This window comes from Anomaloglossus baeobatrachus, chromosome 12 (assembly GCF_048569485.1).
Source record: "Anomaloglossus baeobatrachus isolate aAnoBae1 chromosome 12, aAnoBae1.hap1, whole genome shotgun sequence".
Taxonomy (NCBI): domain Eukaryota; kingdom Metazoa; phylum Chordata; class Amphibia; order Anura; family Aromobatidae; genus Anomaloglossus; species Anomaloglossus baeobatrachus.
The window spans coordinates 71,762,890-71,906,699 of record NC_134364.1 but is presented as its reverse complement, the minus strand read 5'-3'; the positions used below and the strand labels follow the sequence as shown (position 1 = coordinate 71,906,699).

At 50.8% G+C, this 143,810-nt stretch overlaps 1 protein-coding gene and 1 long non-coding RNA gene across 3 annotated transcripts; one reads left to right on the top strand and one right to left on the bottom strand.

Moving 5' to 3' along the window:
* Positions 1-37,784: 37,784 nt before the first annotated feature.
* Positions 37,785-62,092, bottom strand: LOC142257966 (uncharacterized). Its single transcript, XR_012727684.1, has 4 exons — positions 62,009-62,092; positions 45,595-45,690; positions 43,815-43,915; positions 37,785-37,893 (listed from the first exon to the last, which is right to left on the bottom strand). It is a non-coding gene; the product is annotated as an uncharacterized LOC142257966 (long non-coding RNA).
* A 52-nt stretch (positions 62,093-62,144) lies between these two features.
* On the top strand, positions 62,145-119,536 carry VRK1 (VRK serine/threonine kinase 1). 2 transcript variants are annotated; one of them, XM_075329919.1, is made up of 13 exons: positions 62,145-62,226; positions 75,037-75,212; positions 76,592-76,647; positions 89,442-89,511; positions 89,600-89,687; positions 91,955-92,063; positions 92,179-92,271; positions 94,736-94,868; positions 104,810-104,930; positions 105,155-105,213; positions 107,569-107,741; positions 118,913-118,988; positions 119,355-119,536. In XM_075329919.1, exons 2-13 carry the CDS (start codon positions 75,047-75,049, stop codon positions 119,435-119,437), a joined length of 1,227 nt encoding a protein of 408 aa, XP_075186034.1. In that variant the 5' UTR covers positions 62,145-62,226; positions 75,037-75,046; the 3' UTR covers positions 119,438-119,536. The 2 variants fall into 2 exon arrangements, with proteins under 2 accessions (XP_075186034.1, XP_075186035.1); XM_075329920.1 differs by lacking the exon at positions 62,145-62,226 and adding an exon at positions 62,250-62,312.
* Positions 119,537-143,810: the final 24,274 nt, after the last annotated feature.

Genomic DNA, 143,810 nt, shown 5'->3' with positions numbered 1-143,810 from the left:
CTTGAGCAGGGTGTTGACCATCCGCTGGAAAGTGGCAGGGGCATTCCTCATCCCGAATGGCATCACCGTGGACTCGTACAGTCCAAATGGGGTAATAAAGGCAGAGCGTTCCCTGGCCTTGCGAGTCAGGGGGATCTGCCAATATCCCCGGCTCAGATCCATGATGGTCAGGTACTGAGCCCCGGCCAACTTCTCGAGCAGGTCATCGATGCGTGGCATTGGGTACGCATCGGCGACCGTGACAGCATTGAGCCCCCTGTAGTCCACGCAGAACCGAGTGGTTCGGTCCTTCTTAGGGACGAGGACTACAGGCGAGGCCCAAGCGCTGTTGGATGCCTGGATCACCCCCAGCTTCAGCATCTCGTCAATCTCCTGGCGCATGTGTTGCTGCACCTCCAGGGAGACCCGATATGCTGAACGCCGGATCGGGGGATGATCCCCAGTGTCCACGTGATGGACAGCCAAGTTAGTCCTTCCGGGCTGGTTGGTAAACAACCCTCGGAAGGGGTGTAGGGTGGCCCACAGCTGGGACCGTTGGTCCTCCAAGAGCTGGTGGCCAACCTCCACATCCTCAATGGATCCGCCTGCCCTAACCTGGGCTAGCATATCCAAGAGGGTCTCCGCTTCTCCCTCCTCGGGCAGGTTGCACACGGGGAGCGCACATGCCTCCCGCTCATGATGTGCCTTCATCATGTTCACATGGAAGGGCTTCCGCCTTCCACGGGCAGGGTCCAGGGTGACCAGGTACGTCACAGGGTTGAGCTGCTGGTACACGAGGTATGGGCCTTCCCAGGCTGCCTGAAGCTTGTCCTGTGGTACGGGGACCAGTACCCACACCTTTTGACCCACTTGGTAGGTCCTCTCACAAGCGTTCTGGTCGTACCAACGCTTCTGATCGGCCTGGGCTTGAGCCATATTGTCGTGTACCAGTTGCGTCAAGGCCTGCATTTTGTCCCGGAAGCGCATGACATACTCGATAACCGACACTCCAGGGGTGGCCAAATCCCCTTCCCAAGCCTCTTTCACCAGAGCCAGGGGGCCCCGCACACGTCGCCCGTACAGGAGCTCAAACGGTGAGAATCCTGTTGAGGCCTGTGGAACCTCCCGGTAAGCAAATAACAGGTGTGGGAGATACCGCTCCCAGTCACGCCCATGGGAGTCGACCAACATCTTAAGCATCTGCTTTAAGGTGCCATTAAACCGCTCGCACAGGCCATTAGTCTGTGGATGGTACGGGCTGGCCACCAGATGTCGCACCTGGACTTGCTTACAGAGGGCCTCCATCAGCTGGGACATGAATTGGGTCCCCCGGTCAGTGAGCATTTCCTGGGGAAAACCCACTCGGGAGAAAATCTCCAGCAATGCGGTGGCCACCTTGTCAGCCCGAATGGACGACAAGGCCACTGCTTCTGGGTACCGGGTGGCATAGTCCACTACCGTCAGTATGAAGCGTTTCCCGGAGCTGCTGGGGATGGCCAGCGGGCCGACCAGATCCACAGCCACCCTCCTGAAAGGCTCATCGATGATTGGCAGAGATACTAGTGGGGCTTTGGGGTGTGGCCCCGCCTTCCCCACTCTCTGACAGGTTTCACACGAACGGCAGTAGGCAGCCACATCGGCCCCCATTTTTGGCCAGTAGAAATGCTGGTTTAACCTGGCCTTGGTCTTAGCGATCCCTAGGTGTCCGGCCATCGGAATCTCATGTGCGATCCGCAACAACTCCGTCCGGAACGGATAGGGTACCACCAACTGTCGGTCCCTGGGCCACGCCTCCGGTGAACCCTGCTGGACCGTGGCCCGGTACAGCCGTCCTTGGTCCCAGACCACTCGCTCCGGGTCCGAGTCCGAGGGAGGCTGTGCCGCCTGCTCCTTAAGAGCTTTCAGGCTGTCGTCAGCTTCTAACGCTGCCTGAAACCCCTGACTAGATGTGGCCAGAATCGACGAGACTGTCACATCTTCAGTCAGTACCCCGGGACCTGTGTCCTGGCCTCCACCTGACTCGGCTGCCACTTGGTCAGAAGGGGAAGAGCTATCGGACCTCCGGGAGGCCCCTTGGCTTCCAGCACTCCCACTGCGGGGGACAGCGGCCACAGCCGCTGCGACCGTGGGTCGTGCCTGCTCCTCCTCCGTTCCTGACCAAGTCGCCGGTTCAGGCAGACCTACCTGGCTTCCTGACACCCCGGTTGTGGGGGAACCATGCACCGAGATCTTACCTGGGAGCACTTCCGCTCCTGGACCGGCCCCAATCTCACCTGCCTGTTCCCCTCCTGCAGCAACAGAACCCCGCTGTGAAATCTCTGGGGACCCCACATTTGCTGTGGTAGCCCCCACCCCACACACTGGTCCTCCCCCTGCAGCACCCTGCTCTCTGCTTATCCCTGCAGAGGGCAACAGATCCCAGCTCACTGGCTGGTTACTTGTAGAGGCATTGTCACACCTTTCTCTGACCCCCTCCCCTGTCACAGCTGCAGCTGAGTGTGTGTCTATGGTGTCTATGCAAGCAGAAATATCAGAGTTCACTCCCTCCTCCCTTACATCATTCATAGATAACACATTAACATTGTTAGGAGTCATGTCAGTACGGGCTGAAGGTTCAGCCCTTGGGGGGGGCCCAAACTGGGAGGTTATCTGCCCCAAATCTGTCCCAAGTAGCACGTTTGCAGGGATCCGATCAGTTACCCCCACCTCCCTCACCCCTCGCCCTGCGCCCCAGTCCACATACATGTCAGCAACAGGCAGCGCCGGGTCAATGCCTCCAATCCCGGAGACAGCGAGGGTTTTTCCCGGGATCAAGTCTTGGGGGGACACCATGTCAGGCCGCACCAGAGTCACCTCCGAGGCGCTGTCTCGCAGTCCTATGGTCACAGACCGGCCGACGGTGACAGGTTGGAAGCTGTCCAGGGACCTACCACCACCCCCACCCACACAATACACCTTGGGCGGCCCTTGGGACGGGGACGGAGCCGGGGCCTTGGGACGCTGAGGGCACATGGCCTTGAAGTGTCCAGGTAGGTTGCACTGGTGGCACCGTCTTGGCTCTGCCACGGGCCTGGAGAGGGGAGTTGAGGGGGAAACTCCCTGCAGTCTAGGGGCAGGTGGGGCAGTCGTAGAATTCATCTTACCCCCTCTCCAGGTGCTGCTGGTGGCTGCTCTCCTGGCCTCAGGAGCCCGATTGTTGGTGTAGTCATCGGCCAGGGCAGCTGTAGCCGTGGACCCCTTTGGCTTCTGGTCTCGGATGAACTGGCGGAGATCCTCAGGGCAGTTCCACAAGAGTTGCTCCGTGATGAACAAGTCCAGGATCTCCGGTCCGGTGGAAAGCTGCAGGCCTTGGGTCCAGTGGTCGGCAGCTCGGGCAAGTGCCCGCCGGTGGTCAGCCCAGGAGTCCTTTGGTCCCTTTTGCAGGGTCCGGAACTTCTTGCGGTAGGACTCCGGAGTGAGGTTGTACTGTTGGATCAGGGCCCGCTTGATGGTGTCGTAGCCCTGATCTGCCTCAGCAGGCAAGTCCCCAAGGATATCCAGGGCCTTACCCCTTAGACGGGGGGTCAGGTATTTGGCCCACTGATCCTTGTCCAGATGGTGCTGCAAGCAAGTCCGTTCAAAAGCAGTCAGGAAAGAGTCCAAGTCTCCATCCTTCTCCAGCACGGGAAAGTCCTCAACACGGACCTTTGGAAGTTTGGTGTCTTGAAGGTCACGTGTGGCTGATGAGGGTCGGAGCTGAGCTAGCTGCAGCTGGTGGTCACGCTCTGCCTGTTGCTGTCGCTCTTCACGCGCTGCCTGCCGCTCACGCTCGGCCATGAGTATCTCGTAGGTATCCCGGTCTCCAGCCATAAGCCTGGCCAAGGCAGCTTGAAGGAGAGCCTCTGCACCTCTCAGGCCGGAGGGATTGGCAAGTGGTGATCTGCGGCACGCTGCAGAGCCAGGTGATTCACTGTCCATTGCAGAGCGGAGGGCTGGCATCTGGCTCGTTGAGGACCCTTGGGTGAGCTGCTCCTCATCTTGTCCATAATTGCCAGGTTGTGCGCTGTCCTCTGCAGAGCGGTTCTCTGGCGTCGGGCTCCTGGAGGACTCGTGGTCAACCTCCTCATTGCTGTCCACAGCACCGTCCTCCCTCTCTTCGGCTCCTGCCTTAGCATTGGCCAGTTGCATAGCTCTGCTCCTGGTGCCATCAGCCATTCTTGCAGACTTTGGTCACTGCCACAGAACTGACACCTGATGCACCCACACACCTTACAGTATCTGCACTCTGACACTCTAGTGTTGAGCTAGTCTGAAGACCCCAGCAGCCACAGCTGCTGCAGGCAGTCTTTAGTGTCTGGGAGTATGGGTCTCACACTCACACACACTATTATCTCGATCCCACCGCTTGCCACCAATATGTCACGAACCACCGGGGGGGGTCACTCAGAAATCCCCCGCGCTGGCTACCAGTACGTCACAATCGGGGGGTAACAAGTGGGGGGTCACCCCTCCTTTATACCTCCCGACCGACAGACAGAGCACGTGACGCGCTCTCTAGCGCCCCTCTTATAGTCAGGCCAATTATGGAATTGCCCGACAATAAGCAAGGAGGCCGCTATACTACTTATGCCGATTATTGAAGGGTCCCCGGTGAGAGTAGGGTATATATTCCCCCGACCTCCGCGGGCGGAATATATAAAACCTCCCCGAATCTCACTGGCCTCCCCACAATAATCCTTGGCACAACTCGCTGCCACCAACCGCTTCACGGTAACTATTAGCCGAACACACAGACGTGGGATTCAAGATCGAGATAACAGAACAGCCCAAGATTAATTATATAATTTAATCAGCCTAAAGCACACTAGAAACTACAATATATACAATAGGAGATCTACAGAATATACATATGTCAGAGTACAGTTACAGATAAAGCATGGTTTACAAACAGGCATACACAGTTCCAGTAGTTACCTTGTGCGTCTGGCCACAGGGGGGCGCTGTAGACCAGGTTTCCAGGAACTCCCTCACAGGTCTTTCCCAACCAGGCCCCCGAGCAAAAGAACACTGGAAAATGGCCGAAGTAGGGTTATCAACCTGGGCAAATCCAGGTCCCCTCCTACCTTAGTGACCTCAGAGGGAGCACTGCTCCACCCCTGGCTGGAGTTATGGACAAAATCCACAACATGGAATATGGCCATAACTTGGCCTGGGAGCGTCGTAGGCGGACGCCGACGCTCTCATTGTGACAGCTATGAATTTAGCTACAGAACGAGAGGACTCATGACTTGTCTACTAGTTCCCCATTGGCTGATATCACGCCTGGGGTATTTCCCCAGGTCCTGCTCCCATAAAAAGGGTGTGCCAGCATCGTCCGCATGCGGAGACACCATTTTTATGGTTGCCATATTTATCGGAAATATGGCTTGCGAGATATGAACCATTTTTTACTGGAGTCGTCCTGTCTGGATACTTCCAAGCTTGCTAACTAGATAGCAGCCCCTACTACAGGGTCACGGCAGGGAGTCATCCTGTGTCCATTGTTCCCACATCATCTAATCTCCATATCACAGGAGATGGCCATGGGATGTGTTGCTGGGATGTGACACCTTCACAGATGCTGGACATCTGAGAACAAGAAGGGAGGGGGCACTGCCATGGAGTGATGAGAGCGATTATGACTGGAAGTCATAATTCATCTTCATATCCCAGGGTTTGCCTCACAATATATATATATATATATATATATATACACACACACACACACACACACACATACACAAAATATTATATATATATATATATACATATATATATATATATATATATATACACAGCTGTAGAAAAAAATAAAAATTAAGGGACCACTGCAAGATTTTAGGTTATTGTGATTTTTCCCTTTTATAGGTATATTTTTGAGTAATATGTAAATTGTTCTTTTATTCTATAAACTACTGACGACGTCTCCAAATTTCCAAGCAATACATTTTGTATTTATTTTCTGAAAATGAGAAATGGTCAAAATAACAGAACAATGCATTGCTTTCACACCTCAAATAATGCAAAAAAAACCAAGTTCATGATCATTTAGAAACAACAATAATACTAATGTTTTACCTCAGGAAGAGTTCAGAAATCAATATTTTGTGGAATAACCATGATTTTTAATCACAGCTTTCCTGCGTCTTGGCTGCTTTCCTCCAGTCTTTCACACTGCTTTTGGGTGACCTTATGCCACTCCTGGTGCAAAAATGTCAGCAGTTATTCTTTGTTTGATGGCTTGTCACTATCCAGTTTCCTCTTGATTACACTCCAGAGGTTTTTAATGGGGTTCAGGTCTGGAGATTGGGCTGGCCATGACAGTGACTTAAAAAAGGAATGGCAACTGGCAGCTGGGGTGAAGTGCATAGCAAGAACAGTTCGTAACAGGCTCCTAGAGGTAGGGCTCAAGTCATGTAAAGCTAGAAAAAAGCCTTTCATCAATAAGAAGCAAAAGAGAGCCAGACTGAAGTTTGGCATAGACTGTAAGGATTGGACTATAGAGGACTGGAGTAAGGTAATCTTCCCTGATGAGTCTAATTTTCAGCTTTGCCCATCACCTGGTCGTCTAATGGCTAGACAGAGACCTGGAGAGGCGTACAAGCCACAGTGTCTTGCACCCACAGTGAAATTTGGTGGAGGATTGGTGATGATCTGAGGATGCTTCAGCAAGGCTGGAATTGGGCAGATTAAACTTTGCGAAGGACGTATGACTCAAGCCGCATACATGTAACTAAAATTGTTGAAAAATATCAACAATCTCAAGGTTACAAGTTCATCTCTAGATATCTTTGATGTTCCTTTGATAATGAAGCCTGGTTGTTATTAGGGGGTAATAACGTAGAGATGAAGAAGACGAGTATCAAAGCATTATACTAGATCACAGGTCTCCCAATTGTGGCTCCCCAGTTGCTGCAGAACTACATCTCCCAGCATGCAGGCAGAGGATTATTACAACTTATCTCTATAGTCTCTGCTCTGTACAAAATCCGTCTGGGTTAAGAGAAGGGTCAGCCTCCCGAGAGGAGGTGACATTGCTTAATGTGTAGGGGACCTAACATTTGCGTACCAGCTGAGGAAACTCGTATTGTCTTGGTCTGGCTACTACGCAGTATAGATGTGACAAATTTGGAGGGGTCACGTTATTGGGAACATGACCACTGAAAATATTGGTCCAGCGCTCTGGCTGAGAGCAGGGATTTGGAGGTTGAAAAGGTGGAAAATCCCCCAAAATTGATTTTTATGCAATCAAAAATAGAGGTAATGAGATAGATACTTCAAATGACAACAATCACAATCAGAGGTGTGAAATACGGCTGCAAAAATCCTCTAGAGACACCAGGAAATCCTCAGAGACAGGGGATAACTTGTGCTTATGTGTTTGGATATTAGGTGTCGCAGATATCTTTACGTTTTGCCACCTTTTTGTTATGTCCTCACTCCTGACATTGCCCTTGTTACGGGCTGATTTCTAGTGACCATATTACAGTTCACACAGGACCTAAAATAAACCTCCCAGTCATTGCTGTAATGGGAGAGAGAACAAACTGGTTTATAAGGAGAGGATTTTTGCCGTGTAAAGGAAACGTGGTTTTATGAAAAGTAATGTACTGGAAGGTGAAGGCATCTTTATATCAGTAAGGGCTTCCTCTATATCCGTCTAATGTCACCAAAAACAGCGCTCGGTGGGCGCTAATACAGGGGTCTGCTGATAGGTTACATAGAAGAGAATACGGCAACTTCTTTACTCCCTCCACTGTCTGCACAAGTGACAGTCATGTGGTTTCTGGCAATAGAAGGTCACAGCGTTTGGTTGCGTAGAATGCTCCCTGACTTTCCATTGTTCCTGCTGTCAGTATTCATTGTACTTGGTAGCTTTCTTGCTGGGTTTCCATCTCTTTCCCTTTAGGACCCAGCAGAGCTCTCCTTCTACCCAGCTGCTGATTATCAGTATTCCCTTTGTGCTTAACACTAGAAGTCCCAGAGAGGGGTGATTTAACAGTTCTACCATTGGAACCCTATGGAGCTCGAAATTTCTGGGACTTCTAGTATACTCCCATCTTCCCTGGACTGGTGCTGGTGATATTATTCAGTTAATTCAAGCTCTGGGTGCAAGCAGGTGGCTTGTATTCATATGTGGTATCGTTGCTAAAGCTTTGCTGAACATCTACCTGAGTCATCTGTGGATAAGTAGTTCATGCATTTTCTCCTGTGTGTCCTCCTTGTGTCTTCTACTGTTTAGTGGGGTTGGCGAAAAGCTCATCCTATCTGTTCCCTATTTAGGGCCCAGCACTAGGGATACCTAGTGTCAGGTATCCGGCTCAGTGCATAGGTGAGGAACCTATCTAGGTTGGAGATGGACCCCAGGGCCCAGCGGTAGGCTTTGTCAGGGGTCACCATCTCCCCCTTCCCTAGACACAGGGTTTCTCTTTCCTTCCCTTTCGCTTGGTACTTCCCCATAACTAGCGTGACACCGCCATGGCCAATTTTTGTTTTGCTTTTTTTCCCTCCCATTCCAAGACCTATAACTTTTTTTTACTTTCCTATCTACATAGTTGTTTGAGGGATTTTTTTTTATCTGTAGGACTCGTTATACTTTTGAATGTCTCCTTTAACTTTACCATATTATGTCCTGAAAGACAGGAAAAACAATTAAAAGTACGGTGAAATACTAAAAAAAACTGCAATCCTTCCATTGTTTGTGTTTTGTGGTAAAAATGACCGGGTAACAAGATACTTCAGGTCACTTGTATAGTTTCTATCACTGTTTTAGTGGTTAAAAAAAATCAAAAGTTTGTAAAAAAAATAAAAAATGAATACATAAATCATAATATTTTTTTTAAGTATATAATACACAAAAATACAGCTGAACAGTCAAAATGATAAGGAGGAATCTTTTTTATTGGAAGTTTTTTTTATTTATTTAAGTTCCTTTAGAGAGTTTCAGCCTGAGATTGTGTAACCTACTACAGTTTTTTTCCTAAAGTATTTTATTTTGGGGCCTTTTCATCGGACAGTGCCTACTTCGGAGCATTTTCCATCAGGAGATGCTGAAAAGAAGTGACATGCAGTTTCTTTTTTTTTCCCGCCAGACGTTTTTCAAAACCCGGAGTGGTAAACGATTCAAAAGAGTGAATATATGAGGAGCAAAGTGGATTTACAATAGAAAAGAATAGTAAGGGTTTTACAAGTGTTTTTTAATTGATTTAAGGATTTTTTTTGGAGCGGACAAACTTCAAAAACTCCGCCGGTCCCCTGCTTTAAATAGGTAACGCTAGTGATCGGCTTTGGTTTCCAAATAGCTCATTAAAATAACTACTTGATTCCGCAGGATCCTCTGGGGCGGGTCTCTAGGATGCTGTGAGCCACACCCCTTTGATAAAGATGAGAAAAATTGCAACTAAATAAGAAGCTCTTTATGTTGGATTTGAAAAAAACCCTTAATACTCAGGGGGGCAGTAGGAATAAAAACTAGTTTTGTTTCATAAGTCCTCTTTAAGCCTGGTGGTGCTGAGTCCTCCAGAATGGGAGCAGTTCACTCGTTTGGCTTTTTTTAGGGGTCATGGCAATGCCCATACCAGCGTATGTCCCCCTACCCTGGCGGGGACGTTGGTTTTTCCACCTTTCTGGTCGTCTTGCGGTGGCTGCCCCGTTCCTTGGTTCCTGCTGCTGTCTCCCAGGGTCTGCACAAACCACAAAGGCATCCTGGGAATGCCCATAGGGTGCGGCAACACCCCTTTTCTTAAATGGCCAGTGCATCCTGACCCGGAAGTGCCTCTCAAGTCAGCTGAGAGGTTTCAGGTATTTAAGGCACTTTTCCCTTTAGGTAAGTGTCGCGGGCGGCAGGGCGCTGCGCTCACCCCGCTCGGGTCCGGCGCTGCTGCTGCTCGGTGGCTCGAGCGGTGGGCCGGATCCGGGGACTCGAGCGGCGCTCCTCGCCCGTGAGTGAAAGGGGTGGTTTGTTGGTGTTTGGGATGTCGGTTTGTGACGCCACCCACGGTGTGTGGTGAGGTTGGGGCACCACCGCTGCTCTGTACCGGGATCCCGGGAGCGATGGCAGGGAGCAGCTGAGATGTTTCTCTCCCCTCCGTGGGTAGGGGGGTTTTGGTAGTCCCGGGGCCCGGAGTTGTTGTCTGTTTGGTGGATTGCGGGGCCTGGCCAGGTGCAGGGTCGCGGGGCAGCGCAGTGACAGACGACACGGTGGTACTTACTCAGCCAGTAACGCACACGGAGTCTCTGGTAAAACAAACGGCTGGATGGACGAGTCCCACAGACGGCTGCGACGGTCACTCCCGGTAGGTTGGCGGTAACTGTCTCTCCCTGCACCGGTGTTATGTTCTTGGCCCCGATCGCTTCCCACCGGTAACCCGCTCCCCAGCGGTAGGTTGGCTAAGGGAGCCCCTGTTTGCCCGCAGGCTCTGGCCCTGGGAGCTCTAGCTCTGGCGGTAGCTTTATCTCCCTCACGGTTTGCCTTCAGTCGGGTCTTTACTGCTGGGAAACCCCGGAGGTTCCCGTCGCTGACGGATTTGACCGGTTTAATGGCGACTCCTAGCCTGGTTGGGGTCCGTAGGCCCTGCCGGATGGTGCTGGCTTCTCGTCGCTCCCCGATCCAGTACCGGCGGGCCACCGCCCGTCCCCGGTCCTTACGGTTGTGCGTCAATCGGCATCTCCTGCAGACGGTTACCACCGTCTGCCAACCTTGCTGTCAGGTGCCCGGGCCACGTACCCGGACACGGCCAGTCAGTTCCTCCACTACTACTTCCCTCTCTCCACTCCAAACTCAACTACTCTTACTTCTCCCGCCTCCAGGACTGTGAACTCCTTGGTGGGAGGAGCCAACCACCTGGCTCCACCCCACCTGGTGTGGACATCAGCCCCTGGAGGGAGGCAACAAGGATTTGTGTCCGACATAGGTGTTCCTAACCGGGGTGTGGGGTGTGTTGTTGCAGTACCTGTGACGTCCTGGCTTGTCCAGGGCGCCACATAGGTGCCTGGGCAACAAGTTCCTATGGTGCTAGTTCTCAAGTCCCATTGTGCTTATGCTGCCATTGTGCTGTGTTCTGCTATTGACTCGTATTTGTGTTTCAGTTCTGCTGTCTGCTGCAGCCATCCACGTTGGCCTCTATCACGATACCCGCCGCTGCAAATACCAACCATGATGCCGCAAGTATTCTCATCGGCCACTGTTACTGCATCCATCCATACCGGTTGAATGCACGACACAGGTTGCTGCTGCTATTACAAGAGACTGTATTGAATCCGTGGCGCCAGATGCTGAGGTACTGCAGATACCCTGGGGCTGCCCTCTGCCAGATCCTTACCAGGGTGTGTACCTGCTGCCACCTCCAGTGGTAGTAAAGACTCGGCAGCCGGTCCAGTTTGCTTCTCCAGGCAAGTGAATGGTACTTTCGGTCCAGTGTACGCACTAATACCGTGCTCGCCCCGCGAGTGTCCATAGAGCATAAAGAACAAGCACAAGAATGAAAAACACCGCACAATATAGACAGGAGACACTGAGCACCCTTTCTTTACATTGACATCCCCCCACTATTACCTCTTCTTTACATTTCAGAGACGCGTGATTCCTTTGTGTTTTAGATTTAAACATCAGTCAAGATATAATGTGAGACATCAAAAAAATGTGTCTGCGATGACAGCCATGGATTCCATTAAATGGGTTTAGTGTCATTACATGAAATATGGCTCAAACGACAAGAGCTCATCGAGACCCTCCATCTCTTAATGTATAGTGCATTAATATTCAGTCCCCGAGCTGTGATCTGGGGATGCCGAGGCTGCAGAGTGATTTAATTATTTTCTTTAAAGGGTACTTTTTTTGTAAAAAAAAAGAAAAACAGCTAGTGACATGTAGTAGCGCCCCCCTCCCTCCAAAAATGCAAAACCTATAGCTGATGTGTACATTCTCACATTGGCACATGAGTTGCAGATCGGGCTCATATTGGGGCGCTTCACTAATTTATGAACTTCACCAATGTAAAAACCAATTGCTCCACTATAGTTTAATTCTGCAGAAGCCCCATTCTCAGGATCAGAGGGACCCCAAATGATGGGCAAGTTATTGTATATCCCATGGATAGGCCATAACTTTCACCCTATCCGCCCCCCTAGATTAAGGGTGAAACATTTATATCATACCCCGTGGAAATTCCTTAAAGGGTTTCTTCCCATCTTCATACAAGCACATTGTCAGATAGTGCTCATAAACACAAGCACTTTTACAATATACAGTTTCTTAAAATTTGCATTCATTCTTGAGAAATTAACACTTTTGTTTATTTCTCGTTGCCTAGGAGACCGACCACCGCTGCTGTATATTGGTTGTAAGCACTGCGCAGAAGTTGACCCACGATTAAGGGGTACTTTGCACGCTGCGACATCGCTACTGCGAAAGTGACGCACATCCGGCGCCGGTAACGACGTCGCAATGTGTAAAGCCTAGCTGCGCCGATAAACGATCGCAAAAGCGTTGTAAATCGGTGATCTGTGTAGCGTCGGACATTTTCATAATGTCGCACCAATAGGAGATACGATGTTGTTCCTCCTTCCTGCGGCAGCACACATCGCTGTGTATGAAGCCGCAGGAGCGAGGAACATCTCCTTACCTGCCTCCACCGGCTATGCGGATGAAAGGAGGTGGGCGGGATGTTTACGTCCCGCTCATCTCCGCCCCTCCGCTGCTATTGGCCGCCTGCCGTGTGACGCTTAATTTAATAATGGCGCTTAATTGGGTATTCTCAATATGGACACCTATTAATCACCTTTTTGTGATCATTAGGGACCCTCATGTATCCAAAATGAACCCTCACCCACCCATCCCCCCTTCTGTTTGGGAGCATATTCTACTAATGCCTGAGGATCCCTGCAGTAGGTTGATAAAAATCCCTTTTATTTTACTTAAATGCATTTAATTTTAACTAAAAATATTTTTTACAATTGGTTGTTTCACTTAAAATATTGCACCTTTTGCCGTCTTATCCCGGGGTTGCACTGCCTATTGCTGATTGTAGAAATAAAGGGAATCTGTCACTGGGTTTTTGTTACCCCATTTGAAAGCAGCATAATCCTGATTCTAGTGGCAGAGATCCTGATTCTAGCGATGTGTCAATTACTGAGCTGCGTAGTATAGTTTGATAAAGTCACTGCAGATCTAGCAGAGCCCTGAATGCTGAGCTCTGTATAACCCCGCCCATACCACTGACTGACAGCTTTCTGTGTACACTGTGTGTGGCGCCCCTGAGTCTCTGGTCGCCACAGGGTACTGCACCTCAGTTAAGGTGCGGTATTCATCTCAGGTAAGAAGGGGTTAATCACCGGTGTTCCACATTCACACTCTTCATACAGCATAGGAGCCTTCTCACAGGGGGGGGGATCGCTAAGGGTAGGCAGGGCGGTGGCCATCACGATCATGGGACTTGCCGGTCACTGAGGCCAGCCACCTAGGGGAACTGGTTTCACTTGGGGTAGAAATAGGCGCAACACACTCACATCAAGGGCAGATCCGTCAGGACCATAGTTCTGGCAAGACATCTCTGGAAAACTTGAACTTTACTAGGCCCGTGGCTTGGAGCAGGAGCTCAGCCAGGGTACCTAACTGCGGAGGCGGACACCCTAGAAATAGGACTCTCTCCTTCTCTCTCAAAACACCGGTGGTGACCCCTTACCGAATCTGGGATTAACCGGAGCCTAACACGGCAGTGACCAGTGTGACTGGGCCGGTAGCTGACGTGAGTAAACTACACCCTGAACCCGCAGAGACTGTGTTGGCTCGTCCTTACCGGCGCCGCCGCCCAACGGCCATTAAAACCCTCATCATCCACCCGGGGCCCGTTCCACCTGTGGGGAGCGACACCATCACGGCTGCCATAACACCTGACCCGGCGAGGAACACGGTAGTGGCGGCTACTGCCTGGCCGCATACCACAGGTGGCAACACAACAAGCCTTTCCTAATACCCCGCTTCCCCCACCATTTACTGTATGCCTCGGGGCAACAGAAACGGGCAAGGCCACCCTGTGACATCGCCTGACCCGACCCGAAACGGCCCGGCAATGAGTAGGTTAACCCCCTTCCCCGTGGGGCGCTACATGTGCTTAGGCAGAAAGCTGCCAATCAGTGGTGGGGGTGGACTAAAATGACTGTAGGTTTACTAGTCTACTAGTGACAACCTCTTGCTGATAAATGAGTGATTTTCTCAAAGCTAGAACAAGCATCCCAGTAAGTGACACATCACTGGAATCAGGGATTTTTTCTCTATTATGCTGCTCACAGATTAGGTGGCAAGAACCTGCTGACAGATTCCCTTTTAACTGAGAGTCTGTAAGTTGGCCCACTATGACGAAATGCCAGGGTTTGTACCTCCATTATCTGTCTTTTCCTGAGCTCCTCTAAGCTGATTTATGACCAAAGCACGCACCAAAGTGGACTGTGCAGAGAATTATGGAGCCTGTAAAAGCCAAACAGTGAAAAATGTTTAGTGAAACCCAATTGTAAAAATATTTTTTAGCGACTTACATGCATTTAATTAAGAAAAAAAATAAAATAAATAAAATATACCGTATATACTGGCGTATAAGACGACTTTTTACCCCCTTAAAATAATGGCTACAGTGGGGGGTCGTCTTATACGCCGGATATACGGGGGGGGTGTGTATATACATATGTACACTGCAGCGTCCAGGGGAGGTGGGGGCAGCAGCTCTGGAGCACAGGGGAACGCTGCGGGCTGCAGCCTTTGATCTCCTGCACCCGCTCATATAATATGCACAGCCGCTGTCCATCTCCAATGGTGCTGAAATCGCACGCAGTGAGGGGCTGGGGCAGCGGTGCATATTATATGAGCCTGCGCCCCCCCTGTGATCGCACATGCCCACCCCTGTGTTAGATTTGGCCCCCAGGCTGCTGCTCATTCTAAAATAAAAAAGCTTTACTTACCCCTGCAGCGTTTCTCCCCGTGTCCCTGCTTCCACTGTGATCAGGCAGAGAGCTCAGGCTGCTGTGCCGATCACATGACCGCACTGACAACCAGGAAGTGGAAGAACAGAAGCACGGAGCCAGACAGGAGGGAGCTCAGAGCTGCAGGAGGTAAGGAAAGAGGGTTTTATTTTACTATGGGCAGCAGCCTGGGGGCCATATCTGACACAGGGGGACTTGTGCGATCTATATAGGGGCCATGGGCAGCACTATGGGGGCGATATCTGACACAGGGGGACTTGTGCGATCTATATAGGGGCCATGGGCAGCACTATGGGGGAGATATCTAACACAGGGGGACTTGTGCGATCTATAGGGGCCATGGGCAGCACTATGGGGGCGATATCTGACACAGGGGGACTTGTGCGATCTATATAGGGGCCATGGGCAGCACTATGGGGGAGATATCTAACACAGGGGGACTTGTGCGATCTATAGGGGCCATATCTGACACAGGGGGACTTGTGCGATCTATAGGGGCCATGGGCAGCACTATAAGGGCGATATCTGACACAGGAGGACTTGTGCGATCTATATAGGGGCCATGGGCAGCACTATGGGGGCGATATCTGACACAGGGGGACTTGTGCAATCTATAGGGGCCATGGGCAGCACTATGGGGGCGATATCTGACACAGGGGGACTTGTGCGATCTATATAGGGGCCATGGGCAGCACTATGGGGGCGATATCTAACACAGGGGGACTTGTGCGATCTATAGGGACCATGGGCAGCACTATGGGGGCGATATATAACACAGGGGGACTTGTGCGATCTATATAGGAGCCATGGGCAGCACTATGGGGGCGATATCTAACACAGGGGGACTTGTGCGATCTATATAGGGGCCATGGGCAGCACTAGGGGGCGATATCTAACACAGGGGGACTTGTGCGATCTATAGGGGCCATGGGCAGCACTATGGGGGCGATATCTAACACAGAGGGACTTGTGCGATCTATAGGGACCATGGGCAGCACTATGGGGGCGATATATAACACAGGGGGACTTGTGTGATCTATATAGGAGCCATGGGCAGCACTATGGGGGCGATATCTAACACAGGGGGACTTGTGCGATCTATAGGGGCCATGGGCAGCACTATGGGGGCGATATCTAACACAGGGGGACTTGTGCGATCTATAGGGGCCATGGGCAGCAGCATGGGGGCGTTATCTAACACGGGAACGTGTGCAATCCATAGGGGACCATAGGCAGCACAGGGGAACGTGTGCCATCACAAGGGGGCTATATTCAATATAAGGGGGCCATATCCAGATTAAGGGGGCTAATTTTAGGATGGGGGGCTATGAGGGACATATACCCTATATGATTTGTTAGAGGGACACTGGCATTATAAGATGGACCCCATTTAACATTAAAAAAAAAAAATTCTCTTTTCCTTCACCAAATTTGGGGGTGCATCTTATAATCAGGTGCGTCTTATAAAGCGAAAAATACGGTATATATCATACAGCAGGGGTCGGGAACCTATGGCTCGCGAGCCAGATATGGCTCTTTTGATGGCCGTATCTGGCTCGCAGACAGGACTCCTACCTGTCTATGGGCAAATGCCGGGGCCCTGGAGAGCCGGGGGGGGCCCACTCGGCCTCGTCAGTTCTCCTGTCCCTTGGCCGGGGCCCACTCGCCTTTATAGTTCTGCTGCCCCCGGCCGAGTTCCGGGGACCGCAGTCCTCGGCAGCAATCTGCGGCGCCGTCACTTTAAGGCGCGCAGACATCCTGTTTTGAATTTCATCTGTGGGCGGAGCTACCGCCTTCTCAGTCCCACAGATGAAGGAGGCGAGCTTCTGTCCGGCGCTGTGTGGGCCCCCTCTCCACCGTGACCTAATCGGGTAAATGCCCTCCCCGCCTCCCCATTATGGGCCCCGGTGAGCTGCTTCTAACCCCCCAGATGTATGCCCTGCCAATCCCCCCCCCCCCCCCCGCCGATGCCGCGGGTGCTGTACCCGCCGAGCCGTGGGTGCAGGCCCCACAGAGCAGCAGAGTTGTGTGTATTTGTCTGTATGTAGTAGAGTTGTATGTGTTTGTCTGTATGTAGCAGAGTTGTATGTGTTTGTCTGTATGTAGCAGAGTTGTATGTGTTTGTCTGTATGTAGCAGAGTTGTGTGTGTTTGTATGTAGCAGAGTTGTGTGTGTTTGTCTGTATGTAGCAGAGTTGTATGTGTTTGTCTGTATGTTGCAGAGTTGTATGTGTTTGTCTGTATGTAGCAGAGTTGTGTGTGTGTGTTTGTCTGTATGTAGCAGAGTTGTGTGTGTTTGTCTGTATGTAGCAGAGTTGTGTGTGTTTGTCTGTTTGTAGCAGAGTTGTGTGTGTTTGTCTGTTTGTAGCAGAGTTGTGTGTGTTTGTCTGTTTGTAGCAGAGTTGTGTGTGTTTGTCTGTTTGTAGCAGAGTTGTGTGTGTTTGTCTGTTTGTAGCAGAGTTGTGTGTGTCTGTTTGTAGCAGAGTGTAGTACCATTGTTTCAGTCCAGTTGTGGCTTTATACAGCAGGGAGGAGCATTCCTTGCTGTACTAAGTGAACATTGGAGCGATTGATCTGTCAATGGCCCTTTAAAAACATATTGTACGGCTCTCGCGGAATTAAAATTAACATGTTGCAATCAAAGCAGACTTTTTTTCATTTGGGAGCGGGGTAGTCTTATACAGTGAGTATATCCCAAATTCTATATTTTTAGGGCAGAAGTTGGGGGTCGTCTTATACGCCCAGTCATCTTATACGCCGGCATATACGGTATACAAATATATATATACAGTATACATATATATTTATACAGTATATACATACATACATGCACACAAGTATATATCAGGTGAAATAAGTATTGAACACATTACCAACATAAATTTCTCACCAGATATCAGTAACAACCCATCCAATCCGCATAGGCAAAGGAATGAAACCATAGATGTCCATAAGTTAAGTTATGTGTAATAATGAGAAATGTCACAGGGAAAAAGTATTGAACACATGAAGAAAGTGAGGTGCAAAAAGCCATGGAAATTAATGACAACAGCTGAAATCTATGATTACAAAGCAATCCTTCCACTTACTGAAAAATAATATCATCTGGTTCAACTGATGGCCTATAAAAAGGTGTCTCATTACCAAGGTGCCACACAAGAAACATCTCACGATTGGTAAAACCAGTGAGCTGTCTCAAGACCTTTGTAACCTTATTGTTGCAAAACATACTGATGGCATTGGTTACAGAAACATTTCTAAACTACTGAAGGCTCCAGTGAGCATTGTTAGGGCCATAATCCGGAAGTGGAAAGAACATCATTTCACCATAAAGCGACAATATCCAGGTGCTCCCTGCAAGATTTCAGACAGAGGAGTGAAAAGAATTGTCAGGAGAGATGTCCAAGAGCCAAGAAGCACCTATGGAGAGCTACAGAAGGACCAGGAATCAGCAGGTACAATTGTTTCATAGCAAACAGTAAGTAATGCACTCTCCCTCCATGGCCTGTATGCACGCTCCTGAATGCATGATCCTGTATACACGCTCACCTCGCAAGACTCCACAGGCCGCTTTACACGCAACGACATCGCTAACGAGATGTCGTTGGGGTCACGGAATTCGTGACGCGCATCCGGCCTCGTTAGCGACGTCGTTGCGTGTGACACATACGAACGACCGCTAACGATCAAAATTACTCACCATATCGTTGATCGTTGTCCGGTCGCTCTAATCCTGATTATCCTTGCTGTTGCAGGACGCAGGTTGTTCGTCGTTCCCGAGGCAGCAAACATCGCTATGCGTAACACCGCAGGAACGAGGAACATCACTGTACCTGCGGCCGCCCGCAATGAGAAAGGAAGGAGGTGGGCGGGATGTTTGGCCCGCCCATCTCCGCCCCTCCACTTCTATTGGGTAGCCACTTAGTGACGCCGCTGTGACGCCGCACGAACCGCCCCCTTTGAAAGGAGGCGGTTCACTGGCCACAGCGACATCGCTAGGCAGGTAAGTACGGGTGACGGGTGTAAGTGATGTTGTGCGCCACGGACAGCGATTTGCCCGTGATGCACAACCGACGGGGGCGGGTACGTTCACCAGTGACATCGCTAGCGATGTCGCTGTGTGTAAAGTGCCCTTTCCACTGAACAAAAAGCAGGTTAAAGTGCGTTTAAAGTTTGCTCAACAACATTTAGCATTTAGACAAGCCTGTGAAATATCGGGAGAACATAGTCTCGTTAGATGAGACCAAACTTGAACTCTTTGAATGCCATTATATATACCATGTTTGGAGGCCAAAAGGCAAATCACCGGACCAACAATGAAGTGTGGAGGTGGGAACATCATGTTGTGGGGCTGTTTTTCATCATACAGAACTGTCAAACTTCATATGATTAAAGGAAGGATAAATGAACAAATGTACACAGGCATTCTTGATAAAAATTTGCTGCCATCTACCAGGATGATGAAGATGAAATGAGGATGGATATTTCAGCAGACAATGATCCCAAACACACAGCCAAGGAAACTCTCAATTGATTTCAGAAAAAGAAAATAAAGCTGAGACAATCACCTGAGCTGAATCCAATAGAAAATGTATGGAAGTAACTAAAGCTCAGAATTCATAGAAGGAGCCAGGACCTGCAGGATGTGAAGTGTGTTTGTGTGGAAGAATGGCCCAAAATTACACCTGAGCAATGCAGGCGATTACTGTCTCCAAAAAGAGGAATAAATGACCCTTGGATAGCCCTAAGTAAATAAAAAAATACATTCCAACATTGGAAAATCGAAACTTTACTGTACAAAATACATTAAATACACAACAATAAAAATTAATTAAAAAGATATACCCCATTAAAAACAGAGAAAAACAAAAAGCAGCGCGGTCACAGAAAAAGTCACATTGTGGCACATTGTACAAAAATTAACGGCATTTTAGAAAAATTCACAAAGCTAAGCACAAAAATGAGGCAGCGATTTTATATGCAAAAAAATAGATAATAGATGCTTTAAAAGCATGAGTAAGCTGAATTCATCCACAGACATATACCAGTAAATATTCATGCAGGCTACACCTCTATGATGCAAAGAAAATAGCCAAAAGTTATGTCAATATATTATAAAAGTCAGTGACATGCTATAGGGAAAAAATATATCAGTTGGCTACCAAGCAATCAAATAATAATCCTCAACAAAAAAGTGTGTACCGAGCATAGCCAAACATGTAGCCAAACATATAGCCTCAAGAAAGTGCTAGTGCCGGTAAAGTGGTTTTATAGGGGGAAATACCTACACCTATGACCAGGGGCTTGTATCCACCACAGGATGCCATAATGTATAAGCCACTGTTCAGACCACACTGACCAGTACCCCTATGCGCTTCGTCAGGAGGCCCTCCAGGATATGAAGAATGTTTGTGTGGAAAAATCTACCAAATCCCAACAGAGCAATGCATGTACAGTATAGACCAAAGGTTTGGACACACCTTCTCATCTCTAGAACAACTGTTAAGAGGAGACTTTGTGCAGCAGCCTTCATGGTAAAATATCTGCTAGGAAACCACTGCTAAGGACAGGCAACAAGCAGAAGAGACTTGTTTGGGCTAAAGAACACAAGGAATGGACATTAGACCAGTGGAAATTTGTGCTTTGGTCTGATGAGTCCAAATTTGAGATCTTTGGATCCAACCACCGTGTCTTTGTAGAAAAAGTGAACGGATGGACTCTACATGCCTGGTTCCCACCGTGAAGCATGGAGGAGGAGGTGTGATGGTGTGGGGATGCTTTGCTGGTGACAATGTTGGGGATTTATTCAAAATTGAAGGCATACTGAACCAGCATGCCTACCACAGCATCTTGCAGCGGCATGCTATTCCATCCGGTTTGCATTTAGTTGGACCATCATTTATTTTTCAACAGCACAATGACCCCAAACACACCTCCAGGCTGTGTAAGGGCTATTTGACTTTGAAGGATAGTGATGGGGTGCTACGCCAGATGACCTGGCCTCCACAGTCACCAGACCTGAACCCAATCGAGATGGTTTGGGGTGAGCTGGACCGCAGAGTGAAGGCAAAAGGGCCAACAAGTGGTAAGCATCTCTGGAAACTCCTTCAAGACTGTTGGAAACCATTGCCGGTGACTACCTCTTGAAGCTCATCAAGAGAATGCCAAGAGTGTGCAAAGCAGTAATCAAAGCAAAAGGTGGCTACTTTGAAGAACCTCGAATATAAGACATATTTTCAGTTAAACTTAATTCCACATGTGTTAATTCATAGTTTTGATGCCTTCAATGTGAATCTACAATTTTCAGAGTCATAAAAATAAAGAAAACTCTTTTGAATGAAAAGGTGTGTTCAGAGGTGTCACAAACCACCGGGGGGGTCACTCAGAAATCCCCCGCGCTGGCTACCAGTACGTCACAATCGGGGGGTAACAAGTGGGGGTCACCCCTCCTTTATACCTCCCGACCGACAGACAGAGCACGTGACGCGCTCTCTAGCGCCCCTCTTATAGTCAGGCCAATTATGGAATTGCCCGACCATAAGCAAGGAGGCCGCTATACTACTTATGCCGATTATTGAAGGGTCCCCGGTGAGAGTAAGGTATATATTCCCCCGACCTCCGCGGGCGGAATATATAAAATCTCCCCGAATCTCACTGGCCTCCACACAATAATCCTTGGCACAATTCGCTGCCACCAACCGATTTACGGTAACTATTAGCCGAACACACAGACGTGGGATTCAAGATCGAGATAACAGAACAGCCCAAGATTAATTATATAATTTAATCAGCCTAAAGCACACTAGAAACTACAATATATACAATAGGGAATCTACAGAATATACATATGTCAGAGTACAGTTACAGATAAAGCATGGTTTACAACATGTATGCAATTCAATCAGTTACCTTGTGCGTCTGGCCACAGGGGGGCGCTGTAGACCAGGTTTCTAGGATCCTTCCCACAGATGTTTCCTACACGTGCCCCCAGCGAAAAGAACACTGGAAAATGGCCGAAGTAGGGTTATCAACCTGGACAAATCCAGGTCCCCTCCTACCTTCGTGACCTCAGAGGGAGCACTGCTCCACCCCTGGCTGGAGTTATGGACAAAATCCACAACATGGAATATGGCCATAACTTTGCCTGGGAGCGTCGTAGGCGGACGCCAATGCTCTCATTGTGACAGTTATGAATTTAGCTACAGAACGAGGGGACTCATGACCTGTCTGCCAGTTCCCCATTGGCTGATATCACGCCTGGGGCATTTCCCAATGTCCTGCTCCCATAAAAAGGGTGTGCCGGCATCGTCCGCATGCGGAGACACCATTTTTATGGTTGCCGTATTTATCGGAAATATGGCTTGCGAGATATGAACCATTTTTTACTGGAGTCGTTCTGTCTAGCTAGTTCCATAGCCTTGCTAATGAGATACAACTCTTGTTACAGGGTGACGGCAGGGAGTCATCCTGTGTCCATTGTTCCCACACCACCTCATCTCCATCATCTCCATATCACAGGACATGGCCATGGAGGTGTAAGTGGAACACTGAGAACAAGAAGGGAGGGGGCACTGCCAGGGAGTGATGAGGGATTATGACTGGAGTCATAATTCATCTTCATATCCCGGGATTTGCCTCACACCTCCCCCCTTTTGAGGGCGCTAGGGGGCAGCACACTCCGGTGTTCCCCCGTGCGCCCGTCCGCGACCTCTCCTTGTCGGGACAGCCCGTCTGCGTTACCGTGGTCACGGCCCCTTTTGTGGCGAATGGTGAAGTTGTATTGCTGGAGCGCAAGGCTCCATCGCAACAATCGCCCATTCGTCCCAGAGACGGTGTGCAACCAGCTGAGGGGATTGTGGTCCGTCTCCACGATGAAGTGGCGCCCGCATAGATAGGGTTGCAGACGCTGCAGGGCCCACACTATGGCCAGGCACTCCTTCTCCATCGTGGAATAGGCAACTTCCCTTGGTAACAGCTTCCTGCTCAGGTACAAGACTGGGTGCTCTTGGCTCGCAGAGTCCACCTGGCTGAGCACCGCACCGAGGCCGAAGTCACTGGCGTCGGTCTGTACTACAAACGGCCGCGTGAAGTCGGCTGCCTGTAGCACGGGCGGGCTGGACAGGGCGTCCTTTAGGGCCCGGAAGGCTGTCTCGCAGTCCATTGTCCAATCGACTGCAGAGGGCAGCTTCTTCTTGGTGAGGTCCGTCAAGGGCTTTGCCAGGCTACTATAGCATGGAACAAACCTCCTATAGTACCCAGCGGTCCCCAAGAAGGACATCACCTGCTTCTTGGTCCTGGGGGTGGGCCAGGATGCGATGGCTTCCACTTTCTCAGGCTCGGGCTTCAGTGTTCTCCCACCTACCCGGTGACCGAGGTACTGGACCTCGCTCATGGCCAGCTGACACTTTCCCGGCTTGATGGTCAAACCTGCCCGGTGGATCCGCCTGAGCACCTGTGCTAGATGCTCTAGGTGGTCCTCCCAGGTGGGACTGAAGACGGCAATGTCATCCAGGTACGCGGCCGCGTACCCTTCAAGTCCCTTGAGCAGGGTGTTGACCATCCGCTGGAAAGTGGCAGGGGCATTCCTCATCCCGAATGGCATCACCGTGGACTCGTACAGTCCAAATGGGGTAATAAAGGCAGAGCGTTCCCTGGCCTTGCGAGTCAGGGGGATCTGCCAATATCCCCGGCTCAGATCCATGATGGTCAGGTACTGAGCCCCGGCCAACTGATCGAGCAGGTCATCGATGCGTGGCATTGGGTACGCATCGGCGACCGTGACCGCATTGAGCCCCCTGTAGTCCACGCAGAACCGAGTGGTTCGGTCCTTCTTAGGGACGAGGACTACAGGCGAGGCCCAAGCGCTGTTGGATGCCTGGATCACCCCCAGCTTCAGCATCTCGTCAATCTCCTGGCGCATGTGTTGCTGCACCTCCAGGGAGACCCGATATGCTGAACGCCGGATCGGGGGATGATCCCCAGTGTCCACGTGATGGACAGCCAAGTCAGTCCTTCCGGGCTGGTTGGTAAACAACCCCCGGAAGGGGAGGAGGGTGGCCCACAGCTGGGACCGTTGGTCTTCCAAGAGCTGGTGGCCAACCTCCACATCCTCAATGGATCCGCCTGCCCTAACCTGGGCTAGCATATCCAAGAGGGTTTCCGCTTCTCCCTCCTCGGGCAGGTTGCACACGGGGAGCGCACATGCCTCCCGCTCATGATGTGCCTTCATCATGTTCACAGGGAAGGGCTTCCGCCTTCCACGGGCAGGGTCCAGGGTGACCAGGTACGTTACAGGGTTGAGCTGCTGGTACACGAGGTATGGGCCTTCCCAGGCTGCCTGAAGCTTGTCCTGTGGTACGGGGACCAGTACCCACACCTTTTGACCCACTTGGTAGGTCCTCTCACAAGCGTTCTGGTCGTACCAACGCTTCTGATCGGCCTGGGCTTGAGCCATATTGTCGTGTACCAGTTGCGTCAAGGCCTGCATTTTGTCCCGGAAGCGCATGACATACTCGATAACCGACACTCCAGGGGTGGCCAAATCCCCTTCCCAAGCCTCTTTCACCAGAGCCAGGGGGCCCCGCACACGTCGCCCGTACAGGAGCTCAAACGGTGAGAATCCTGTTGAGGCCTGTGGAACCTCCCGGTAAGCAAATAACAGGTGTGGGAGATACCGCTCCCAGTCACGCCCATGGGAGTCGACCAACATCTTAAGCATCTGCTTTAAGGTGCCATTGAACCGCTCGCACAGGCCATTAGTCTGTGGATGGTACGGGCTGGCCACCAGATGTCGCACCTGGACTTGCTTACAGAGGGCCTCCATCAGCTGGGACATGAATTGGGTCCCCCGGTCAGTGAGCATTTCCTGGGGAAAACCCACTCGGGAGAAAATCTCCAGCAATGCGGTGGCCACCTTGTCAGCCCGAATGGACGACAAGGCCACTGCTTCTGGGTACCGGGTGGCATAGTCCACTACCGTCAGTATGAAGCGTTTCCCGGAGCTGCTGGGGATGGCCAGCGGGCCGACCAGATCCACAGCCACCCTCCTGAAAGGCTCATCGATGATGGGCAGAGATACCAGTGGGGCTTTGGGGCGTGGCCCCGCCTTCCCCACTCTCTGACAGGTTTCACACGAACGGCAGTAGGCAGCCACATCGGCCCCCATTTTTGGCCAGTAGAAATGCTGGTTTAACCTGGCCTTGGTCTTAGCGATCCCTAGGTGTCCGGCCATCGGAATCTCATGTGCGATCCGCAACAACTCCGTCCGGAACGGATAGGGTACCACCAACTGTCGGTCCCTGGGCCACGCCTCCGGTGAACCCTGCTGGACCGTGGCCCGGTACAGCCGTCCTTGGTCCCAGACCACTCGCTCCGGGTCCGAGTCCGAGGGAGGCTGTGCCGCCTGCTCCTTAAGAGCTTTCAGGCTGTCGTCAGCTTCTAACGCTGCCTGAAACCCCTGACTAGATGTGGCCAGAATCGACGAGACTGTCACATCTTCAGTCAGTACCCCGGGACCTGTGTCCTGGCCTCCACCTGACTCGGCTGCCACTTGGTCAGAAGGGGAAGAGCTATCGGACCTCCGGGAGGCCCCTTGGCTTCCAGCACTCCCACTGCGGGTGACAGCGGCCACAGCCGCTGCGACCGTGGGTCGTGCCTGCTCCTCCTCCGTTCCTGACCAAGTCGCCGGTTCAGGCAGACCTACCTGGCTTCCTGACACCCCGGTTGTGGGGGAACCATGCACCGAGATCTTACCTGGGAGCACTTCCGCTCCTGGACCGGCCCCAATCTCACCTGCCTGTTCCCCTCCTGCAGCAACAGAACCCCGCTGTGAAATCTCTGGGGACCCCACATTTGCTGTGGTAGCCCCCACCCCACACACTGGTCCTCCCCCTGCAGCACCCTGCTCTCTGCTTATCCCTGCAGAGGGCAACAGATCCCAGCTCACAGGCTGGTTACTTGTAGAGGCATTGTCACACCTTTCTCTGACCCCCTCCCCTGTCACAGCTGCAGCTGAGTGTGTGTCTATGGTGTCTATGCAAGCAGAAATATCAGAGTTCACTCCCTCCTCCCTTACATCATTCATAGATAACACATTAACATTGTTAGGAGTCATGTCAGTACGGGCTGAAGGTTCAGCCCTTGGGGGGGGCCCAAACTGGGAGGTTATCTGCCCCAAATCTGTCCCAAGTAGCACGTTTGCAGGGATCCGATCAGTTACCCCCACCTCCCTCACCCCCCGCCCTGCGCCCCAGTCCACATAAATGTCAGCAACAGGCAGCGCCGGGTCAGTGCCTCCAATCCCGGAGACAGCGAGGGTTTTTCCAGGGATCAAGTCTTGGGGGGACACCATCTCAGGCCGCACCAGAGTCACCTCCGAGGCGCTGTCTCGCAGTCCTATGGTCACAGACCGGCCGACGGTGACAGGTTGGAAGCTGTCCAGGGACCTACCACCACCCCCACCCACACAATACACCTTGGGCGGCCCTTGGGACGGGGACGGAGCCGGGGCCTTGGGACGCTGAGGGCACATGGCCTTAAAGTGTCCAGGTAGGTTGCACTGGTGGCACCGTCTTGGTTCCGCCACGGGCCTGGAGAGGGGAGTTGAGGGGGACACCCCCTGCAGTCTAGGGGCAGGTGGGGCAGTCGCAGAATTCATCTTACCCCCTCTCCAGGTGCTGCTGGTGGCTGCTCTCCTGGCTTCAGGAGCCCGATTGTTGGTGTAGTCATCGGCCAGGGCAGCTGTAGCCGTGGACCCCTTTGGCTTCTGGTCTCGGATGAGCTGGCGGAGATCCTCAGGGCAGTTCCACAAGAGTTGCTCCGTGATGAACAAGTCCAGGATCTCCGGTCCGGTGGAAAGCTGCAGGCCTTGGGTCCAGTGGTCGGCAGCTCGGGCAAGTGCCCGCCGGTGGTCAGCCCAGGAGTCCTTTGGTCCCTTCTGTAGGCTCCGGAACTTCTTGCGGTAGGACTCTGGAGTGAGGTTGTACTGTTGGATCAGGGCCCGCTTGATGGTGTCGTAGCCCTGATCTGCCTCAGCAGGCAAGTCCCCAAGGATATCCAGGGCCTTACCCCTTAAACGGGGGGTCAGGTATTTGGCCCACTGGTCCTTGTCCAGATGGTGCTGCAAGCAAGTCCGTTCAAAAGCAGTCAAGAAAGAGTCCAAGTCTCCATCCTTCTCCAGCACTGGGAAGTCCTCAACACGGACCTTTGGAAGTTTGGTGTCTCGAAGGTCACATGTGGCTGATGAGGGCCGGAGCTGAGCTAGCTGCAGCTGGTAGTCACGGTCTGCCTGTCGCTCTCGCTCTTCACGCGCTGCCTGCCGCTCTCGCTCCGCAGCCTCACGCTCTGCGTGCCGCTCCGCAGCCTCAGCGTCACGCGCTGCCTGCCGCTCTGCCCTGCGCTCTGCCAGGAGTTCCTTGTAGCCCTTCTGGTCTCCAGCCTGGAGAAGGGCCATAGCCATTTGAAGAAGGCTATCCGAGCCTCCCAGGCTCGGTGGAATGGCACGTGGTGATCTGCGGCCCGCTGCAGAGCTAGGCGATTCACTGTCCCTTTCAGAGCGGAGGGCTGGCATCTGGCTCGTTGAGGAACCTTGGGTGAGCTCCTCCTCATCTTGTCCAGCAGTGCCAGGTTGCGCAATGTCCTCGGCAGAACGGTTTTCTGGCGTCGAGCTCCTGGAGGACTCGTGGGCAACCTCCTCATTGCTGTCCACAGCACCGTCCTCCCTCTCTTCGGCTCCTGCCTTAGCATTGGCCAGTTGCATAGCTCTGCTCCTGGTGCCATCAGCCATTCTTGCAGACTTTTGGTCACTGACACAGAACTGACACCTGATGCCTCCACACACCTTACAGTATCTGCACTCTGACACTCTAGTGTTGAGCTAGTCTGAAGACCCCAGCAGCCACAGCTGCTGCAGGCAGTCTTTAGTGTCTGGGAGTATGGGTCTCACACTCACACACACTATTATCTCGATCCCACCGCTGCCACCAATATGTCACAAACCACCGGGGGGGGTCACTCAGAAATCCCCCGCGCTGGCTACCAGTACGTCACAATCGGGGGGTAACAAGTGGGGGTCACCCCTCCTTTATACCTCCCGACCGACAGACAGAGCACGTGACGCGCTCTCTAGCGCCCCTCTTATAGTCAGGCCAATTATGGAATTGCCCGACCATAAGCAAGGAGGCCGCTATACTACTTATGCCGATTATTGAAGGGTCCCCGGTGAGAGTAAGGTATATATTCCCCCGACCTCCGCGGGCGGAATATATAAAATCTCCCCGAATCTCACTGGCCTCCACACAATAATCCTTGGCACAATTCGCTGCCACCAACCGATTTACGGTAACTATTAGCCGAACACACAGACGTGGGATTCAAGATCGAGATAACAGAACAGCCCAAGATTAATTATATAATTTAATCAGCCTAAAGCACACTAGAAACTACAATATATACAATAGGGAATCTACAGAATATACATATGTCAGAGTACAGTTACAGATAAAGCATGGTTTACAACAGGTATGCAATTCAATCAGTTACCTTGTGCGTCTGGCCACAGGGGGGCGCTGTAGACCAGGTTTCTAGGATCCTTCCCACAGATGTTTCCTACACGTGCCCCCAGCGAAAAGAACACTGGAAAATGGCCGAAGTAGGGTTATCAACCTGGACAAATCCAGGTCCCCTCCTACCTTCGTGACCTCAGAGGGAGCACTGCTCCACCCCTGGCTGGAGTTATGGACAAAATCCACAACATGGAATATGGCCATAACTTTGCCTGGGAGCGTCGTAGGCGTACGCCAATGCTCTCATTGTGACAGTTATGAATTTAGCTACAGAACGAGGGGACTCATGACCTGTCTGCCAGTTCCCCATTGGCTGATATCACGCCTGGGGCATTTCCCAATGTCCTGCTCCCATAAAAAGGGTGTGCCGGCATCGTCCGCATGCGGAGACACCATTTTTATGGTTGCCGTATTTATCGGAAATATGGCTTGCGAGATATGAACCATTTTTTACTGGAGTCGTTCTGTCTAGCTAGTTCCATATATTTGCTAATGAGATACAACTCTTGTTACAGGGTGACGGCAGGGAGTCATCCTGTGTCCATTGTTCCCACACCACCTCATCTCCATATCACAGGACATGGCCATGGAGGTGTAAGTGGAACACTGAGAACAAGAAGGGAGGGGGCACTGCCAGGGAGTGATGAGGGATTATGACTGGAGTCATAATTCATCTTCATATCCCGGGATTTGCCTCACAAGAGGACTTCCTGTTCCTGTCCTGGCTGAGGTGGAAGCTTAGAGGAGAATCTCCTGCCACCCCTCACAGAAACCGACTAAAAACAGACCCCCCGGACGAGCCACCAAACAGAGAGCAGCACAGGAGGTTACCTAAAGCAGACAGCTATGGAAAGGTACCTCCTGAGAAGCTCTGGGAGCGGTGAATCAGCCTGGAGAAGCTTTGATATGGACAGAGGAGAAGATAAGATAATGGCACCGAGCCTGATGGGGGAGGAGCCTGAACGCATGGTGAGAGACACAGAAAAGCAAACACAGAGCTGGAAGGGGAGAGATAAGGGAGATATGAGCGAGGAGACAGGAGATAAGGAAGATATGAGCGAGGAGTCACAGGAGGACACAGCAGGAGAGAGGTGGATGCAGGGGACTGATGATGGTGGATCGCAATGGGAGGATGAAGGAGATATGGAGGCAGAGGGGAGAGAGGATGCAGACAAAGCAGGGCAGCTCAAAGACACAGCATGTTGGAGTATGAAACTGACAAACAGCACAGGGAGATTAATCCCACTCAGACTCACAGGAAGTCAAATGCAAGAATTCATAGTACCCCTTCCAAAGGAAACAAAAAGCAGCCTACTACACCAACATCACAAGCCTGCAAGCTATTGGGGGATGGAGGTGGTGGCCCAGTCCAGACAAAGAGAACTAAGAAAACAGCACCACCTGCAGGCCAAGACAAGTACACACAAAAGCTTAATGTGGACTATAAAAAACTGGCTGAAGAAGTGACATCACACTTGTCAAAAGAGGTTAAAGTGGCTATTGAGGCAGCCATACAAACATCATTAGCTAATATGCAAAAACAGATAAATGCCCATGCCTCTAGACTGGCAGAATCAGAGCAGAGAATATCTGACTCCGAGGAGACAATACTGGCTATGCAGGCACAAATAGCAGCTCTAGCAAAATCTAATGAATACTTGAAGGATAAAGCAGACGATTTGGAAAACAGATCGAGACGAAACAACCTACGTATAGTCGGTTTGCCAGAGTCTGTATCGATTGGACAGTTGGATAATATATGCGAGTTGGAGCTACCGCAGGCCCTGGGCATAAAGGCGAAATTCAGAGTTGAAAGAGCCCACAGAGTGGGTCCACTGAGACACCAGGAGGCGAATAAGGGAGAGGGCCAAAACTCAAACAAGAATACCCCGATAAGAGCCAGGCAGGTGATTGTCAAATACCTTGATTATAAGCATAAGGAGGAAATATTGAGGGCCTTTAGAGAACGAAAGCGTCCACTACAATATCAAGGCAACAGACTGCTAATTTTTGGGGATTATTCAGCGGAAGTATCCAGAAGGAGAAAAGAATTTACCAAAATTTGCTCATTTCTGTACAACAAAAAAGTAAAGTGCCAGCTATTATACCCTGCTACACTGAAAGTTAGAAACCCCAATGGCTCGTTTGTATACTGCAAGGACTACAAAGAAGCAGAAAACATTCTCATGGCAGAGCTCAACAAGACTAGGTCAGAAAGGCAAGAAAAAGGAGCTAGTGGAGAAGGGAATAATAGAAGAGGATCCCCCACAAGCTCAGGAAGAGATGTGGGACGTCTTGGGGGACAAAAGCAAGTCGAGACCAGGGAGGAAAGGAGGCCAAGCCCGGGTCGACAGCATAATTCTCGCCTGGAACACAGGAACCAACCCTTGGAGAGAAACCATGATACCTGAACTGGAACTCGCTCATTGTTTTTCCTTTTTTTGCCTGTTTTTTTTTTTTTTTTTTCTCTCTTCCCAAACAGGGAGAGGCGTTGAGGAGGATGCATTACGGAGAGAGGGTTGGGGAGGTGAGAGGAGGAGGGGGAAGGGAGAAAAGAGAGGAAAACATCCCAAAGTCTGGGTCCTCTTCCCCCCCCTCTCTTTTTTTTTTTTTTTTTTTTTTTTTTTTTTGTTCTTCTCCTTTCTTTCTCCATCTTCTCTCCCCTTGGTCTTTTTTTTTTTTCTTTTTTTCTTTTTCTCCTTTGTCCAGGAACATCATCCAAATTCAAATGAAGTGGGCCTGTTCTGGGCGGACTGATGGCTACCTGGAGTCAGAGATAAGTAGGACTGGAGAATCTTGCTGAGGTTTTGACATACTGTGCTAATTTTTGCATAATTTTCAAAGGCTTATTCAAGTTAGTCCGGGGATAGAACATATATTTTTTGGGGGGTGATTAGGGAGCTACATATTTTGGCTAGGAATAGGGGAGCTCACCAACGTGGCGGGAAGCGCCGTGGATTTCTCGGAAGGGAAAATATGTTTTACAGTTACATGCTTTTTGTTGTATTTGTTATATTTGCAAGGTGGGGAAAGGGAGTGTCGATTTTGTGGTACCAACTGTGATTCTAGTGTCGAACATCTCGTCTTCCTTGATGCAGGGGCCCATAGGGGAGGGAGTAGTAAAAGCAGAATACACAGGTTAACATGATACAGATAACTACGTGGAATGTTAAAGGGCTGAGATCACCTAACAAACGAGCAATGATATTGAGACATCTGAAAAGACTAAAGACAGACATTGCCTTATTACAGGAAACCCACTTGGGGGGGGAGGACTTTTTCCGCATGAAGAAACATTGGGTGGGCACCGTTTACGGGGCAGCGGCACAAGGTAGAAAAGCGGGCACTATGATTCTAATAAATAAACAATTCAGTCATGAGGTAGTGGCACATGAGGCAGACGACCATGGAAGGTGGCAGCACTTAACAATCGTTAGTCCAGCGGGTAAACTCAGTATTTATAATGTCTATGGCCCAAATTCACAACAAATCACATTTCATGATGACATAAAGGCCACCATATTAGCAGATGGGGAGGCTAACATTATAGTGGGAGGCGATTTTAACACTGTCCCAGACTCAGCTGAAGATAGGAGGAGGGGCGAGGAAGGGACAGCTAATGTGGGCAGGAGTTTAGACAATAGGGATGTAACATTAGAAGACGTAGGACTGAAAGACATCTGGAGACTAACTCACCCACATGACAGAGAGTATACACACTTCTCTCACCCTCATGATAGCTGGTCACGTATTGATCAGTTCTGGATCTCGCAAGACTTACTGAGTGGAACGCAAGATTGTGTGATAGAGAATATGGTGATCTCTGATCATAGTCCGGTGAGATTGGGCATTAGAGAGAAATTCAGGAGAGGTACAGATATCATATGGAGATTCCCATCGTTCCTTCTCAGGCAAGATAATTTCCATAAGGTGCTACAGGAGTGGTGGGGAGAATTCGCAGAGGACAATAAGGAACATAGAGAGTCCCCAGTGATATTTTGGGAAACGGCAAAAGCGGTCCTAAGGGGCCGTCTGGTGGGGTACGCAGCCATGATCAAACGGAAAACCAATGAGAATTATAATTTCCATAGTGAAGCAGTACGGGTAGCATATACAAATTATGTGACAAATAGATCTCCCATGACAAAAGGCAGATGGTTGGAGGCAAAAGAGGGATTTGACGAATGGGCCAAAAAAAAGGAACAACTATTCTGGTCGCACAAGGAGGTTGACTTACATAGGTTTGGCAACAAGGCGGGAAGGATGTTGGCCAATCTGGCAAGGGGCAGCAGAAAGATGACAGTGATCTCTAAACTGAAAACAAAGGGGGGAGAGGTGACTACGGATCCTAAGGACATTAATAAACTGTTGGGAGATTACTATAGAAAACTATATGGGTCAGGGAATAACGACATGACTGATGAGGCAGAGTGGCTAAGACAAGCCCAAATGCCTAGCTTGACGGAGGAAGATTTGAGTGCCTTAAACACAGATATCACAGTAGAGGAGGTGACGAGAACAATTGGGGAGCTTAACACCAACAAGGCACCGGGACCTGACGGTTTCAATAGTGAATTCTATAAGGCTCTGAAGGATCTGATCTCGCCGGATCTAACCTCAGTCTTTAATGCTTTCCTGGGAGGGGCGGAAATACCCAAAAATTCCAACATAGCATATATTAAATTACTCCCCAAGGGAACCAAGGACCTGGATGATCCCTCTAGTTATAGACCTATATCGCTCATAAATCAGGATTTAAAAATTATGTCCAAGATCATGGCTAATAGACTGGCCGAGATCTTACCTAGGATCATTACGAATCACCAGGTGGGGTTTATCAAGGGGAGAAATGCCGTTACCAATATCCGAAAGACAATTCTAGTGGTAGACGCGGTTAGACTGGGTCTCACTGAGGGAGGGGCTAGACCTGCCCTAGTTACACTTGACGCAGAAAAAGCGTTTGATAATGTAAATTGGGGGTGGTTAGACAGGGTAATGGAGGCCATAGGGATTGTAGGCAAGATGAGACTTTACATTAGAAACCTTTATGCCAACTCGGGAGCTAGGGTACACACTCCGGGCTTTCTATCAGACGTGTTCCCTTTGATGAAGGGAACAAGACAGGGCTGCCCATTATCTCCTATTTTATTCAACCTGGCAATCGAGCCGTTGTCAAGAATACTACAGGGACAAAATAGCTTTAAAGGAATCAAGATAAGGGGTTCAGAAGTAAAGACAGCGCTTTTTGCTGATGACATCATACTTTATATGGGGGACCCCGGTGCGGATTTGCCACAGACTCTTGCCTTGATTGAAAAATTTGGCTCATTCTCCGGTTTCAAACTGAACAAAAAAAAATGCGAGATCATGTTCCTAAAGGGGCATTATGGGACAATGGGGGGACAAATAAGGGATGGCTGTCTATGTGGAATTCCTATAGCACAATCTTCAATTAAATACCTGGGAGTGCATATAGGAAGATCGGTGGAAACAATCTATAACTTGAATTATGGACCGCTAATCAGGAAAATTATAGTTCAATTAAAGGGATGGAAAGGTCTGCCACTTCCATTACTGGCAAGATGCCACCTGATAAAAATGATGAGCTTTCCTAGGCTGCTGTATCCCTTCCAGACAATCCCGCTATTGCTAAAACTAAAGGATGTGAATAAGCTCAACTCCGCGTATACAGAATTTCTGTGGAGGGGAAGGAAACCCAGAATAAAGCTGCGTACGCTGATGAAGTCAGCAGAGGAGGGAGGTCTAAACTTTCCAGATGTCCAAGGGTATAATCTTGTATGTATCATGAGGCATGTAATTGATTGGGTGAGAGGAACGAGTAGGCACTCAGATCATGCGATGGAAACTAAATATGCGTCACCGTGGGATCTGACGTCCATTCTGCACTCCCCACTATCCAGGGTTGAAGGGCACATAAGGAACTCAATTATATTCCGAGACACCATGCTAACATGGAAGTCGGTAAGGAAAAAACTGGGGCTCTCATGGAAAGTGTCCAAGTACTTGAACCCCTGGGCATTCCCAAATTTTCCCCTGGGACGAGAAAACAAGCTATTTACTAGATGGAAAGAGAGGGGAGTCAGGAGAATGATAGATGTTATGAATGTGGAGGACAGGAGGTGGATGACAGGTCGGGAAGTGTTGGATAAGTACAACCTTAATAGCTCACATGTCATCCAGTATGAACAATTGAAACATGGAATAATAGGAGACCTGGGTGTGGTTGGAAGAGAGCTGAACAGAAGTTCGATTGATGAGTTACTGGAATGTGATATAACAAGTATAAATGTCTCTAAAATTTATCGATCGCTAAGGGGGGTGCTTATCTCTCGGGAGGATAGTCGGACTTTAAAAGCGTGGGGGAAACAATTGGGAAGGGAAGAAGTGGTGGATGATATACTGAGAGGATGGGTACAAGTGCGGAAACACATTACCAATGAGAGATGGAGAGACACTCAATTCAGAATTCTACATAGGGCCATTATAGGTTTCAACATACCAGGTAGGGATAGGTGGTGTCCTAAGTGTCAAAAAGAAAAAACGGATATGCTGCATGGGCTATGGGAATGTGAGACAATCGCTAGGTTCTGGAACCAAGTCAGACTATTTGCCCAGTCAACATGGGGAATTTTCAGCAAACTAGACTTAATGGTGTGGATTTTCCACTCCTTTGAGGGAGGAGTAGGAGGAGGACCGAGCACGCAGGAAAAGAGGAAATACGCAATAATGCATGACATAGCCATGATAGCTAAGCGTTGCATCTTAAAACACTGGATTCAAAGGGAGGGCCCATCCATAAAGGAGGTTGTGGGCGAACTACACAACCTTCTGAAGTGGGAAAAACTAGAAGCGGAGAGGGATAAAGATGGGTTGACAGCCAAGTTTTTTGTGAGATGGAGACATTTTATTGAAAGCCAATTCACACAGGGAGAAATAATTAACCTGATGGCACCTTTTGTTCACTCGGAGTGGTATATCCTGAGCGATATCCAGGACAGCCTGGGTAAACTGAGAATCACCTAGGAGGGGGCTCTGGCGGGAGGGGGAGACGAGACGGTTGGGAATACCAAGACACGCTAGCAAAATTGAAATCATTCAGGGACGACACAGAGATTTAACGAATTGTATTGCATATGTTATATTATATTTCATTACCTATGTTTTGGTTTAATGTTACTGTATACTATCTTAAATCGAACAGCAACATGGAACTCCAAATTGGGGTATCACCCACCTCTATGTCACATTTTGTCAGACGAATGTTCTTCTTTTGCAATGATACTTGTCATGTTTTTACAAATTTGAAAAATCAATAAAAAACGTTTTGGAAAAGGTGTGTTCAAAATTTTGGTCTGTACTATATATATATATATACAGTTAGGTCCAGAAATATTTGGACAGTGACACAAGTTTTGTTATTTTAGCCGTTTACAAAAACATGTTCAGAAATACAATTATATATATAATATGGGCTGAAAGTGCACACTCCCAGCTGCAATATGAGAGTTTTCACATCCAAATCGGAGAAAGGGTTTAGGAATCATAGCTCTGCAATGCATAGCCTCCTCTTTTTCAAGGGACCAAAAGTAATTGGACAAGGGACTCTAAGGGCTGCAATTAACTCTGAAGGCGTCTCCCTCGTTAACCTGTAATCAATGAAGTAGTTAAAAGGTCTGGGGTTGATTACAGGTGTGTGGTTTTGCATTTGGAAGCTGTTGCTGTGACCAGACAACATGCGGTCTAAGGAACTCTCAATTGAGGTGAAGCAGAACATCCTGAGGCTGAAAAAAAAGAAAAAATCCATCAGAAAGATAGCAGACATGCTTGGAGTAGCAAAATCAACAGTCGGGTACATTCTGAGAAAAAAGGAATTGACTGGTGAGCTTGGGAACTCAAAAAGGCCTGGGCGTCCACGGATGACAACAGTGGTGGATGATCGCCGCATACTTTCTTTGGTGAAGAAGAACCCGTTCACAACATCAACTGAAGTCCAGAACACTCTCAGTGAAGTAGGTGTATCTGTCTCTAAGTCAACAGTAAAGAGAAGACTCCATGAAAGTAAATACAAAGGGTTCACATCTAGATGCAAACCATTCATCAATTCCAAAAATAGACAGGCCAGAGTTAAATTTGCTGAAATGAAGCCAGCTCATGAACCTCATGAAGCCAGCTCAGTTCTGGAAAAGTATTCTATGGACAGATGAGACAAAGATCAACCTGTACCAGAATGATGGGAAGAAAAATGTTTGGAGAAGAAAGGGAACGGCACATGATCCAAGGCACACCACATCCTCTGTAAAACATGGTGGAGGCAACGTGATGGCATGGGCATGCATGGCTTTCAATGGCACTGGGTCACTTGTGTTTATTGATGACATAACAGCAGACAAGAGTAGCCGGATGAATTCTGAAGTGTACCGGGATATACTTTCAGCCCAGATTCAGCCAAATGCCGCAAAGTTGATCAGACGGCGCTTCATAGTACAGATGGACAATGACCCCAAGCATACAGCCAAAGCTACCCAGGAGTTCATGAGTGCAAAAAAGTGGAACCTTCTGCAATGGCCAAGTCAATCACCAGATCTTAACCCAATTGAGCATGCATTTCACTTGCTCAAATCCAGACTTAAGACGGAAAGACCCACAAACAAGCAAGATCTGAAGGCTGCAGCTGTAAAGGCCTGGCAAAGCATTAAGAAGGAGGAAACCCAGCGTTTGGTGATGCCCATGGGTTCCAGACTTAAGGCAGTGATTGCCTCCAAAGGATTCGCAACAAAATATTGAAAATAAAAATATTTTGTTTGGGTTTCGTTTATTTGTCCAATTACTTTTGACCTCCTAAAATGTGGAGTGTTTGTAAAGAAATGTGTACAATTCCTACAATTTCTATCAGATATTTTTGTTCAAACCTTCAAATTAAACGTTACAATCTGCACTTGAATTCTGTTGTCGAGATTTCATTTCAAATCCAATGTGGTGGCATGCAGAGCCCAACTCGCGAAAATTGTGTCACTGTCCAAATATTTCTGGACCTAACTGTATATATATATATATATATATATATATATATATATATATATATATATATATATATATATATATATATATATATATATATAAAACATACTGTATATATAACATTTTGGAAATAACTGGTGGGATTTATACATTTCATATATATGCCATCAATTATTTTCAACACTCCCAAATAGAGAGCCAAGCATACTTATGGTTACTTCAGCTTCATCACCATTGGTGCCATGTGGGTGTTTTCTGCTTCCAGATGTACACGGGTCGGTCTGTTCCTATTCACTGACGGCCAGCAGAGATACCGTGACAGACTGAAATACAAATTACAGGACACCTTTACTTGTTTGAGCACTTTATAGGCCTAGTGTAAAGTTTTACATAACGGCATAGACATGAGTCGGATTCTCTGCAACGCGTCTATGGGAAACCCAGCCGTATTAATGAATTCACCTCCGTCCACCGCGCTCCATTACTCAGTAATGTAAATAAACAGGTGTAACTTTGTGATCTCTTCTATGTAAATGTTTCCTATTAGGAAAAAAAAAAGGAAGCCACTGCTACATTTATCACAGAACTGTTTTAGGGGTATGCTAATGGGCAGAAGAATATTTCTAACTTCCATCATGTGGTTTAATCACCAGCTGGAGATCAAAAGCCACCATGTGATTTTATATGCTATGGGCTGCTTCCAAAATACCCCGACATGGAATGAGATCAATGTCAAAATTGGTACATACAGCAAAGCGCTTGCAATAAAAAGCTTTTTATGTGTCTTGTTCAAAGCATTTAAGTGCCTTTTAGATCACTGATTGAACCGTACTCACTAGAAAGTGGAACCTTATAATACCAAAATACATTTCCAAAACAGAATTCCATTAGAGGAGAAAGGAAAAAATAAAAAAGGAGGTTTTTATTTATTTATTTTTTTGTGCATTTTTTTTTTTTTACTTTTATTTTGCTGCAACAGGAGAGATAATAATTCTTTCAGCGTGTAATGGGATAAATGAAATGTTTGGTGATAAACAGAAAATGTTTGCATTGTGGCGGGAACACTCCATATAGTTTACGGGCGCCTGTGTGTGTTTACAAATTATATACAAGATAATACGGGGAGCAGAGCTCATTAGAAAGCGATAAGTCTATTGAAGGGACTGAGATGATACACAATGGAGAGCACCCGGCACAACACGCCGCTCTGCACTTACTTATTTTCTCCGCGCTCGTTACCCGGTAATGATACAGTACTGGAGGTATGGCTGCTGAATGGCTTTAGATTGAGTCTCAGAGCTGGATGAGGTTTGCCCCTTTTCCCAGAATACCTTTTTAGTTATTTTTGTTTTTTTTTTTGCTAATATCACGTTTCAGTTACTATTACGACTCCGGCTTGAAAATAAAATCTTTACCCAAGTGGCAGCAAAGACTACCATGTAGCATAGTTGCCACTAAACCTCTTTTCTGGTGTAAAGGTTCTGCAACTTTCTAATTTATTTTGCATTTTAATTTCTCACCATGATCAAGATCTCTGATGTTTGCTTATGTCCAAAGGCTAAAAATCAATCCAGACTTTAAAGGCGTTATCCAGGACTATTTTACTGTTTTTACCATGGGCCTAAAAACTAACACCATTCTACAGTGTGTCCACCCATATCCTGTCCACCGCCATTAACTTGAGAACGGCGGCAGCTATAGGCATAGAAGTGGTGTCTAGGTATAGTAAAGTAGCCATGCACTACGCAGTGAAACCACCTATAGCGCCACCTGGTGGAAAACAACGGAGTTAGCATTTTTATCTCGAAAACGTAACGAGATAGAGAAAAAAAGTGAATTACAAAGTTGTAAGGCATCATCAATTCAATACGAATCGACACCTTGCATACAGATATGCTATGATATGAAACCCATGACCCCCCAAAACATTGAATGCTGGTCACACATATGGCGCTCATTTAACTTTGATGCTCAAAGTGGCCCCCGTCAGCTGCAATGCACATCTGGACTCTGGACAGCATACTGTATCTTGCTGCACGTTGTGCAATATGATGAGAAAAAACAAAGAGTAAAAAAATATGATGTAAAAAAATACATTAAAATCCTATTCCCTCCCTGATGAAGCGGTGTGCACCCTCGCCTTCCCTCCCTGATGAAGCGGTGTCCACAGGGGTGCTATTTAATCCTGCGAAACGTACGTTGGAGGTTTTAGGGGGCTTTTCTTTTGGGGGGGTCCCCTTAATTGGGAATTTGGCTCTTTTCAGAATTCTGCAAGCAGCCTTTTTGCATATCATCATGACATTGTCATTGTATTGTGTTGATTGCATGTGATAGGGTGGATTCCACATATATACTGTGCTTATAGCAGCTCCATGATCTATTTTTTGCTAATTGCACTTGGCACTTTATAACTATTTCATGCTGCTATATTTGCACTATATCCACTATTGCACTCAGCACTTTATGACTATTAATTTATTTTGTGCTGCTATGTTTGCACTTTGTCTGTAATAGCTGCTAGTCAGGATACTGCACTGACAATTTATTCAAAGTACTGTATAGTGAAACTCTTCTTGTTAGTCTTTATACCCACTTTGATTGTTTCTGTACATGCTGTTGCCTTTCCCCTGGGGTCATCATTCACTTTCATCCCCCCATTCTTTGTATTTTATGGTGTTTTATATGGCCATTTTTCCCCCTTTTTTGTGTTTTGTTCATTTCACACATAAAATTGTCATTGTTTTGCACTATTTATTACTCCGGTTCTCCTTGTTTGTTGGTTGTGCAATATGGTAGGTGACACGTTTGCACAAGCATCTGTGATACGTCGTCGTAGGTCCTGCAATGTTGGTGGAGGGGTCGCATACACCTGCTGTTTGATGTGACCTCACAGAAAGAAGTCCAATGGGGTCAGGTCAGGTGAGCGTGGAGGCCACTCCACACAGCCACCACACCCAATGACTTGTAGGAAGGTCTCCATGAGGTATCGCTTCACGTCCGCAGACTTGTGAGTTTTACACGTTCTAATCATAGCATTTCTCTATGCAAGGTGTCGATTCGTATTGAATTGATGATGCCCTACAACTTTGTAATTCACTTTTTTCTCTATCTTGTTCCGTTTTCGAGATAAAAATGCTAACTCCGTTGTTTTCTACCAGGTGGCGCTATAGGTGGTTTCATTGCATAGTGCATGGATACTTTACTAAACCTAGACACCACTTCTATGCCTATAGCTGCTGCCGTTCTCAAGTTAATGGCGGTGGACAGGATATGGGTGGACACACTGTATAGTTCCTAACCGGTGCTAGCTCAGAGAGGTCACGGATCGCTCCTGCCGGCGATTGTGCAGCTTCACGTCAGCAGAGCATCGACTTATCTTCCGGGCTGCTCTGTTGACAGGGTGTGATTACCAAAGTCATGTGATTGACAACTGGTTCCCCGCAGGTAGGCAGTGGAGAGCTAGCTGTCAGTCAACACGGAGTAGAGTGGAAGAGAAGTGGCTGCTCTATCAACATGACCTCAGTGGAAGATGCAGAATCACCGGCAGAAGCAGTCTGTGACTGCCCTGTTAGTTCTTAGGCCCATAGTAAAAAAATAAAGTAGTTACAAATTACTTCTTTAAGTGGTTAACCACAAAAAAAAGTTACTAAAAGTTACTAAAGATGAGGAATTCAATTCATGCTTCATGAGTACTGAGCACCCGAGCATGGTAGTGCCCGCTCATCACTAGTTACGAGTACAGAGCACCTGAGCATGGTAGTGCCGCTCATCACTAGTTACGAGTACAGAGCACCTGAGCATGGTAGTGCCCGCTCATCAAAAGTTACCAGTACAGGGCACCTGAGCATGGTAGTGCTCGCTTATCACTAGCTACAAGTACTGAGCACCTGAGCATGGTAGTGCCCGCTCATCACTAGTTACGAGTACAGAGCACCTGAGCATGGTAGTGCCGCTCATCACTAGTTACGAGTACAGAGCACCTGAGCATGGTAGTGCCCGCTCATCAAAAGTTACCAGTACAGGGCACCTGAGCATGGTAGTGCTCGCTTATCACTAGCTACAAGTACTGAGCACCTGAGCATGGTAGTGCCCGCTCATCACTAGTTACGAGTACAGAGCACCTGAGCATGGTAGTGCCCGCTCATCACTAGTTACGAGTACAGAGCACCTGAGCATGGTAGTGCCCGCTCATCACTAGTTACCAGTACAGGGCACCTGAGCATGGTAGTGCTCGCTTATCACTAACTACAAGTACAGAGCACCTGAGCATGGTAGTGCCCGCTCATCACTAGTTACCAGTACAGGGCACCTGAGCATGGCAGTGTAGCGCCCCTGACTATATCAGGGTGCTACAGGGAACTGCATCCTGTCCGCCAGGGTGCAGGACCCAACCCCCATGGTTCCAGGTTCCCAATAACTGGTTTCACACCATCAGCACTACAAATCCCAACCACACCTCACATCAAACCTGTTAGACACACCAGTGAGATGGTCAAGTTGGAGTAGGGCCATACACCTGGGGGTCAGGCAGACTGGTGGGAGGGAAGTTTCAGTGAGTTCAGGGGAGTCGAGGAGTTGAGAGTAGCCCTCAAAGAGTGAGGAGCTGGGAGTAGTAGCTTCCAGGGAGCGAGACCAAGGTTGGGTCGCAGCCGGTGGTCCGGGACCACAGGAGTCGGGGACCGGTGGCAGCGACATTGGAAAGGGTGCGACGGACATAGTCTAGGAGGACCGTCAGCATCAGGACCCCAAAAGAACTGACCGGTACCGAGCACGACGGGGTACAGGATCATAGGTCGGGAGCAGGTTCATCCGTCCTGATAATTAACCTGGGAGAGAGAGTATCTTCATGAACTTCCCTAAGAGCTCAGAGATTGAAGGCATCAGCACAACACGGGGGATAGGGTTCTCCATAAAAAGCAGCCCAACTGAAATCCCAAGTGCCAGCCATCAAGAGCACAGCTGCCTTACACACAGGTAGTGGGGCCCCAACAGCTTCATGCCAAGGGGCCACAACAGACAACTAAAATCGTGCACGGAGGCAGGGTCCGGACTATCAAGTGACACCGGTGGGAGCGGATACCTGGACGGGCTCCTTTGTAGAGACTGTGATGCACAGAGACTTTGGTTTATCTTCAGTGTGAGTGTCTGCTTTATAATCCTCATCCTGTACCACGACTACCCACAGTGAGTAACCTGGTCCCCTGCACCCTGCGCTCACAAATATCCCACACCAATACCTCAGAGGCCGGGGCCTTCCCTACCTGCGGAGGGACCGACACCTTGCTGCTCCACACCATCTGCCCCGGTACTCCTTGCAGCAGCGGCGGTACTCCCATTACTACAACCTGCAGGTAGCGTCCCGAACATCTCCCATGTAAATATCCCCTTCCAAGGATCGGAGTGAGTGCCGAGCCCGGACCCCTCGAGCCATGACCACCCCGGATCCGAGCACCCAGGTCTGCGCCGGGGCAGCACAGCAGTGCTCACTCATCACTAGTTACGAGTACCGAGCACCTGAGCATGGTAGTGCCCGCTCATCACTAGTTATGAGTACCGGGCACCCGAGCATGGTAGTGCCGCTCATCACTAGTTACGAGTACTGAGCACCCGAGCATGGTAGTGCCGCTCATCACTAGTTACGAGTACTGAGCACCCGAGCATGGTAGTGCTCGCTCATCACTAGTTACGAGTACTGAGCAACCGAGCACCGAGCATGACAGTGCCTGCTCATCACTAGTTACCAGTACTGAGCACCCGAGCATGGCAGTGCCCGCTCATCACTAGTTACGAGTACTGAGCACCCGAGCATGGCAGTGCCCGCTCATCACTAGTTACGAGTACTGAGCACCCGAGCATGGCAGTGCCCGCTCATCACTAGAGACTACAGCTTCATTCACTGTCCATTATAGCAGGTTGTTACACTACTGCACCATTCACATGGAGGCAAGGGAAACACGTTTTTTATGACCAGTGGTCTTCATTGGTTAGAGACCCTTACTGTTCATGCTGTGAATATGTGATAAATGTTGTTCCTGGGACATCACCTTTAACTTTTTGGGTTTTAATCGCACCTGAATTGGACAACGATGTGGCTCTGTTCAGACCTGAGTTATGCACGATATCTGCCATCATAAATACTGACCCCCAGACAGAACTGAGATGTGTCCATTAAAGGTCAATGAGGTAATGAAAAAAACCTAGTGAGAAAACACAGAAACAAGCTGACCATTTGGTTCTCACTTACCTTACAAGACTTGCCTTGTAGACTATGGCTTTTCACACGTTTTCTGCGGGTGCCTCGCTCACTACCGGTGGTTTCTGTCCATGCCAAAATTAAACCTAACACTGAAATAAATATAAAGTTAGTAAATTTTGTTGCTAAACCAGAGAGGATTAAACTCACAGAAAGGCTGGTGTAAAGTCTGACTTCTCATCCTGGTGTGATGTGCGCCCCGAGGGCACGTCTTGTCATTCTGGTAAACTTTTCATGTCCTAGAGCTGAACTTTACATGTGACAGTGATACTGTCCTGTAAGGTACTTGGCCTAGACACAGGGTGGGGTACGACCTAAAGCACCATAGTAGACAGGCCTAGACACAGGGTGGGGTACGACCTAAAACACCGCAGTAGACAGGCCTAAACAAAGGGTGGGGTACGACCTAAAGCACCGCAGTAGACAGGTCTAGACATAGGGTGGAGTACGACCTAAAGCATCATAGTAGACAGGCCTAGACACAGGGTGGGGTACGACCTAAAGCATCATAGTAGACAGGCCTAGACACGGGGTGGGGTATGACCTAAAGCATCATAGTAGACAGGCCTAGACACAGGGTGGGGTACGACCTAAAGCATCATAGTAGACAGGCCTAGACACAGGGTGGGGTACGACCTAAAGCATCATAGTAGACAGGCCTAGACACAGGGTGGGGTATGACCTAAAGCATCATAGTAGACAGGCCTAGACACAGGGTGGGGTACGACCTAAAGCATCATAGTAGATAGGCCTAGACACGGGGTGGGGTATGACCTAAAGCATCATAGTAGACAGGCCTAGACACAGGGTGGGGTACGACCTAAAGCACCGCAGTAGACAGGTCTAGACATAGGGTGGAGTACGACCTAAAGCATCATAGTAGACAGGCCTAGACACAGGGTGGGGTACGACCTAAAGCATCATAGTAGACAGGCCTAGACACGGGGTGGGGTATGACCTAAAGCATCATAGTAGACAGGCCTAGACACAGGGTGGGGTACGACCTAAAGCATCATAGTAGACAGGCCTAGACACAGGGTGGGGTACGACCTAAAGCATCATAGTAGACAGGCCTAGACACAGGGTGGGGTATGACCTAAAGCATCATAGTAGACAGGCCTAGACACAGGGTGGGGTACGACCTAAAGCATCATAGTAGATAGGCCTAGACACGGGGTGGGGTATGACCTAAAGCATCATAGTAGACAGGCCTAGACACAGGGTGGGGTACGACCTAAAGCACCGCAGTAGACAGGCCTAGCCATAGGTTGTGGTATGACCTAAAGCATCATAGTAGACAGGCCTAGCCATAGGGTGGGGTATGACCTAAAGCATCATAGTAGACAGGCCTAGACACAGGGTGGGGTACGACCTAAAGCACTGCAGTAGACAGGCCTAGCCATAGGGTGGGGTATGACCTAAAGCATCATAGTAGACAGGCCTAGACACAGGGTGGGGTATGACCTAAAGCACCGCAGTAGACAGGCCTAGACACAGGGTGGGGTACGACCTAAAGCACCACAGTAGACAGGTCTAGACACAGGGTGGGGTATGACTTAAAGCACCGCAGTAGACAGGTCTAGACACAGGGTGGGGTATGACTTAAAGCACCGCAGTAGACAGGTCTAGACACAGGGTGGGGTATGACTTAAAGCACCGCAGTAGACAGGCCTAGACACAGGGTGGGGTACGACCTGAGGCACCGCAGTAGACAGGCCTAGACACAGGGTGGGGTATGACCTAAAGCACCGCAGTAGACGGTGGCCATCACCTGTGCAAGAATCACGAGTCTTTTCAGCAGGCTGTCGGGGGGTTGCCTCAGTTCCACGTCGCGGTGAGCGTGGGTCTCCGTGCAAACATTCAGTTCCTGCTTAGTAAAGAAGTCACATACAATAATGACTCATTAGTAAAGCATATAAGACTTTCTAATAAATTACACCACAAAGCAGGAAGAGGCGCAGAGATGCTGCAAAATTCTACTAAAATTAAAGGAGTTATCCATAAATGTCCAGATTATGGAAAACAAATCAATTTTGTTCTAAGTATTAAAAATGAAGAATGCTTTATGCCCTGGACCACGCACTCCTTTCCTGGCTGCATGTAGGCACCGGACAGGTCATTCTGACAAGGTTGTTTATAGCCACTCTTGTAGACTGGCTAGTACACTAGCCGTAAGTGTCACTATGGCCACATTGACCTGTAAACAGGCCCTCAGCGGGTATCAGGGTTTCGCCTGGAAACAGGCCTCTAAGGTTTTTAGCTCTCTAATGGTTTTCTAGATTGACTATGACAATTTCTTGCTTGGCTTCATATTCAGACGCTGACTCTTCTTCCAGTTGACGTCTTCTGGCAATGGACTGCCTTCAGCTCTCTTCACAAAGGGTTAGTCACCCTTATACAGACCTGTCACAGTCCCAAAAAGGGTGATAGAGGGGGTATGGGGAGAACTCCGTGCACCTCAAAGGAGCAGTCTGTGTGATTAGAGGGTGGTATGGGGAAACGTCTGTGCACCTCGAGGGAGCAGTCTGTGTGATAGAGGGTGGTATGGGGAGAACTCTGTATCTGGAGGGAGCAGTCTGTGTGATAGAGGGTGGTATGGAGAGAACTCGGTATCTGGAGGGAGCAGTCTGTGTGATAGAGGGTAGTATGGGGAGAAGTCTGTATCTGGAGGGAGCGGTCTGTGTGATAGAGGGTAGTATGGGGAGAAGTCTGTATCTGGAGGGAGCGGTCTGTGTGATAGAGGGTAGTATGGGGAGAAGTCTGTATCTGGAGGGAGCGGTCTGTGTGATAGAGGGTAGTATGGGGAGAAGTCTGTGCACCTCGAGGGAGAGGTCTATGTGATAGAGGGTGGTATGGGGAGAACTCTGTATCTGGAGGGAGCAGTCTGTGTGATAGAGGGTGGTATGGGGAGAACTCTGTATCTGGAGGGAGCGGTCTGTGTGATAGAGGGTGGTATGGGGAGAACTCTGTATCTGGAGGGAGCAGTCTGTGTGATAGAGAGGGTAGTATGGGGAAACGTCTAAGCACCTCGAGGGAGTGGTCTGTGTGATAGAGGGTGGTATGGGGAGAAGTCTGTGCACCTCGAGAGAGCAGTCTGTGTGATAGAGGGTGGTATGGGGAGAAGTCTGTATCTGGAGGGAGCAGTCTGTGTGATAGAGGGTGGTATGGAGAGAACTCTGTATCTGGAGGGAGCAGTCTGTGTGATAGAGGGTAGTATGGGGAGAAGTCTGTGCACCTCGAGGGAGAGCTCTATGTGATAGAGGGTGGTATGGGGAGAAGTCTGTATCTGGAGGGAGCAGTCTGTGTGATAGAGGGTGGTATGGGGAGAAGTCTGTATCTGGAGGGAGCAGTCTGTGTGATAGAGGGTGGTATGGAGAGAACTCGGTATCTGGAGGGAGCAGTCTGTGTGATAGAGGGTAGTATGGGGAGAAGTCTGTATCTGGAGGGAGCGGTCTGTGTGATAGAGGGTAGTATGGGGAGAAGTCTGTATCTGGAGGGAGCGGTCTGTGTGATAGAGGGTAGTTGTCACGCTCCCCGGGTCCCCTGCTCTGTTCCCCGGCTCACCTGCCACGCTCCCCGGCTTCCCTGCGTCGCTCCCCGGTTCTTCAGTCCGGTCTCCGCCGCTCCCCGGTCTCCAGCCTCCATTGCTGGCGGTTCCCAGGCGTCCTGGTCTCTGCTCCAGGCGCCCGTCGGCTTCTCAGCCCCAGCCCGGCTCTGCTGCTTCCTCCTCACCGCTCCCTGCCCTGGCTTCTGGCACCCGGGCCTCGCGCATGCGCATTAGGGCGCGCGCGCGGTCATTGACCCTTTCTTAAAGGGCCAGCGTCCACTAACAGGAAATTGGGCACACAGGTACAGGGTATAAAGGGGTTAAGTGTCCAAGTGGGCGGGGCCTGTTCTTCGTGTTTCCCAAGCTAGGAGTCAGGTCTCCTTGTGTTCCTGTGAGATACTCACCTCTCTCTCTTCTAGAGCCGATCCTGCTTCGCCATCCGGTCCTGCCGAATCCCGAACCCCGAACGCTGCCTATCTGCCATCCTGACAGTCCGTTCCATCTCTGATCCCTGCGGTGACCCGTCTGCTCGCTCCATCGGTTCCGGACTCCGCCTGACAACATCTTGGCCTCCGAACCTGAGCTCCGTCACCCGGACTACCATCAGTGACTCCGTGGTCCCAGGGACTTCTGCATTCTCCTCTTGTACACGGACTGTCCTGCTACCTGTAGTGCTCCAGCTACCGGACCCCTTACCATCATCAAGGAGTTCGGCCCAGTGGATCCACCTCCTGGGTCTGCCCGTCCACCTGGCCCTAACAGTAAGAACAGGCCATGGATCCCGCTGAAGCTCTAGCAGCCCTGCAGGAGGAACTCACACGCCAGCGTGAGACTCAGACCCGCATGCTGCAATTCATGTCTTCTGTGGACGCCCGCCTGAACACGCTACAAGCGTCGGTTACATCTTCAGCATCTCGGGCTTCCACTAGACAATCCACGGCTCCAGCCCCCGTGGCAGCCTCTTCGGATGCTTCCAGACTTCGTTTGGCCTCACCACCCCGGTACGCCGGAGATCCCAAGACCTGCAGGGGATTCATAAACCAATGCTCCCTCCATTTCACGCAGCTGCCGCATTTGTTTGCCTCCGACCAAGCCAAGGTCGGGTTCATCATGTCCCATCTAGAGGGTGAGGCACTGGCGTGGATGAACCCCTTGTGGGAAAAGGAGGATCCTGTGACCACGAACATCCAGGAGTTCCTGCAGGCATTTCGTGGCACCTTTGACGAGCCCGGACGCGCCTCCGCGTCTGCCTCATCTCTTCTCCGGTTACGTCAGGGGACTCTGACGGTGGGTCAATACGCCATACGTTTTCGCACCTTGGCTTCGGAACTCGGGTGGAACAACGAGGCTCTAACCGCCGCCTTCTGGGAAGGACTCTCGGGTCGAATTAAAGATGAGCTGGCTGGTCGTGACGTACCGTCCACCCTGGATGCCCTGATTACCCTAGCGACTCGAGTGGACATTCGCTTTCAGGAGCGATCCAAAGAGGTGTCCCGTGAGAGACGGCCGGTACGGCATTCCTCTCCTCCGCAGAAGCCCGCCGTACTTCAGTCAACGGCATCTGGTGTCTCCGTCCACGAGCCCATGCAGATCGACCGTGTGCGACAGTCTGAACAACGCCGAGCAGAGCGGCTCGCCAAGGGCCTCTGCTTCTACTGCGGAGAGGGCACACACCTGCTACGCTCCTGTCCAGAAAGGCCGGGAAACTCCAAAGCCTAGGGTTGGTAGGAGAGGCCACCCTAGGTGCTGGGACTCTCTCAGACCCGGTTACCTGGACTGTGCAAGTGACAACGGGAGAGACGCGGTTCACGGCTGAGGCGTACCTCGATTCTGGGGCAGCAGGCAATTTCATCCAGCAGGCCACGGTGGACAAGTACCAGGTGCCTGTTACTCCACTCGACAAACCCCTCGTGATTGCCTCTGTGGATGGGAGACCCCTCTCTGACACCATCTCGTGGATCACCAGGCCGGTCGAACTGCGTATCGGTGCCCTGCACACCGAGAACATCGCTCTCTACGTCCTTCCACACATGTCCCATCAAATCCTGCTGGGACTTCCCTGGTTACGGACACACGAACCATCAGTCAGCTGGGGTACTGGTGAAATCACCCGATGGGGCTCCTCTTGCCACGAGAAGTGTCTGAAGACCATACAACCCATCCGACGACCTCCGGTTCCAGAGTCCCTACCGGGACTGCCCTCGGCCTATTGGTCCTTCGCGGATGTCTTCAACAAAAAGGAATCAGAGGTACTTCCGCCACATCGTCCTTACGATTGTGCCATCGACCTGCTCCCGGGAACTACACCACCTCGAGGACGGATATATCCGCTGTCTCCAGCCGAAACAAGGGCCATGTCTACTTACATCACAGAGAGCCTGGCAAGGGGATTCATTCGGAGATCCTCCTCTCCTGCTGGAGCAGGCTTCTTCTTCGTTAAGAAGAAAGAAGGTGATCTACGTCCATGCATAGACTACCGGGGATTAAACCAAATCACCGTGAAAAACAAGTACCCTCTGCCGCTCATCCCCGAATTGTTTGATCGGCTTAGAGGAGCTCGTGTGTTCACCAAGTTGGATCTTCGGGGTGCCTACAACCTGGTCCGCATCCGCTCGGGGGACGAATGGAAGACCGCGTTCAATACTCGCGATGGGCACTATGAATACTGTGTGATGCCCTTCGGCCTGTGTAACGCACCAGCAGTCTTTCAGGAATTGGTGAACGACGTGTTCCGGGACCTTCTTTACATCTGTGTGGTGGTGTATCTCGATGACATCCTGGTCTTTTCTCCGGACCTCCAGACCCACAGAGAGAACGTGCAGCTGGTACTACGACGACTGAGGGAGAATCGTCTGTACGCCAAGTACGAGAAGTGTGTCTTCGAGCAGTCTTCTCTTCCCTTCCTGGGTTACGTCATCTCCGATACCGGACTGTAGATGGATCCGAAGAAGGTCTCTTCCATTCTCAACTGGCCCCCTCCTTCTGGACTGAAGGCAATCCAACACTTTCTGGGATTCGCCAACTATTACCGCCAGTTCATCCCTCACTTCTCTGCTCTGACTGCTCCTCTCTCCGCCTTGACCAAGAAGGGGGCTAATCCAAAGGACTGGTCACCTGCGGCCGATGCCGCGTTTGGCTCTCTGAAGCGGGCATTTGCCTCCTCTCCTGTGCTCCACCGTCCGGAGTTAAACCGACAGTTCACCTTGGAGGTGGATGCCTCCTCCTCGGGAGCTGGAGCAGTGCTCATGCAGAAGTCCTCCTCCGGGAAGATGGTGACTTGCGGTTTCTTCTCCAAGAGCTTCTCAGCGCCTGAACGCAACTACACCATCGGTGACCGAGAACTATTGGCAGTCAAACTGGCTCTGGAGGAATGGCGCTACCTTCTGGAAGGAGCAGTCTACCCCGTTATTATTTACACGGACCACAAGAACCTGGAATACCTGCGGTCTGCTCAGCGACTGAACCCACGGCAAGCCAGGTGGTCCTTGTTCTTTGCCAGATTTGATTTCCAGCTCCATTTCCGACCCGCGGACAAGAATGTACGCGCAGATGCCTTGTCCAGGTCTTTCATGCCCATGGAGCAGGAGGAGGAGATATCCCAGCCCATCATTTGCCCTAGTAAGATCATTCCGGTGACTCCTGTCACTCTGGCCCAAATACCGCCCGGGAAGACCTATGTCTCTGAGACTGACAGGCAAAAAGTGCTACATTGGGGCCATGCCTCGAAAATAGCCGGTCATGCTGGTCAGAAGAGAACATGGAGTACGATTGTACGTCATTACTGGTGGCCATCCCTTCGCACGGACGTCGCTTCTTTTGTCTCAGCCTGCTCCTCTTGTGCCAGGAATAAGACGCCCAAACATCTGCCATATGGCCGTCTTCTGCCTCTGCCTATACCCTCAGTACCGTGGCAACACATTGCGATGGACTTTATTACGGACTTGCCATTGTCCCCCGGACACACAGTCATATGGGTCGTGGTGGATCGGTTCTCTAAAATGGCTCATTTCGTCCCTATGGCTGGACTGCCCTCTGCCCAGGAACTCGCTGACGCCTATGTACAACACATCTTCCGCTTGCATGGCTTTCCATCACACATTGTGTCCGACAGAGGAACTCAGTTCACCTCCCGCTTCTGGAGGGCTCTCTGCAAACATATGGGAGTGACTCTGGACTTTTCTTCAGCCTACCATCCTCAGTCGAACGGCCAAGTGGAACGGGTCAATCAGATCTTGACCTCCTTCTTACGTCACTACGTCAACGCCCATCATGACGACTGGTCCACGCTTCTTCCTTGGGCTGAATTCTCCCATAACCACCACGTCAGTGAGTCCTCCTCCAGCTCTCCCTTCCATGTCGTTTACGGACTTCAGCCTTCCGTCCCATTACCTGTATCCTCTTCCTCGGATGTCCCTACTGCTGATGCTGTAGCCCGTGACTTTGCAACCATTTGGGACTCTGTTAAGGCGTCCCTTGGACGTGCTTCCCTGCGGATGAAAAGACACGCAGACAAGAGGCGTCTGGACCCTCCGTGTTTCTCTCCAGGAGATCTCGTCTGGCTTGCTTCCAAGTACGTCCGATTGAAGCTACCATCCTACAAGCTGGGACCTCGCTACATCGGGCCGTTTAAAGTCCTCGGCAAGATCAATGAGGTCTCCTACAAGCTGCAGCTCCCGGCCACGATGAAGATACCCAACTCCTTCCACGTCTCCCTGCTCAAGCCGGTTGTCCTTGGTCCCTTCTCCGCTGCTGCCAGTTCGGCTCCTCCTCCTATTGCCGATGACGACATCTATGCGGTAAGGGATATCGTGGCCATGAAAACTGTACAGGGCCGACAGTTCTTCCTGGTGGACTGGGCAGGCTATGGTCCTGAGGATAGGTCCTGGGAACCCCGGGAGAATGTGGGTACTCCTTTGATCCGTGCCTTCCTGTCCCGGTTGCGGGGATGGGGGCGTGGGGGGGGGTACTGTCACGCTCCCCGGGTCCCCTGCTCTGTTCCCCGGCTCACCTGCCACGCTCCCCGGCTTCCCTGCGTCGCTCCCCGGTTCTTCTGTCCGGTCTCCGCCGCTCCCCGGTCTCCAGCCTCCATTGCTGGCGGTTCCCAGGCGTCCTGGTCCCCGCTCCCGGCGCCCGTCGGCTTCTCAGCCCCAGCCCGGCTCTGCTGCTTCCTCCTCACCGCTCCCTGCCCTGGCTTCTGGCACCCGGGCCTCGCGCATGCGCATTAGGGCGCGCGCGCGGTCATTGACCCTTTCTTAAAGGGCCAGCGTCCACTAACAGGAAATTGGGCACACAGGTACAGGGTATAAAGGGGTTAAGTGTCCAAGTGGGCGGGGCCTGTTCTTCGTGTTTCCCAAGCTAGGAGTCAGGTCTCCTTGTGTTCCTGTGAGATACTCACCTCTCTCTCTTCTAGAGCCGATCCTGCTTTGCCATCCGGTCCTGCCGAATCCCGAACCCCGAACGCTGCCTATCTGCCATCCTGACAGTCCGTTCCATCTCTGATCCCTGCGGTGACCCATCTGCTCGCTCCATCGGTTCCGGACTCCGCCTGACAACATCTTGGTCTCCGAACCTGAGCTCCGTCACCCGGACTACCATCAGTGACTCCGTGGTCCCAGGGACTTCTGCATTCTCCTCTTGTACACGGACTGTCCTGCTACCTGTAGTGCTCCAGCTACCGGACCCCTTACCATCATCAAGGAGTTCGGCCCAGTGGATCCACCTCCTGGGTCTGCCCGTCCACCTGGCCCTAACAGTAGTATGGGGATAAGTCTGTATCTGGAGGGAGCGGTCTGTGTGATAGAGGGTGGTATGGGGAGAACTCTGTATCTGGAGGGAGCGGTCTGTGTGATAGAGGGTGGTATGGGGAGAACTCTGTATCTGGAGGGAGCAGTCTGTGTGATAGAGGGTGGTATGGGGAGAACTCTGTATCTGGAGGGAGCAGTCTGTGTGATAGAGAGGGTAGTATGGGGAAACGTCTAAGCACCTCGAGGGAGTGGTCTGTGTGATAGAGGGTGGTATGGGGAGAAGTCTGTGCACCTCGAGAGAGCAGTCTGTGTGATAGAGGGTGGTATGGGGAGAAGTCTGTGCACCTCGAGGGAGCAGTCTGTGTAATAGAGGGTGGTATAGGGAGACGTCTGTGCACCTCGAGGGAGCAGTCTGTGTGATAAGAGGGTGGTATGGGGAGAAGTCTGTATCTGGAGGGAGCAGTCTGTGTGATAGAGGGTAGTATGGGGAGAAGTATGTGAACCTCGAGGGAGCAGTCTGTGTGATAGAGGGTGGTACGGGGAGAAGTCTGTGCACCTCGAGGGAGCAGTCTGTGTGATAGAGGGTGGTATGGGGAGAAGTCTGTGTATCAGGAGGGAGCAATCTGTGTGATAGAGGGTAGTATGGGGAGAAGTCTGTGCACCTCGAGGGAGCAGTCTGTGTGATAGAGGGTGGTATGGGGAGAAGTCTGTGTATCTGGTGGGAGCAGTCTGTGTGATAGAGGGTAGTATGGGGAGACGTCTGTGCACCTCGAGGGAGCAGTCTGTGTGATAGAGGGTGGTATGGGGAGAAGTCTGTGCACCTCAAGGGAGCAGTCTGTGTGATAGAGGGTGGTATGGGGAGAAGTCTGTGTATTTGGAGGGAGCAGTCTGTGTGATAGAGGGTGGTATGGGGAGAAGTCTGTATCTGGAGGGAGCAGTCTGTGTGATAAAGGGTGGTATGGGGAGAAGTCTGTGTATCTGGAGGGAGCAGTCTGTGTGATAGAGGGTGGTATGGGGAGAAGTCTGTATCTGGAGGGAGCAGTCTGTGTGATAGAGGGTGGTATGGGGAGAAGTCTGTATCTGGAGGGAGCAGTCTGTGTGATAAAGGGTGGTATGGGGAGAAGTCTGTGTATCTGGAGGGAGCAGTCTGTGTGATAGAGGGTGGTATGGGGAGAAGTCTGTATCTGGAGGGAGCAGTCTGTGTGATAGAGGGTGGTATGGGGAGAAGTCTGTGTATCTGGAGGGAGCAGTCTGTGTGATAGAGGGTGGTATGAGGAGAAGTCTGTATCTGGATGGAGCAGTCTGTGTGATAGAGGGTAGTATGGGGAGAAGTCTGTGCACCTCAAGGGAGCAGTCTGTGTGATAGAGGGTGGTATGGGGAGAAGTCTATATTTGGAGGGAGCAGTCTGTGTGATAGAGGGTGGTATGGGGAGAAGTTTGTATCTGGAGGGAGCAGTCTGTGTGATAGAGGGTGGTATGGGGAGAAGTCTGTGTATCTGGAGGGAGCAGTCTGTGTGATAGAGGGTGGTATGGGGAGAAGTCTGTATCTGGAGGGAGCAGTCTGTGTGATAGAGGGTGGTAAGGGGAGAAGTCTGTATCTGGAGGGAGCAGTCTGTGTGATAGAGGGTGGTATGGGGAGAAGTCTGTATCTGGAGGGAGCAGTCTGTGTGATAGAGGGTGGTATGGGGAGAAGTTTGTATCTGGAGGGAGCAGTCTGTGTGATAGAGGGTAGTATGGGGAGAGGTCTGTGCACCTCAAGGGAGCAGTCTGTGTGATAGAGGGTGGTATGGGGAGAAGTCTATGTATTTGGAGGGAGCAGTCTGTGTGACAGAGGTTGTTATGGGGAGAAGTTTGTATCTGGAGGGAGCAGTCTGTGTGATAGAGGGTGGTATGGGGAGAAGTCTGTGTATCTGGAGGGAGCAGTCTGTGTGATAGAGGGTGGTATGGGGAGAAGTCTGTATCTGGAGGGAGCAGTCTGTGTGATAGATGGGAGATAGTGAACAGTCTGTATAAGAGGGGGCATGTGGAGCAGTTTAATTGACATAAAGGGGTTTATGGGGAGCAGTCTGTGTAACAGCGAGGGGAATCATGGTAGCGGTTTGTGAGAGAGGAGCAGCCTTAACGGAGGAGGAACCATGAGATAGATGTGGCATATAGCTGCTCTTTTAGCCTGGCTAGTACATCAGCCGTTAGTGGTACTAATGCCACAATGGCCCAGACCTTCAGTATCCCGTCTTCAGATGGCTCTTCAGGTTTTTAGCTCTCTGCTCTTTTTCTCAGATTGGCTATGATAACTTTTTCCCTGATCTCACCATTTTCCTTCTAGGCCGCTAACTCATCCAGTTGCTTTTTTCGGGAGATGGTCTGTCTGCAGTGCTCTGCACAAAGGGTAGGACTGAACAGGTCTCTCTCTTCTCGCCGGCTTATGGTAGTGGCGAAGACGTGGGTTGATGGATTGATCCCAGAAAACGCTCTTCTCTGTCCCAAATACAGTAAAGGTGGCTTTACACACTGCGACATCGCTGTAACTTCACCGGATTTGTGACGTAATAGCGACCTCCCCAGCAACATTGCAGTGTGTGAAACACATCAGCGACCTGGCCCCTGCTGTGAAGTTGCTGATCGCTACAAATCGTTCAGGACCATTCTTTGGTCCTTTGTTTCCCGCTGTGCAGCATGATCGCTAGAAAGTCTCAGTGTGTAAAGGGGACTTAAAATGTGCAGGCAGCAGGGGCCGGCTTCTGCGGACACTGGTAACCACGGTAAACTTTGGGTAACCAAGAAGCCCTGTCCTTGGTTACCCGATATTTACCTTCGTTACCAGCCTCCGCCGCTCTCACTGTCAGTGCCGGCTCCTGCTCCTTGCACGTGTAGCAGAGTACACATCGGGTAATTAACCCCATGTGTGCTGTAACTAGGAGAGCAGGGAGCCAGCGCTAAGCAGTGTGCGCGGCTCCCTGCTCTCTGCACGTGTAGCTACAGCACACATCGGGTAATTAACCCGATGTGTACTGTAGCTAGGAGAGCAGGGAGCCAGCGCTAAGCAGTGTGCGCTGCTCCCTGCACGTGTAGCTGCGTGCGCTGGTAACCAAGGTAAATATCGGGTTAGTTACCCGATATTTACCTTAGTTACCAAGCGCAGCATCGCTTCAGTGCGTCGCTGCTGGCTGGGGGCTGGTCACTGGTTGCTGGTGACAGCTCACCAGCAACCCGTGTAGCGATGCTCCAGCGATCCCTGCCAGGTCAGGTTGCTGGTGGGATCGCTGGAACGTCTGACTGTGTGACCTCTCACCAGCGACCTCCTAGCAACTTTCCAGCGATCCCTATCAGGTTGTATTGTTGTTGGGATCGCTGGTAAGTTGTTTAGTGTGACGGTACCTTAACACAAGCTACAAAGTGATGTCTGAAGATCTACTGATGACCTGGGAAAGATTGTTCCCTTAGGTCTCCACTGATCGGGCAGATCACTGATGAATGTGTCGCGGGCGGAGGGGCGCGCTCGCCGCGCTGCGCTCGCTAACGCTCGGGTCCGGCGCTGCTGCTGCTCGGTGGCTCGAGCGGTGGGCCAGATCCGGGGACTCGAGCGGCGCTCCTCGCCCGTGAGTGAAAGGGGTAGTTTGGGTTTGGGGATTTGGTCCGTGACGCCACCCACGGGTTGTGGTGAGCTTGGGCACCACCGCTGCTGGTGACGGGGATCCCGGGAGCGGTGGCAGGGAGCAGCTGGGATGTTGTTCTCCCCCTCCGTGGGTAGGGATTGGTGGTCCCGGGGCCCGGTGAGGTGACGGGGAGGCAGGGTCGGGAAGGTGCAGGGTTGCCTGGACTGCGCTGCGCAGTGCCGGATGGCACTGGTGTACTCACTAGGCCACAAATGTACGCAAAGTCTCTGGTAAACCAAACGGCTTGATGGACGGGTCCCGCAGCCGGCTGCTGTAGCTTCTCCCGGACGGGTGGTGGTGGCTGCCTTTCCCTGCACCTGTATGTATGTTCGGTCCCGATGGATTCCCACCGGTAACCCGCTCCCCAGCGTATATATGCGCCGGAGGAGCCCCTTTTGCCTGCAGGCTCTGGCCCTTGGAACTCTAGCTGTGGCGGTAGCTGTATTTCCTTTTTGCTGGTTGGACGGTTGACTTCAATCGGGTCTTGGCTGTTAGGAAACCCCTGGGGTTCCGGTCACTGACGGATTTAACCTCTAATGGCGGCTCCAAGCCTGGTCGGGGTCAGCAGGCTCTGCCTGAGTGTGCTGGCTTCACTTCGCTCCCCGGTTCGGTACCGGCGGGCCACCGCCCGACCCCGGTCCTACGGTTCCGCGTTGATCTGCCTCTCCTGCAGACGGCCACCACCGTCTGCCAACCTTGCTGGACGTGCCCGGGCTCCGACCCGGATACCTGCAGTAGCTCCTCTCACTTACACTGCTCAACACTATCTGCTTCCTTTTCCCGCCTCCAGGACTGTGAACTCCTCAGTGGGTGGGGCCAACCGCCTGGCTCCACCCCACCTGGTGTGGACATCAGCCCCTGGAGGGAGGCAACAAGGATTTTATGTCTGGCTGATGTGCCTGTCTCAGGGTGGGGGTGCGTGTTGTAGTACCTGTGACGACCTGGCTGGTCCAGGGCGCCACAAATGTCTCTGCCGAACATGGGGATAACTGTATGACAGTAATCCATATATATTTTGTTTATTTCATCATACAGTACCAGAGATCTGGGCCTTTATGTTGTACTGATTTTTGAATGGTCTTTATAAGAGGGTGTGGCTTACAGTATCCTCAGGGGTGTGTCTTTAGGCTGCTGTGCATAATTGCTGTGACCCATGCCCCCTTTCTTAAGGCTATAAAAATTGACACCAAATTAGGAGGCCCAGATCTCCAGCACCGTAGAACGGAATTATTTGAAAAAAGAAAAAAAAAATAGCCTACTCGGTGGAGAAGTAGGAATAAAGTAAGAGCAAAAACTGGGCATGACTGACCTGTCGACACAGGGGTCTGGTTTGAAATCTGTACTTATTTTATCTGCTTGTATTTATTTAGGGGTTGTTCTGGGGTATTTTTATGCACTTAATTTACTTAGGGGGCTAGTGTGGGTTCTGTATCTACATAGTATTTATTTAGGGGGTCTGCAGTAAATCTGGGATCTGTATTTAGGAGTCCAGTATCTATTTATTAGGTGATTTGGGGTCTATTAGTTTAGGGGTGTCTGTATTTATTTGAGGGTCTCTATTACTTTAGGAGGTCTTGTCTGTGTAGTTATTAGGGGGTCTGGGGTCTATCTATTTTGGCCTTTTAGTTCTGTGGTCTGTATTTATTAGGAATTTGGTCTCTGCTAGTGTAAGGGGTCTTGTCTACTTATTAGAGGGTCTGGTGTCCAGTTAGGGGACTGTTGGGGGTTCTATATTTGTTACGAGGTCTAGTGTCAGTCAATTGTGGGCTTCTGGTGTGGGGTCTATATTTATTAGAGGCTCTCTGGCTGTTCGAGTCCGGGCTGCAATAACTGAAGAACAGTAGACCACAGAGCGCACTGTGCCCTCCCCTGCTGCCCAATTACCAATGCCACTGCTATCTGCCTCCACAGGATGCAGACAATGGTGAACTCATTGGTCTTCCACCAATCAGCACCAAGCACAGAAGATGCCATAATAACGTTACATCACTGAGTGTGCTGTACGGAGCGTCAGTGCCCCGGACACTGGAGAAGTGTACTGGGGAGAGGGAGTGAGGTATGTGGTGTTTCTTTTATTGTGTATCACATGTTTGCATGTACTGTATAGAGGAGGCTATGTAGGGCTCATTTTGTATATAGGAGGCTATGTGGGGGCTCATTCTGTATATAGGAGGCTATGCGGGGGCTTATACTGTATCTAGCGGCTATGTGAGAGCTCATGCTGTATATAGGGGCTATGTGGGGGTTCATGCTGTATATAGGAGGTTCATACAGTATTTAGGAAGCTATGTGAGGCTCACAATGTATATATTAGGCTATGTGGGGACTCATACTGTATATAGGACTCATATTGTGTATATGGGCTATGTGAGGGCTCATACTGTATTTAGGAAGCTATGTGTAGGAGTCTGTATTTTTTAGGGGGTCGGCTGTGTGTTTATTGGGGGGGGGGATCATCTGTATTTATTAGAGGCTCATCTGTGTATTAGGGGGGCATCTGTATTTATTAGGTGGGGGTCATCTGTGTTTATTGAGGGTGTGTGTGTGTGTATTTATTAGAGGGTCAGCTGTGTGTTTATTGGGGATCATCTGTATTTATTAGAGGCTCATCTGTGTATTAGGGGGGCATCTGTATTTATTAGGTGGGGGTCATCTGTGTTTATTGAGGGTGTGTGTGTGTATTTATTAGAGGGTCAGCTGTGTGTTTATTAGGGGGGTGGGGATCACCTGTATTTATTAGGGGTTGTCTGTGTATTTATTAGGGAGGATATCTGTTTATTGGAGGGGGTCTGTGATTCTATTAGGGGGTTACCTGTATTTATTAGGTGAACATCTGTATATTTAGTATGGAGTCTGCTGTGTATTTATTAGGGAGGGCCTCTGTATTTATTAGGGGTCTGCTGTGTATTCATTAGTGGGGTCATCATATGTATTTATTAGGAGGTCTGCAGTGTGCTTAGGTGTATGGGGCCTGACTTGCACTGCCCTCTCTCAGCCATTATCAGGTGTCTAGCCTCCCCCCTCGCTCTTCTCCTCAGCCTGTCTCCCTTTTCTCCTCAACCTCTGTCTCTGTCTCTTTTCTTTCTCAGCCTCCGTCTCCCTTCCTTCTCAGCCTCTCTTTTCTCCTCAGCCTCTCTTTTCTCCTCAGCTTCCGTCTCCCTTCTTTCTCAGCCTCTCTTTTCTCCTCGGCCTCCATCTCCCTTCCTTCTCAGCCTCTCTTTTCTCCTCGCCCTCCGTCTCCCTTCCTTCTCAGCCTCTCTTTTCTCCTCGGCCTCCGTCTCCCTTCCTTCTCAGCCTCTCTTTTCTCCTCGCCCTCCGTCTCCCTTCCTTCTCAGCCTCTCTTTTCTCCTCGGCCTCCGTCTCCCTTCCTTCTCAGCCTCCGTCTCCCTTCCTTCTCAGCCTCTGTCTCCCTTCCTTCTCAGCCTCTGTCTCCCTTCCTTCTCAGCCTCTCTTTTCTCCTCAGCCTCTGTCTCCCTTCCTTCTCAGCCTCTCTTTTCTCCTCGGCCTCCGTCTCCCTTCCTTCTCAGCCTCGCTTTTCTCCTCAACCTTCGTTTCCCTTCCTTCTCAGCCTCGCTTTTCTCCTCAACTTTCGTTTCCCTTCCTTCTCAGCCTCTCTTTTCTCCTCTGCCTCTGTCTCCCTTCCTTCTTTCTCAGCCTCTCTTTTCTCCTCTGCCTCCCCTTCTTTCTCAGCTTCTCTTTTCTCCTCTGCCTCCCTTCTCAGCCTCTGTCTCCCTTCCTTCTTTCTCAGCCTCTCTTTTCTCCTCTGCCTCTGTCTCCCTTCCTTCTTTCTCAGCCTCTCTTTTCTCCTCTGCCTCTGTCTCCATTCCTTCTTTCTCAGCCTCTCTTTTCTCCTCTGCCTCCCTTCCTTCTTTCTCAGCCTCTCTTTTCTCCTCTGCCTCCCTTCCTTCTTTCTCAGCCTCTCTTTTCTCCTCTGCCTCTGTCTCCCTTCCTTCTTTCTCAGCCTCTCTTTTCTCCTCTGCCTCTGTCTCCCTTCCTTCTTTCTCAGCCTCTCTTTTCTCCTCTGCCTCTGTCTCCCTTCCTTCTTTCTCAGCCTCTCTTTTCTCCTCTGCCTCTCTTCCTTCTTTCTCAGCCTCTCTTTTCTCCTCGGCCTCTGTCTCCCTTCCTTCTTTCTCAGCCTCTCTTTTCTCCTCTGCCTCTGTCTCCCTTCTTTCTCAGCCTCTCTTTTCTCCTCTGCCTCTGTCTCCCTTCCTTCTTTCTCAGCCTCTCTTTTCTCCTCTGCCTCTGTCTCCCTTCCTTCTTTCTCAGCCTCTCTTTTCTCCTCGGCCTCTGTCTCCCTTCCTTCTTTCTCAGCCTCTCTTTTCTCCTCTGCCTCTGTCTCCCTTCCTTCTCAGCCTCTCTTTTCTCCTCTGCCTCTGTCTCCCTTCCTTCTTTCTCAGCCTCTCTTTTCTCCTCTGCCTCTGTCTCCCTTCTTTCTCAGCCTCTCTTTTCTCCTCTGCCTCTGTCTCCCTTCCTTCTTTCTCAGCCTCTCTTTTCTCCTCTGCCTCCCTTCCTTCTTTCTCAGCCTCTCTTTTCTCCTCTGCCTCTGTCTCCCTTCCTTCTTTCTCAGCCTCTCTTTTCTCCTCTGCCTCTGTCTCCCTTCCTTCTTTCTCAGCCTCTCTTTTCTCCTCTGCCTCTGTCTCCCTTCCTTCTTTCTCAGCCTCTCTTTTCTCCTCTGCCTCCCTTCCTTCTTTCTCAGCCTCTCTTTTCTCCTCTGCCTCTGTCTCCCTTCCTTCTTTCTCAGCCTCTCTTTTCTCCTCTGCCTCTGTCTCCCTTCCTTCTTTCTCAGCCTCTCTTTTCTCCTCTGCCTCTGTCTCCCTTCTTTCTCAGCCTCTCTTTTCTCCTCTGCCTCTGTCTCCCTTCCTTCTTTCTCAGCCTCTCTTTTCTCCTCTGCCTCTCTTCCTTCTTTCTCAGCCTCTCTTTTCTCCTCTGCCTCTGTCTCCCTTCCTTCTTTCTCAGCCTCTCTTTTCTCCTCTGCCTCTGTCTCCCTTCCTTCTTTCTCAGCCTCTCTTTTCTCCTCTGCCTCCCTTCCTTCTTTCTCAGCCTCTCTTTTCTCCTCTGCCTCTGTCTCCCTTCCTTCTTTCTCAGCCTCTCTTTTCTCCTCTGCCTCTGTCTCCCTTCCTTCTTTCTCAGCCTCTCTTTTCTCCTCTGCCTCCCTTCCTTTTCTCCTCTGCCTCCCTTCCTTCTTTCTCAGCCTCTCTTTTCTCCTCAGCCTCTCTCTTCTCCTCAGCCTCCGTCTACCTTCCTTCTCAGCCTCTCTTTTCTCCGCAGCCTGACTCTTTTCCTCCTCTGACTCGTTTTCTCCTCTCACTCATTGGCGGGAAACCCTCCCCGTCCTCAGCTTGAAGCGCGGGTCATGTGACGGTGACGTCAGTACGTAGTGACGTCGCAGCAGACGCGGCGGCCGGAGGCTGATCTGTGGCGGAGTTGAGTTTCCCGCGCCGGAGCAGACAGCGGCTGTGAGTAGTGCGGCCCCGGCCGTGTGTGAGGGGCTGCGGGCGGTCTGTGCTGTCTCTGGAGCAGTCCCTGGTGCCGCACAGCTCTGGTCCGTGTTATGTCCCTGGTGACGCTCGTGTTCATACATTATAACTTCCCCATTTATATTGCCCGTTACCCTTGGTTACCACACTACGGCGTAATATGATTGGCTGCTGTGGTCATGTGACGTCATGTCTTTTATGGCATGCTGCAAAACATACAGGGTGGTTCTTATAGTTTGTGCAGACAGCCACATGTGATGCTGCCTCACATTGGTGCATGGAGCGGATCACACCTCTGTAGGGGATTGGCAGTGTAATTTAGGGGGTTAAGCAGCTGCCCATGTTGCAGCCTGTCTGGCGGTGGTTGGGAAGGGGTTAAAGGGTTGTCGCCGCTGTTGCCCACTTACATGCCGAGCGGGGTGGTGAAGTTACCATGGTGATTCCTTAACTTTTCGTACCTGCTTCCTATTAAAGGGTTATTCCCCTCAGTTCATTTTTGTGACCCGAACAGGAATATCCCTTTAAGTAGAATAAGACCAGCTGTCACGTGACTGTCGCCAACCTCTGATGTCACATCAGGTGCGGAATGAGGTCGTGTGACCTAATGGTCCAATCAGTGCTGTGGCCTCTGTCACATGACTGTGTGTGGGTGTGTACGCGGCAGGTTTAGGGCGCTGGCATTTGACACCTCTGTCTCCATCGGGCATCCGGTATCTGGTGGTACAAGTCACCTGTCCGCTCCTCTGGACAATTTGTCTTTATTTAGAGTTGTTGTACTTTCTATTGTTCTTCCTGGAAATGGCGTTGAGGCTGCTTTAACACTTTGTTGCATTGTTTTTCATCAGTTGCAATTCGTCGCCGTGAGGAAATACGGTATCCTGCAAAATATTTTGCAGGAATCCGTTTTTTCCCCATAGACTTGTATGGACAGCTGATTGCGACTGATGACGGATCAGTCGTGGAACCACTGACCGTGGGGCGGCAGGAACGCAGCATGTAGTGTATTATGAGCAGCAGAATCCTTTTTTTTTTTTTTTTTTTTTTTTTTTTTTTTTTTTTTTTTTCTTTCACTGCATGCTCAGCTCCTGTTTAATCATTGAAAACAATATGGCCGGCTTTTGTGAACGATCAGCTGATTGTTCACAATAGCCGGCCGCCGGTAAAACAATAAAAAACAAAAAAAAAGCAGATTGTGGTTTTGCAGCATCAGTCACACCAGTTGTGCCACTATCTGCAACAGATCCGTTGCATCAGTTACACAACTGATTGTGACTGATGCAAAATAATGTAAGTGTGAAAGCCGCCTAAGGGGCTCCACGTGTGACCGTGTTTGCAGCGGTTTGGACACAGCATGCTTCAGCTGGGTCCAAAACTCAACATTGTACAGTACAAGCATAGTGGATGGGATGTCTAGAAATCCTCTGCCCACTGTGCTTGTTTTTTCCACAGCAAACACTGACCTGCGGTGCGGCTTTTCAGACCGCATCATGTCAATTATTGGCTGTGGATTCGCATGTGTCCTTTGTAGGGAGAACACAAGCGAAAGACAACAGCGCACTGAACTCTGATCGTGGGTACAAGCAGCTGCGGTCTCCTGCAGGCGCCCCCCCCGGTCAGGATCCGCTGCGTCCAGGACGTCAGGCGTCCTGATCGTGGGCACATATTCTTATAAAACTATAAAAAAAATAAAAAATAAACCTTTTCTGTCTCATTGGCTTCAAAAACATCTAATCTATTGTGGCCAGTGGGATGGCAATGATTATACGCTGCCAGGCAGATGAATATTGTGGAGGGGCATTGTCTCTACTTTGCACGCTGCGACATCGCTAGCCGATGATAGTGATGCCGAGCGCGATAGTCCCCGCCCCTGTCGCACATGCGATATCTTGTGATAGCTGCCGTAGCGAACATTATCACTACGGCAGCTTCACACGCACTTACCTGCCCTGCGACGTCGCTGTGACCGCCGAAGAATCCCTCCCTCAAGGAGGCGGTGCGTTCGGCGTCACCGCAACGTCACTAATTGGCCGGCCAATAAAAGCGGAGGGGCGGAGATGAGCGGGATGTAAACATTCCGCCCACCTTCTCCCTTCCGCATTGCCGGTGGACGGCGGGCGCAGGTAAGGAGGTGTCGCTCCTGCGGTTTCACACACAGCGATGTGTGGAGCTGCAGGAACGACAAACAACATCATACCTGCGGACGCACCGACATTATGAAAATGAAGGACGTGACACAGATCACCAATTTTTGACTTTCATGCTCGTTCATCTTTCCTAGGCTTTACACGTTGCGACGTCGTTACCTGCGCCGGATGTACGTCACTTTCGATTTGATCCCGACGATATCGCAGTAGCGATATCGCAACGTGCAAAGTACCCCTAAGGCTGCTTTCACACATCAATTTTTTGCAATCAGGCACAATCCGGCACTTTGCAGAAAAAACGCATCCGTTTTTTTTTTTGCCGCCGGATGCGTTTTTTCTTCATAGACTTGCATTAGCACCGGATTGTGCAGCATGGCCTTGCATTGCATCCGGTTTTTGCCGCATGCGGCATATTTAGCCAATGCAGTGGCCGGATGGAACGTTGCTTGCAGCGTTTTTTTGTCTGTGGCAAAAAATCACATTGCGCCAAATCCGGCGCGATGCGATTTACAATGCAAGCCTATGGACGCCAGATGCGGCGTCCAGCGACAAAAGAACGCATCCGGCGTCCGGATGCGGTTTTTTGAACTGCGCATGCTCATTAACAAACCGGATCCGTCAAAAAACGGACAGGCCGTATGGAAAAACGTATGCTTTTCGCCGGTTTGATGGATGCGGCGCACACCAGTACAGTATAATACAGTACAGTGGCAGTGCTGCAACGTCCGGGTCACATGCTCCGGGCACATTGACAGCACGTGACCTGAGCTTGTTGCGTGAACATTGTACTGTATACACTGTACTGGAGCGCGCCGGATCCGACTAAGTGAAGAAAAGCCGGATGTGTGAAAGAGGCCTTAGCTGGGAAATACACGGCCTCGAGAGATTGCTGCTGTCAGGTGATGTCGGCTACCAGAGTCATATCTGCCCTGCAGGAGCTGGTTTATTTGTCACCTGATAGTTGCAGGCACCTGCATTATGCGGCAGCAGAACACAAACCTTTCACTGCACAACTCTGCAGTGTGGTCTCAAACCTCGTTGTTTTCCTTTTGGATACAAGAACAGTCATGGATGACAACAGTTAAGGCTAGGTTCACACTTCCGTTGTTTTGCTTCAGTCACAATCCGTCGTCTTGAGGAATTACGGTATCCTGCAAAATATTTTGCAGGAATCCAGTTTTTCCCCATAGACTTCTATTAGCGACGGATTGCAACTGATGACCCTGCGTTGCATCCGCTGCGTCGCGGTCAGTCGTTTTTTGACTGACCGCCGGGCGGGAGCAACGCAGCCTGTAACGTTGTTTGAGCAGCGCGATCCGTAGGATTTCGCTGCGCATGCGCTCTCTGGCTCCCTGCACACGTAACCAGGATACACATCGGGTTACTAAGCAATGCGCTTTGGTTAGTTACCCGATATTTACACTGGTTACGTGTGCAGGGAGCCAGCGCTAAGCGGTGTATGCTGGTAACCAAAGTAAATAGGTAACCAAGAAAAGTGCTTTGCTTTTACCCGATATTTACCCTGGCTGTGCACGGAGCCCGACACTTCACCGCCTGGCTCCGCCCCCTCCCGCACTCAGCATGTGTACACACACACACACACACACACACACACACACACACTCACTTGTCCTGCAGTCCCCGCGGCACTGACGTCCTCAGTGCCACGGCCTCGCTCGGCTCCGCCCCCTCGCGCTCCGCCCCCCGCACACAACGGAGTCCGACAAAGAATTCTGTTCTTTGTCATCCGTTGTACAATGCATCAGTCACATGCGTCACGCAACGCATGTGACTGATACAAAACAACGGAAGTGTGAACCTAAGGTAAATGTCATATCCCTGAAAAACCTGGACAGAACGTGTGTGTGAATCACTGACGGCTAAGGGTACTTTCACACTTGCGTTCAGCGGAGTCCGTCACTATGGAGAATAGTGCAGACCGTTAACGCGCTGCGCTATTCTCCATAGACTTGTATGGACGACACCCTGTAACGCAAGTGTCAGCGTTGCATCCGCTGGACAACGCAGCATCGTTATTTTGACGCTGCGTCGGGTGGGAGGAACGCAGCATGTAACGTTTTTTTGAGCAGCGCAATTCGTTGGATTTAGCTGCGCATGCCCTCTCTGGCTCCCTGCACCCGTAACCAAGGTAAATATTGGGTAACCAAGCAAAGTGCTTTGCCGATATTTACCCTCACTACATGTGCAGGGAGCCCGACACTTCCCCGCTTGGCTCTGCCCCCTCCCGCACTCCATTCCGCATGTACGTACACACACACGCACGCACACACGCACACTCACCTGTCTTCAGCGCCATGGCCCCGCTCGGCTTCGCCCACTCTTCACTCTGCCCCCCGCACACATTCTCGGCGGCCGAGCGATCAGCTGATCACCTGGCGGCCGGCTACTGGGAACGATCAGCTGATCACCCGGCGGCCGGCTACTGGGAGCGATCAGCTGATCACCCGGCGGCCGGCTACTGGGAGCGATCAGCTGATCACCCGGCGGCCGGCTACTGGGAGCGATCAGCTGATCACCCGGCGGCCGGCTACTGGGAGCGATCAGCTGATCACCCGGCGGCCGGCTACTGGGAGCGATCAGCTGATCACCCGGCGGCCGGCTACTGGGAGCGATCAGCTGATCACCCGGCGGCCGGCTACTGGGAGCGATCAGCTGATCACCCGGCGGCCGGCTACTGGGAGCGATCAGCTGATCACCCGGCGGCCGGCTACTGGGAGCGATCAGCTGATCACCCGGCGGCCGGCTACTGGGAGCGATCAGCTGATCGCTCACAATAGTCTGCCGCCGGTAAACTGTAAAAAAAAAAAAAAAAAATCAAAACGGATTCGGTTGTTTTGCAGCATCCGTTGTGCCATTATATGCAACACATCCGTTGCATCCGTCACACAACACAATGCAACGGATACCGTTCAACGCAAGTGTGAAACTAGCCTTAGGTGTCAATTTAGTCACACATTTCCAGGAGGAGTAACAGAGGACTGCTACTTCAGATTTCAAAAAGGGGGGAAAAAAATAACAAAGCCATCAGACTTTTTTTTTTTTAATGGGAATACTTACTGACATCTGCCTCATTGAATCCATGTTATTGGTGTTTCTTCAACCCTTTTCACAATCTACTGTACATAAGACTGAGGCTGACCTCACATGTCCAGTAATCATCCGTTGCAAAACGGATCCAGTAACGGATCGCTATTTTTCTTTGTCGCTCCATTGGGAGACCCAGACAATTGGGTGTATAGCTTCTGCCTCCGGAGGCCACACAAAGTATTACACTTTAAAAAGTGTAACCCCTCCCCTCTGCCTATACACCCTCCCGTGCATCACGGGCTCCTCAGTTTTATGCTTTGTGTTGAAGGAGGCACACATTCACTCATGCTCCCATTTTAGTCAGCAGCAGCTGCTGATTGTATCGGATGGAAGAAAAGAGGGCCCCCAACAGGGCCCCCGGCATGCTCACTTCTCACCCCACTAAGTCGGCGGTGCTGTTAAGGTTGAGGTACCCATTGCGGGTACAAAGGCTGGAGCCACATGCCGTTTTTCCTTCCCCATCCCTTAGAGGCTCTGGGAGAAGTGGGATCCTAACCGGTCACCATTCACTGGGACCGGGCTCCCTCCGCAGCCCCTGGGGGAATCTGCTGGACAGGAGACTGGGTATCATCAGGGACAGGCCCTGCATCTAAAAGGTACTCTGTGTCCCCTTGGGGATGGTGCATGGAGCGCCTGTGTTACAGACGCTGCAGCGGCTGCTGTTTTTTTTGTGACGACCGGGACTACCGCGCCGACCGCGCCTGTTTGTCGGCCGCGTTATTAAATTTAGTCCCCGGCTTCTGCGGCCTAGTACCATAACTCCCGCCCCCGGGCCTGCCAGTCAGGGGTAAGGGCGGGACGCTCGACTGGACGTCGGCAGTGAGGGCTGGAGCATACTTAGGTGTTTTCCTCCCCCCTCACTGAGCACTGTGGGGCACCAGATTCCCGCACTTTATTAGTCACCGCCCACGGCTCCCTCCTCCCCTGAGACCCTGGCAGCCATTTTTACAATCACTTCTGCCGGTGGAGGACTTCAGAACGAGCTCTGCAGCTCTGGGAGGCGCAGGCAGGGAATCTGGTGGACACACAACCGCTTTGGGCGGTCGGTAAGCCACACCGGTTACCCGGTGCTGCCCCCCCTAGGGTGCCGAAGTGTGTGTATGTATATGTATATATATATATATATATATATATATATATATATATATATATATATATATTATAATATAATTTGTATACATTGTTTTGCATTGCTTTGCTTTTGGCTATATACCCTCACTGATCACTCTCAGAGGAGACAACAGCATGTCGTCCGCAAAGAGCAAGGGTGCCAAGGCACAGGCTTATTTTGCAACCTGTACCTCTTGTGCGGCTATGTTACCTGCAGGTTCCACCTACCCTCACTGTGTGCAATGCTCGGCCCCTGTGGCACTCACTCAGCCGGACCCTCGGCTCAGGTAGAACCCCCGGCTTCCACTGTCCAGGTGGCAGGGACAGAGTTTGCAGTTTTGGCTGAGAAACTCTGAGTTGCTTTCACAATCCATGGCTCAGTCTATGGACAGATGGTCTGCTAAGATACTAGAAGCCTTGCAGTCCAGATCGGTAACACAGGCCCCGGGCACTGTGAATTCATCGCCCCCAGGCCCCTCTCGGTCGGCGCAGCAGAGTGCTCCTGGGGTGACACCTAGGTCCCACGGGGAGGACTCCGACACGGACCGCAGTCCCAGACCGGCTAAGCGGGCTCGCTGGGAACCTTCCCCGACTTAATCACGCTGTTCGGGGTCTCAGCATGAGGACTCTCTGGAGGATGAAGCGGAGGTCGCAGCTCAGGGCTCTGATCCTGACGTTGCTCTCAATCTTGATACACCTGAAGGGGACGCCATAGTAAATGACCTTATAGCGTCCATCAACCAGGTGCTAGATCTTTCTCCCCCAACTCCACCTATAGAGGAGTCGGCTTCGCAGCAGGAGAAACACCAGTTTAGGTTTCCCAAACGTACACGGAGTGCGTTTTTCGATCACTCTAACTTCAGAGATGCTGTCCAGAAGCACAGAGCATTTCCGGACAAGCGCTTTACTAAGCGCCTTAATGACACACGTTACCCCTTCCCCCCTGACGTTGTTAAGGGTTGGGCTCAGTGTCCCAAGGTGGATCCTCCAGTCTCTAGACTGGCGGCTAGATCCGTAGTAGCAGTGGCTGACGGTTCATCGCTCAAGGATGCCACTGACAGGCAAATAGAGCTCCTGATGAAATCCATCTATGAAGCCATAGGCGCGTCTTTTGCTCCGGCCTTTGCAGCCGTGTGGGCACTCCAAGCTATCTCAGCTTGTCTGTCTGAGATTAATGCGGTCACACGTACCTCTGCTCCGCAAGTTGTGTCTTTGACTTCTCAGGCGTCGGCCTTTTCGTCCTACGCCATGAACGCCGTCCTGGACTCTGCGAGCCGTACAGCGGTAGCGTCCGCCAATTCGGTGGCAGTCCGCAGGGCCATGTGGCTACGCGAATGGAAGGCAGACTCTGCTTCCAAGAAGTTCTTAACCGGTTTGCCATTTTCTGGCGACCGTTTGTTTGGCGAGCAATTGGACGAAATTATTAAACAATCCAAGGGAAAGGACTCGTCCTTACCCCAGTCCAAACCAAACAGACCTCAGCAACGAAAAATTCAATCGAGGTTTCGGTCCTTTCGGCCCTCAGCCAGGTCCCAATCCTCCACGTCCAACAGGTCAGAGAAGGGCCAGAGGAACTCTTCTGCATGGCGGTCTAAGTCACGTCCTCCAAAGACCGCCGGAGGAACCGCCTCCAAGGCGGCCTCCTCATGACTTTTGGCCTCCCCAAACCGCATCCTCGGTCGGTGGCAGGCTCTCCCGCTTTTGCGACGCCTGGTGGCCACATGTCCAAGACCGATGGGTGAGAGACATTCTGTCTCACGGTTACAGGATAGAGCTCAGCTCCCGTCCTCCGACTCGTTTCTTCAGAACATCTCCGCCCCCCGAGCGAGTCGATGCACTTTTTCAGGCGGTGAACACTCTGAAGGCAGAAGGAGTTGTGATCCCCGTTCCCCTTCAAGAACGTGGTCGCGGTTTTTACTCCAACTTGTTCGTGGTGCCAAAAAAGGACGGATCATTCCGTCCCGTTCTGGACCTCAAACTGCTCAACAGACACGTGAGAACCAGACGGTTCCGGATGGAATCTCTCCGCTCTGTCATCGCCTCGATGTCCCAAGGAGACTTCCTAGCATCAATCGACATCAGGGATGCCTATCTCCATGTGCCGATTGCTCCAGAGCATCAACGCTTCCTGCGTTTCGCCATCGGGGACGAACACCTTCAGTTCGTGGCACTGCCTTTCGGCCTGGCGACAGCCCCACGGGTCTTCACCAAGGTCATGGCATCAGTGGTGGCGGTCCTACACTCTCAGGGCCACTCCGTGATCCCTTACTTAGACGATCTCCTAGTCAAGGCACCCTCCCGGGTGGCATGTCAACACAGCCTGACCATTGCTCTGGAGACTCTCCAGAGGTTCGGGTGGATCATCAATTTCCCAAAGTCAAAATTGACACCGACCCAATCACTGACTTACCTCGGGATGGAGTTTCATACTCTCTCAGCAATAGTGAAGCTTCCGCTGGACAAACAGCGTTCGCTGCAGACAGGGGTGCACTCTCTCCTTCGGGCCCAGTCACACCCCTTGAGGCGCCTCATGCACTTCCTAGGGAAGATGGTGGCAGCAATGGAGGCAGTTCCCTTTGCGCAGTTTCATCTGCGTCCACTTCAATGGGACATTCTCCGCAAATGGGACAGGAGGTCGACGTCCCTAGACAGGAACGTCTCTCTTTCACTGGCAGCCAAAACCTCTCTTCAGTGGTGGCTTCTTCCCACTTCTTTGTCGAAGGGAAAATCCTTCCTGCCCCCATCCTGGGCTGTGGTCACGACGGACGCGAGTCTGTCAGGGTGGGGAGCGGTCTTCCTCCACTACAGGGCTCAGGGAACCTGGACTCCGACAGAGTCCTCCCTTCAGATCAATGTTCTGGAGATAAGGGCAGTGTATCTAGCCCTAAAGGCGTTCCATCGGTGGCTGGAGGGCAGGCAGATCCGAATACAGTCGGACAACGCCACGGCGGTCGCGTACATCAACCACCAGGGCGGCACACGCAGTCGTCAAGCCTTCCAAGAAGTTCGGCGGATTCTGCTGTGGGCGGAAGCCACAGCCTCCACCATCTCCGCAGTTCACATCCCGGGCGTAGAAAACTGGGAAGCAGACTTTCTCAGTCGCCAGGGCATGGACGCAGGGGAATGGTCTCTTCACCCGGACGTGTTTCAAGAGATCTGTTGCCGCTGGGGAACGCCGGACGTCGACCTCATGGCGTCTCGGCACAACAACAAAGTCCCGGCATTCATGGCACGGTCTCAAGATCACAGAGCTCTGGCGGCGGACGCATTAGTTCAGGATTGGTCGCAGTTTCGACTGCCTTATGTATTTCCTCCTCTGGCACTGCTGCCCAGAGTGTTACGCAAGATCAGGTCCGACTGCCGCCGCGCCATCCTCGTCGCTCCAGACTGGCCGAGGAGGTCGTGGTACCCGGATCTGTGGCACCTCACGGTGGGTCAACCGTGGGCACTCCCAGACCGACCAGACTTGCTGTCTCAAGGGCCATTTTTCCATCTGAATTCTGCGGCCCTCAACCTGACTGTGTGGCCATTGAGTCCTGGCTCCTAGCGTCCTCAGGGTTATCTCAAGATGTCATCGCCACTATGAGACAGGCCAGGAAACCAACGTCCGCCAAGATCTATCACAGGGCTTGGAGGATCTTCTTATCCTGGTGCGCTGATCAGGGTTTTACCCCCTGGCCGTTTGCCTTACCCACTTTTCTTTCTTTCCTTCAATCCGGAATGGACAAGGGTTTGTCTCTCGGCTCTCTCAAGGGACAAGTATCTGCGCTTTCCGTGTTTTTTCAAAAGCGTCTAGCCAGGCTTCCGCAGGTCCGTACGTTCCTGCAGGGAGTTTGCCACATAGTCCCACCTTACAAGCGTCCGCTGGAACCCTGGGATCTTAACAGGGTGCTAACGGCTCTTCAGAAACCACCTTTCGAGCCGCTGCGGAATATCTCTTTATCACGTCTTTCGCAGAAGGTGGCATTTCTAGTGGCAGTTACATCGCTCCGTAGAGTGTCGGAGCTGGCAGCTCTGTCATGCAAAGCCCCCTTCCTGGTTTTTCACCAGGATAAGGTGGTTCTGCGTCCTGTTCCGGAATTTCTCCCTAAGGTGGTATCTCCTTTTCATCTCAATCAGGATATCTCCTTACCTTCATTTTGCCCTAATCCAGTTCACCAATGTGAAAAGGATTTGCACTTGTTAGATCTCGTGAGAGCACTCCGGCTCTACATTTCTCGCACGGCGCCCCTGCGCCGTTCTGATGCGCACTTTGTCCTTGTCGCTGGCCAGCGTAAGGGGTCGCAGGCTTCCAAGTCAACCTTGGCTCGGTGGATCAAGGAACCGATTCTTGAAGCCTACCGTTCTTCTGGGCTTCCGATTCCTTCAGGGCTGATAACAGAGAGTAATGAAGTAGGGCTTTCAAGGCCGCGCCAGTGACCACTCTGACCAATAGTAAATTAATGTTCCTTTATTTCATCTTCAGGTCGACGCGTTTCTGGAGTCTCTGCTCCCTTCCTCAGGACACACAGGAAAAAAGTACATCAAATCAGATTATAGAGATTTAGATGTACTTTTTTCCTGTGTGTCCTGAGGAAGGGAGCAGAGACTCCAGAAACGCGTCGACCTGAAGATGAAATAAAGGATCATTAATTTACTATTGGTCAGAGTGGTCACTGGCGCGGCCTTGAAAGCCCTACTTCATTACTCTCTGTTATCAGCCATCCTGGGTGCTGCTGCCTTTGGCCTGGAATCTATGCCTGCATAGTAGTTGTGACTTTCACAACTCCCTTTGGTGAGTGCAAATTTATTCTTATCACCCCAATACCACTCGGGTAAGACCCTATTGCGCTTCTTTTTTCCACAGTACTTACACAGATTCCTTCAGGGCTGAAAGCCCATTCTACCAGAGCCGTAGGTCCATCCTGGGCATTGCGACACCGGGCTACGGTTCAGCAGGTGTGTCAGGCGGCTACCTGGTCGAGTCTGCACACCTTCACAAAACACTATCAGGTGCATGCCTATGCTTCGGCAGAGGCTAGCCTAGGTAGGCGAGTCCTTCAGGCGGCGGTTGCCCACCTGTAAGAGGGGGCCGTTTTCGGCTCTTTTTATCGAGGTATTCTTTTACCCACCCAGGGACTGCTTTTGGACGTCCCAATTGTCTGGGTCTCCCAATGGAGCGACAAAGAAGAAGGGAATTTTGTTTACTTACCGTAAATTCCTTTTCTTCTAGCTCCTATTGGGAGACCCAGCACCCGCCCCTGTTCCCTTCGGGCTGTTGTTCTTTTGTGTACACATGTTGTTCATGTTGAATTGTTCTTTTGGTTATGGTCTTCAGTTCTCCGAACATCCTTCGGATTGAATTTACCCTAGACCAATTTATAAGTTTCCTCCTTCCTGCTTTTGCACCAAAACTGAGGAGCCCGTGATGCACGGGAGGGTGTATAGGCAGAGGGGAGGGGTTACACTTTTTAAAGTGTAATACTTTGTGTGGCCTCCGGAGGCAGAAGCTATACACCCAATTGTCTGGGTCTCCCAATAGGAGCTAGAAGAAAAGGAATTTACGGTAAGTAAACAAAATTCCCTTCATCTTTCGTTTGAAACGGATCCAGTAAAGCAAAACCGGATCCGTTTACAAATGCAAGAAAAATGAATGACTAAACAGCAATCAGGTAACGGATCCGGCCTCCATAGACTCCAATGTTGAAAGCACGGATCCTGCAAAAATCTATTTCAAAATGGACAAAAAAAGGTTGTGTTTGCTGAACTTTTTTTTGCCAACGGATCCGTTCTAACAAATGATTACTGGACATGTGAACTTAGCCTAAAAGGGTCATTCTTGGAATCCTAAGTTATCCCCCAGCTATGGCCGGTTTCACATCTCCGGTATTTTGCCGGAAGCCAGATCTGGCACACATGCCGTACAGTTACATTCATTTACAGTGGAAGCTCGACCCCCAGAAGAGGATGGTCCCAAGGAACTGGTCTTGAAAGGAGCGGAGGTGCAGATGCTCCCTTCGTGGCCTATGAGACTGTTGTATCAGAGCGCTGTACTTTGCTCTATGGGGTGGGGAGTGATAGTGATCTGTGTCTGTCTGCAATCCGCCCCCCATTTCAGCGCAGGTCACTCTAGTGGTCTATGGTGGAGGGATGACATCACTACTGAGGCCTGTGATTGGCTGTAGTAGTCAGGTGACCAGTATGACATATTTCAGACCTGATTTAGGCTGCACAACTGTCCAAAAAAACAAGCCAAAATGAAGCTGCTGGTTGGTCGGGAGGGACAATGGGTGACCTAGATAACGAGGGATTACAACATCTGCAGTGCAGTTGGGCTTTAGACTTCACGAATTATTATACTGTATTTTTTTTTAATTCATCTTAGAGCCGTTAGTTGATGTTGTGGTCTGGATTCCTAGGATTTTAGCTTTTCTAAATTATTTTGCAGAGTAAATACCATGCCTCGTAAGAAAGAAGGGGCGGCACCGGCTGCCAGGAAAGCCCCAGCTAAGTACAAGCTGGCGGAGGAGTTTCCACAAGGAGAAGTGCTGACGGATTCTGCTAAAAAGCAGTGGAAATTAGGATTGCCCATCGGCCAGGGAGGATTTGGCCGTCTTTACCTCGGTAAGATTATGGCTGTAATTATGAAGCTTTTCTTTATGCTGGAGGAGTACGGAGTCATGTGGCTCGTGCTATGGTGGAGGACATGTCTCCTTCCTTTAGCATCATCTACTTTTTTTTTTTTTTTTTTTTCTTTCTTGCTGTATACAGATTGGTTTTCTTTAACCTGAAATTCAGATAGTGGCCCTGATGGTCACAAGTTTTTTTTGTTTTGTTTTTTCCTTGTCTACGAAACCACTTGGTGCATAATCGTCAGTGTCCTGGCAGGTCTGTGTGGACACAACGCTCTCCGATGTGGGTCCAAACAAACCCTTTAGGCTACTTTCACACTTGTGTCGTTCCATTGCAAACATTTGTCGCCTCTGCGCTCTTTTGTCACCTCTGCGCTCTTTTGTCGCCTCTGCGCTCTTTTGTCGCCTCTGCGCTCTTTTGTCGCCTCTGCGCTCTTTTGTCGCCTCTGCGCTCTTTTGTCGCCTCTGCGCTCTTTTGTCGCCTCTGCGCTCTTTTGTCGCCTCTGCGCTCTTTTGTCGCCTCTGCGCTCTTTTGTCGCCTCTGCGCTCTTTTGTCGCCTCTGCGCTCTTTTGTCGCCTCTGCGCTCTTTTGTCGCCTCTGCGCTCTTTTGTCGCCTCTGCGCTCTTTTGTCTCTCCCTCTCCTGACAACACTGGAGAAGGATCAGACATGTTGGATTTCTGCCTTATCCTTTGCCTGACAGTGTCCACTTTAAACCATAAGTACGTTTCACTAAACGGAAATCAACTAATCATGTACTGAAATCCACTGTGTTTCCCTATGAGGGACGGTCAGGCTGCCCCCTAAAACCGCTGATTGTTGATGTTGTTATTGCGTGGGGCCACATCCAGCCCTATAAGGCCATGTGCCAACGGGAGATCGTATCTGCAGACTTTTCTGTAGGTATTTCCGCAGGTTCACGCAGCAACTCCCTGGAATCCGCAGCTATCCGTTGATGCGGTATATCTGCGGAGTTGTTGCGGTAAACCTGAGGAAACAGTGTGGATTTCAGGTGGAATTCCTGCGGATTTCCCGCCCTCTATCTCCATAGTGGAAAGGCAGGAATTCTGCGGATACTTCCACATGAATAATTGACATGCACTTACGTGCGGCTGTGGGAAATCGCAGCATTTTCCGCAGCCGCAAAAACCGCAGCATTGATACAGCACTCCCCATGTCACATAGGATAACATGGGGAGTGTCTGTACATGCGTAAACCCACAGATTTATCTAGAAAGTCTAGAAAATCCACAGGTTTTCCGCAGCAAAATCTACATTACCTTCTCCCGTGGGCACATGGCCTAAGAGACATAAATCCCACCATAGTGGAGCACTGAGTTCTAACCCTTTTTTTTTATTCTTTGCTCACCAGCGGATCAAAACTCTTCCAAAGCAGTGGGATCCGATGCTCCTTACGTCATTAAAGTGGTAAGTCTGCCGCCATTATTTAATGTGAAATTATGTCTAATACCAAAAAGTAATTGTCCGGTGGGCGGATAACACTGCAGAAATTAGAATTATGGTGGAATATATTTTTGCTGCCAAGTGTTTGTTGTGCAGAATGAAAAATTCTTACTTCTCTGCCCCCAGAGGAGACTTATGCCATATACTTATAGCACCACCTGGTGTTCAAAGTGCACAGCAATGTGTCCGCCCACCTGATAGATGCTAATGGACACACAGTCGTATTGCTGAAAAAGTCCTTCCTTCTTCATGGGGGGAGGGGAGACTACTATGGGGAAGTTTACAATTACATGATACTCACGGCTAAACTGCATAAACCAGAAGCCCACAGTGAAAAAGAAAGTGAAAAATTATATATACACCGTATTTCTTTGTCGCTCCATTGGGAGACCCAGACAATTGGGTGTATAGCTTCCGCCTCCGGAGGCCACACAAAGTATTACACTTTAAAAGTGTAACCCCTCCCCTCTACCTATACACCCTCCCGTGCATCACGGGCTCCTCAGTTTTATGCTTTGTGTGGAAGGAGGCACACATCCACTCATGCATTCTCATATTAGTTATATCGGTTGGAAGAAAAGTGGGCCCCCACGGGGCCCCCGGTATGTTCCCTTCTCACCCCACTACGTCGGCGGTGCTGTTAAGGTTGAGGTACCCATTGCGGGTACAAAGTCCGGAGCCTCATGCCGTTTTCCTTCACCATCCCTTAGCGGCTCTGGGAGAAGTGGGATCCTGAACGGTCATCCATTTACTGGGACCGTGCTCCCTCCGCAGCCCCTGTGGGAATCTGCCGGACAGGAGTCTAGTCATCCTCAGGGACCGGGCCCTGCATCTCTAAGGTACTCTGTGTCCCCATAGGGGCTGTGCATGGAGCGCCTTCTTCCCGGACGCTGCAGCAGCTGCTGATTTGTGAAGACCGGCGGACTTCCGCGCCGACCGCGCCTGTTTGTCGGCCGCGGTCTTAAATTTAGTCCCCGGCTTCATTGCGGCCTAGTAGCAAAACTCCCGCCCCCGGGCCTGCCTGTCAGGGGTAAGGGCGGGACTGCCGACCTGACGTCGGATGTGAGGGCCGGAGCATCCTGTATGTTTCCTCCCCCCTCACAGATCACTGGGGGGACCCCAGATTCCCGCACTTTTCTAGCGCCGCCCACGGCTCCACTCCTCCCCTGAGAGCTCCGGCAGCCATTTTTTTGGCATTCTGCCGGTAGAGGATTACCAGGAAAGAGCTCTGCAACTCTGCAAGACCTAAGGCAGGGAATCTGGAGGACACACACTCCGCTTTTTAGCGGTCGGTAAGCCACACCGGTCACCCGGTGCTGGTCCCCTTAGGGTGCCGGAATAGATACGTATTCTATATATATATTTCTGTTCGGTCGGGCTATATACCCTTTCCCATATACCCTCAGTGATCACTCTCCTAGGAGACAACAGCATGTCGTCCACAAGGAGCAAGGGTGCTAAGGCACAGGGTTATTTTGCGACCTGTACCTCTTGTGCGGCTATGTTACCTGCGGGTTCCACCTACCCTCACTGTGAGCAATGCTCGACCCCTGTTTTGCTTGCTCAGCCGGAGCCTCGGTCACTAGTGGGCCCCTCGGCTCAGGTAGACCCCCCCCCCCTGCTCCCCCTGTCCAGGCGGCAGGGACAGAGTTTGCCGTTTTTGCTGAGAAACTCTCTGAGTCACTTTCACAATCCATGGCTCAGTCTATGGACAAATGGTCTGCCAAGCTGCTAGAAGCTTTGCAGTCCAGACCGGTCCTGACACAGGCCCCGGGCCCTGTTGGATCGTCGCCTCCAGGCCCCTCTCGGTCCGCGCCGCAGCGCGCTCCCAGGGGGGGCCCTAGGTCTCACGTGGAGGACTCCTGCCCGGACCACAGTCCCAGACCGGCTAAGCGGGCTCGCTGGGAATCATCCCCGACTTCTTCACGCTGCTCGGGTTCCCAGCTTGAGGACTCTCTGGAGGACGAGGCGGACGTCGCAGCTCAGGGCTCTGACCCTGACGTTGCTCTCAATCTTGATACACCTGAAGGGGACGCCTTAGTAAATGACCTTATCTCATCCATCAACCAGGTGTTAGATCTCTCTCCCCCGCCGCCACCTGTAGAGGAGTCGACTTCTCAGCAGGAGAAACACCAGTTTCGGTTCCCTAAACGTACACGGAGTGCGTTTTTCGATCACTCTAACTTCAGAGATGCTGTCCAGAAGCACAGAGCGGTTCCGGACAAGCGCTTTACTAAGCGCCTTACTGACACACGTTACCCCTTCCCCTCTGACGTAGTTAAGGGTTGGGCTCAATGTCCCAAGGTGGATCCTCCAGTCTCTAGACTGGCGGCTAGATCTGTGGTATCGGTTGCAGATGGCTCATCGCTAAAAGATGCCACTGACTGGCAGATAGAGCTCCTGGTGAAATCCATCTATGAAGCCACGGGCGCGTCTTTTGCCCCGGCTTTTGCAGCCGTGTGGGCACTCCAAGCTATCTCAGCTTGTCTGGCTGAGATTAATGCGGTCACACGTAATTCTGCTCCGCAGGTTGCGTCTTTGACTTCTCAGGCGTCAGCTTTTTCTTCCTACGCCATGAACGCAGTCCTAGACTCTGCGAGCCGTACAGCGGTGGCATCCGCTAATTCTGTGGCAGTCCGCAGAGCCATGTGGCTGCGCGAATGGAAGGCAGACTCGGCTTCCAAGAGGTTCTTAACCGGTTTGCCGTTTTCTGGCGACCGATTGTTTGGCGAACGATTGGATGAGATTATTAAGGAATCCAAGGGAAAGGACTCCTCCTTACCCCAGTCCAAACCGAAGAGACCTCAGCAACGGAAAATACAATCGAGGTTTCGGTCCTTTCGTCCCTCCGCCAAGCCCCAATCCTCTTCGTCCAGCAGGCCGGAGAAAGGCCAGAGGAACTCCTATGCGTGGCGGGCTAAGTCACGGCCCCAAAAAGCCGCCGGAGGCAATGCTTCCAAGGCGGCCTCTTCATGACTCTCGGCATCCCCGAACCGCATCCTCGGTCGGTGGCAGGCTCTCCCGCTTTTGCGACGCCTGGTGGCCACATGTTCAAGACCGATGGGTGAGAGACATTCTGTCTCACGGTTACAGGATAGAGTTCAGCTCTCGTCCTCCGACTCGTTTCTTCAGAACCTCTCCGCCCCCCGCTTGGGCCGACGCACTTTTTCAGGCGGTGGACGCTCTGAAGACAGAAGGAGTTGTGATCCCTGTTCCCCCTCAGGAACATGGTCGCGGCTTTTACTCCAACTTGTTCGTGGTGCCAAAGGACGGTTCATTCCGTCCCGTTCTGGACCTCAAACTACTCAACAGACATGTGAGCACCAGACGGTTTCGGATGGAATCTCTCCGCTCGGTCATCGCATCGATGTCACAAGGAGACTTCCTAGCATCGATCGACATCAAGGATGCTTATCTCCATGTGCCGATCGCACCCGAACATCAACGCTTCTTGCGTTTCGCCATCGGGGACGAACACCTTCAGTTCGTGGCATTGCCTTTCGGCCTGGCGACAGCCCCACGGGTGTTCACCAAGGTCATGGCATCCGTTGTGGCGGTCCTACACTCTCAGGGCCACTCGGTGATTCCCTACTTAGACGATCTCCTAGTCAGGGCACCTTCTCAGGTGGCGTGTCAAAACAGCCTTTCCGTCGCTCTGGCGACTCTCCAGCAGTTCGGGTGGATCATCAACTTCCCAAAATCCAAGTTGACACCGACCCAATCACTGACTTACCTCGGGATGGAGTTTCATACACAGTCAGCGGTAGTCAAGCTACCGCTGGACAAACAGCTTTCTCTGCATGCAGGGGTGCAATCTCTTCTTCGGGGTCAGTCACACCCCTTGAGGCGCCTCATGCACTTCCTGGGGAAGATGGTGGCAGCGATGGAGGCAGTGCCCTTCGCGCAATTCAATCTGCGGCCACTTCAGTGGGACATTCTCCGCAAATGGGACAGGAGGTCGACTTCCCTCGACAGGAACGTCTCTCTTTCCCTTGCAACCAAGACGTCTTTTCAGTGGTGGCTCCTTCCCAATTCTCTATCGCAAGGAAAATCCTTCCTACCCCCAACCTGGGCTGTGGTCACCACGGACGCGAGCCTGTCAGGGTGGGGAGCGGTTTTCCTCCACCACAGGGCTCAGGGAACCTGGACTCCGGTAGAGTCATCCCTTCAGATCAATATTCTGGAGATAAGGGCAGTGTATCTAGCCCTATTGGCTTTTCATCGGTGGCTGGAGGGCAGGCAGATCCGTATCCAGTCGGACAACGCCACTGCCGTCGCATACATCAACCACCAAGGCGGCACTCGCAGTCGTCAAGCCTTCCAGGAAGTCCGACGGATTCTGCAGTGGGTGGAAGCCACAGCCTCCACCATCTCCGCAGTTCACATCCCGGGCGTAGAAAACTGGGAAGCAGATTTTCTCAGTCGTCAGGGCATGGACGCGGGGGAATGGTCTCTTCACCCAGACGTGTTTCGAGAGATCTGTCGCCGCTGGGGAACGCCGGAGGTCGATCTCATGGCGTCACGGCACAACAACAAAGTCCCGGCATTCATGGCCCGGTCTCAAGATCACAGAGCTCTGGCGGCGGACGCATTAGTTCAGGATTGGTCGCAGTTTCGACTGCCTTATGTGTTTCCTCCTCTGGCGATGCTGCCCAGAGTGTTGCGCAAGATCAGGTCCGACTGTCGTCGCGCCATTCTCGTCGCTCCAGATTGGCCGAGGCGGTCGTGGTACCCGGATCTGTGGCATCTCACGGTGGGTCAACCGTGGGCGCTTCCAGACCGCCCAGACTTGCTGTCACAAGGGCCGTTTTTCCATCTGAATTCTGCGGCCCTCAACCTGACTGTGTGGCCATTGAGTCCTGGCTCCTAGCGTCCTCAGGGTTATCTCAAGATGTCATTGCCACTATGAGACAGGCCAGGAAACCAACGTCCGCCAAGATCTTTTACAGGTCTTGGAGGATCTTCTTATCATGGTGTTCTGGTAATGGTTTTACTCCCTGGCCTTTTGCCTTACCCACTTTTCTTTCATTCCTTCAATCCGGAATGGACAAGGGTTTGTCACTCGGCTCTCTCAAGGGACAAGTATCGGCGCTATCCGTATTTTTTCAAAAGCGTCTGGCCAGGCTTCCGCAGGTCCGCACGTTCCTGCAGGGAGTTTGCCACATAGTCCCACCTTACAAGCGTCCGCTGGAACCCTGGGACCTTAACAGGGTGCTAACGGCTCTTCAGAAACCACCTTTCGAGCCGCTGCGGAATGTCTCTTTATCACGTCTTTCGCAGAAGGTGGCATTTCTAGTGGCAGTTACATCGCTCCGTAGAGTGTCGGAGCTGGCAGCTCTGTCATGCAAAGCCCCCTTCCTGGTTTTTCACCAGGATAAGGTGGTTCTGCGTCCTGTTCCGGAATTTCTCCCTAAGGTGGTATCTCCTTTTCATCTCAATCAGGATATCTCCTTACCTTCATTTTGCCCTAATCCAATTCACCAATGTGAAAAGGATTTGCACTCATTAGATCTAGTGAGAGCACTCCGGTTCTACGTGTCTCGCACGGCGCCCCTGCGCCGTTCTGATGCGCTCTTTGTCCTTGTCGCTGGCCAGCGTAAGGGTTCGCAGGCTTCCAAGTCAACCTTGGCTCTGTGGATCAAGGAACCGATTCTTGGAAGCCTACCGTTCTTCTGGGCTTCCGCTTCCTTCGGGGCTGAAAGCCCATTCTACCAGAGCCGTGGGTGCGTCCTGGGCATTGCGGCACCGAGCTACGGCTCAGCAGGTGTGTCAGGCAGCTACGTGGTCTAGTCTGCACACTTTCACGAAGCACTATCAGGTGCATACCTATGCTTCGGCAGACGCCAGTCTAGGTAGGCGAGTCCTCCAGGCGGCGGTTGCCCACCTGTAAGAGGGGGCCGTTTTCGGCTCTTTTTATCGAGGTATTTTTTTACCCACCCAGGGACTGCTTTTGGACGTCCCAATTGTCTGGGTCTCCCAATGGAGCGACAAAGAAGAAGGGAATTTTGTTTACTTACTGTAAATTCCTTTTCTTTGTCGCTCTATTGGGAGACCCAGACAATTGGGTGTATAGGCTATGCCTCCGGAGGCTGCACAAAGTATTACACTTAAAAGTGTAAAGCCCCTCCCCTTCTGCCTATACACCCCCCGTGCTCTCACGGGATCCCCAGTTTTTTGCTTTGTGCGAAGGAGGCAGACCTGCACACATAGCTCCACAGATTAGTCAGCAGCAGCTGCTGACTATTTCGGATGGAAGAAAAGAGGGCCCATATAGGGCCCCCAGCATGCTCCCTTCTCACCCCACTCTTTGTCGGCGGTGTTGTAAGGTTGAGGTATCCATTGCGGGTACGGAGGCTGGAGCCCACATGCTGCTTTCCTTCCCCATCCCCCTTAGGGCTCTGGGTGAAGTGGGATCCAGGATCGGTCTCCAGGCACTGAGGCCGTGCTCCATCCACAGCTCCTGAGGACTCTGCTGGATAGGAGCCGGGTATCGATCAGGGACAGGGCCCTGCATCTTTGAGGTACTCTGTGTCCCCGTGGGGACCGTGCACAGCAGCACTCCAGCATTGCTGGGTGTGCTAGTGCACCGGGGACTGCGGCGCTGACCGCCTTTGGTGCCATTATACACTGCAGCGGTGCTGAGTGTATTTGTGTATGGGGACGGCCGCGCTGACCGCCGCCGCCATTGTTTTTACGGAGGCGCGGCTGGGACTTGTAGTGCGCCGGGGACTCTGCGCTGGCCGCGCTTTTACGGCGGCCGCGCTTATAACTAGAGTCCCCGGCTTTTTGGGCCTAGTCTCCGTTCTTCCCGCCCTCAGCCCTGCCAGTCAGGGGAAGGGCGGGACGCTGCACAGGACGAGCAGCACTGAGGGATGGAGCATGCTTTGCATACTCCACCCCCCTCACTGTGCACACTGTGACTCCAACTCCCGCACTTTCTCGGTCACGCCCACGACTCCCTCATCTCCTCAGGACGCCGGCAGCCATTACTGTCAGCTCCTAGGACGCTGCAGAGGGGAGACAAACTCTGGGGGACCCAGGCACGAGTTCAGGGGGCCACACAACCGCTTTCAGCGGGCGGTAAGCAGCACCTGAGGTGCTGATTTCACTGGTGTAGTAGTGTGTTTAGAGTTTATATCTTTGCTATACTTTACACTGTATGGTGCACAGTCAATTTTCTGGTCATATACCCTGTGTTGTGGCTCAAGGGGCAACAAAACACAGGCTTACTACGCTGCCAGCGCTGCATGTGCAAACCGGCAGGTTCCATTGTCCCTCATGGTGGACCCCTGTGGCATTTGTTCTGGCCTCTGCTCAAGGGGTCCCAGGGACAACAACCAAACAGATCCAGGTGACAGGGACGGAGTTTGCAGTTTTTACTGACAGACTTTCTGAGACTATGGCTAAAATACTAGAAGCTGGCAGTCCAGACTGGTATCTCAGACCATGCGCACTGTACAATCACTGCCCTCTATTCCCTTCAGTTGGAACAACAATGTTCCCCCGGGGTGTCTCATAGGTCCCAGGGTGAAGTCTCTGACACGGACCGCAGTCCCAGACCGCCTAGGCGAGCTCGCTTAGACACCCCCTCGACCTCATCACATTGTTCAGGGTCTCAGAGAAATGACTCTCTGTATCAGAAGAGGAGGTAGCTGATCAGGATTTTGATCCTGATGCCGCTCTCTACCTTGATATCCCTGAGGCGGACGCCATAGTGAATGCTCTTATTGCGTCCATAAAAATGATGCTGGACGTTTCTCTCTCAGGCTCATCCAGCAGAAGGGTCACCTTCTCAAGGTCCCCCAAGAGTACAGCGAGTAGGTTTCTGGATCACTCTGACGTCTCGGAGGCAGTCCAGACACACCGAGTTTGTCCGGATAAGCGTTTCTTCCAAGCGCTTTAAGGATACACTTTATCCCTTTCCCCCTGACGTGGTCAGGGCTGGACTCAGTGTCCCAAGGTGGATCCTCCAATCTCTAGACTGGCGGCTAGATCCATAGTGGCAGTTGAAGATGGGGATTCACTCAGGGATGCCACTGACAGACAGATGGAGCTCTGGTTGAAATCCATCTATGAAGCCATCGGCGCGCCTTTTGCTCCAGCATTCGCAGCCCTATGGGCGCTCCAAGCTATTGCAGCGGGTCATGCGCAAATTGACGCACTCACACGTATGTCTGCGCCGCAAGTGGCGTCTGTAACCTCTCAAACTTCGGCATTGCGTTCTACGCTATTAATGCTGTCCTGGACTCTGCGAGCCGTACGGCGGTTGCAGCCGACAATTCGGTGGCAATACGCAGGGCCTTGTGGCTTCGGGAATGGAAGGCAGATTCAGCTTCCAAAAAAGTGCTTAACCGGTTTGCCATTTTCTGGCGACCGTTTGTTTGGTGAGAGGCTGGATGAAATCATCAACCAATCCTGGGAAAGGAAACATCCTTACCCCAGACCAAACCAAGATTACCCCAACAGAGAATGGGACAGTCGAGGTTTCGGTCCTTTCCGGGCGCGGGCAGGTCCCAATTCTCCTCGCCCAAACGTCCTCAGAAGGGTCAGAGGAACTCCGATTCATGGCGGTCTAAGGCACGCCCTTAAAAGACCGCCGGAGGTGCCGCCACCAAGGCGGCTTCCTCATGACCTACGGCCCTCACACCGCATCCTCGGTCGGAGACAGGCTCTCCCGCCTTTCAGACTTTTCGCTGCCACAGGTTGAGGACCGTTGGGTCAACTCTCGTCCTCCGACTTGATTTTTCAGAACATCCCCGCCTCCCGGGCGAGCCGATGCTCTTCTTCAAGCGCTGGACACTCTGAAGACAGAAGGAGTGGTGATCCCGGTTCCTCTTCAGCAACAGGGTCACGGTTTTTACTCCAACCTGTTTGTGGTCCCAAAGAAGGACGGATCTTTCCGTCCTGTCCTGGACCTAAAACTGCTCCACAAACATGTAAAAGCCAAGCGGTTCAGGATGGAATCCCTCCGCTCCGTCATCGCCTCAATGTCCCAAGGAAATTTCCTTGCATCGATCGATATCAAGGAGGCTTATCTCCACGTACTTATTGCTCCAGAGCATCAGCGCTTCCTGCGCTTCGCCTTCGGAGATGAACACCTGCAGTACGCGGCACTGCCGTTCGGCCTGGCGACAGCCCCACAGGTTTTCACCAAGGTCATGGCTGCAGTACTTGCGATCCTACACTCTCAGGGTCACTCGGTGATCCCTTACTTAGACGATCTGCTGGTCAAGGCTCCCTCTCAAGAGGCATGCCAGCACAGCCTCGCCGCTACTCTGGATACTCTCCAGACTGTCGGGTGGATCATCAATTTTCCAAAGTCAAATCTGACACTGGCCCAATCGCTGACATATCTTGACATGGAGTTGTCATACCCTCTCAGCGATAGTGAAGCTTCCGCTGAACAAACACCGTTCACTACAGACGGGGGTGCAATCTCTAAGTCAGTCACTCCCCTTGAGGCGCCCCACGCACTTCCTCGAGAAGATGGTGGCAGCAATGGGGGCAGTCCCTTTCACGCAATGTTCATCAGCGTCCTCTCCAAAGGGACCCCTACGCAAGGAGACAGGAAACCGACATTCCTCAACAGGAACGTCTCCCTCTCTCAGGCATACCACTTCATTGTCGAGGGGAAATTCCTTCCTTCTCCCATCCTGGGCAGTGGTCACGACGGACGTGAGTAGGTTTCAGTGGGGAGCAATTTTTCTCCACCACAGGGCTCAAGGTACGTGGACTCACCATTGAGTCCTCGCTTCTGATCAATGTTCTGGAGATCAGAGCAGTGTATCTCGTCCTAAAAGCGTTCCAGCAGTGGCTGGAAGGTAAGAAGATCCGAATTCAGTCGGACAACTCCACAGCGGTGGCTTACAGTCCAGCGGCTTCTGCTGTGGATGGAAGCCACAGCCTCCACCATATCCGCAGTTCACATCCCAGGCGTGGAACACTTGGGAGCAGACTTTCTCAGTCGCCAGGGCATGGACGCAGAGCAAGAGTCCCTTCACCAGGACGGGTTTCACGAGATATGTTGCCGCTAGGGCATGCCGGACGTCGACCTAATTGCGTTCCGGCACCAGAACAAGGTACCGACGTTTATGGCACAGTCTCAAGATCCCAGAGCTATGGCGACAGACGCCTTAGTTCAACACTGGTCGCAGTTTCAGCTTACTTACGTGCTCCCACCGTTGGCACTGTTGCCCAGAGTGTTACGCAAGATCACGGCAGACTGCCGCGGCTGCCGCCGCGTCATCCCCGTCGCTCCAGACTGGCCGAGGAGGTCGTGGTCCCGGATCTGTGGCATCTCACGGTCGGCCAACCGGGGGCACTGCCAGACCGACCAGAATTGCTGTCTCAAGGGCCGTTTTTTCCATCTGAATTCTGGGGCCCTCAACCTGGCTGTGTGGCCATTGAGTCCTGGATTCTAGCGTCTTCAGGATTATCTCAAGAAGCCATTGCCACTATGAGACAGGCTAGTAAACAAACGTCCGCCAAGGTCTAACCTCAGGACGCGGAAAATATTCCTGTCGTGGTGCTCTGCTCAGGGTTTTTTCTCCCTGGCCATTTGCCTTGCCCCCCTCCCTGTCCTTCCTTCAATTTGGACTGGAGAAGGGTTCGTCGCTCAGCTCCCTTAAGGGACAAGTCTCAGCGCTCTCTGTGTTTTTTCCAGAAGCGCCTAGCCAGACTTCCACAGGTACGCACGTTCCTGCAGGAGGTTTGTCACATCGTTCCTTTTTACAAGCGGCCGTTACAACCTTCAGATCTGAACAGGGTGCTGATGTTCTTCAGAAACCACCATTCGAGCCAATGAGAGATATTTCTCTCTCACGCCTTTCGCAGAAAGTGTTTTTTTCTAGTACCAGTCACTTCACTTCGGAGAGTGTCTGAGCTAGCAGCGCTGTCATGCAAGGCCCCTTTCCTGGTTTTCACCAGGACAAGGTGGTTCTGCGTCCGGTTCCGGAATTTCTCCCTAAGGTGGTATCCCCCTTTCATCTCAATCAGGATATCTCCTTACCTTCTTTTTGTCCTCATCCAGTTCACCGATGTGAAAAGGATGTGCACTTGTTAGATCTGGTGAGAGCACTCAGACTCTACATTTCTCGTACGGCGCCCCTGCGCCGCTCGGATGCACTCTTTGTCCTTGTCGCTGGCCAGCGTAAAGGGTCACAGGCTTCCAAATCAACCTTGACTCGGTGGATCAAGGAGCCAATTTTCGAAGCCTACCGTTCGGCTGGGCTTCCGGTTCTCTCAGGGCTGAAGGCCCATTCTACCAGAGCCGTGGACGCGTCCTGGGCTTCGAGGCACCAGGCTACGGCTCAGCAGGTGTGTCAGGCGGCTACCTGGTCGAGCCTGCACACTTTCATGAAACACTATCAGGTGCATACCTATGCTTCGGCGGATGCCAGCATAGGCAGACGTGTCCTTCAGGCGGCGGTTGCCCACCTGTAGGAAGGGGCCGTTTTTTCGGCTCTATTACGAGGTATTATTTTGCCCACCCAGGGATTGCTTTTGGACATCCCAATTGTCTGGGTCTCCCAATAGAGCGACAAAGAAGAAGGGAATTTTGTTTACTTACCGTAAATTCCTTTTCTTCTAGCTCTAATTGGGAGACCCAGCACCCGCCCCTGTTTTTTTGTGTACACATGTTGTTCATGTTGAATGGTTTCAGTTCTCCGATATTCCTTCGGATTGAATCTACTTTAAACCAGTTTATAATTTTTTCCTCCTTCTTGCTTTTGCACCAAAACTGGGGATCCCGTGAGAGCACGGGGGGTGTATAGGCAGAAGGGGAGGGGCTTAACACTTTTAAGTGTAATACTTTGTGCAGCCTCCGGAGGCATAGCCTATACACCCAATTGTCTGGGTCTCCCAATTAGAGCTAGAAGAAAAGGAATTTACGGTAAGTAAACAAAATTCCCTTCTTCTTCTAGCTCCTATTGGGAGACCCAGCACCCGCCCCTGTTCCCTTCGGGCTGTTGTTCTTTTGTGTACACATGTTGTTCATGTTGAATTGTTCTTTTGGTTCATGGTTTTCAGTTCTCCGAACATCCTTCGGATTGAATTTACCTTAGACCAATTTATAAGTTTCCTCCTTCCTGCTTTTGCACCAAAACTGAGGAGCCCGTGATGCACGGGAGGGTGTATAGGCAGAGGGGAGGGGTTACACTTTTTAAAGTTTAATACTTTGTGTGGCCTCCGGAGGCAGAAGCTATACACCCAATTGTCTGGGTCTCCCAATAGGAGCTAGAAGAAAAGGAATTTACGGTAAGTAAACAAAATTCCCTTCTTTTCGGTTTATATGACGCTCCCCAAATTTAGAGGGGAAAAAAAGGGTGAAAAACAAAAAAATGAGGTCCATCTTATAATATGGTGGTGTCTTACTGGAGGGGGGCAGCTGCGGTGGTGGAACAGGGTCACAGGAGGCAGGGGCAGTGGTGGAGTAGGGCGGTGCAGCCGGTGGGTGTCCCAGAAACTGTTGGCGGTGGTGGCTGGGCTGGAGCTCCATCTGCGTACGCGACTGCTACGGGCGCCTTTTTTTTGAAGCTGCTGCAGACTCTGCACAGTCGTCGCAGCATTGCCCCTACCTCCTGCTACCCTTCTCCACCACCCCCCGGTGAGCTACATTCGGATTTTAAGACTCACCCCTCACTTTCCTCCCAATTTTTTTGGAGGAAAAGTGCGTCTTATAATCAGAAAAATACACTATATTTATTGTAATTTGTATTTATTGATATTCTAACTGTTTTAGTTTTTTTTAACCTTAGGAACCAAGCGACAATGGACCTCTATTCTCTGAACTCAAATTTTACATGCGAGCCGCCAAACCTGACATGAGTAAGTGGAGATAAGCGTGATGATAAAAAAAGCGAACTCGTCTCTGTAAAATGTTGTGAACTTTTTTTTTCTTTCTCTCTTTCCTTAGTTCAGAAATGGACCAGCAGTCATAAATTAAAATACCTTGGTGTACCCAAATATTGGGGTTCTGGGCTGCATGGAAAAAATGGAAAAAGGTAATATACGTGCAGCTGCAAGAAAAAAATTCAGTTCATCAATAAAGTATCCGCTTTTTATTATAAGGCTTGGCCGGACGTATAGTATTAATGACGTATAAGATCGATACCAGACTGGCGCAGTTTCGACACCTTAAGATTCCTCATTATGTCATGATCTCTGCTTGCTGACAGTGAATGCTTTAATACGTCAGTAGACTGAATAGCTTTGATAGCTGAGAGACTAGACCAAATTTATTGAGCGAAGCACAAATCTCCTGCTCTTGCAAATACCCCCACCCCCCCACCCCCAAAAAAAAAATGCTATGAGTACATTTTGGGTATATGTGGGTCATAAGGATTCGGAGAAATAAAGCAAAGTGTGAACAAAGGCTGAAATACGTACTGGCCTGGAGCAGAGACCCATCGCTCAGTCTGCTTTTCCTCTTTTCTGGTAGACACATTTTGTTACATGAGTGCAGAGCTTCTTTGGTTGTACGGAGCTCATCCGCCGGTCAATACCATGAATATCAAATCTGTAAAGTACTTTCTGTCCCCATGAAATCACTCCAAAATGTCAGTTGCAGTGTCCCATCTGTGTGCCCTCCTATCCCCTGCCTTTAACTATGTAACTATGTAACCACTGACATTTAGGTTGAAAAAAGCCCTCGGTCCATCTAGTTCACCCTTCCTCCTCCAGTTCTACATTTTGTCCCTAAGTCACTTATAACCAACAATGTTGTGTGTACTGAGGAAATCATCCAGCCCTGATATAAAAGCTGTTATAGTATCTGCCATTACTACCTCTTGTGGTAGTGTATTCCACAGTCTGACTGCTCTAACTGTAAAGAACCCTTTCCTATTTAGCTGTCTGAATCGCTTTTCTTCCACTCGCAGTGAGTGCCCCCTGGTCCTTAGTATTGTCTTTGGAAGAAATAAGTCATGTGCCAGTCCTTTATTTTGACCACACATGTATTTATACATATAAATGAGATCTCCTCTGAGACGTCGTTTTTTTTTTCTTTTCTAAGGCTTGGTCCACATTTCCGTTGTTTTGCATCAGTCATAATCTGCTGCTCTGATAACGCAATCCGTTTTGCATATTCCGTTGTTCCCATATACTTGTATGAGCGGCGGATTGTGACTGATGACTCTGCGTTGCATCTGCCGCCCGACTGATCAGTCGTGGAACGACTGACCATTGGGCGGCAGGAACTCAGCATGTAGCATTTTTTGAGCAGCGGAATCCTTTTGATTCCACTGCGCATGCTCTCTCTCAGCGGCCGACCAGTCAGCTCATCACCCGGCGGGCGGCTTCTTTGAGCGATCAGCTGATTGCCCGGCTTCTTTGAGCGATCAGCTGATTGCCCGGCTTCTTTGAGCGATCAGCTGATTGCCCGGCTTCTTTGAGCGATCAGCTGATTGCCCGGCTTCTTTGAGCGATCAGCTGATTGCCCGGCTTCTTTGAGCGATCAGCTGATTGCCCGGCTTCTTTGAGCGATCAGCTGATTGCCCGGCTTCTTTGAGCGATCAGCTGATTGCCCGGCTTCTTTGAGCGATCAGCTGATCGCTCTCTCTCACGTTTTACAACAGAATCAGACAATGAATTCTATTCTTGTCACCCGTTGTACAACGCATCGGTCACAAGCGTCAAGCAACGCATGTGACTGATGCAAAACAACGGAAATGTGAACCTAAGCTAAACAGATTTAACTTTTTCCAACCTCTTATCATACGGGCGGCCTCCATTCCTCTTATCATATGGGAGGCCTCCATTCCTTGTAGTAGTCTAGTTGCCCGCCTAACTTCTGAATGTCTTTTTTTTAAAATGTGGAGCCCAAAACTGGATCCCATATTCCAGATGTGGCCTTACAAGTGATTTATAGAGGGGTAACGATACGTTGGGATCACGGGATCTAATCTCTTTTTATACACCCTAAAATCTTGCTTGCTTTAGCAGCTGCTGCCTGACATTGAGTGCTGCTGCTCAGCTTATTTGTAATGAGAATACCCAAGTCCTTCTCTTGTTCTGTAGTCCCGAGTTTACTTCCATTTAATGTATATGCAGCTATAGGATTACTCCGTCCTAGGTGCATTACTTTACATTTATCAACATTAAATCTCATTTGCCAATTATCTGCCCATTCTGACATCTTATCCAGATCTTTTTGTAATATTGTACTCTGGTGGTAATCTGACATATGGCAGGCGGTGGGGCAGGCCTTGCCGATCAGACTGCGCACAGGCATAAGGGGCCAGTATTTAATTAATCTGAAATGCCTTTGTAGCTACAGGTTTATGGTCATGGATCGTTTTGGGAAGGATCTTCAGAAGATATTCGAGGAGAACTCCAAGCGATTCTCGCACAAAACTGTGCTGCAGTTAGGCCTGAGACTGGTAAGTAGCCTGTTACTCTACGCGTCATCCCTTTCTACTCGTACGCATCCTTTAGCATCGTCACTTGTACTATGCTCCCTTGTTATCGGGCATCTGTTCATTTTTTCTTTTTCAGATTGATGTACTGGAGTATATACATGAGCACGAATATGTCCACGGAGATATCAAAGCTTCCAATCTTCTCCTGCATCATAAACATCCAGATCAGGTACATTATACCCACCATATTTTACAGTCCATGTTACACTATGGGTCTCCTGACCAGAACGGTCGGTGTCATAATGCCGGGCACTGCAGCTGTAATGCAGACCGTAAACTATGGCCATGTGAACGCACACTTTGAGTAGGAAGAGGGAGTTCCCTCCATTTTGTCAATGCAATTTCCAAAAATAAAAGGGTTCTTGTCAGGATATCTAGTTTTTAAAGCAAATAGTCACATTTGGTCTCAATGCAACAGAACAATCCCAAAAGTCTTCATACACATTAGATGGCTGCACAGTGCATCGGCTGATTGTTTGGTCATCTATCCCATATGCGGACTGCTCGCTCTGCCACCGACAGACATCTGTGACTAGTGATGGGGGGGACCCGGACCCAGGGCAATTTTGAAGAGCTGGGTAAAGTGCTGGGATTGTCGCATCTAATGGATACAACAGTTCTGGTTGGCTGCAGGCTGCTATTTTTAGGCTGAGGGGTTGCGCCCAAAAGCCATGGGTGTCCCCAGCCTGAGAATTGCAGACCCCAGCTGTCGGGCTTTATCATGGTTGGTTATCAAAATTGAGGAGGACCGCATGCTGTTTTTTTAAATGGGTTATTTAAATATTTAAAAAGCCGCATATGCAGTCCCTCGTTCTTATTTTGTTACACAGCCAAGGTAAAAGCACAGCTGGGGGCTGCAGTCTGTAGCCGTATACTTTTTTCTGTGCTGGGTATCATAATATGGGGGACCCTACGCCAAATTTTATTTATTTTTACTGTATGATAGACCTGCAGACCGCACCTGTGATTGGAAGCGTCAGACAGGCTCACTCAGCGTGGGGGCGCGTCTGACTGCAACCAATCACAGACGCTGGTGGGTGGGGACAAGCTGTGCATATGCATGAAGGCTAATGAGCAACCTGGAAACATTGTATAGCCGTGCCGTAGCCTCAATAAGTATAGCACGCTGGCTTCTATCCCCATACCCCTTCTATCAACATTTTTAATCTCCAGATTCTATTCCCCACAGACTTATATGGGGACCGGCATCCAACCCTGAACTGGATTTTAATAACCAGATAACAGGGATCAGCCGGTCCTGGTTATCTGCGAGTCCACCCATCACTAGTGACGACAGCTCACCTCAGGGAGAACAGAATGATTGGCGGTCCAAAATCAGACATGCTCGAGCGACGTGTTTCCTGACAGTTGGCCGGTGCCTCCATACACATTAACCCGTTAATGTCAGCCACCCCTGCAGATATTAATAGGAAAAAACCCGATTCACATAGAATAGCCACGGACAATGATAAAATTCATAATTTTATTAATTAATCATTAAAAAACATAAAAAACAGCAAGGAAAACAACAACAAAGGGAATGGGTGTAGACACAGCAATTTAGCACCAAAACAGGCAGATAAGATTACAAATACATATCAAAATTAATCATTTAAGGTGCAACAGGAATATAGGCCACTAGTTGGTAATATCAAATAAATGTATATCAATATAATAAGAATTAGCAGCTACACATGATCATTATAATATAAAGGGAAAAGTAGTATAGTGTCAATTATAATGGCAACAATGTGCAGTAAAGGATACAAAATATGTAATACTAGCAGCTTAAATTAAATTGCACTGCATGTGCAAATAACACAAAAGTGCACCAGTATATAATAGCTGAATAGTTAATAAATAGTTAATTCATATAAAGTTAGTAGCAGCCAAAATCTGATTGTACATAATATCCCATAAATGATCCATGTTCAATACAGGGCACAGAGATAATCATGCCAAGGTCTGTGTATAAATGGTATATCAGGATCATTAGGTCAGACAAAAGTAATTACCTGAGGCCATGACTGTAACAGCTGTGCCGACACCAAATCCCACCCCTACGCACGTTTCGACGTGCCTTCGTCAAGGGAGGAAAAATGGATAAGATATTAATAGGTGGCTGGAGCTACACTGTGACTTTGGCAGTGACACAGGTCCTGTGGCTAAAGTTAATGGTGTGCATCCGCTTCATTGCAGGGGAATGACTTTGCAGGGCACTGCGATATAGCAGCTGCACGCAATGTGGCCACAGGACCAATCGGAACCAGTTGGGTTTTGAACTGACTTGTTGAAGCCCCCTATGGGTTACAATGTGATTGCATTCACCCTAATTACGCTGCGATGTCCGACCACGCGACCTTTGTCAACGTGCAGCCACATGGATCTTGCACAGAAGGATGCCGAGCCCAGAGCGAATAACTGATTTATTGCCGTCGGTGCTCGTTTTCCTCTACAGAGGTTGCCCAAAATGTTATGATCCCCTCACTGCTTTTTATCTGAAGATGTCAAAGAAAGAGAAGTATCAAGTCGGCTGATGGCCCAAAAAAAAAATAAAATCACCATTTATTATTTGTAGTGATGGGATAGTGCTCGGTCTCTGTGCTGACAGTGCCACTGCCTATTGTTTTCAGGTGTTCCTGGTGGATTATGGCCTGGCCTATAGATACTGTCCGGAAGGCGTGCACAAGGAGTACATAGAAGACCCCCGGAGGTGTCATAACGGCACCATAGAGTTTACAAGCATCGATGCTCACAAAGGAGTTAGTAAGTATATTTCTGAATATATAAAGTGAGGGGAGCAGCCCCCGAGCAGGCGGCCGGTTAACGTCTGCAGTGGCTGCCGGATCCTCACAAACATCGCTCTTGGCCTGGCTGCTCACTTACTGTGCTCCGGCGGGGGCTGTTATTGCAGAAGTAATTTGTATTTCTGTCCAAACAACTTGCTAGGCCTCCTACATACAGTATGTAAATCTCCCTGGCACCGCGCTCGCCTGTTACATCCTTTTGGATTCTTAGAAATCTCATTTCTCCAGACTGAAGAAGAAAATAGTTTTGTTTTTCTGGGCAATATCTGACTGGTGGAAAAACATCAACCCAAACAGTTCACGGGAAGGTTTCGCCAATGGTGTTTAGGCCCCCTCCAAAAAGATGCAGTATGGCCGCCCAAGTGTCATTGGTGTATGTGAAGGTATGGAAGTGTGCTTGTGCCTCGGTTTCCCCACCTGCTACTACGCACTGTTAAAAAAAAAAAAAAAAAAAAGTGACCCATATATCTCGCCCTCAAATTTAGATGAATGGGATCTCATAGAGTTGGGTAAAAAGGTCTGGCGGCCACCTCAGTAGTGAAGGTTATCTAATGGCAGCCGAATCTTCTCCTACCCCAGCGCCTCCTATACTATTCTCAATGGAGAGATTCAGCCAATGAGTATGCACCCCTGTAATCGCTCTAAATTGATGGCAGCAATTATGGCTAGTACTGATCACTGCAGATACCGGCTGTGTATTACAGCCGCCATCTGCTCTGTATGGAGCCGACTCTATATCCACGCACACAGACTGTGATGTACATGGCCGACAAGGTGCCCAAAGGGGTTAAGAACCTGTCGCCACCACTAGATGGTCTGTTGTTTTAAAAGCCAGACAATGCTGGAGCATCTTATGTACAATTTTCAAGTTTTCCAATTCCTCTGTTATTCTTCCTGGAAATGTGTAAATCCATTAACAGGGCATTGCCGTTCCCTTTTGTCAAATGGACGTGTCCATACCGCTGTCAGCACTGATTGGACAATGGTATCTTGTGTAGAGACCCACCGCTAATTGTGTCAGTTTATGCATTTCCAGGAGGAATAACAGAGGTGTGACACAACACAATAAGAGCACTATGTGAGGAGAGATGTTGAGTCCTGTACAGTGAAGTCATCAGGAGCATCTGTGGGGGTCTTAGGCTCGTGTGCGAGGCCACCTTTACAGGCTTGCTGTCATTGTATAGCACCATGTGGCATGTTATTGACTTTTTTTTTTTCTTTGTCGCTCCATTGGGAGACCCAGACAATTGGGTGTATAGCTTCTGCCTCCGGAGGCCACACAAAGTATTACACTTTAAAAAGTGTAACCCCTCCCCTCTGCCTATACACCCTCCCGTGCATCACGGGCTCCTCAGTTTTATGCTTTGTGTGGAAGGAGGCACACATCCACTCATGCATTCTCATATTAGTTAAATCGGTTGGAAGAAAAGTGGGCCCCCACGGGGCCCCCGGCATGTTCCCTTCTCACCCCACTAAGTCGGCGGTGCTGTTAAGGTTGAGGTACCCATTGTGGGTACAAAGGCCGGAGCCTCATGCCGTTTTCCTTCACCATCCCTTAGTGGCTCTGGGAGAAGTGGGATCCTGACCGGTCATCCATTCACTGGGACCGGGCTCCCTCCGCAGCCCCTGTCGGAATCTGCTGGACAGGAGTCTAATCATCCTCAGGGACCGGGCCCTGCATCACTAAGGTACTCTGTGTCCCCATGGGGGATGTGCATGGAGCGCCTTCATCCCGGACGCTGCAGCAGCTGCTGATTTGTGAAGACCGGCGGACTTCCGCGCCTGTTTGTCGGCCGCGGTCTTAAATTTAGTCCCCGGCTTCATTGCGGCCTAGTAGCAAAACTCCCGCCCCCGGGCCTGTCTGTCAGGGGTAAGGGCGGGACTGCCGACCTGACGTCGGATGTGAGGGCCGGAGCATCCTGTATGTTTCCTCCCCCCTCACTGATCACTGTGGGGACCCCAGATTCCCGCACTTTTTTAGCGCCGCCCACGGCTCCACTCCTCCTCAGAGAGCTCCAGCAGCCATTTCTTTGGCATTCTGCCGGTGGAGGGGGGAAAATCCTTCCTACCCCCAACCTGGGCTGTGGTCACCACGGACGCGAGCCTGTCAGGGTGGGGGGCGGTTTTTCTCCACCACAGGGCTCAGGGAACCTGGACTCCGATAGAGTCATCCCTTCAGATCAATATCCTGGAGATAAGGGCAGTATATCTAGCCCTATTGGCTTTTCATCGGTGGCTGGAGGGCAGGCAGATCCGTATCCAGTCGGACAACGCCACTGCCGTCGCATACATCAACCACCAAGGCGGCACTCGCAGTCGTCAAGCCTTCCAGGAAGTCCGACGGATTCTGCAGTGGGTGGAAGCCACAGCTTCCACCATCTCCGCAGTTCACATCCCGGGCGTAGAAAACTGGGAAGCAGATTTTCTCAGTCGTCAGGGCATGGACGCGGGGGAATGGGCTCTTCACCCAGACGTGTTTCGAGAGATCTGTCGCCGCTGGGGAACGCTGGACGTCGATCTCATGGCGTCTCGGCACAACAACAAAGTCCCGGCATTCATGGCACGGTCTCAGGATCACAGAGCTCTGGCGGCGGACGCATTAGTTCAGGATTGGTCGCAGTTTCGACTGCCTTATGTATTTCCTCCTCTGGCGATGCTGCCCAGAGTGCTGCGCAAAATCAGGTCCGACTGTCATCGCGCCATTCTCGTCGCTCCAGATTGGCCGAGGCGGTCGTGGTACCCGGATCTGTGGCATCTCACGGTGGGTCAACCGTGGGCTCTCCCAGACCGCCCAGACTTGCTGTCACAAGGGCCGTTTTTCCATCTGAATTCTGTGGCCCTCAACCTGACTGTGTGGCCATTGAGTCCTGGCTCCTAGCGTCCTCAGGGTTATCTCAAGATGTCATAGCCACTATGAGACAGGCCAGGAAACCAACGTCCGCCAAGATCTATCACAGGTCTTGGAGGATCTTCTTATCCTGGTGCTCTGATAATGGTTTTGCTCCCTGGCCGTTTGCCTTACCCACTTTTCTTTCATTCCTTCAATCCGGAATGGACAAGGGTTTGTCCCTCGGCTCTCTCAAGGGACAAGTATCGGCGCTATCCGTATTTTCTTTGTCGCTCCATTGGGAGACCCAGACAATTGGGTGTATAGCTTCTGCCTCCGGAGGCCACACAAAGTATTACACTTAAAAGTGTAAAGCCCCTCCCCTTCTGCCTATACACCCCCCGTGTATCACGGGCTCCTCAGTTCTTATGCTTTGTGCGAAGGAGGCACATGCACGCATAGCTCCACATTTTAGTCAGCAGCAGCTGCTGACTATTTCGGATGGAAGAAAAGAGGGCCCATAACAGGGCCCCCAGCATGCTCCCTTCTCACCCCACTCTTGTCGGCGGTGTTGTTAAGGTTGAGGTACCCATTGCGGGTACGGAGGCTGGAGCCCACATGCTGTTTTCCTTCCCCATCCCCTTAGGGCTCTGGGTGAAGTGGGATCCGGATCGGTCTCCAGGCACTGAGACCGTGCTCCATCCACAGCCCCTGGGGATTCTGCTGGACAAGGAGCCGAGTATCGTCAGGGACAAGGCCCTGCTACTTTAAGGTACTCTGTGTCCCCGTGGGGACCGCGCACAGACACACTGCAGCACTGCTGGGTGTGTTAGTGCGCCGGGGACGGTAGCGCTGACCGCGCTTGTGCCATCACACACTGCAGCATGGCTGGGTGTGTTAGTTTATTGGGGACTACCGCGCTGACCGCCGCTGCCATTTTTACACTGTACGGTCGCAATATTGATTTTTGGCTATATACCCTACTGGATTGCTCAGAGGAGACAACAGCATGTCCGCAAAAAGCAAGGGTGCCAATGCACAGGCTTACTATGCTGCCTGTACCGCATGTACGGCTATACTACCGGCAGGTTCCACCGACCCTCATTGTGTTCAATGCTCGGTCCCTGTGGCACTTACTCAGCCGGAGCCTCTGCTAAGGGTGGCCCAGGAGGAACCACCTGCTAACACTGTCCAGGTGACAGGGATGGAGTTTGCAGTCTTTGCTGATAGACTTTCTGAGACTATGGCTAGGATACTAGAAACCTTGCAGTCCAGACCGGTATCTCAGACCATGGGCACTGTTGAATCATTGCACCCTGGTCCCCCTCAGTTGGAACAACAATGTGCTCCCGGGGTGTCTCATAGATCCCAGGGTGAGGGCTCTGACACGGACCGCAGTCCCAGACCGCCTAAGCGAGCTCGCTGGGAGCTTCCCTCGACATCATCACATTGTTCAGGGTCCCAGCGGGAGGACTCTCTGTATGATGAAGCGGAGATAGCTGATCAGGATTCTGATCCTGAGACCGCTCTCAACCTGGATACACCTGATGGTGACGCCATAGTGAATGTTCTTATAGCGTCCATCAATCAAATGTTGGATATTTCTCCCTCAGCTCCTCCAGTTGAGGAGTCAGCTTCTCAGCAGGAGAAATTCCGTTTCAGGTATCCAAAAGCGTACATTGAGTACGTTTCTGGACCACTCTGACTTCAGGGAGGCAGTCCAGAAACACCGAGCTTGCCCAGATAAGCGTTTCTCCAAACGCCTTAAGGATACACGTTATCCCTTCCCCCCTGACGTGGTCAAGGGCTGGGCTCCGTGTCCCAAGGTGGATCCTCCAATCTCCAGGCTGGCGGCTAGATCCATAGTTGCAGTGGAAGATGGAGCTTTACTCAAGGATGCCACTGACAGATAGATGGAGCTCTGGTTGAAATCCATCTATGAAGCTATCGGCGCGTCGTTTGCTCCAGCATTCGCAGCCGTATGGGCACTCCAAGCTATCTCAGCTGCTCAGGCGCAAATTGGCGCAGTCACACGTACGTCTGTTCCGCAAGTGACGTCCTTAACCTCTCAGACGTCGGCATTTGCGTCCTACGCCATTAATGCTATCCTGGACCCTGCGAGCCGTACGGCGGTTGCATCCGCCAATTCGGTGGTAATACGCAGAGCCTTGTGGCTACGGGAATGGAAGACAGATTCTGCTTCCAAAAAAGTGCTTAACCAGTTTGCCATTTTCTGGCGACTGCTTGTTTGGTGAGCGATTGGATGAAATCATTAAACAATCCTAGGGAAAGGACTAATCCTTACCCCAGCCCAAACCAAACAAACCCCAACAGAGGAGGGGACATTCGAGGTTTCGGTCCTTTCGGGCCGCGGGCAGGTCCCAATTCTCCTCGTCCAAAAGGCCTCAGAAGGATCAGAGGAACTCAGATTCATGGCGGTCTCAGTACACCTGGCTGCCACAGGTCAAAGACCGTTGGGTGAGAGACATTCTATCTCACGGTTACAGGATAGAGTTCAGCTCTCGTCCTCCGACTCGTTTCTTCAGAACCTCTCCGCCCCCCTAGCGAGCCGATGCTCTTCGGCAGGCGGCGTGCACTCTGAAGGCAGAGGGAGTGGTGGTCCCGGTTCCTTTTCAGCATCAGGGTCACGGGTTTTACTCCAACTTGTTTGTGGTTCCAAAAAAAGGACGGGTCTTTCCGTCCTGTTCTGGACCTAAAACTGCTCAACAAGCACGTGAAAACCAGGCGGTTCCGGATGGAATCCCTCCGCTCCGTCATCGCCTCAATGTCCCAAGGAGATTCCTTAGCATCGATCGACATCAAAAGATGCTTATCTCCACGCGCCGATTGCTCCAGAGCACCAGCGTTTTCTGCGCTTCGTCATAGGAGACGAACACCTTCAGTTCGTGGCACTGCCTTTCGGCCTGGCGACAGCCCCACGGGTGTTCACCAAGGTCATGGCAACAGTAGTAGCAGTCCTGCACTCTCAGGGACACTCTGTGATCCCTTACTTAGACGATCTGCTTGTCAAGGCACCCTCTCAAGAGGCATGCCAACACAGCCTGAACGTTGCTCTGGAGACTCTCCAGAGTTTCGGGTGGATCATCAACTTTCCAATGTCAAATCTGACACCGGCCCAATCGCTGACATATCTTGGCATGGAGTTTCATACCCTCTCTGAACAAGCAGCGTTCACTACAGACGGGGGTGCAATCTCTCCTTCAAGGCCAGGCACACCCCTTGAGGCGCCTCATGCACTTACTAGGGAAGATGGTGGCAGCAATGGAGGCAGTCCCTTTCGCGCAGTTTCATCTGCGTCCACTTCAATGGGACATTCTCCGCAAATAGGACAGGAAGTCGACGTCCCTCGACAGGAACGTCTCCCCTTCTCAGGCAGCCAAAGATTCTCTTCGGTGGTGGCTTCTCCCCACTTCATTGTCGAAGGGAAAATCCTTCCTGCCCCCATCCTGGGCGGTGGTCACGACGGACGCGAGTCTGTCGGGGTGGGGAGCAGTCTTTCTCCACCACAGGGCTCAGGGTACTTGGACTCTGTCTGAGTCCTCCCTGCAGATCAATGTTCTGGAGATAAGGGCAGTGGATCTTGCCCTAAAGGCTTTCCAGCCGTAGCTGGAAGGCAAGCAGATCCGTATTCAGTCGGACAACTCCACAGCGGTGGCATACATCAACCCCTCAAGGCGGAACACGCAGTCGGCAAGCCTTCCAGGAAGTCCGGCGGATTCTGATGTGGGTGGAAGCCACGGCCTCCACCATATCCGCAGTTCACATCCCGGGCGTAGAAAACTGGGAAGCAGACTTTCTCAGTCGCCAGGGCATGGACGCAGGGGAATGGTCCCTTCACCCGGACGTGTTTCAGGAGATCTGTTGCCGCTGGGGGATGCCGGACGTCGTCCTAATGGCGTCCCGGCACAACAACAAGGTCCCGGCATTCATGGCACGGTCTCACGATCACAGAGCTCTGGCGGCAGACGCCTTAGTTCAGGATTGGTCGCAGTTTCAAATCCCTTATGTGTTTCCTCCTCTGGCACTGTTGTCCAGAGTGTTACGCAAGATCAGGTCCGACTGCCGCCGCGCCATCCTTGTCGCTCCAGACTGGCCGAGGAGGTCGTGGTACCCGGATCTGTGGCATCTCACGGTGGGCCATCCGTGGGCACTACCAGACCGACCAGACTTACTGTCTCAAGGGCCGTTTTTCCATCTGAATTCTGCGGCCCTCAACCTGACTGTATGGCCATTGAGTCCTGGATCCTAGCGTCTTCAGGGTTATCTCAAGAGGTCATTGCCACTATGAGACGGGCCAGGAAACCAACATCAGCCAAGATCTACCACAGGACGTGGAAGATATTCTTATCCTGGTGCTCTGATCAGGGTTTTACTCCCTGGCCGTTTGCCTTGCCCACTTTTCTTTCCTTCCTTCAATCCGGATTGGAAAAAGGTTTGTCGCTTGGCTCCCTTAAGGGACAAGTCTCAGCGCTCTCTGTGTTCTTTCAGAAGCGCCTAGCCAGGCTTCCTCAGGTACGCACGTTCCTGCAGGCGGTTTGCCGCATAGTCCCTCCTTACAAGCGGCCGTTAGAACCCTGGGATCTGAACAGGGTTCTGATGGCTCTTCAGAAGCCGCCTTTCGAGCCTATGAGGGATATTCCCCTTTCTCGCCTTTCGCAGAAAGTGGCCTTTCTAGTAGCAGTCACATCTCTTCGGAGGGTGTCTGAGCTAGCAGCGCTGTCATGCAAAGCTCCTTTCCTGGTGTTTCACCAGGACAAGGTGGTTCTGCGTCCGGTTCCGGAATTTCTTCCTAAGGTGGTATCCCCCTTTCATCTCAATCAGGATATCTCCTTACCTTCGTTTTGTCCTCATCCAGTTCATCAATGTGAAAAGGATTTGCATTTGTTGGATCTGGTGAGAGCACTCAGACTCTACATTTCCCGTACGGCGCCCCTGCGCCGCTCGGATGCACTCTTTGTCCTTGTCGCTGGTCAGCGTAAGGGGTCACAGGCTTCCAAATCCACCCTGGCTCGGTGGATCAAGGAACCAATTCTCGAAGCCTACCGTTCTTCTGGACTCCCGGTTCCCTCAGGGCTGAAGGCCCATTCTACCAGAGCCGTGGGTGCGTCCTGGGCTTTGCGGCCCAAGGCTTCGGCTCAGCAGGTGTGTCAGGCGGCTACCTGGTCGAGCCTGCACACTTTCACGAAACACTATCAGGTGCATACCTATGCTTCGGCAGATGCCAGCATAGGTAGACGAGTCCTTCAGGCGGCGGTTGCTCACCTGTAGGATGGGGCCGTTTTACGGCTCTATTACGAGGTATTATTTTACCCACCCAGGGACTGCTTTTGGACGTCCCAATTGTCTGGGTCTCCCAATGGAGCGACAAAGAAGGGAATTTTGTTTACTTACCGTAAATTCCTTTTCTTCTAGCTCCAATTGGGAGACCCAGCACCCGCCCTGTTCCCTTCGGGCTGTTGTTTTTTCGGGTATACATGTTGTTCATGTTGAATGGTTTCAGTTCTCCGAAATTTCTTCGGATTGAATTTACTTTAAACCAGTTTATTAGCTTTCCTCCTTCTTGCTTTTGCACTAAAACTGAGGAGCCCGTGATACACGGGGGGTGTATAGGCAGAAGGGGAGGGGCTTTACACTTTTAAGTGTAATACTTTGTGTGGCCTCCGGAGGCAGAAGCTATACACCCAATTGTCTGGGTCTCCCAATTGGAGCTAGAAGAAAAGGAATTTACGGTAAGTAAACAAAATTCCCTTCTTTTCAAAAGCGTCTAGCCAGGCTTCCGCAGGTCCGCACGTTCCTGCAGGGAGTTTGCCACATAGTCCCACCTTACAAGCGTCCGCTGGAACTCTGGGACCTTAACAGGGTGCTAACGGCTCTTCAGAAACCACCTTTCGAGCCGCTGCGGGATGTCTCTTTATCACGTCTTTCGCAGAAGGTGGCATTTCTAGTGGCAGTTACATCGCTCCGTAGAGTGTCGGAGCTTGCAGCGCTGTCATGCAAAGCCCCCTTCCTGGTTTTTCACCAGGATAAGGTGGTTTTGCGTCCTGTTCCGGAATTTCTCCCTAAGGTGGTATCTGCTTTTCATCTCAATCAGGATATCTCCTTACCTTCATTTTGCCCTAATCCAATTCACCAATGTGAAAAGGATTTGCACTCATTAGATCTGGTGAGAGCACTCCGGTTCTACGTGTCTCGCACGGCGCCCCTGCGCCGTTCAGATGCGCTCTTTGTCCTTGTCGCTGGCCAGCGTAAGGGTTCGCAGGCTTCCAAGTCAACCTTGGCTCGGTGGATCAAGGAACCGATTCTTGAAGCCTACCGTTCTTCGGGGCTTCCGATTCCTTCAGGGCTGAAAGCCCATTCTACCAGAGCCGTGGGTGCGTCCTGGGCATTGCGGCACCAGGCTACGGCTCAGCAGGTGTGTCAGGCGGCTACCTGGTCTAGTCTGCACACTTTCACGAAACACTATCAGGTGCATACCTATGCTTCGGCAGATGCCAGCCTAGGTAGGCGAGTCCTTCAGGCGGCGGTTGCCCACCTGTAAGAGGGGGTCGTTTTCGGCTCTTGTTATCGAGGTATTCTTTTACCCACCCAGGGACTGCTTTGGGACGTCCCAATTGTCTGGGTCTCCCAATGGAGCGACAAAGAAGGGAATTTTGTTTACTTACCGTAAATTCCTTTTCTTCTAGCTCCTATTGGGAGACCCAGCACCCGCCCCTGTTCCCTTCGGGCTGTTTGTTCTTTTGTGTACACATGTTGTTCATGTTGAATCGTTCTTTTGGTTCATGGTTTTCAGTTCTCCGAACATCCTTTGGATTGAATTTACCTTAGACCAATTTATAAGTTTCCTCCTTCCTGCTTTGGCACCAAAACTGATGGGCCCGTGATGCACGGGAGGGTGTATAGGCAGAGGGGAGGGGTTACACTTTTTAAAGTGTAATACTTTGTGTGGCCTCCGGAGGCAGAAGCTATACACCAATTGTCTGGGTCTCCCAATAGGAGCTAGAAGAAAAGGAATTTACGGTAAGTAAACAAAATTCCCTTTTTTTTTACTTCAGATCCTTCCCGGAGAGGAGACTTGGAGATTCTCGGCTACTGCATGATTCAGTGGCTGTGCGGGAAGCTTCCGTGGGAGGACAAACTAACGGATCCCAACTACGTCGCCAGCTCAAAAATAAGGTACCTGCTCCTGCCCAATAGTCTTATCATTTAGAGGGCTCGTCCAGGGCTAGGTTGCCGCACTTCATGTTATGGCATCAGATGGGCAGGGGTCTGACATGTAACCAGATGTCCTCCGCCCTCCAACACTGCCAGAGCCGGTGTACAGAGTGACTCATCGCCGTATGGTGAACTGTGGCTTTGTTCCTGTTGAAATTCATGTTCTTCATTTTATTTTTCCCTAGATGTGGTGATGACGTGGCCTCACTTATAGAAACCTGTTTTCCAGGCAAAAAGAGGCCAGGTAGGTGTACGACTCAAGTCATATGCCAAAGGCTTTTTGTACCTATGTAAACGAAAAGGGCTATGAAAAGGTAACCTTGATTGTTTGCTTTAGTTGTCATCTGTTTTTTTTTTTTTTTTTTTTATTTTTATTTAGATCAGGGGTGGGGAACCTCCGGCCCGCGGGCCACATGCGGCCCGCCATGACCTTTTATGTGGCCCCCGGGCAGATTCCCGGGGGAGGCAGTGCTGGTGCTGTCACCGCGGTCTTGCTGCCGCCGGCCCTTTAAATCCACACATTGCTGTTTGTGCTGCAATGTGTTCTCCCGTCGGCCAGTGCCAATTGTGGGCGGGTCCACAGCAGCCTCACAGCTTCCAGCCTTGTGTGTCCGCCCCCTGCCCTCCGGAGATCAGTGCCTGCCTTCTCCTTCTGATGCAGTGTGTCCGGCTCCTGCACTCCGGTGATGTGAGTGCTATGCTGCTGTGAGTCCAGCACCGACCCTCTGCTGCTATGTGCCCTGCCCAATGCTTTGTGCCTCCCCACACCAGTTCTGTAAACCCTCTCCCCCAGAGTTGCATGAAACTCTCAGCGCAGTGTGGCCCCCAATGTCCTGTGTGCACCCCTCCCCCAGTCCTGTGTGCAGCCCCCCAATGTCCTGTGTGCAGCCCATCACCCAGTAGTCCTGTTTGCACCCCCCCAATCCTGTGTGCACCCCTCCCCCAGTCCTTTGTGCAGCCCCCCAATGTCCTGTGTGCACCCCCACACAATCCTATGTGCAGCCCATCACCCAGTCCTGTGTGCAGCCCCCCCAGTCCTGTGTGCAGCCCCCCCAGTCCTGTGTGCAGCCCCCCCAGTCCTGTGTGCAGCCCCCCCAGTCCTGTGTGCAGCCCCCCCAGTCCTGTGTGCAGCCCCCCCAGTCCTGTGTGCAGCCCCCCCAGTCCTGTGTGCAGCCCCCCCAGTCCTGTGTGCAGCCCCCCCAGTCCTGTGTGCAGCCCCCCCAGTCCTGTGTGCAGCCCCCCCAGTCCTGTGTGCAGCCCCCCCAGTCCTGTGTGCAGCCCCCCCCCAGTGATGTCTGTGCAGCCCCCCCCCAGTGATGTTTGCCACATAGTCCCACCTTACAAGCGTCCACTGGAACCCTGGGACCTTAACAGGGTGCTAACGGCTCTTCAGAAACCACCTTTCGAGCCGCTGCGGGATGTCTCTTTATCACGTCTTTCGCAGAAGGTGGCATTTCTAGTGGCAGTTACATCACTCCGTAGAGTGTCGGAGCTGGCAGCGCTGTCATGCAAAGCCCCCTTCCTGGTTTTTCACCAGGATAAGGTGGTTCTGCTTCCTGTTCCGGAATTTCTCCCTAAGGTGGTATCTCCTTTTCATCTCAATCAGGATATCTCCTTACCTTCATTTTGCCCTAATCCAGTTCACCAATGTGAAAAGGATTTGCACTCATTAGATCTGGTGAGAGCACTCCGGTTCTACGTGTCTCGCACGGCGCCCCTGCGCCGTTCTGATGCGCTCTTTGTCCTTGTCGCTGGCCAGCGTAAGGGTTTGCAGGCTTCCAAGTCAACCTTGGCTCGGTGGATCAAGGAACCGATTCTTGAAGCCTACCGTTCTTCTGGGCTTCCGCTTCCTTTGGGGCTGAAAGCCCATTCTACCAGAGCCGTGGGTGCGTCCTGGGCATTGCGGCACCGGGCTACGGCTCAGCAGGTGTGTCAGGCAGCTACCTGGTCTAGTCTGCACACTTTCACGAAACACTATCAGGTGCATACCTATGCTTCGGCAGACGCCAGTCTAGGTAGGCGAGTCCTTCAGGCGGCGGTTGCCCACCTGTAAGAGGGGGCCGTTTCGGCTCTTGTTATTGAGGTATTCTTTTACCCACCCAGGGACTGCTTTTGGACGTCCCAATTGTCTGGGTCTCCCAATGGAGCGACAAAGAAGAAGGGAATTTTGTTTACTTACCGTAAATTCCTTTTCTTCTAGCTCCTATTGGGAGACCCAGCACCCGCCCCTGTTCCCTTCGGGCTGTTTGTTCTTTTGTGTACACATGTTGTTCATGTGGAATCGTTTCTTTTGGTTCATGGTTTTCAGTTCTCCGAACATTCTTCGGATTGAATTTACCCTAGACCAATTTATAAGTTTCCTCCTTCCTGCTTTTGCACCAAAACTGAGGAGCCCGTGATGCACGGGAGGGTGTATAGGCAGAGGGGAGGGGTTACACTTTTTAAAGTGTAATACTTTGTGTGGCCTCCGGAGGCAGAAGCTATACACCCAATTGTCTGGGTCTCCCAATAGGAGCTAGAAGAAAAGGAATTTACGGTAAGTAAACAAAATTCCCTTCTTTACTTTTTAAACTGCTTTTTGTGCATTTGGTTATTACAGATGAGATGGGGAAATACATGGAGGCGGTCGCAGCTCTCGGTTACGCAGCTAAACCCCAGTACCAGCTCTTCAGAGATATTCTTCTTCAAGGGCTGAAAGCTTTGGGTGCCAAGGATGATGGCAAGCTGGACTTCTCTGCTCAGAACGGAGACGTCTCTGTAAAATCCCAGAAGGTATTTATCACTCACTGTATAGAATATATATAATATCGTTTCCTTTGCAAATAATTTGCTACTTTAAAGGAAAAATGCTTTAATATGTGAAAAATTACAAAGTATCTTCCATGTCTTTTAAAATGCTCCTTTTGTATCCATTTGACTTAATGCAATGACATAACATCCTTAAAGGGATTGTCCAGAGTATAACCGAGGACGTACCAGTATATCCTAAATAATGAAGGGGTGATTGCCGCCGGCTGCTGTGGTGATCCCTGCACATGTCTGCTGATTTGAACAGCTGACATGTGCGGGTACATCCGCAAATCGCCCGCACCTGTTAACCCTTTAGATTGTGCTATCAAAATGTGACAGCTTAATTTAAATTGCTGCGGCAGAGAAATCGCCATTCCTCGCTGCCATCAGAGGCCCTGTGATGTGATCGCAGGGAGCCAATGGTTGCGATGGGTCACATGATGACTCCTGTCGCTATCATGATGTAGTTCCTGTTAGAGCCGACAGCGGCAGCTCACATAGAAACGCTGCATTTCTGCTGGTCTGAGCGGTGCTGCTCTGGTCAGGAGAAATGAACGCGCAATCAGACTGCTGATTATTATAGTCTCTTAGGGGGATTACTAAAAAAAAAAAGAAAATTTAAAAAAAAAAAACAAAAACCTAAGTTCAAATCACCCCCCCCATTCGCCCCATTAAAAATTAAACTGTTAATAAAATAAAAAATATAAACGTTTGGTATTGCAGTGTTCACAAACGCCCGCTCTATCAAAATATAAAATCAATTAATCTGATCGGTAAGCGGCGTAGCGGCAAAAAAATTTCAAACTTTAAAATTACGTCTTTTTTTTGGCACGAATTTTATACAAAATGTAATAACAGACGATCAAAACGTAGCATCTGCACAAAAATGGTACCATTAAAAATGTCAACTGAAGACACAAAAAATAAGCCACCACTGAGCCATAGATACCGAAAAATAAAATCGCTACAGGTCCCGGAAAATGGCGCAAAAAGTGCACCACTTGTTTTGTGATTTTATTTTATTTTTTTTTTGCCCCTTAGATAAAAGTGAAGCTATACATGTTTGGATTTAACAAACTCATACCGACCTGAGACATCACAACGACACATCAGTTTTACCATATAGTGAACACGGTGAATAAAGTACACCGAAAACAGTTGTGCAATTGCACTTTTTTTGCAATGTATGCGCACTTGGATTTTTTTTTTGTTGCAGTTTTCCAGTACATTGCATGGTAAAATGAATTATTTCTTTCAAATGTACAACTTCTCCTGCAAAAATGAAAAAAAGTTAGGGCTCGTGAAAGAGCAAAAAATGAAAAACAAAAAACTGCCCGGGGGTGAAGGGTTGAAATAAAAAAAAAAAAAAATCCTGGCCATCCCTCACTATGGGTTGTGCTTAATATTACAAGTCAATTTTGGGTTAAAGTCTTCCTTTCCAGTATGGAGCGATCGGCGTCACCTCCCTGCAGACTTCGGGGGGGGAAGGAGGCGCTTTGTTGGTCGAGGGGAAGGGGGGGGGGCGCTTTGTTGGTCGGGGGCAGATTAGTATCAGATTTACAGCCTCCTCAGCATTTTTTTTTTTATTTTTTTACGTCATCAGGCGTCTATGAAAGAAATGGCACTGTCCGCTCGATTTGAGACTTTTTGCACCATTTTTCGCTTTGGCTTTAATGCCACCTATTGTGCAGGTAACAAACGTTGGGCAGAAGCTGCGGAGAGCGCAGGAATGTCCTAATTTCCTGTCGTCTTTCCATTAGGCCTGTGCATGGCGGAGCGATAATGAGACGAGCTCCGTGTAGCGTTGGTCAGAAGGAGAAGTGTCTGTGTGCATTCCGGACTAATGCATCACAAATGTGCTGACATGCTAACCTTGAAGTCCTCGCCGGCGATAATCAGGCCCGAGCAGCGGCAGAAGAGACGCACCTAATGCACTCCATCAATGCAGTTTGCATATGGGAGTTCCCACGGGGAGCTGCTCTGTGCCAGCTGAGGGTTACCTGCCCATTGCCGTTATTGTATGTAATTATCAATCCAATCTGTTCAGCCCAGCAGGGTTTAGATGGTAATCTGCAAGCGCCGCTCCTTCTGTGAGAGATGGATTGCGCTCGCCGCCCCCTCACCTTCTATCCCCATCAGCATTGTAGCCATACAGCTGCTTTCTTACCATTAACGCTTCAGACCGTATTGTCAGACCGGTGTCATTTCACATAATTGTCCGACGAGAGCAATGCTAAGGAAGAGCGAAACCTGTAAATGTGTCCACGGGGCGCGGGCGGCATGAATTATGTACATGGAAATAATTAATGTGCAGAACGGCCGATCCAACAATACCACAGCAAGTGCGGCGGCGGGGAAATGGTGGGGTCTCCACCACCATGAGCAGAGGATGGAGGGGGGGGGTGTATGGGAGAAGGGGGTATGATGAGGTGATGGTGTGCCTGAAATTGGAGTGGGGGGGCTCCTGTGACGGTGTGCAATGTATGCGGGGGGGTGGGGGGGGGGGGTCCTGTGGCGGCGTGAAGAATGTGGGGGGAGGGGGTTCCTGTGGTGGCGTGAAGAATATGTGGGGGGAGGGTCCTGTGACTTTGTGCGGAGTATAGGGTGTGTGTGTGTGTGTGTGTGTGTGTGGTCCTGTGGTGGCGTGACGGATATGGGGGGGGTGGATTTTGTGACTGCACGCACACAAAATCCACCCCCCCCATATCCGTATAGGGGGGGGTTAATATGTCGGTGTGCAGATACGCGGTGGTACCTGTTACTGCATACAGTGTATGGAGGGGGGGTTGTGTGTGTGTGTGTGTGTGTGTGTGTGTGTGTGTGTGTAGTTCTGTGGTTTTGTGCCCAATATGTGGGGGGGTCTTGTGACGGCACGCAGAGTACGAGGGGGGCGGTGCCCTCTGTCGGCGTGCAGAGTATGGGGGGGGGGGGAGGTGTCCTGTGTGTGTGTGTGTGTGTGTGTGTGTGTGTGTGTGTGTGTGTGGGGGGGGGGGGGGGGGGGGACTCCTGTGACGGCGCACAGAGTATGTGGGGGGGGGTCCTATGTCGGCGTGCAGAGTATGTGGGGGGGGTTCTGTGACAGCGCACAGACTATGTTGGTGGGGGGGGGGGTTCTGTGATGGTGTGCAGAGTACGAGGGGTTCCTGTGATGGCGTGCAGAGTATGAGGGGGGGTTTCTGAGATGTTGTGTGGACTAACCATCACTGTCCTGCAGGTTAAGTACAAGAAGAGCCTCAGGAGTACTTCAGATCAGGATATATCTAGTTGGAGCTCCAGCTAGATACAGTGGTACCTCGCTTAACGAGTAACCCTCTTAACGAGAATTTCGCTTAACAAGCAAAGCTTTCTGTAAATTTGTAACCCGGTTTACGAGAAAGCTTTGCTGGACGAGCGAAATCCTCACGGCACACACTTCCGGTTTCGTCCATCCACCACACTCTGACCCGCACTTGCAGTCCACACAAACACACACATGTACGCACAAACACGCACGCACACACATACAGTATTATGCTCACCTTACCTTCCGTTCCACCGCCGGCCTCATGGTTCTTGTAGTTCCCGGGTACATTGCGACGTCCTCGCGGCGAACTACAAGACCCAGGAGGCCTGCGATGGAACGGAAGGTAAGGTGAGCATATAGTGTGTTTGTGTGTGTGTGTGTGGAATGATAGAACAGGGCACCAGGATGGGACATTTTAGAAGCTGTGGAAGGAATTGTCTGCATTGTAATGATTTCCTATGGGAAATTTTGCTTTGCTGAACGAGTAACTTGATTAACAAGCACAGTCCCAGAACGGATTGTTCTCGTTAAGCAAGGTACCACTGTATATCCTGATTTGAAGTACTCCTGAGGCTCTTCTTGTACTTAACAAATCACCATTCTAATTTTGAAGAAGGCATCAGCCGAAACGTAAAATTACTGAATATGAATTGGTTAAAAAAACAAAACAAAATTTCTTCAGCGCTCTATTGGGAGACCCAGACGATTGGGGTATAGCTACTGCCCTCTGGAGGCCACACAAAGCACTACATCAAAAGTGCAAGGCCCCTCCCCCTCTGGCTATACCCCCCCCGTGATATCACGGGTTCTCCAGTTTTAGCTTTGTGTGCGAAGGAGGTCAGACATTCCATGCATAGCTCCACAGATTTTAGTCAGCAGTAGCTGCTGACTATTTCGGATGGAAGAAAAGAGGACACATATAGTGTCCCCAGCATGCTCCCTTCTCACCCCTGGATGGTGTTGTAAGGTTGAGGTACCTATTGCTGGTACAGGGCTGGAGCCTGACATGCTGTTTTCCTTCCACATCCCCTTGTAGGGCTCTGTGGAAGTGGGATCCTGCCGGCCTCTCAGCTCTGACGCCGGGCTCCATCCACAGACCCATTAGAACCTGATGGAGACGGAGCAGGAGTACGATCAGGGACAGGCCCTGCATCATACAGGTACTCTGTGTCCCCGGCAGGCACAGACACACTCCGGGCTGGCTGGGTGTTGTAGTGCGCCGGGGACCGCAACGTTGGAGTTAGTGTCCCTACAGATTACTGGGGGATTTTTTGTGTATGGGAACGCAGCGCCGACCCCCTCTGGACCGGGCGGCGCTGCTGTGACTTGTGGTGCGCCGGGGATCCGCCGTCCGCGCTTTTACGGCGGCGGCGGTTATAAATTGAGTCCCCGGCTTTTTGGGCCTAGGACGCCGGCAGCTCCGATTCGTTCCCGCCCCCACCCTGTCATTCAGGGTAGGGGAGAGACGCTGTTCGCTAGCAGCGACGAGGGCTGGAGCCTGATTTACATGCTCCAGCCCTCACACTAGGCACAGAGGGAAGCAGGCTTCCCGCTCTTAGCCAGGAACGCCCAGGGCCCGCCCCCCTTCCTCTCAGGACGCCGGCAGCCATTACATGCAGTCTGGCTGGAGGAAGGACGCAAGGCTCTGGGAGACCTGGACTAGGGGCTATCTGGCGACCACACACCCGCTTTTTAAGCGGGCGGTAAGCGATTTTTCTGTGCTGGTCCCTCTAGTGCCTCACGGTGTATCGGTGTACTGTGTACAGATATATAGATATTGTTTTTCTTGCACTGTGAGGTCGCTTCTGGCTGCTCTCCCAGATCACTCTGTGGAAGCAGCAACATGCCATCCTCAAAACGCAAGGCTGCCAAGGCCAGGGCTGTGTGTACTGCGTGTGCTGCATGTGGGGCTGATCTACCAGCAGGCTCCCATTGTGTGCAATGCTCCGACCCGGTGCTGCTTCGCCAGCCGGAGTCAGGAGAGGTAGTGACCCAGGCTGAGACGCTTGTAAGTTCTGCCCCGGTGACAGGGACAGACTTTGCAGTTTTTGCTGATAATATGTCTCTGTCTATGGCAAAAATCCTTGAAACCTTGCAATCTATGCATGGGGCTCAGTCTTTGGGCACGGCGAGGCCTCTGTCCTCAGGTCCCCCTCACTTGGAATTAATCCAGCCCACAGGGGGGTCCCCGGCTTCACAGGCCGAGGATTATGACTCAGATGATAGCCCCAGCCACCCTAAGCGAGCTCGCTGGGAAAGACCCTCGACGTCATCACACTGCTCAGGGTCTCAGCGCAATCAGTCTCCCTGTGATGTGTCTGATGAGAGTGATCAGGAATCCATTCCTGGAACCCCTCTCAACCTGGATACCCCTGATGGGGATGCCATGGTAAACGACCTTATCTCAGCCATCAATAGGCTGTTGGATATTTCTCCCCCAGCCCCTTCAGCAGAAGAGGCAGCGGCAGAGCAGGAGAAGTTTCGTTTCCTTTATCCCAAGCGTAAATTGAGTGCTTTCTTGGATCACTCTGACTTCAGAGAATCAATCCAGAAGCACGACGCTCACCCAGAAAGGCGTTTCTCTAAACGATCTAAAGATACGCGTTTCCCTTTCCCCCCTGAGGTGGTCAAGCGCTGGACACAGTGTCCAAAGGTAGACCCCCCGATTTCCAAACTCGCAGCTAGGTCCATAGTTGCAGTGGAGGATGGCGCTTCACTTAAAGATGCCAATGACAGACAGATGGACCTTTGGTTAAAATCTGTCTATGAAGCTATCGGCGCGTCGTTTGCTCCGGCATTCGCAGCCGTATGGGCACTCCAGGCTATTTCAGCTGGCTTAGCAAAAGTGGATGCTATCATACATCCAGCAGTGCCGCAAGTGGCGCATCTTACCACGCAGATGTCGGCGTTTGCGTCTTACGCTATCAATGCGGTCCTAGAATCTACCAGTCGCACCTCAATGGCGTCCGCCAATTCGGTAGTTTTGCGCAGAGCCTTGTGGTTAAAGGACTGGAAAGCAGATGCTGGTTCCAAAAAATGTTTAACCAGTTTGCCTTTATCTAGAGATAGACTGTTTGGCGAGCCATTGGCTGATATCATTAAGCAGTCCAAGGGTAAAGACTCCTCTTTACCACAACCCAGAACAACCAAACCTCAGCAGAAAAAGTGGCAGCAGAGGTTTCAGTCCTTTCGAGGTTCGGGCAAGACACCATTTACCTCGTCCAAAGGGACTCAGAGGACGCAAAGAAACTCAGATTCGTGGCGGGCTCACACGCGCCCCAAGAAAGCAAATGGAGGTACCGCTTCCAAAGCGGCTACCTCATGACTTCCAGCCCCCTCCCTCCGCATCGCCGGTCGGGGGCAGGCTCTCCCGCTTTTCCGGCATTTGGATGTCACAGGTCAAAGACCGGTGGGTGACGGACATTTTGTCTCGCGGGTACAGAATCGAGTTCAATTCTCGTCCTCCAGCTCGGTTCTTCAGAACCTCCCCACATCCAGACCGAGCAGATGCTCTGCTGCAGGCGGTGGACTCCCTAAGAGCGGAAGGAGTGGTGATCCCAGTCCCTCCTCAGGAACAAGGGCAAGGGTTTTACTCCAATCTCTTTGTGGTTCCAAAAAAGGACGGCTCGTTCCGTCCTGTTCTGGACCTAAAACGGCTCAACAAACATGTGCACGCCAGGAAGTTCCGGATGGAAACCCTGCGTTCTGTCATTGCCTCAATGTCCAGAGGAGACTTCCTTGCCTCAATAGACATCAAAGATGCTTATCTCCACGTGCCAATTGCTACAGAACATCAACGTTTTCTACGTTTTGTGATAGGAGACGACCATTTTCAGTTCGTAGCTCTGCCATTTGGTCTGGCGACAGCCCCACGGGTCTTCACCAAGGTCATGGCGGCGGTGGTAGCAGTCTTGCACTCTCAGGGACACTCGGTGATCCCTTACCTAGACGATTTATTGGTCAAAGCTCCCTCTCAAGAGGCATGTCAGCACAGCCTGAATGCTACGCTGGAGACCCTACAGTCTTTCGGATGGATCATCAACTTTCCAAAGTCGATCCTATCACCGACTCAATCACTAACGTATCTTGGCATGGAGTTTCATACTCTAGCAGCGATAGTGAAGCTTCCGCTGAACAAGCAGCGGTCACTACAGACAGGGGTGCAATCTCTTCTGCAGGGCCAGTTGCATCCCTTGCGGCGCCTCATGCATTTCCTAGGGAAGATGGTGGCAGCCATGGAAGCAGTTCCCTTTGCGCAATTTCATCTGCGCCCACTTCAATGGGACATTCTCCGCCAATGGGACGGGAAGTCAACGTCACTGGACAGGAAAGTCTCGCTTTCCCAGACGGCCAAGGACTCCCTACAATGGTGGCTCCTTCCCACCTCATTGTCTCAGGGAAGATCCTTCCTGCCCCCATCCTGGGCAGTAGTCACGACAGATGCGAGTCTGTCAGGGTGGGGAGCGGTATTTCTCCACCACAGGGCTCAGGGGACGTGGACTCCGCAGGAGTCCACCCTTCAGATCAATGTTCTGGAGATCAGAGCAGTGTATCTTGCTCTACTGGCCTTCCAACAGTGGCTGGAAGGGAAGCAGATCCGAATCCAATCGGACAACTCCACAGCGGTGGCATACATCAACCACCAAGGAGGGACGCGCAGTCGGCAAGCCTTCCAAGAAGTCCGGCGCATTCTAATGTGGGTGGAGGACACAGCATCCACCATATCCGCGGTTCACATCCCAGGCGTAGAAAACTGGGAAGCAGACTTCCTCAGTCGCCAGGGCATGGACGCAGGGGAATGGTCCCTTCACCCGGACGTGTTTCAGGAAATCTGTCGCCGCTGGGGAGTGCCGGACGTCGACCTAATGGCATCCCGGCACAACAACAAGGTCCCGGCATTCATGGCGAGGTCGCGCGATCAAAGAGCTCTGGCGGCAGACGCCTTGGTTCAAGATTGGTCGCAGTTTCAGCTCCCATACGTGTTTCCGCCTCTGGCGCTCTTGCCCAGAGTGCTACGCAAGATCAGATCCGAGTGCAGCCGCATCATACTCGTCGCTCCAGACTGGCCGAGGAGGTCGTGGTATCCGGATCTGTGGCATCTCACGATCGGTCGACCGTGGTCACTGCCAGACCGACCAGACTTACTGTCCCAAGGGCCGTTTTTCCATCAGAATTCTGCGGCCCTGAACCTGACTGTGTGGCCATTGAGTCCTGGATCCTAGCATCTGCAGGATTATCTCAAGGAGTCGTTGCCACAATGAGACAAGCTAGAAAGTCGAATTCGGCTAAGATCTACCACAGAACGTGGAAGATTTTCTTATCCTGGTGCTCTGCTCAGGGAGTGTCTCCCTGGCCATTTGCATTGCCCAAGTTTCTTTCCTTCCTGCAATCGGGGTTAGAAAAGGGCTTGTCGCTCAGCTCCCTTAAAGGGCAAGTTTCGGCACTATCCGTGTTTTTTCAGAAGCGTCTAGCACGTCTTTCTAAGGTGCGCACGTTCCTGCAGGGGGTCTGTCATATTGTGCCCCCGTACAAGCGGCCGTTAGATCCATGGGATCTGAACAGGGTACTAGTTGCTCTCCAGAAGCCGCCCTTCGAGCCTCTGAAGGAAGTTTCCTTTTCTCGGCTGTCACAGAAAGTGGCGTTTCTTGTTGCGATCACATCGCTTCGGCGAGTGTCTGAGCTGGCAGCTCTGTCATCCAAGGCTCCCTTCCTGGTGTTCCACCAGGACAAGGTAGTGCTGCGCCCTATTCCGGAGTTTCTCCCTAAGGTCGTATCCTCTTTTCATCTTAATCAGGATATATCCTTGCCTTCTTTTTGTCCTCATCCGGTTCACCGGTATGAAAAGGACTTACGTTTGCTAGATCTGGTGAGAGCACTCAGAATCTACATTTCCCGCACGGCGCCCATGCGCCGTGCCGATGCACTTTTTGTCCTTGTCGCTGGTCCGCGCAAGGGGTTGCAGGCTTCTAAAGCCACCCTGGCTCGATGGATCAAAGAACCAATTCTAGAGGCCTACCGTTCTGCGGGGCTTCCGGTTCCTTCAGGGCTAAAAGCCCACTCAACCAGAGCCGTGGGTGCGTCCTGGGCATTTCGTCACCAGGCTTCGGCTCAACAGGTGTGCCAGGCAGCTACCTGGTCCAGTCTGCACACTTTCACCAAGCATTATCAGGTGCATACCTATGCTTCGGCGGATGCCAGCTTAGGTAGAAGAGTCCTGCAGGCGGCAGTGACACCCCCGTAGGGGAGGGCTGTTTTGCAGCTCTAACATGAGGTATTTCTTTACCCACCCAGGGACAGCTTTTGGACGTCCCAATCGTCTGGGTCTCCCAATAGAGCGCTGAAGAAGGGAATTTTGTTACTTACCGTAAATTCCTTTTCTTCTAGCTCTTATTGGGAGACCCAGCACCCGCCCTGTTGTCCTTCGGGATGTTTTTTTGTTGTTTGCGGGTACACATGTTGTTCATGTTGAACGGTTTTTCAGTTCTCCGATGTTATTCGGAGTTAATTTGTTTAAACCAGTTATTGGCTTCCTCCTTCTTGCTTTGGCACTAAAACTGGAGAACCCGTGATATCACGGGGGGGTATAGCCAGAGGGGGAGGGGCCTTGCACTTTTGATGTAGTGCTTTGTGTGGCCTCCAGAGGGCAGTAGCTATACCCCAATCGTCTGGGTCTCCCAATAAGAGCTAGAAGAAAAGGAATTTACGGTAAGTAACAAAATTCCCTTCGTTTTCACCTATTACAAGTGCCGGAGTTTTTTCTCTATATGGACTTCTAGTTTCTCCTGAGCACCAAAATCAGTGAGCTAAATCCTACTTTGCTGTCCCGCAGGTTAGTGACACTGCTGCTGGGAGCGGTGCGGTGAGTGTGACTTGTAGCAGATGATGAGTTTCCTTCGCCTTTGATGTTCTGCTTTCGTTTCCTGTCTGCGCTCATTTAACGCCTTCCTCACCGGGCCTGTTTGTGACTTAATGATTTGCTTTAATTTATTTCTTAACCCATAACCCTGGGGTCGTGCTGCACAGAGGCACTCCGTCCCCGGTTGATTCCCCTGCAGATTTGTGTGAAGGAGGTGGGTGCGCAGCGGAGGCCTCACTTTTGATGAGTAACATAATGTACAGACGGAGACCTTGAGTCTAGGGATGTGCTGCTTGCTGTAGTTTTCATTAGAGGCTGTCCACTACTTTTACATTGATGGCTTGTCCTTAGGATAGGTCAGCAATGTCTGCTCGGCCGGGGGCTGACACCCGGCACCCCCACCCATCAGCTGTCTTCGGTCCCGGCAGCGGCAGCAGGCAGCCAGAAATGCTCAGTTCCGGCACTGCCCCGTCTTCTGATAGCGGCCAGGTTCTGCACATCAATTCTAATGAATAGGAATATGTGTAGAAGTGTCGCTGGTCCTATAGATTTTTCTCACCTGTTCCCGACACATCGGGGGGATCAGCGTTCAGTGCGGAGGCAGACCAGGATCACAACTCAGTCTCTTTATCATTTGCATATTCCCTGCAAACACGGAGTAAGTACATGCCTGAAACAGAGCGTTATGTCATGGATCGGACCTCTGCGATGTGTGTGCGTTCTGCGCTCCTCACTGCCAGACGTCGGCATGGTGCAATGCCGGATTATGTATCCCTTGTAAATCTATAAGAAAAAATAAACTCCTCCTGACGTTTGTGACTAACCTGATAATGCCGCACACATGTTCTGATCCGGTCCTGTCTCCATGTTTGCAAATTTTGCTCTCCTCCAGAAGGTAGAAAACTACCTGTAGTGCCACCTACTGGTCGCTACCCTGAACGTCCGTTTTCATCCCTCCGGTGGATTCACACCTGTAATCTATGACTAGTAATGAGGCCCATTTTTGTCTTTCAGAGAAAGTTGCCGAAGTCTGATGACGAGGAGGAGGAAGAGGTGGAAGAAAGGCAAGCAAAAAAGAAATCTCCCAGAGGTGAGGAAGAAATCCAGATAGATCAGTTCTGACATGTCCATAGGATACGGTGAGTCTGATGCTGTCCAAGCACTGGGAGCCCCCTGGACAATAGGCGCTGCCTATTGTGGGGGCCGCACCTCCGCAGTTTTCAGATCCTCTATCCATGGTGAGGTCAGACGGCAACGGCCATTGAGTATTGTTTTCTGGCTCTAAGCTGCAAAGGCCAATGTGCCCATGGAGAGACTGATACTACAGGGCTGGGTTTACGGGCAGAGGTACATAAATGCTAAACTCCCATTGTGGATCTCTTCACGAATTGTGTCCTGCGTGTATTTATTCATACTACTACTCCTAACCTCCACGTTCAAATGGGTTTGTGTACAGGGCGCCCTCCAAAGGCTGCTGCGACCTCCCCGAAGCCACCGCCGCCGAAAGGAAGAGGACGTGGAAGAGGGAAAAAGCAATAAATCTGTCATTTGTCTGTCATTACTTGTGTTTTTATGTTTTATAAGGAGATAATATTAAGATGTCAATTATCTTTTGAGAATAAACATTTTATGAATCGGTGCGGTGTCTGCTGTTGTGATGATATTGAGTTAAACATTATTTATTTTATTTTTTTTGAGAATTAAAAAACGGGTAAACTCTTAAAGCACCACTCCAGTGTTTTGGTTTTTTTTTTTATTACCACTGGAGTGGTGCTTTTCAATGTAAGTGCCCTGTCCCCGGTCTGATACTCTTCCTCCAGCATCTTCATCTTCTATCACTGCCGCTCCAATGGGACTCCGGCGATTTGTGACCTGCGTGATCCATGGATTGTTCCGGAGATCACAACTCAATACAGGTCTATGAGAGCCTCATTCTGGCTCTCATAGACTTTTTTGTTGAGAACTTGTGACATAACTCTGAGTTGCGGACGGTCAGATCTTACGAGCTCAAGATGGCGCCGTGGGACCGGATCGGCACCGAAAAACTATGAAAATGCCGTAGGGGGAGTATAATGCACTGGTCTTGGTTTTAAAGCTCAAAGTCGCCCTCCTCCCCTTTAACAAAAAAATAAGCGGTGCTGTAAAATTCATTGCCCATGTGAAGATGCTTCGTGTCTGTTGCTCACTTAAATCTACTCTTGTCCTTCTAATGAAAGGAAAGGACTGCAAATCTTTTTAAAAAAAAAAAAAAAAAAATTCTTACTGGCAGCAAACTGTCTATAGATGAGCATCATGCGTAAAGGGTCTCGCAGACTATGATGCAGGACCCGTCCGGGGGTCTGCTGACCCGAACTCTGCAGGCTCACAGGCGTATATGAGGCGGGTTTTGATTTGAAGACCATCGGCCGATCCATTCATCAGACATTGAAGCACTGTATGTGAGATACCGGCATTACTGGGACCTGTCTGTAGCATCCAGCATGATCCATTTGCTTGATCCCTCTTGGGCCTTAAAGGGGTTATCCACATCCACATCAAAGGTTGAGTGGCACTGGCTGGACCTGCTGGGACTCCAGTACACATGCCGGATACCCGGCAGTCATGCCAGTCATTAAGAATAGGACGTGTGTACGATGCATCCTGGCGCTGTGGTGGGCTCTCGTGGGGACTACCCTCAGCTTCTAAAATGTATATATATATTTTTTCTTTCCGCTGCGTTCCTGCATGTGCGTTTTCTCCCTACAATGGAGAGAGCTGCCTTTTCGACTGCATTTACAGCTCTTGATGACTCCAGTTGTGTGTAAATATTAGAAAACAGCAGGGTAATACATTCCAAGAATCACTTGAGTAGTGCCGCAAAGACGAGTGTCCTTACCGGTATTGTAGTCATACTCCCAAGATCCCCCGCTGTTTCTAATCAGTGCGCACAGCCGTGAAAAAACTGGACTGACATTTACAGGCGCAGCGGGGAGATACTTGACTACTGAATGTTAAAGAATCCACTACCTGTGTTTCAAAGTGGCCACTGTATATGATAAATTTTCACAGGGGAACCGGTCGTTTCTTCATCTGATGGCTTAATGAGGATATCGATAATGAAGCGGATCCCTCTCGCATGACCCCGTATCGGTGGAGCATAATCTCGCCTTCTGTATATATAATTGGAAATCTTTAACGTGTCCGGAGTCGGTCGCGGAGGAGATGAATAATCCACGCCGGCGCCTCCCCATAAATTGTGAATTTTTCCATCTCGTCCACCAGATTTGGGAGGTTGTAAATCCCGATAGTATGGAGAAGCCTATCTGGATCACTCCTCTCCCGATCCCCGGGGAGTAGGACCAGACAGGCTGCCATTTGCTTCTGCTCGTTCTGCCGAGCTCCATCGCTAGTGGAGATGTCTTGTAATTAGCTATCTAACTTGGCTCTTAAATTTTAATAGCCAAATGAAGCGACACTTCAGCCAAGTCCTAGCTCTAATTTCTGCTCACTCCATTAACGAAGTTTATATTAGCAGTTACAGAAAAAGGAGGAAGACTGAACTTTCAGGTCCATTATTGTAAAGCTGGTGCAATTAATTTAGCTACATTTGTAAATCGTATACATTTATATTTATTTTTGTGTGTGTATGTAGAGAGAGATTTATATAAAAAAAGTTATATATTTCAATGTTGTATATTCTATACTCGCGTTATATACATTTATTCTTTTCATTATATATGTGTAATATGTAATATAATATATTACAAATATATATATATATATATATATATATATATATATATATATATATATTACAAATATATATTACACATATATACAAAATAAAAGGAATAAATGTATATATATTACACAAATATAAAAAAATATGTAATAAATATATAGTAAAAAATTATATATATATATATATATATATATATATATATATATATATATATATATATATATATATATATATATCTTATTTATATAGAATTTATATTTTATATATATATATATATATATATATATATATATATATATATATGTGTTTTATTTAATTTGTGTTATATATATTCCATATATTTTTTTATACATTTATATATGTTTTAGTATATATCACAAATATATGTATAAAGATATAAATTTTATAAAATATTAAAGTATATAAAAGTGAATATAAATTTTTTTTTTATATAAAATGTATATCTTTATAATTTATATTTTACTATATATTTATATTTATATTTTTATTGTATATATTTTTATATATAAAATATATATATATTACACACAATATATGTATAAAAAATACATGTGTACATGTAAAAAAAAGAATACATGTATACAATGTATACAAAGCAAATATAGAATATATAAAATATATATATACACTTTTTTTATATAAATCTATCTAATATATATAATTTATTTTAAAAATCCATGTGGTCTACGTTCTTGGGGATACATGTTGTGGTTGTGTGCTTTACAGCAGCTGCATTACATAAAAAAAAATAAAAAAATCAAATCTTTATTTTTATATAGCACTAACATATTCCGCAGCGCTTTACATACCCCATTGGGGCTCACAATCTAAAGTCCCTATCTGTATGTCTTTGGAGTGTGGGAGGAAACCGGAGACCCCGGAGGAAACCCACGCAAACACAGGGAGAACATACAAACTCCTTGCAGATGGTGTCCTTGATGGGATTTGAACCCAGGACCCTAGCGCTGCAAGACTGCAGTGCTAACCACTGTGCCACCACATGACTTGTTAGACTTGTTAGAATTTGAGGAGTATGTTGGCTCTGTAGAAATAAAACCTATTCTTACACTTGAAGATAAGCAACTTTGTGATACCTTTAAAAATCTGCTTCTTTCTTCTCCAGGGCTGAGATTTCATTCTCATTACTAGATATAATGTCTTCAGTGAAGATAAGCTTTTCCAGTTGCGATAGATGACAGTTGGTGCTTATTAGGTTCTATGGAGGTGGGAGAAGCTAGAGGCAGAAATCATTTTTCAGAAAATTCTTCTTGTTACTCCTAACTTATTCTCATTTTTTTGGGTAATATCTATATTCAGTGAAGACTGATTTATACCTGATTGAGATGAGTGTCACTACTGGTAAATTGTATATAGAGGAACTAGAGCTCCTTGTCCTCCATAGAACTTTGTGAGCATCAGCTGAAATCTATCTCAGTAATATAAAAATCTATTTTCACTGAATACAGATTTTACCAGTGAATTAAGAACTTTCAGAATGAATAATAATCAGTCCAGGAGGCGAAAGTAGGAGAACTTGTAGCAAAAGTAGGATTTTTGTGTACTCACCGTAAAATCTCTTTCTCTGAGTCTTCATTAGGGGACACAGGACCATGGGTTATGCTGCTGTCACTAGGAGGCTGACACTAAGTAAACATAAAAAAGTTAGCTCCTCCCTAGCAGAATACACCCCGAGCCGGAGGCGGGCTCAGATCAGTTGGTGCACAAGCAGTAGGAGGAGTACCAGAATCACCATACATAAACACAAGTTGTAACTAAAACAATGCAGCCGTGCAAACAAGAGGTCTATGAACATAAGACCACTAAAAAAATAGCCGGCAAATGCAATTGAATCAACCAAAAAACCAAGCAGGGTGGGTGCTGTGTCCCCAATGAAGACTCGGAGAAAGAGATTTTACGGTGAGTACACAAAAATCCTACTTTCTCTATCGTTTCATTGGGGGACACAGGACCATGGGACGTCCAAAAGCAGTCCCTGGGTGGGAATACCGAAAAACCCGCAGAGGAAGAAAAACAACAACCTCCCTCGGCGGGCTTGCACTATAATTGAATGCTGCCACCCTATTACAGGTGTGCAACTGCTGCCTGCAAGACCTTTCTCCCAAAAATAGCATCTGCCGATGCTTGGGTGTGAACCTGGTAGAACCTAGTAAAGGTGTGCAGGCTAGACCAGGTGGCGTCCTTGCAGACCTGGTCGGCCGACGCCTGATGCCTAATTGCCCAAGAGGCTCCCACTGCGCGGGTAGAGTGCGCCTTTACCCCCCGCGGCGGAGACTTGTCCCGAATCCGATAGGCCTCTGATATGGTGGAACGGATCCATCTGGCAATTGTGGCCTTGGATGCCGATTCACCCTTCTTGGGACCAGAAGGGAGAACAAACAGACCATCTGACTTACGGAACGGCGCGGTTCTGGAGACATAAATTCTAAGTGCACGCACTAGGTCCAGGGTGTGCAAGGACCTCTCCAAGCTGTGAGAGGGGCCAGGACAGAAGGATGGAAGGACAATTTCCTCGTTAAGATGGAACGGGGAGACCACCTTTGGGAGAAAAGCGGGATCTGGCCGGAGAACCGCTTTGTCCTGGTGAAAAATCAAAAAGGGGGAACGACAAGAGAGAGCTGCCAGCTCTGACGTCCTGCGAATAGAAGTGATGGCAACAAGAAACACCACCTTCCATGACAGGTGAGAAAGGGAAGATTCTCGCAAGGGCTCGAATGGGGAGCCCTGAAGTGACCCTAGGACTAGATTAAGGTCCCACGGTTCTAGAGGCCGCCGGTACGGCGGTGCCAGGTGGGCAACTCCCTGGATGAATGTCTTAACCTGTGAACGAGCGGCCAGTGGCTTCTGAAACAGGATTGATAACGCCGATATCTGGCCCTTTAGTGTTGCGAGCGAGAGACCTGCATCTAGGCCTGACTGCAAGAATGCCAATAGGGAAGGAAGGGAGAAGGCGAGAGGAGAAGAAATATTCTGCTCTTCACACCACCTGAAGAAAACCTTCCACGTGCGGTGGTAAATCTTTGATGAAGATGGCTTCCTGGCCCTAATCATTGTCTGAATCACTCTTGAGGAAAAACCAGCCTTAGCTAGAACCCAGGATTCAATGGCCAGGCCGTCAAATTTAGGACCTGTGAGTTCTGATGGAAGAGAGGCCCCTGCTGCAGGAGATCTGGACGGTCTGGAAGGCGCCACGGAGCGTCTGCGAGGAGCTGAGTTAGTTCCGCGAACCATGCTCGCCTGGGCCAGTCCGGAGCCACTAGGATGACCGGTATCCCTTCCGCCTTGATCTTCTTGAGGACCCTCGGAATTAGAGGGAGCGGAGGGAAGATGTACGGGAGACTGAACTGGCTCCATGACAGGGTGAGGGCGTCGACTCCTAAAGCCAAGCGGTCGCGGCACCGTGCTACAAAGTGCGGAACCTGACGGTTGAACCGGGAGGCCATTAGGTCCACGTCCGGAACTCCCCATCTGTCGCAGATCTGGTTGAAGACTTCCCGGTTGAGGGACCATTCTCCGGAGGCGAGGCCTTACCTGCTGAGGAAGTCCGCCGCCCAATTGTCCACGCCTGGGATGTGTACCGCTGAGATCAGGGAGTGATGACACTCGGCCCAGTGCAAGATCTACTTGACTTCTCGCATCGCCCCGACACTTCTTGTGCCGCCTTGGTGGTTGATGTACGCCACCGCCGTCGCATTGTCCGACTGGATCCTGACCGGGCAACCCTGTACGAGGTGCCGAAACTGCTGCAAGGCTAGCCGGATGGCTCTTATCTCCAAAATGTTGATCTGGAGGCAACTCTCTCTCGGTGACCATGGGCCCTGCGCTGTGTGATGTCGAAACACTGCTCGCCAGCCCTGGAGACTGGCGTCGGTGGTCACTATCTTCCAGTGGAGCGGGAAGAAAGACCTCCCTGATGCGAGGTTGCGCTGATTGAGCCACCAACGGAGGGAGTGGCGGGTCTCCGGCGAAAGATGAAACCTGCGGTCCAGAGAAAAGGGAGATCTGTCCCACTTCTTCAGCAAGGCCAGCTGGAGGGGTCGGAGATGGAACTGTGCAAAGGGTACCGCTTCCATCGCCGCCGCCACCATACGACCGAGGACTCGCATGCCGAACCTGATGGACACTTGGCGCTGACGCCGGAGAGCGCGGAGTCCTCGTTGTAGGGAGGAGATCTTCTCCTGTGTGAGGAAAACTCGCCCTTGGATGGTATCGAATACCATGCCTAAAAAGGTGATCCGACGGGCCGGGATCAGAGAGGACTTCTTCCGATTTATCAGCCACCCTAACCGTGAAAGGGTGTCGATCGTGACCTGAACCCCAAGACGACAGTCCTCGAAGGAAGAGCCCTTTATCAACATATCGTCCAAGTACGGGATGACCATGACACCCCTGGCATGCAGGACGGACATGGCAGCAGCCATGATCTTCGTAAAGACCCTGGGTGCGGATGCGAGGCCGAAGGGAAGAGCCGTGAACTGGAAGTGATCTTCCGCTATCGCAAAGCGGAGGAACTGTTGGTGAGAGGTGGCTATCGGGACGTGAAGATAGGCGTCTTGAATATCCAGCGATGCCAGGAATTCGCCTACCTCCATGGACGCGATGACGGACCGGAGTGACTCCATTCGAAACGGCCGAGGTCTCACCGACCTGTTCAGAAGCTTTAGGTCGAGGACGGGACGGACAGAGCCGTCCTTTTTGGGGACCACGAAAAGGTTGGAATAGAACCCCTTGAAACGCTCTGCGGGAGGGACTGGTACCACGACTCCGGTTCGGAGGAGGGAGTCTATGGAGTGAAAGAACGCGCGAGCCCGCGCGGTAGACTCGGGAGGGCGAGATAGGAAAAAACGTCTCGGTGGCTTTGCCTCGAATTCTATTTTGTAGCCTGATGTGATGATCTCTCTGACCCAGGCATCGGCGGTCAGGGGGATCCACACATGCTGAAAACGAGACAGACTCCCTCCCACAAGTCTGGCGCTGTTGCGCGCCGACCGCGAGTCACTTGGATGAACGACTGCGGTAACCAGAAGAGGATCTCGTGGACTGGCGGGTGCGTGAACGCCAGGCGGGATTGGTCTTGAATGACGGGGTCTTCCTGTCTCTCGGAGGAGAGCGGCTTTTCCGCGGTTGGGGATTGGAGCTGAAGCTGCGAAAGGGCCGGAAACGAGCGGTGGAGCGCCGATTCTGGAAGCGCTTGGGACGCAATTGGGGGAGAGATGTACTCTTTCCTCCCGTTGCATCGGAGATCAGCTGGTCCAGCCTATCTCCGAAGAGACGCTCCCCTAGGAAGGGCAGGGAAGTTAGTGACTTCTTAGAGGCCGCATCCGCGTTCCAGGACCGGAGCCAAAGGGCTCGACGGATGGCCACATTGTTGCTGGCGGCCTGGGTCGCTCAACTTGCAGACGCCAGGGCTGCATTGAGCAAGTACTCACCCGCGAGGGAAATCTGCGAGGCGATGGGAACCAGGTCCGGATTGGCAGGAATGGCGCGGAGACCGCAGTGTAGCGTGTCCGCCCAGGACATCAGGGCCTTCGCAACCCAAACCGAGGCGAAGGCCGGAGAGAGGGATGAGCCCGCTGCCTCGAAGGCGGAACGGGCCAACCTGTCAATAGTACGGTCCGTAGGGTCTTTGAGAGACGTACCGTTAGTGAGTGGAAGGACTGTGTGAGAAGACAGGCGGGAGATTGGGGGGTCGACCACAGGGGAACCTGCCCAATCCTTTCTAAGACCCTCAGGAAAGGGATAATGCAAATCGATGGACTTACCGCTGGTAAATACCCTGTCCGGCTGTTGCCTGTGGCTGCGCAGTAACTCAGCGAATTCTGGATGTCCGCTGAATGTGTTCTGGGCCCGCTTCACCCGCTTAAAGGAGATCTGGGTGCTCTGGGAGGAGACTGGGTCCACCTGTACCTTCAAGGTCTGGTTTACTGCTTCTATCAGGCTATTTACCATGTGCCGGATATCGGCCGCCTGCTCTGAGTCCTGCAGGGGTACCGCATCGGAATCATCCTCGGAGCAGTCAGAAGCCTCCCTGGAGGACTGACTGTCTGGACCTGGGGATGAAGGTGAAACCTGGGAAGAGTCTGAGGACGAGACTTGGCGGGTCCGTTTCTGAGCAGCAGAGGAGGACCCTGCAACGGGGCTCACCTGCTCCGGAGGCAATTGCGCCGGGTCTGCGGGAATCTGGGCGAGCGTCGTCAGCAGGCGTAGAGCTTGCGCGATGGTCCGAGAAGCCTCAGAGAGGGAATCTACGGACTGGGACAGGGACGCTAGCCAGTCGGGGGGGGGGGGGGGGCGGGACGCAGGGCCCTGCAGCATATGGCGCTGTGGCGTCTGCGGTATCAGAAACGTCGGCCGCGGAGTTCTGCGGAGGCTGCGCGTCTGTAGAACAGACGGAGCATAGTGGGGCGTCCTGACCCTGGGAAAATTTGGAGCTGCAGGAGGAGCATGCAAAAAATAGTGCAAAGGGGGCCTGCTTGGATTGGGTGGGCTTAGCCTTAGGCATGGTGCAAACAGGTACTCTCCCTGGTGGCTGCTAGGAAGGAGACAGGAGAGGGTTAACTCGTCCCTAAACTCAGAGAATGCTACCTAGTGAGGGCTACTCCTTAGGAGCAGAGCTTACCCAGGTCCTGCATGCTGCCCACCAGTCCAGAAGTGGAGTCCAGGAATGAGCTGGCCAGAAAACTCAGAACGCCGGCGCGCTGCAGCCTCAGGGGACCAGAGGCAGGCTAAAATGGCGAGGGGACGCTGGAGGAGGCTGGGGGAGGAGCAGGATTCCGGCGCGAAAAAACCAGGAGGATTTACAGCCCCCACCATCAGCCAGGAGGCAGAGCAGTGGGAGGTACAGAGGGAGACGACCGGCGGCCAATAGCGCTGCAGGGGGGCGAGGCTAGGACGCAGGAGCGACTAGGCCGAGACCGGGGACTAAATTTATGGAGAGGGCCGGGGGAAAGAGCAGGGAAGTCTGTCCTACCTGCAATCGGCGGCGCCGGCTCAGCGATGGATGCGGTGCAGGCAGGGCTCCCTGCCCTGCCTGTGAACAGCGCTGCTCGTCCAGGAAGGCTCCGGGGGAGAGCGTGCTGAGGCAGGGTAGTGGACATCATGATGGGGGTAGACAGCCCCCTTCAGGAGAATGCAGCGTGACAGGGCCCCATCTATCACACACACGCTGCGGAGGATCCATCCCTGCTGTACTCCCCTGTACGCCCTTTGGGGTGATACCTCAGGGCGAATCAGGGGTGCCCACAAAACAACCTGCCCACACGCGCACCCCCGGGAGTGGTACCACGGGGACGGGCGGGGGAGAGGGCCCCGAAGTCTCAAGCCCCTGCGACCCTGGGGAGCGGTACCCACGGGGCTGCGGAGAATGAGTGAAGCGAATACCTGCAGAGAAGAAGACGACAGGTATGAGAGCGATGAGCGGCGCCGAATAAAAGAAAAAAGCGCAAAAAATACATGGCTGAGGGGGGCCGAGACGGCCCACATCAGCCTCCTACGACACTAAGCTAAAACTGATCTGAGCCCGCCTCCGGCTCGGGGTGTATGCTGCTAGGGAGGAGCTAACTTTTTTATGTTTACTTAGTGTCAGCCTCCTAGTGACAGCAGCATAACCCATGGTCCTGTGTCCCCCAATGAAACGATAGAGAAATGTCTTTGCCTCCAACTCTTCCCATTTCCAAAGAATTTTAGAAGCACCAACTTCCATGTCCTAGCTCAGTAACTAGAAAATATGTCCTCAGTGAATACAGATTTTACTTATGAACTTTGAATTAAATTTCATCCCTAAAATCATTTAAAATCTGTTAAAATGCACTTTGGTCAAACCAAGACTGCGCATTCTGATTACTGCTACCTATTGACCTCTAGGGAGATAAAACAGGAAAAGAGATGAGCGGACCCATTTAAGTTCAGGTTTGCAGGACTTTAGTTAAGTTTGGTTTAGGACCCATACTTGACCCCGACTCAATATGAGTTAATGAGGACCCAAAGCTTGGTGCTGTAAAGTGGTTGTAGTAAGGGCTAGCAGGCTGCAAAAAGAGGAGTAAGAGCTGGACAATTGCCCTGAAAACAAATGTGGATAGGAAATAAAATTAAAAAATGTTGGCTCCTGCTTATTTCTTTGTCGCTCCATTGGGAGACCCAGACAATTGGGTGTATAGCTTCTGCCTCCGGAGGCCACACAAAGTATTACACTTTAAAAAGTGTAACCCCTCCCCTCTGCCTATACACCCCCCCGTGCATCACGGGCTCCTCAGTTTTTATGCTTTGTGCGAAGGAGGCACACATGCACGCAAGCTCCACAATTTAGTCAGCAGCAGCTGCTGACTAGGTCGGATGGAAGAAAAGAGGGCCCATAACAGGGCCCCCAGCATGCTCCCTTCTCACCCCACTCTGGTCGGCGGTGCTGTTAAGGTTGAGGTACCCATTGCGGGTACAGAGGCTGGAGCCCACATACTGTTTTCCTTCCCCATCCCTTAGGGGCTCTGGGTGAAGTGGGATCCTAACCGGTCACCAGGCACTGGGACCGTGCTCCCTCCGCAGCCCCTGGGGGAATCTGCTGGACAGGAGCCGGGTATCATCAGGGACAGGGCCCTGCTACTCTGAGGTACTCTGTGTCCCCTTGGGGACGGCGCATAGAGCGCCTGTGTAATGGACGCTGCAGCAGCTGCTGGGTGTGTTGGTGCGCCGGGACTACCGCGCTGACCGCGCTTGTTTGCCGGCCGCGCTTATAACTTTAGTCCCCGGCTTTTGCGGCCTAGTACCGCATACTCCCGCCCCCAAGCCTGCCAGTCAGGGGTAAGGGCGGGACGCTGCACTGGACGTCAGCGCTGAGGGCTGGAGCATACTTAGTATCCTCCTCCACCCTCACTGAGCACCGTGGGGCACCAGATTCCCGCACTTTCTGAGGCACGCCCACGGCTCCCTCCTCCTCTCAGAACGCTGGCAGCCATTCCTATCAGCACTTCTGACGCTGGAGAACTCAGAGACGAGCTCCAACAGCTCTGGGAGACCCAGGCAGGGAATCTGGTGGTCACACAACCGCTTAAGGCGGTCGGTAAGCCGCACCTGTTAAGGTGCTGGCCCCCCTGGGTGCCGAAGTGTATATTTATATGCTTATATTGTATACATTTACTCTGTACGGCCGCACTATTGCTCTTGGCTATATACCCTCACTGATTGCTCTGAGGAGACAACAGCATGTCGTCCGCAAAAAGCAAGGGTGCCAAGGCACAGGCTTACTTTGCAACCTGTACCTCATGTGTGGCTATGCTACCTGCAGGTTCCACCTACCCTCATTGTGTGCAATGCTCGGCCCCGGTGACACTCACTCAGCAGGAGCCTCAGCCACTGGTGGGACCCTCGGCCCAGTTGGAACCACCTGCTACTACTGTCCAGGTGACAGGGACAGAGTTTGCAGTATTTGCTGACAAACTTTCTGAGTCTATGGATAGATGGTCTGCTAAGATACTAGAAGCTTTGCAGTCCAGACCGGTAACACAGGCCCCGGGCACTGTTCAATCATTGCCCCCAGGCCCCCCTCGGTTGGAGCAGCAAAGTGCTCCTGGGGCGACTCGTAGGTCCCACGGTGAGGACTCCGACACGGACCGCAGTCCCAGACCGGCTAAGCGGGCTCGCTGGGAGCTTCCCTCGACTTCATCTCACTGTTCAGGGTCTCAGCATGAGGACTCTCTAGAGGATGAAGCGGATGTGGCAGATCAGGACTCTGATCCTGACACGGCTCTCAACCTTGATACACCTGAGGGGGACGCCATAGTAAACGACCTTATAGCGTCCATCAATCAGGTGTTAGAACTTTCTCCTCCCAGCTCTTCCGATTGAGGAGCCAGTTTCCCAGCAGGAGAAATTCCGCTTTAGGTTTCCCAAACGTACACTGAGTGCGTTTCTTGATCACTCCGACTTCAGGGATACAGTCGAGAAACACCGAGCTTTTCCGGATAAGCGCTTTACTAAGCGCCTTAATGACACACGTTACCCCTTCCCCCCCTGACGTAGTCAAGGGTTGGGCTCAGTGTCCCAAGGTGGATCCTCCAGTCTCTAGACTGGCGGCTAGATCCATAGTTGCAGTGGAAGATGGTGCATCTCTCAAGGATGCCACTGACAGGCAGATAGAACTCTGGATGAAATCCATCTATGAAGCTATAGGCGTGTCCTTTGCTCCGGCATTCGCAGCCATCTGGGCACTCCAAGCTATCTCAGCTTGTCAGTCTGAGATTAATGCAGTCACACGTGCCTCTACTCCGCAGGTTGTGTCCTTAACCTCTCAGGCGTCGGCGTTTGCGTCCTACGCCATGAATGCTGTCTTGGACTCTGCGAGCCGTACGGCGGTAGCATCCGCCAATTCAGTGGCAGTCCGCAGGGCCATGTGGCTACGTGAATGGAAGGCAGACTCTGCTTCCAAAAAGTTCTTAACCGGTTTGCCATTTTCTGGCGACCGCCTGTTTGGCGAGCGATTGGATGAAATCATTAAACAATCCAAGGAAAAGGACTCGTCCTTACCCCAGTCCAAACCAAACAGACCTCAACAACGGAAGGTACAATCAAGGTTTCGGTCCTTTCGGCCCTCAGCCAGGTCTCAATTCTCCTCGTCCAACAGGCCACAAAAAGGTCAGAGGAACTCTGATTCATGGCGGTCTAAGTCACGTCCTAAAAAGACCGCCGGAGGAACCGCTCCCAAAGCGGCCTCCTCATGACTTTCGGCCTCCCCAGACCGCATCCTCGGTCGGTGGCTGGCTCTCCCGCTTTTGCGACGCCTGGTTGCCACATGTCCAAGACCGATGGGTGAGAGACATTCTGTCTCACGGTTACAGGATAGAGTTCAGCTCTCGTCCTCCGACTCGTTTCTTCAGAACATCTCCGCCCCCCGAGCGAGCCGATGCTCTTCTTCAGGCGGTGAGCACTCTGAAGGCAGAAGGAGTGGTGATCCCGGTTCCCCTTCAGCAACGGGATCACGGTTTTTACTCCAACTTGTTTGTGGTACCAAAAAAGGACGGATCTTTCCGTCCCGTTCTGGACCTCAAACTGCTCAACAGACACGTGAAAACCAGGCGGTTCCGGATGGAATCCCTCCGCTCCGTCATCGCCTCGATGTCCCAAGGAGACTTCCTAGCATCAATCGACATCAGGGATGCTTATCTCCACGTGCCGATTGCACCAGAGCATCAGCGCTTCCTGCGTTTCGCCATTGGGGACGAACATCTTCAGTTCGTGGCACTGCCTTTCGGCCTGGCGACAGCCCCACGGGTATTCACCAAGGTCATGGCAACAGTGGTAGCAGTCCTACACTCTCAGGGACACTCGGTGATCCCTTACTTAGACGATCTTCTTGTCAAGGCCCCCTCTCGGGTGGCATGCCAACACAGCCTGAACATTGCTCTGGAAACTCTCCAGAGATTCGGGTGGATCATCAATTTCCCAAAGTCAACATTGACACCGACTCAATCGCTGACATATCTCGGGATGGAGTTTCATACTCTCTCAGCGATAGTGAAACTTCCGCTGGACAAACAGCGTTCACTACGGACAGGGGTGCAATCTCTCCTTCGAGACCAGTCGCACCCCTTGAGGCGCCTCATGCACTTCCTAGGGAAGATGGTGGCAGCAATGGAGGCAGTTCCATTTGCGCAGTTTCATCTGCGTCCACTCCAATGGGACATTCTCCGCAAGTGGGACAGGAAGTCGACGTCCCTCGACAGGAACGTCTCCCTTTCTCGGGCGACCAAGGCCTCCCTTCAGTGGTGGCTTCTTCCCACTTCCTTGTCGAAGGGGAAATCATTCCTGCCCCCATCCTGGGCTGTGGTCACGACGGACGCGAGTCTGTCAGGGTGGGGAGCGGTCTTCCTCCACCACAGGGCTCAGGGTACCTGGACTCAGCCAGAGTCCTCCCTTCAGATCAATGTTCTGGAGATAAGGGCAGTGTATCTAGCCCTAAAGGCGTTCCAGCCGTGGCTGGAGGGCAGGCAGATCCGAATTCAGTCGGACAACGCCACGGCGGTGGCATACATCAACCACCAAGGCGGCACACGCAGTCGGCAAGCCTTCCAGGAAGTTCGGCGGATTCTGCTGTGGGTGGAAGCCACAGCCTCCACCATCTCCGCAGTTCACATCCCGGGCGTAGAAAACTGGGAAGCAGACTTTCTCAGTCGTCAGGGCATGGACGCAGGGGAATGGTCTCTTCACCCGGACGTGTTTCAAGAGATCTGTTGCCGCTGGGGGAAGCCGGACGTCGACCTCATGGCGTCCCGGCACAACAACAAGGTCCCGGCATTCATGGCACGGTCTCAAGATCACAGAGCTCTGGCGGCAGACGCATTAGTTCAGGATTGGTCGCAGTTTCGACTGCCTTATGTATTTCCTCCTCTGTCACTGCTGCCCAGAGTGTTACGCAAGATCAGGTCCGACTGCCGCCGCGCCATCCTCATCGCCCCAGACTGGCCGAGGAGGTCGTGGTACCCGGATCTGTGGCATCTCACGGTGGGTCAACCGTGGGCACTGCCAGACCGACCAGACTTGCTGTCTCAAGGGCCGTTTTTCCATCTGAATTCTGCGGCCCTCAACCTGACTGTGTGGCCATTGAGTCCTGGATCCTAGCGTCTTCAGGGTTATCTCAAGAGGTCATTGCCACTATGAGACAGGCCAGGAAACCAACGTCCGCCAAGATCTACCACAGGACGTGGAGGATCTTCTTATCCTGGTGCTCTGATCAGGGTTTTACTCCCTGGCCATTTGCCTTACCCACTTTTCTGTCCTTCCTTCAATCCGGAATGGAAAAGGGTTTGTCGCTCGGCTCTCTTAAGGGACAAGTCTCGGCGCTCTCTGTGTTTTTTCAAAAGCGTCTAGCCAGGCTTCCGCAGGTACGCACGTTCCTGCAGGGGGTTTGCCACATTGTCCCTCCTTACAAGCGTCCGCTAGAACCCTGGGATCTGAACAGGGTGCTAACGGCTCTTCAGAAACCACCTTTCGAGCCAATGAGAGATATTTCTCTTTCACGCCTTTCGCAGAAGGTGGTCTTCCTAGTGGCAGTCACATCACTTCGGAGAGTGTCTGAGCTAGCTGCTCTGTCATGCAAAGCCCCCTTCCTGGTGTTTCACCAGGACAAGGTGGTTCTGCGTCCGGTTCCGGAGTTTCTCCCTAAGGTGGTATCCCCTTTTCATCTCAATCAGGATATCTCCTTACCTTCTTTTTGCCCTCATCCAGTTCACCAATGTGAAAAGGATTTGCACTTGTTAGATCTAGTGAGAGCACTCCGGCTCTACATTTCCCGCACGGCGCCCCTGCGCCGCTCGGATGCGCTCTTTGTCCTTGTCGCTGGCCAGCGTAAAGGGTCGCAGGCTTCCAAGTCAACCTTGGCCCGATGGATCAAGGAACCAATTCTTGAAGCCTATCGCTCTTCTGGGCTTCAGGTTCCTTCAGGGCTGAAAGCCCATTCTACCAGAGCCGTGGGTGCGTCCTGGGCTTTGCGGCACCAGGCTACGGCTCAGCAGGTGTGTCAGGCGGCTACCTGGTCGAGTCTGCACACTTTCACGAAACACTATCAGGTGCATACCTACGCTTCGGCAGATGCCAGCCTAGGTAGGCGAGTCCTTCAGGCGGCGGTTGCCCACCTGTAGGAATGGGGCCGTTTTACGGCTCTTTTAACGAGGTATTCTTTTACCCACCCAGGGACTGCTTTTGGACGTCCCAATTGTCTGGGTCTCCCAATGGAGCGACAAAGAAGAAGGGAATTTTGTTTACTTACCGTAAATTCCTTTTCTTCTAGCTCCAATTGGGAGACCCAGCACCCGCCCCTGTTCCCTTCGGGCTGTTGTTCTTTGTGTACACATGTTGTTCATGTTGAATTGTTCTTTTGGTTCATGGTTTCAGTTCTCCGAACATCCTTCGGATTGAATTTACCTTAAACCAATTTATAAGTTTCCTCCTTCCTGCTTTTGCACCAAAACTGAGGAGCCCGTGATGCACGGGGGGGTGTATAGGCAGAGGGGAGGGGCTTTACACTTTTAAGTGTAATACTTTGTGTGGCCTCCGGAGGCAGAAGCTATACACCCAATTGTCTGGGTCTCCCAATTGGAGCTAGAAGAAAAGGAATTTACGGTAAGTAAACAAAATTCCCTTCTTTTGATAACCAGCACAGGTAAAGCAGACAGCTGCAGGCTGGAATCTCCAGCTGTCAGCTTTACCTTGGCTGTTTATCAAAAACAAAGGGAACCACATGCCGGTTTTTTTTTTTTATTTAAATTATTAAAATAATTAAAAAAAAAATGTTTGTGGTCCTTCTATTTTTGATCACCAGCTAAAGTAAAGCAGACAGCTGGGGGCTGGTATTAGGTTGGAAAGGCCCATGTTTTTTTGGCCCATAGCAGCCCACAGCCACTCCAGAAGTGGTGCATCTCTTAGATGTGCCGTTTCTGGCGCTTTGCCTAGCTCTGCCCGATTGCCACGGTGCTGTGGCATTCGGGGCAATGTTTTTGGGGTTAACAGCTGACATCAAGCCTAGGGGTTAATAAGCACCTCTCACTTATCAGGCACCCGCCATTACTAACCCAGAATACAGTGCTGGCCAAAAGTATTGGCACCCCTGCAATTCTGTCAGAGAATATTCAGTTTCTTCCTGAAAATGATTGCAATCACAAATTCTTTGGTATTATCGTCATTTAATTTGTCTTCAATGAAAAAAAAAATTGTCATAAAGCCAAATTGGATACAATTCCACACCAAACATAAAAAAGGGGGTGGACAAAAGTATTGGCACTGTTTATAAAATCATGTGATGCTTCTCTAAGTTGTGTAACTAACAGCACCTGTAACTTACCTGTGGCACCTAACAGGTGTTGGCAATAACTAAATCACACTTGCAGCCAGTTGACATGGATGAAAGTTGACTCAACCTCTGTCCTGTGTCCTTGTGTGTACCACATTGAGCATGGAGAAAAGAAAGAAGACCAAAGAACTGTCTGAGGACTTGAGAATCCAAATTGTGAGGAAGCATGAGCAATCACAAAGCTGCAAGTCCATCTCCAAAGACCTGAAAGTTCCTGTGTCTACGGTGCGCATTATCATCAAGAAGATTAAAGCCCATGGCACTGTGGCTAACCTCCCTAGATGTGGAAGGAAAAGAAAAATTGACGAGAGATTTCAACGCAAGATTGTGCGGATGGTGGATAAAGAACCTCGACTAACATCCAAACAAGTTCAAGCTGCCCTGCAGTCCGAGGGTACAACAGTGTCAACCCGTACTATCCGTCAGTGTCTGAATGAAAAAGGTCTGTATAGTATGATACCCAGGAAGACCCAACTTCTTACCCCGAGACATAAAAAAGCCAGGCTGGAGTTTGCCAAAACTTACCTGAGAAAGCCTAAAACGTTTTGGAAGAATGTTCTCTGGTCAGATGAGACAAAAGTAGAGCTTTTTGGGAAAAGCCATCAACACAGAGTTTACAGGGAAAAAAGAGTCATTCAAAGAAAAAAAAAACACGGTCCCTACAGTCAAACATGGCGGAGGTTCCCTGATGTTTTGGGGTTGCTTTGCTGCCTCTGGCACTGGACTGCTTGACCGTGTGCATGGCATTATGAAGTCTGAAGACTACCAACAAATTTTGCAGCATAATGTAGGGCCCAGTGTGAGAAAGCTAGGTCTCCTTCAGAGGTCATGGGTCTTCCAGCAGGACAATGACCCAAAACACACTTCAAAAAGCACTAGAAAATGGTTTGATAGAAAGCACTGGAGACTACTAAAGTGGCCAGCAATGAGTCCAGACCTGAATCCCATAGAACACCTGTGGAGAGATCTCAAAATGGCAGTCTTCAAAGCTCAGGGACCTGGAGCAGTTTGCCAAAGAAGAATGGTCTAAAATTCCAACAGAGCATTGTAAGAAACTCATTGATGGTTACCGGAAGCGGGTGTTCGCAGTTATTTTGGCTAAAGGTTGTGCAACCAAGTATTAGGCTTAAGGGGGCTTTACACGCTGCGACATCGCTAATGCGGAGTCGTTGGGGTCACGGAATTTGTGACGCACATCCGGCCGCATTAGCGATGTTGCTGCGTGTGACACCGATGAGTGATTTTGCATCGTTGCAAAAACGTGCAAAATCGCTCGGGGTCCATTCTCGATTATTGTTACTGCAGCAGTAACGATGTAGTTTGTCGCTCCTGCGGCAGCACACATCGCTATGTGTGACGCCGCAGGAACGAGGAACCTCTCCTTACCTGCCTCCCGGCAGCTATGAGGAAGGAAGGAGGTGGGCGAGATTTTCCGGCCACTCATCTCCGCCCCTCCGCTTCTATTGGGCGGCTGCTCAGTAACGTCGCTGTGACGCCGCACGGACCGCCCCCTTAGAAAGGAGGCGGTTCGCCGGTCACAGCGACGTCGCCGGGCAGGTAAGTATGTGTGACGGGTCTGCGCGATGTTGTGTGGCACGGGCAGCGATTTGCCCGTGTCGCACAACAGATTGGGACGGGTACCCACACTAGCGATATCGGGACCGATATCGCAGCGTGTAAAGTAGCCTTAAGGGTGGCAATACTTTTTTCTGGCCCATTTTTGGAGTTTTGTGTGAAATGATCAATGATTTGATTTTTGATTCATTCTCTTTTGTGTTTTTTTCATTGCAAGCAAAATAAATGAAGATAATACCAAAGAATTTGTGATTGCAATCATTTTCAGGAAGAAACTGAGTATTCTCTGACAGAATTGCAGGGGTGCCAATACTTTTGGCCAGCACTGTATGTTCAGTTAAAATAAACACAGGAAAAAGTTTATTTGGATAAAGAATTCCCCACACGCCCTCGTTCGCCAGTTTATTTAAAAATAAAAAATAAATCCTCAAAGTTCCGACGTAATTCAAAGTGTAATGTCCCACAACACCCATCGATTCCTATGGAGCTACGTTCTGAGAATGTTCTCAGCACCAGGCTCCATAGGTCACTTTCGGTCAGCTACAGGTACGCTCCAGAGAAATCTCGGGCTGCCACTGACCATGAGTAATCTATGGAGCCTTGATCTGAGAACGAAGCTCCATAGAAATCAGTGGGCATTGTGGGACAATCCACCATTGTATTATGTTGAAACTTACAGGATTTATTTTTAATTAATACACTGGTGAATGATTGCTTGTGGGGGAAGTCTTTATTCAAATTATTATTTTTTTTTTTTTGCCGGTGTTTAACTCTACACTTACGGGTTAGTAATGGGGGTATATGATAAATTCCTCTGACCTTTATGCCAGCTGTCAATTCACAGCTGACCTCAACCTCAGAAGTATTACAACAATTGCCACCTCATCAGCGGCAATCGAGAAGAGCCGGATAAAGCGCCAGAATTGACACATCTAATGGATGCGCCATTTGTGGGACAGCTGCAGGCTGCTATTTTTAGGCTGAGGAAGGCCAAATAAGCATGGGCCATGCCAGCCCCCAGCTGTCTACTTTACCTTGGCTGGTTATCAAAAATAGAGGCAACGCCACACCACACTTTTTTAAATTTTTTTAATAAAAATAAGTGTGGCGTTGCCTCTACTTTTGATAACCAGCCAAGGTAAAGCGGAAAGCCGAGGGCTGTATCCTGCAGTTGTCTGCTTTACGTGTGCTTGTTCACAACAGCATTTAGGCATCTTCCCCATGCCAAAAAGCTTGCTGATTGGCTGCTACAGCTTTTCAACAAACTTTATTAGCATATGCATGGCACTCAAACTTGGACACTAACTTTTTTTTTTTTTTAACTATGTTTTGCGTTCGAGCCTGGGCCATAAGATGTCCAGTATGAATCTAGAACTTTACAGTTCAGGTTCGCTCGTCCCTTGATGGGAAAGAACAGAGATTGTGCTTTTGCAAAAGTATTTATCATTCCAGTGCTGGGTTCATTCCTTGGTTCTGCTGAATCTATGTCCTCCATTCTGCGGCTTCTAAACATTTGCTACACAGGAGAGCAGGAATATCATCTCTGTGCGATGTGTGTGGGAGACATCATAGTAGCTCGCTTCCTCCCACTCCCTCAGAGAATGAAAAAATCAAATTGAGCCGAAAGTGGAAAAACTAGTAAAAAAAAAAAAAAATACAAGTCCTAGTGCCCTGAAATTCCTTATGTTTAGAGATGAACGAACTTAGTGTTCGGTGTTTGTACCGACTTTACAAAAGAAAACAACCCCCCCCCAACCGGCTGGAGTTTGGGCGCTTTATGTATGAACACCACTCATGTGAGCGTCGTTGTTCTCAGGTAGGGCTGGCTGCGTGTGGGCGAAGACCCGAACTGCCGAATTAGTAACTCCTTTTGGGGTTTAGGTCAAGTCTAGGTCCCAAACCAAGCTTTATCTAAAGTCTTGCTGAATCAGCCGAACCGAACAGCCATGGGTCCGCTCATCTCATGCTCACATTACAGAATATTCTGAACTGTCACTTAAAACAGACTCCAAGTGGATCTCTTGCCTTGTAATAAAAATGATTCAGACGATAAATCAGTGCACAGAAGAAAAGGACTTTAATGGGGATCTCCAAGAATGCATTAATAAAGACTGCAGTCTAGAGAAACACAGCTCCAGGGACCTCCGGCTCAACTGACGGAGGAGCTGTACTGTAAGCAAACCTATCTCTGTGAGCCGAAGAGAAAGGCAGTGACAGGAGAAGAAATAAACCTCATCTGACTGAGCACAAAGGATTTATTTTCCAGTCTCCAGACTTTCTCCAGCATCTTATCGCTATGTGTTCTTACAATACAGCTCCTCTGGCAGTTGAGACGCAGGGCTTGGCAGCTGTGTTTCTTTGACCGGCTGCCATTTGAATTATGTGACTGGGAATGTTTTAACACATTCTTGGAGAACGTCATAACCCACACCCCAAAAAAACAAAACAAAAAAAAAACAGCTGTACCTATCAATACCTAGCCAAAATGCAGGATACAGCAGGCTCGAATGATAACAGCTAGAGACTGAACATTAGTGATGAAATAACCACTTGCACTCCAACTATTCAGCCTAGTATTATAAATTCTCACGGATATGTTTTGTATAGGACGCAGGTTACAAAGAGACGTGTAGGGCTTACAGAATTTTAGTGATGCCCATGCTATTAGGTCATGCGATCAGGTGGGCTGTCCAGCACTATAAAAGTGCACCCCACAGAGACACACTACTATTTCTCCCCACCAACACTACATGGCCTGGCTGCAACAAATACATGAGGAATTAGTTAATATTTTGGCTAAAGTACACAATGTAAAGAATAAGTAAATAATGTGAAGGGTCCTGACTTGTAAGACAATGAGGACCCTTGACGTGGGATGCAAGATTGCGTGTATTGGTGAAAATATGAACTAAAGCCCCTTTTATTGTTAACTCTTCAGCAGGATTCGGCCAAGCCCTGTATTGTTAGTGGAGAATTGAGGTGCACTTACTGTATATAGTGCTGGATTAGTCCCCTAATAGTATGGTTAGAACCAGTGGGCTGTAAACCAGATGCTGCGTGCATCACACGTGTCTGTGTGACTTACACCTTATTCAAGCCTTATCTGTGTGCATTTATACAGTGTGTCCACCCATATCCTGTCCACTGCCATTAACTTGAGAACGGCGGCAGCTATAGGCATAGAAGTGGTGTCTAGGTATAGTAAAGTAGCCATGTGCTACGCAATGAAACTACCTATAGCGCCACCTGGTGGAAAACAACGGAGTTAGCATTTTTATCTCGAAAACGGAGCGAGATAGAGGAAAAAAAGTGAATTACAAAGTTGTAGGGCATCATCAATTCAATACGAATCGACACCTTGCATACAGGAATGCTATGATTAGAACGTGTAAATCTCACAAGGCTGCGGACGTGAAGCCATACCTCCACGCTCACCTGACCTGACCCCATTGGACTTTCTGTGAGGTCACGTCAAACAGCAGGTGTATGCGACCCCTCCACCAACATTGCAGGACCTACGACGACGTATCACAGGTGCTTGTGCAAACGTGTCACCTACCATATTGCACAACGTGCAGCAAGATGCAGTATGCTGTCCAGAGTCCAGACGTGCATTGCAGCTGACGGTGGCCACTTTGAGCATCAAAGTTAAATGAGCGCCATATGTGTGACCAGCATTCAATGTTTTGGGAGGGGTCATGGGTCTTATATCATAGCATTTCTGTATGCAAGGTGTCGATTCGTATTGAATTGATGATGCCCTACTACTTTGTAATTCACTTTTCCAGAACGTTCCTCAGGACAGCACCACAGGAGGAGTTAATCCCCTTGACCTATACAGGGACAGGATCACAGAGAGGTTTAAAAGGCCCCTCCCACCTCCAGTGTTTTTCCTGTCCCTTCAGGAGACAGACGCATGAGAGGTGCTCCTAGAGTGGAGCTATTTTATCTTTTGGAATTTCATCATACGGACTCAAGAAGTACGGGCTCAGGGGGATCGGGGGTCTCTGCCTTCCCTTCACCCTGTCAAGTCGCCTGGGGCCAACACCTCTCGAAGAGAGGTCCCTCAGCCATTGCTCGCTGTATGAGAACGGACTCAGGGAGATCGGGGGGTCTCGGCCTTCCCTTCTCTCTGTCAAGAGGTCCGGGGCCGACACCTCTCGAAGAGAGGTCCCTCAGCCGTCAGCGCACCATCTGCAACGATGTGGTCTTCCTGCCCATGATGCCACTTCTCTTCATGGAGGGCTTTTGGCATTACCAGTTTCCTCTATCCCTCTAAGGTTTGGAGGTGGAAAGAAGGGGTGAAGCCACAGCACAGTGGAGGCTGCACAGGTAAGTGCACTGGGAATTTGCGGGGCCTCTGGGCTGACTCAAGCTGCATGCCTTATGCATCCCTGGGCCTCATGCACATACGTTTAGCCTTGGAACTTTCTAAGTAGATTATGCTACATGGTGAGGTTGCTGCCTCATGTTCTGCTGGGATCAGCAGACCTTATATTTAAGTTCAGAATTTACCTGTTGATGGAACCTTATATTGATCCTCATGTTGTGGTTTAATAACACTCAGTTGATTCCACTATTATCTCACCAGACCTGGTTCTGTCTGATTTACTCCTTCTATAGGAGGGAAAATTGTGGATATAACACATTATCTCGCATTTGGAACTTTCCCTCCAGCTGAACCTCAAGGTGAGTTAATTGGTTCAGGTGTGACTAATTTGGCATTTAGGATACCACTCATGAAGTAGGTGTATCCTGAAGTTCTCAGGTGAATTACACTCTTAAGGGTAACTGATGGGACCTCGCACCTCAGGGTTCTGGCCTCGTGACGACTCTGGCTCGCGCACGGCTCCGGCCTCGCGCCTCCTGGCTCCGGTTGTGGCTCCAACCTCCTACCTTATAACTTGGGGCTTCGGCTCCGCTCCTCACGGCTTTGGCCTCGGCCCACACACTACACAGCTCTGACCACACGCTGGCTTGACACCTTGGGACAGTCAAGGCCTCACTGCTTGGCGTCTCTGGTCTTACGGTTTCTCAGCCTTGCCCTTCATGGCTTGGCTTCACTGGCTCTCGGCCTCTGGGCTTGTGCCTCTGGGCTTGTGCCTTGTGCCTCTGGGCCTGTGCCTTGGGCCTCTGGGCTTGTGCCTTGGGCCTCTAGGCTTGGGCCTCTGGGCTTGTGCCTCTGGGCTTGTGCCTTGGGCCTCTAGACTTGTGCCTCTGGGCTTGGGCCTCTAGGCTTGTGCCTCTGGGCTTGTGCCTTGGGCCTCTAGGCTTGTGCCTCTGGGCTTGTGCCTTGGGCCTCTAGACTTGTGCCTCTGGGCTTGTGCCTTGGGGCTCTAGGCTTGTGCCTCTGGGCTTGTGCCTTGGGCCTCTAGGCTTGTGCCTCTGGGCTTATGCCTTGGGCCTCTGGCCTTGTGCCTCTGGGCTTGTGTCTTGGGCCTCTAGGCTTGTGCCTCCTAGGCTTGTGCCTCTGGGCTTGGGCCTTGGGCCTCTAGGCTTGGGCCTCTAGGCTTGTGCCTTGGGCCTCTAGGCTTGTGCCTCTGGGCTTGCGCCTTGGGCCTCTAGGTTTGTGCCTTGCGCCTCCGGGCTTGTGCCTTGCGCTTCATGCTTCTGGCATTGCGCCTTGCGCCTCTGGCATTGCGCCTTGTGCCTCTGGCATTGCGCCTTGCGCCTCTGGCATTGCGCCTTGCGCTTCATGCTTCTGGCTTTGCGCGTCTGGCCTTGCGCCTCTGGCCTTGCGCCTT

Excerpts from the sequence above, each read along its gene's own strand:
- VRK1 (XM_075329919.1), top strand. The coding sequence starts at position 75,047 with ATGCCTCGTAAGAAAGAAGGGGCGGCACCGGCTGCCAGGAAAGCCCCA. Across the intron at positions 89,688-91,954 it reads CATGGAAAAAATGGAAAAAG|CTACAGGTTTATGGTCATGG; the intron begins GTAATATACGTG and ends ATGCCTTTGTAG. Across the intron at positions 105,214-107,568 it reads TCCAGGCAAAAAGAGGCCAG|ATGAGATGGGGAAATACATG; the intron begins GTAGGTGTACGA and ends TGGTTATTACAG.